The sequence below is a fragment of the Aquarana catesbeiana genome, linkage group LG12 (assembly GCF_042186555.1).
Source record: "Aquarana catesbeiana isolate 2022-GZ linkage group LG12, ASM4218655v1, whole genome shotgun sequence".
Lineage (NCBI taxonomy): Eukaryota > Metazoa > Chordata > Amphibia > Anura > Ranidae > Aquarana > Aquarana catesbeiana.
The window spans coordinates 211733291-211877469 of record NC_133335.1 but is presented as its reverse complement, the minus strand read 5'-3'; the positions used below and the strand labels follow the sequence as shown (position 1 = coordinate 211877469).

Below are 144179 nucleotides of genomic sequence, written 5' to 3'. Positions count from 1 at the left end.
TACTTTGCAGTGAGATCCCAAACAGTCTTTTTGAAGAATTCTCATTTCTGTTCTGTGTTTATCGATGCCAATATTCCCTCCCAGTCTAAATCCTTGAGTGTAGCCCTCATCCTTGGAAAATTTGCTCTCTTGAAGTTAAGTGTTTTTATCTTTCCCGTATGTATTTCTTGTTTACAGCTAACATCAAATGAAACCCTGTTATGATCACTGCTACCCAGTTGTTCCTTTATCTGAACATTAGTAATAAGCTCTGCATGGTTTGAGATTACCAGGTCCAACAGAGCTTCATTCCTAGTTGGGGCCTCAATAAACTGGACCATAAAATTGTCCTGTAATAGGCTTATAAATTTTTGCACTTTAACTGTCCCAGCAGTGCCATTACTACAGTCAATTTCTGGGTAGTTAAAATCCCCCATTATTATCACCGTCCCAGCCCTTGCAGTCTTTTCCATCTGTGCAAGGAGCTGATTCTCCACCTCCTCGTTAACATTGGGTGGTCTATAACAAACTCCAATGATTAACTTTGTACTACGCACATCTAAATGCAGTTCCACCCATAATGCTTCAGACCCATCACACTCTCCATCAACCAGGTCCTCTTTCACACTTGCTTTGAGATCACTTCTCACATAGAGACAGTCCCCGCCACCTTTCCTTTTTACCCTGTCTCTCCGAAAGAGTGTATAGCCAGGAATATTAATAGCCCAGTCATGTGAAGATTGAAGCAATACCGATTACATCATAGCTCTCCTCATGCACCAGAGCTTCCAACTCACCTAAGGTCAATGGAGGCTTCACCTCCCTCTTATTTAAAGACACAAGCTAGAGGGGCGTGACACAGCCTGTGACTGGCAGAAATCCGCCCACACCATTTTATTGACAAAAAATAATAAAGGTTTGATTTCAAATATATATATATATTTGTATGACAATTTTAAACAGTTTATTGATATTATTTATTCATTTTTACTCTGTATTCCAAAGGCTGTTTTTTTATTTTTTTATTTTTTTAACATGTGACCAACAGCAGAGGACTAGAAGCTATTGGCGCTATGTAAATTCTGTATAATCATCATAATCTGTGAGGCAAAAATTACTTATTGCTCAAGGAACCCCATAGCAACCTCTGGAGGAACCCCAGGGTTCACAGAACCCTGGATGTGAAATTCTGCTTTGGAGTGTCACTTGAGTGACAGTTCTGCGTCTGTTGGGGCTACTGGCATCACATCCAAGATGGCGGCACGTAGCAACAGCCTCAGACTTTTCGCATGTCTATATAAGGGTTGCATTTACAGGTAACTAACATGTCTAATATAAGCTAAATTCACATATATTCTCATGAGAAGATGTTTGCCAAAATGAACGAACTGAACTGGTGACAGGGTAAGATATTAAAAAATGATGTTACGCTGAGCAAATAGACACAGAAAATGTCACATGCCTGTGAAATATCAACAAACTACTATAGAGACCGCTTTAAAAGCCTTTACAGACTACCAGTTTAGAGTTAAACAATAGGTCTGGTGCAAGAGATATTGCTCTCGCTCTGATGTTTGTGACAATACCTCACATGTGTGGTGCGATCACCATTTACATATGCGTGTATGTTCACATTTGCACACAAGCACGAGGAAAATCAAAATTACTATTTATTTTACTTCATTTTTTTTTACTTTGGGGTCAATTTACTAGGAGTTAAATAATGGCTACCAATATGCAGTAAAATACCACATGCAGTAACAATTGTGCAAGTGTTCAATTCACTAAGAATTTTGAGTTAAATACTGAATGCGGTATTTGTTTGATTTAACTGTAATTACTGCATTAGTTAATGCAGTAATTTACTGCATTGAGCTGGTTACTAAGGAGCGGGCCAAGAAGCCGGACGCTGCATCCTTAACAACTGATGACTCATCAGCTGTCAGCGTGGATGATGTAAATCAATCCGCTAGCCGCCCGCCGGACGCAAAAAAGAAAAGCAAACAAAGACGCTGCCACCGTTAATGAAGGCTGACTGCCTACTGCAGGCTCCATCGTCTGACATTTCTTATATATGTAAGGGCGAGGCCACCTGGTTACGTCACCCGGTGGCCCTGCCTCTTGTGACGGCACCAGCCCAGCATGCACCTTGACCATGATGTAACAAGGGGTGGGAACCACCAGGTGACGCAGCTAGGTGGTTCTGCCCCTTACCTATATAAGAAATGTCAGACAGTGGAGCCTGCAGTAAGCAATTAGCCAGCGCCTTTGTTTTTTCTTCTTCTTTGGGTCCAGTGGGTGGAATGATTGATGGTGGATTTACATCGGGGTACACTATTTTTATTTTTTAATATATGAATTGTTTTTATTACTTTGTGACACTTATTTGGTGAATGGGTAGGGGTACTATGTACCCCATAATCATTCACATGGGGGTGGAGGGAAGGGCAGGATCTGGGGGCTGCCTTCTTAAAGGGGGCTTCCAGGTTCCGATTAGCCACCCTGCCCACAGACCCCCACAGCCACTGGCAACGGTTGTGGGGATGAGGCCTTTGTACCCATTAACATGGGGACAAGGTGCTTTGGGGTGGAGGGGGCAGAGACCCCCCACCCACCCCAAAGCACCCACCCCCCAAAGTTGAGGGCATGTCGCCTGGTATGGTTCAGGAGCGGGTGGTGCCAAGAGAGCAAGCGTAAATCACAAATCATAAGCAAGAATGGCCTTAGTTGCACCAGTGTACATGAGGCATAGGCATAAAACATGTAGTCCATGCCTAGGAGTTTGCAGGGAACAGGTCAGGATGGGATAGGTTATGGTGGCGGAAGAGCTTCATGTAACTCAGGGGTAGAACAATGTTATCCGTAACAGAAGATTGGCTGTAGCATCCATTAGCAGGGTTGCCAACCTCCAGTAAATTTACTGACAGTTTGTAAAAATCTGTGATTATTTTTACAACTGCCAGTAAATATTGATAATGATAATTTCATGCTGTGTTGACTTATTAAGTGTAAATCAAGCAAATTACTTTGTTATAGGTATTGTCAGTGTTTCCATATCATGTTTATACTGTTCAAATATTCACTGTGTTAGTTTTCAATAGGAATTCTGTAATTTCTCAGATTGACAGTAAAAAATGTGCTCCGTCAGTAAAATGTCTATGTTTTGTCAGTAAAAAATGCTGGCAACCCTGTCCATTAGCCATAACTCAACTAGGCAGCTTAAATAGCTATTGGCAAACAGCTACCAAATAGGGGAAGAAAGCAGGCAGAAAGGGAAAGGAAGCTGAAGTGTATAAGTAATGAAGGGTGAAGAGGGAGAAGCAGGGCAGGGAGGGAAATGGATAAAAAGGAGTGGGACGAGGGGAGGGGTGAAGGGGGAGACCATGGGTACCATCAGAGGAGGCCTAAGATATATCACTATTGAGGCTCAGTGGAGTTGCTAGTCATGGGAGCAAAAGGAACTCATCAAAGTTAGGTGGTAGGTAGTTGGTCATCCAAAGTGTCCAAAGGTCTTCAAATTTAGCTAGTCTGTCTGTAATGATTGCTTTTATTTTCGCATATACTGCTTGCGTGACTTTATTTTAACTGCAAGGGTACAAAGGGTAGGGGTTTTCTAAGCCTTAGCTATAACTTGTTTGGCCTTTGTTGTGATCTGCAGTAGAAGCTTGAATTGACAGGGGTTTTAGGTTCAAAAGTGCAACAGCTGGGTCTGGAGAACGGGCGTGGAGAAAAGTGTAGATAGGATGTTATACACTTCATTCCAGAAAGCTCGAGCTACAGGACATGTCCACCAAAAATGCAGGAAGGTGCCCTCCGCCGCACAGCCTCAAAAACAGTTAGAGGGATGATGTGGAAAGTATTTGGCGATCCTGGCAGGGACCAAATACCAGCGGGTTAGAACTTTATAATTAGTCTCTAGCGCCACAATATTCTATGAGGAAGACTTAGTGGCTTGCCAGATGTGATTCTAGTCAGCTACATCAAACGTTGTCCCTAGGTCTCTCTCCCATTTAGTGACATAGGAGGGGGCAGAGATGGTATAAGAGTGTAGAAGCTGAGAGTATAGAGATGAGATGAGGCCCCATTGGTGGGGGTCATTTTTGCATGCCTGGTCAAAGAGAGACAGTGAGGGGGCAGAGGAGTCCTTTGGTGTCAATGATGTGAGGAAGTGCTTGATTTGAAGGTAACAAAAAATTTCAGATGGAGGGATATCATGCGATTCGCTAAGAGAAGGGAATGGCATAATTTCAGAGGAGGTCATAAATGTATAGGCTCAGGTAAGGTTGGCTGGCGGCCAAGCCAAATAAGATGATGGATAAGTCCAAGTTGGATAGAAATCAGGATTGCGGAGGAAGGATAATAACTGGTTATGGTGCGATTGGAGGGCATGGTTTGACTTAAGGCGATCTCAAAAGGTAAGGGAGCGGCGTGTGACGGAGTATTGTATGGTGTGGCAATTTGAGGGCTGAAGCCAAAGAAGGTTAGAAACGGAAACAGGATCACATTCAACTGTTTCAATAGCTACCCATAGGGGAATTTCAGAGCTAACACGGTATTTGGGTAGCGGAGCCAACTGGGCAGCATAGTAGTATTTAGCAAAGTTAGGAAGGCCTAAGCCTCCCCCTAGTTGGGGAATGTAGAGAGTAGAGTGGGGAACATGGAGCCTGACAGCAACCCAAACATAAGAGAGTGTAGACCTGCATGCTGGTGTTTGTGGTACCCCCAGGGTGATAATTTAGGTGGGTCCCCAAAGTGTTCTCATTAACCTAGGCCACTCTATGCTGATAGGGGACATTCACTGCTGAGCCTTCCAAACTCCCTTCTGCTCCCTCTACTGCTCAGCTCAGTTCAGTCCCAGAGTGGAACATCCCATTTTAATACACTGATTGGACAGTCACTTTGTGTACAGATCATGCTCTGAATGGCAGAAGGGCAAGCGATCTCAAGCTCCTGTCCTAGGTGTGCTGAGCCGACTGTGTCCTATCAACCAAAGACTCTACTATTTCAGAGGCCTATTTATTTATCAGGATAGTGATTTCTAAAATATATCAGTATACTTACTTGACAATTTTAATGAAAAAACTAGGTAAAAGTGTCATTAAAGGGAGAGTGACCCTTTTTGGGGCATCTTAGGAGTGTAAGGGGATGAGTTTAATTTTTTCATCAAGTTACAACTGCATGATTGAAAACCTTTTCTTAGATTTTTTTTCAAGCTATTTCAAGTGGACCTATGGTGACTCTTTAGAAGATTTGGGTGCGCTCTTGTTCGGCACTTACCGGTATGTGAATACCTGGTCCCCATATAACATCGGTAATAAAGTGGATGGCTAGGATTAGCATGGAAGACTGGTAGAGTCTGCCACATGCAATTCTCAAATCTATCTCGATCCATCTATCTCATTTCTTTTATCGAGTCACCCATGGGTAGCACAGTAGTGGTAGTAGTGGAACTGGAGAGCCAAAAGCTCCATAATGATTTCTCTTTGACTTGTTGAGTCTCTTCCTAGAAAACTTGGCTACTAGTTCAAGCAATTTACCTTTACTTAAGTATGACAGTGGTTGTGACTGTGTCTGAAGTTGGGGACATATGGAAAGGATTTTAAAAATACAGCATCTTTGTTCCAGACATCTAATCCTAGAGGATTGGATGCACAAAGCAAGGTCCATAAAGACATGGATGATCGAGTTTGGGGTGGAGGAACTTGACTGACCTGCACAGAGTCCTAACCTTAACCCAAACACCTTTGGGATGAATTAGAGCGGAGACTGCGAGCCAGGCTTTCTCATCCATATCAGTGCCTTATCTCACAAAAGCACTTTTGGAAGAATGGTCAAACATTTCCATAGACACACTCCTATACCTGTGGACAGCCTTCCCAGAAGAGTTGAAGCTGGTATAGCTGTAAAGGGTGGGCCAACGCAATATTGAACCCTACGGACTAAGACTAGGATGCCATTAAAGTTCATATGTGTGTGTAAAGGCAGGCATCCCAATACTTTTGACAACATACGGTAGTCTATTTTTGGACATTTTTCTGTTATCCTTTTAATGTGAAAGGCAGCCTCACTGACTAATAGGGAAACTCCAAAGATGGAAGTAGGCAATGCCAAGCTTGACTTTTAGGGGAAAAAAATGTAAGATTTGCATGCATTCAGCTGCATGTATCTCTGGATGCACCAAATGTTTTTGCAGTCTGTTTTCACTAAAGCTGACTTTTCCTTATGTGGTCTGACATCATATGCTGAGTTTAATTTGCCCAGGTAAGTGACAGGATCTTTTATTACGTGCCAGTGTGCTGCTGTCCCAGATAGTTGATGAATATTAGTGATAGTGTTCAGGCTTCTAATATTTAGCTGACAAACGGGAAGTGCAGCAGTATACTGTATGCTTCATAAGTACTTGAATAGAGCCTTGACTTCAGTGTATAGCCCTGTAATGATGTGTGGTGGTGTTACTTATATTAGAAATGAACATGCTTGGGCCTCTAATGATTTTACGCCAGTGATTGACAGGGACACTTAAGAGATGACCTGAGACAGGAGTGATCTAAGGACAGAGGCATGTTTGGTAGGTTAAATGAAGCTGATTGACTCTTGTAAATCACAGGAAGTCCATTGCCCTTTGAGCATATTTTTAGACATATTTCGGCTGGCATTCGTGCCTAGTGGCCAGTGGAGGGTAAATTTTGGTCATGTTTTAAATAACAAGTGCGTGATGTCTAGATCATGTCCCAGCAAGGCTAAATGGTGGCAACGGCCAGTTTCATTGATGGCTGCAGACTCCAGGAGTTCCATGTGTATGAAGATGACTTGGTCCTTTCCAGTGGCCACATATAATTGTCTTGTTGCCAGGGTGAGTTCTGGATACCTATAATTTTTTGGATTTAAACCATTCGGTCTTACCCACCTTCACAACTGCCTATCCTGTTGTGTAATGCAACATTTTTTAATATTTCTTTCAGTCACAGTATGCAAAACCTCAAGACATCCCAGTCTACAATGTAAAAAAACATTAGTTACTATCAATGGCAAATCTGAGCCTGGGACATTGCCAAAACCACCTTGATGTGAAATTAACATCTCATCAGAAGCCCCCTTTTACATTAGAGGTCACCCATCCCTTCAGAGGTCCCCCTTCCATTTCAGAGGTCCCCCATCACATCAGAGGTTCCCCGATCACATCAGAGCTCCCTTTTCACATCAGAGTCACCCATCATGTTAGAGGTCCCCATCAAGTCAGAGTTCCTCCTTGCACGTCATATTCCCCCTATCACATCAAAGTACCACCCGTATATTACAGGCCCCTTGTTACTACAGAGTCCCCCCATCAAAGAGTCAGAGGCCCTTCCCTCACCACAGAGCCTCTACCCATCACATAATTCTCTCATCCATTTCTGATCCAGGTAAAACTGGTCTGTGTTGTTTGCCTTATCTTGTAATGATCGGCTCACATGTTGTGGCTTCAGTTTGTAGTGTCATGGCTGATGTCATGTCATGATTCCCCTATGTCCATATATTCATTCACCTAACTTGTCTCTATTCACTAAAGGGACAGGGAACTTCTTGTTCTGAGTCACACAGTGTCCAATCATACCTCATCCTTTCCTCTGAGTTGCATCACAAATGTGGGGGTGCTAATGTGATATATACAGTATCTCACAAAAGTGAGTACATCCCTGACATTTTTGTAAATATTTTATTATATCTTTTCATGTGACAACACTGAAGGAATGACACTTTGCTACGATGTAAAGTAGTGAGTGTACAACTTGTATAACAGTGTAAATTTACTGTCCCCTCAAAATATCTCAACACACAGCCATTAATGTCTAAACCACTGGCAACAAAAGTGAAAATGTCCAAATTGGGCACACTCATTAGTGTTACAAGGTCTCAGGTGTGAATGGGGGAGCAGGTGTGTTAAATTTGTTGTTATCGCTCTCACTCTCTCATACTGGTCGCTGGAAGTTCAACATGGCACCTCATGGCAAAGAACTCTCTGAGGATCTGAAAAAAAGAATTGTTGCTCTACATAAAGATGGCATAAGAAGATTGCCAAGACCCTGAAACAGCTGCAGCATGGTGGCCAAGGCTATACGGCTGTTTAACAGGACAGGTTCCACTCATAACAGGCCTCGCCATGGTCGACCAAAGAAGTTGAGTGCACATGCCCAGCGTCATATACAGAGGTCGTCTTTGGGAAATAGACGTATGAGTGCTGCCAGCATTGCTGCAGAGGTTGAAGGGGTGGGAGGTTAGCCTCTTAGTGCTCAGACCATACTCTGCACACTGTATCAAATTGGTCTGCATGGCTGTCGTCCCAGAAGGAATCCTCTTCTAAGGATGATGCACAAGAAAGCCTGCAAACAGTTTGCTGAGACCAAGATAAACTTATTTGGTTCAGATGGTGTTGTGTGTGGCGGCAACCAGATGAGGAGTATAAAGACAAGTGTGTCTTGCCTACAGTCAAACATGGTAGTGGGAGTTTCATGGTCTGGGGCTGCATGAGTGCTGCCGGCACTGGAAAGCTACAGTTCATTGACGGGAACTATGAATGCCAACATGTACTGTGACATACTGAAGCAGAGCATGATCCCCTCTCTTCAGAGACCGGGTCGCAGGGCAGTATTTGTCAGGGCTGGGCTCACCCCTTTCTTCTCTGAGCTGGCCGCTCAGCTGTCGGCTAATTGCCAGCTCCCATCTCTCTCCACAGTTACCCAGCTGTTGTTGATTCTGCTCGTCAGTCCTGCCTACTTAAAGCCGTCCAGCTCACTTGATCTCTGCCTTCGCCTTTGTCAACATCACAGAGACTTTCTCCTGCGTTCCTGTTGAAGACTTGCTTGACTGACGTTCCTTCTGGCTCCTGATCCTGCTTGCTGTACTATTACGTTTATCTCTGGCTCTCTGACATTTGCTTGGCTGACTACCCCATCCGGTTACTGAACTCTTGCTTGTTTTGACTACGCTTACTATGTTTACCTTATTATTATTATTAAACAAGTGTGACTTAACTTTACTTCTGTCTCGGTCTGATTCATGGTTCCTGACAGTATTCCAACATGATAACGACCACAAACACACCTCCAAGAGGACCACTACCTTGCTAAAGAAGCTGAGGGTAAAGATGATGGACTGGCCAAGCATGTCTTCAGACCTAACCCTATTGACCATCTGTGGGCATCCTCAAATGGAAGGTGGGGGAGCACAAGGTCTCTAACATCCACCAGCTTCGTGATGTCGTCATGGACGAGTGGAAGAGGACTCCAGTGGCAACCTGTGAACCTCTGGTGAACTCCATGCCCAAGAGGGTTAAAACAGTGCTGGAAAATAATGGTGGCCACCCAAAATATTGACACTTTGGCCATAATTTGGACATTTTCACTTAGGGGTGTATACACTTTTGTTGTCAGTGGTTTAGACATTAATGGCTGTGTGTTGAGTTATTTTGAGGGGACAGCAAATTTACACTTTTATACAAGCTGTATACTCACTTCTTTACATTATAGCAAAGTGTAATTTCTTCAGTGTTGCCACATGAAAAGATATAATAAAATATTTACAAAAATGTGAGGGGTGTACTCACTTTTGTGAGATACTGTATATCTTCCAGCTTGGTAAGCTATTTTTTGCTCTGCCTGTTTGTGTCTTTGTGAGATTTAATACATTTTTAACTCTCCCCTGCAAAGCACTAGACTGAGAGACCCAGGGATTGCGGGATATATAGTTTCTTCACAGGAAGTGTCAGTTCTTATACTACAGACAGAGCTCATGCATTAACTTGTGCAGTGTCATGCTGTATGCTTAAAGTAGAACTATAGGAAATAACTTTTTTTTCATTTTGGATAGAGTAAAGGAGGGTTATAACCCCTGTAAGGTTTATTTTTTGCCATCTACTGTATGTCCCATTGGGGAGATTTCCCTTCACTTTCTGTCCTATAGCCAAAGAGGAAGTGAGAGGAAATCCCTGCAATTTAAGGGAATCCCTTGGGGACCCCCAGATCATTAAAACTAATGCCCCATTGGAAGAAGTCCCCTTTATTACTTTTCTGGGGACAACCCAAAGTGTGGGATTTATTTACTTTCACTTTCAATGATAATGGTAAACAGGACGAATAGAGAGAATGAATCTCCCTAACGGGGGCACAGACAGTAATACATACTGACAGGTGTTCTAATCCCTCTCCCCTCTATCCAAAGCTAATAAAAAAGTTTTGCATTTAGTTGTACCTTAATGTAGATCACAAACAGAAACTTCTGAAACCTGAATGGGAAGATTTACTCTACTATAGGCTGTGCGTACAGGCCAACAAATTATACCTAAAGCTGTGTAATCAATGCACATATTAGGCAAGTGAAAATGAAAAGGTGCATTTAGGAGGGTTTATAATACCTTTACCTTGTGCAGCAGTTGGGTAAAAAAAATGGGAATTCTGATAAGGCTACCTCACCATCAATCTCCAGAGGAAGAAAAGAAGCCACCATGTGATTTAACCTGTTATAGTGCTCGTACATTGATAGTAGCCTCCAGCTTCTGAATGATGTATTCTCAAACACTAGGGAAAAAAAACATTTTGCTATGCTTCATTGACACCTCTGCCCTTCCTGTCACAATCACATGTCCCGGCACTTTGTGCACATCAAAAACCAGGAAAAATTGTTGGTGTCACGATGATGGGTGAGTGAGATGATGAAAGCAGCCTCTCTTGTATCTCCTGCCCAGGAATCAATGTCACTCAGAGTGTACTTTCTGAGCCCTGTGCTGTATAATTACTTTCTCTACTTCCTGCATCTTATGCAAACTTCCAAAACAGGTTTGGATTTGCTTTTTTTGACTGTGAAAAATGTCTATGGACATTTCTTTTTAAGCTTTTTATATTTAAGATACAGAAGGAAGTCATCAGTAAATATCTCGCCGCCAACATAAGCAGCAGTTACCAAATTACCAGATAACCAACAAAAGGGAATTGGTAGAATTGGTGAACCACATCCTGAATAAGAATCTAAAGTACGGAGCAAGTCCTGTGTTCCCTGTATCCTAAACACTAGTGGACTGAGCGTGCTATATACACCCTCCCTAAATACAACAACAAAATACACTAGATGTACTGTATATTGTGTGCCCATTCCACTTTTACTGCCAGGGGATTTTTCTGGCAAATCTCACCTGTCAAAATGACAGCCAGGACTTGCTATCTATCACAGCAGAAGCTGCAGCCACTATTCAGTTGGAACTTCTAAACAGTGTTCTAAACTCTGTTTAGAACAGGGGTAGGCAACCTGCGGCACGCAAAGCCTCTTTTGCCGGCATTCAACTCCCTCCCCATCAGCAGAGCAGCACAGGGAAGCGTCAGTGAGACACAGATTCTGCTGCACTAATGCATTCCAATCTCAGAATTCCCTGCGCCGCACTTGCACTGAGGGGGGAGGCACTGTGCCCCCACACATTGTAAAAGATGGGAAACATTGATTGTTTGGTTCTCTAACTTTGCTATATTTGCAATCGTCAGCTCTTGTGCTGGGGAAGAGATTGGGTGCAGTTTTGCTAAGAGGGTGGTCCCTGATTCCAGGAGGAGTTTTGTGATTGCCCATTGCTAAAGCCAATCACAGTCCTGCTAGCCTTGCCCACCATCTGGAGGAAGATGACTCACTTGGTTGCCACTACCAATCTCAGAAAAAAGAGATTTCACTGTGATTGAGAAAACTACAATCAGAAGACAGTTTGTGAAAACTGTTGAGCTTCTGGGAACTTTTGTTAAAATATATATTAGTATAAGTACAGTATAAAAGTATTCTTTTACCGGCAGCCATTTTCAGTGTGATTTTGGTGTGGAGAGAGATAGAACATTGCTATTAGTTAGTTAGTGTGCTATACTGTGCTATTTTGCTTCAATTGGCAGTGTAGAATATTAGTTTAGTGTCAGTCTAGGGATAGTGTGAGTATAATGAGGAGGACCATCATTCAGCTTTGCATACTGTGCAGCTAGAGCAGGGACAGCTCAGATAGTTTCACTGTAGTGTAGTGGGACCATGTCATTCATACATACATTAGTGTAGAGTAAGGACAGCTCGTACAGTTTCAGTGTAGTGTAGTGAGACCATGTCAGTAATCTTGACATTAGTGTATAGCTAGAGTAGGGACTGTTCAGACAGCGTCAGTGCAGTGACGGTTGAACACCGTCTATTGGATTGCGTTACTGACAGTTTAACGCCATTTACTTCTGTGTGTGTTACTGCCAGTTTAACGCCATATCGGTTTGTGTGCATTACTGCCAGTTTAACGCCATATAGTTTTGTGTGCGTTACTGCCAGTTTAATGCCATATAGTTCTGTGTGCGTTACTGCCAGTTTAACACCATATCGTTTTGCGTGCGTTACTGCCAGTTTAATGCAATATAGTTCTGTGTGTGTTACTGCCAGTTTAACACCATATAGTTTTGAGTGCGTCACTGCCAGTTTAATGCCATATAGTTCTGTGTGCATTACTGACAGTTTAACGCCATATCATTTTGTGTGCATTACTGCCAGTTTAACGCCATATAGTTTTGCGTCCGTTACTGCCAGTTTAACACCATATAGTACTGTGTGCGTTACTGTCAGTTTAACACCATATTGTTTTGCGTGTGTTATTGCCAGTTTAATGCAATATAGTTCTGTGTGCGTTACTGCCAGTTTAACACCATATAGTTTTGTGCGTTACTGCCAGTTTAACGCCATTTATTTCTGTGTGCGTTACTGCCAGTTTAACGCCATATAGTTTTGCGTGCGTTACTGCCAGTTTAAAGCCATATAGTTCTGTGTGCGTTACTGCCAGTTTAACGCCATATCGCTTTGTGTGCATTACTGCCAGTTTAACGCCATATCATTTTGTGTGCATTACTGCCATATAGTTTTGCGTGAGTTACTGCCAGTTTAACGCCATATAGTCCTGTGTGCGTTACTGCCAGTTTAACGCCATATAGTTTTGTGTGCATTACTGCCAGTTTAACGTCATATCATTTTGTGTGCATTACTGCCAGTTTACAGCCATATAGTTTTGCGTGAGTTACTGCCAGTTTAACGCCATATAGTTCTGTGTGCGTTACTGCTAGTTTAACACCATATCGTTTTGTGTGCGTTTTATGAGAGTTTAACGCCATATTGTTTCGCTTGCGTTACTGCCAGTTTAACGCCATATAGTTTTGTATGTGTTACTGCCAGTTTAACGCCATATAGTTCTGTGTGTCACTGTATGTTTGGCGCATTATATTGCGGTATATAATAGAGTATCCATGGAGTGTGTCTGTGTAGTGTGAGTACTCAAATTAAAGTGCACCAAACACCTCTTTACATTGATGAAAGTGCATCTACGTACAGATTTCAACTTCTTCTTTGCATTTGCTTATAAGCACCGCCCCCTCCCTCCCAATAATTATTGGAAGGACAAGGAGAGGCAGACGTTCCCTTGGCACTGTAAGGGGGCCAACAACAAATGTGTCCACAGGCAAAGGTGGACGTGGTGGTCAGTCCTTAGACAGGGCATCATTTCCTCTGTTTAGTGAGTTTGCCTGTGCTATCCAGCCACAGCATGCAGAGGTGTGGACTGGCTTACTAAACCTTTGTTATTCTCCTCATCCTCTGTCACATAAGCAGAGACAAGTGTGCAGTCCCCTGTAGTTGCCAGAGTGGATAAACCTGCCTCCTTGTCCACATCTATTCCTGCCATAGCCCCAACATCAGCCATTGAGGAATCAGCTGAGTTATTTGACCACAGCGTCAGCCACTTGCTCCTTGATGATGCCCAGCCATTACTGGATTCAGATGTTGGTTTTGAGGTTGAGGATGACAGGAACATGAGCCTAGAGAGAGGGAGGAACACTGGTAGACAAATTGGCATTCATGTTCCCCAAGCCGCAGCTTATTGCCAAGTTGTCTCCAGTGGTAATGATGAAGATGGAGGAGATGGAGATGATGATGATGATGAGGTCACTGATGCGACTTGGGTGCCAGATAGAGCAGAGGAGGAAACTGAAGGTGAGGCGGCACAACCCCAAGGAGGCTGACATCAAGAAAGAGTAGAGAGCCGCCACCTTATTCTATCACATTCTTCAGCTGTTATCTTCCGGCGTACTCCCCAAAGCTCAGCTGTCTGAGTTTCAGCACATTTGCAGCAGATCGCACTGTTGCTATCTGCAAACTGTGTCTCAGGCACATCAAATGTGGCAAAAACATTGACCATTTGGGTACCACATGCTTAACAAGGCATTTAACGTCCAACCTCTCAGTCTGTTGGCAAGAGCACCTAAAAGCCACACAAAAGGGGCACAAATCTGTCCCTCCTCCTCGTCCTTACCCACTTCAGTCTGCCCCTGCGATACCGAGTCATTACCTTTCAGCAGCCTCCACTGACAGGGATGATGGCATAGCACAGGGTGTCCCAGGTCCTAGCAGCACACACACCACCAGCTGTAGACTGTAGCCGGCAAATTTCTCTGCCCTATCTGCTGCAGCGGAAAAAAAATACAGTCCCTGACACCCACATGCCCAGCATCTGAATGCAAGCTTGTCAAAGCTGTTGTCTCTCCAACTTCTGCCTTTCAGCCTGGTGGATTCTGCCCCCTTTTGTGAATTTGCACAATGTGCTGTACCACAATGGCAGGTTCCCAGTCGCTAGAAAAAAACAGAAAAGAAGGAGGGCGCACCAACCTAGTGCATTACCACTGATAAACTTTATTGCAGCATAAAAACAGCAAAAATTATACTCACAAACGAGCTTATAAAACCAGCTTTGAAAAGGGCGCAAAAGCGCTGTTCTGTGGATCGACACACCAGGACCTATTGCCGAGAGGGTCAGAACGGTGCAAATGGCCAATGGCACCCCTTTCTTCAGAGCCTGAGTGGTTCCCAGTCGCTACTATTTTTCACGTAAGGCCGTTCCATCGCTCTACCATCACGTGGAAGGGAATGTTCTGGCATCATTGGGCAAGATAGTCAGCTGTAAAATCCACCTTACTGCTGACACGTGGTCCAGCAAGCATGGACAGGGACGATATATTTTGTTCACAGCATACTTGGTAACGCTGCTTGCAACTCAAAAGGATGCAGGACAGGGCTCGGTGCTGCAGCTTGTTATGCCCCCATGTCTCCATACAGCTGGTGGTGATGATGCCAGACCTGTGACCCCCTCCTCCTCCTCCGCCACCTCCATGCCCTCCTCTGCAGAATTGTCCTATGAACATCAGGTACTCCCTTAGTGTTCAAAGGGCTATTCCCAGAGTCAGGTTAAAAGGTGCCATGCAGTGCTTCAGCTGGTGTTTTTAGGGGACAGGAACCACACCGGAGCAGAGATTTTTGCAGCTCTGCAGGGACAGGTCCAGAGGTGGTTCACACCACGCCAGCTGGAGCCAGGAATGGTGGTGTCCGAAAATGACTCAAACCTCCTGTCTGCGCTTAGACAGGGAAAGTTTACACATGTGCCATGCCTGGCACATGTCCCCAAATTGGTGGTGCAGCGTCTCCTAAGTACGTACCCAGGGTTGCAAGATGTACTAAAGCAGGCCAGAAGAGTCTGTAGCCATTTCAGGTGGTCTTACACAGCCAGTGCTCGGTTGGCTGAAATTCAGCGGGAATTCCACCTGCCCGTAAACCACCTGATTTGTGACATGCCCACCAGGTGGAACTCAACTTTGGGAATGCTGCAGCGGCTATACATGCAGCAGAGGGCCGTCAATGAGTACCTGTGCCAATACGCTGTAACGACAGGCTCAGGCCGGCTCAGCTTTTTTTCCCCAAGCCAATGGCTGATCATTAAGGATGCATGCACTGTATTGTCACCATTTGAGGAGGCCACAAGGATGGTGAGCAGTGACAGTACATGCATTAGTGACACAATCCCTGTTGTGTTCCTGCTGGAGCAGACTCTGTGTAGCATTATGGACAGGGCACTGGAGGCAGAGCAGCAGGCCCACTTTATCCAGACACCATCATTCCTATGTCACAGAACACACAGGAGGAGAGAGGGGAGGAGGATGAGGAGGAGGATTCTGGCACTTTCATAGGCTTCGAGGAAGAGGAAGACATGCATCAATCTGTGAGCGATGGCTTTCCAACCCCAGGACCCTTGGGAGTAGTACGTGGCTGGGAGGTGGAAGTTCCAGATGCTGTCATCCTGAGTGACCCCGAGGAGTCTGTTTCTCAAGCTTCGGAAAATTAAAGGCGCATGGGCAACCTCATGCTTCAAAGCCTGCGAAAGGACCCAAGAATACGTGGCATAAAGGAGAAGGATGATTACTGGTTGGCAACCCTCCTTGACCACCGTTATAAGGGGAAGGTCTCAGAACTCATCCCGTCCCCACAGTGAGTGCAGAAGATAAAATCTCTTGAGAACACGTTAAAAAGGATTTTATTGAAGGTTTTCCTGACTCCAGTAGGTTACAGTGTCGTAGAAAAAGTAGTTTTGAGTCTTCTGTTGGTCAAGAGAGGAGCGTTGGAGAAGGCGTCCGGCTAAGTGAGGCATTTTGGAATTGTTTTAGTCCTCGTCGCCCAGGGTTGTCAGCTTCCACATCCCATCGGCAGCGTCTGCATCACATGGTGGATGATTACCTCAGGGCCAAAACAGAGATGGCACTCCCAGGCACTATATTGGAAGGAATTTTTCATTTTTATGCTTTCACTTTAAAAATAAAAAAAAACACTGCTCATTTAAAAATGAAGTTTTTAGCAAACTTTTTTTTTATTGATACATGTCCCCCAGGGCAAGTCCCGGACCCCTATAACCATTGTTTGTCCAATTACTTGCATATAAGCCTTCAAAGTGGGCACTTTTAATTTTTGACGTTCGGGTCCCATTGACTTTAATGGGGTTCGTTATTCGGGTCCAAACTTTCGCGGTGTTTGAAAGTTGTGGTGCGAACCAAACAGGGTTCCCTTCAGGCCCATCCCTAGTGCTGACCACACTGTATATTCATGCACCCTGGACTGTGAAGGTCTAGTCAGTGGATCCGTTTAAAGGGACTGCTTCCATGAGAGAGCTGTTGTTGTCTGGGTGATTACAAAGAGTGATATTGCTGCTTATAATTTTTGGCAGCCACATGTTCTGGAGAGTGCGGAGTGTTGGTGGTGCTTTTGGCACAATTGATTTTCACAGTGTAATTCATGCAACTTGAATGAAATTAAGGAGGAATGTATGCACCATATGTTCAGGATCTGGTGAACTTATTATACCCATTGATATGGGGACTATTGATTTGTCTCTTATTTATGTATAACTTTTTTTATGTGTTTTATTGAAATTTTCATTGAAAAAATTTATAGAAGTTTACATAGAAGAGAAAAGGAAAGGAAACATCACAATTAACAATGTGTAGATGTACAGTACAATAGTACCTATTTATACCCTAATGCCCTGTACACACGGTCGGACTTTGTTCGGACATTCCGACAACAAATTCCTAGGATTTTTTCCGACGGATGTTGGCTCAAATTTGTCTTGCATACACACAGTCACATAAAGTTGTCGGAAAATCCGATCGTTCTAAACGTGGTGACGTAAAACACGTACGTCTGGACTATAAACAGGGCAGTAGCCAATAGCTTTCATCTCTTTATTTATTCTGAGCATGCGTGGCACTTTGTCCGTCGGATTTGTGTACACACGATCGGAATTTCCGACAATGGATTTTGTTGTCGGAAAATTTTATATCCTGCTCTCAAACTTTGTGTGTCGGAAAATCCGATGGAAAATGTGTGATGGAGCCTACACACGGTCGGAATTTCCGACAACAAGGTCCTATCACACATTTTCTGTCGGAAAATCCGACCGTGTGTACGGGGCATTAGTATATTTAGGGATCTGCCCTTGTAAATTGATGTAGGTCAGGGTGCAAAATATTACTAATAGTTTACAGGTGTACATTATTGATTGAACAATACTGACCTTACTTAGATATAAAGAGAGAAAAACAGAGAAGAAGAGAAAAAAGAAAAAAAAAAGTTAAAAGAAAAGGGATGACTTGGACCTATTGACAGAATGTTCTATAATATTTTAAGAAAAATGGGTTTTGTGATCACATGGGAAAGTTTTAGGTTAATAGGGTTGTAAAGTTGGGTTTTTCCATAAAAAGTATCCAAGGGAGCCATACATCTTGAAAATGGGAATATCAGTCATGCAACTCTTCCATTCTCATTAGATTGTTTAATTCAGTTATTCATTCTATTATTAAAGGAATATGTTGATATTTCCTGGCAGCCACTATAAAGAAACAGAAAATCCCCTCCCTAACTTTTGAGGCAAATTCTGGGAACATGGATAGCCGTGCTATTTGGGGAGCTTGAGGAACTGTCTCTGAGTCAAAGCCACTTTATATTTTAAAAATGCCATCCCAAAATGGGCGCAAGACAGGGCAGCTCCACCATAATTGTTGCATGGCGCCTACTTGAGATTGACATCGCCAGCATCGGTCTGATATATTTGGAAATATTCTATGTAATATCCAAGAACATCGGTACCATCTCATGATGATTTTATCATTTCATTTCTATATTTTACTTGCAATAGAAGATTTATGGGTCCAGATACAGGATTTACGAACATCTTCCTTGGTAAAAGTGACTCCAAACTCCCTTTCCCATTCTGCAAAATATAAGGGTTTGTCAGAATAAATATCAGTCAGAAAAGAGTATTTTAATCACAGCTGGTTGGATAAGTCTAAACCTACAGTATGAGGACCACCAAGTGTCTTGACTATGGCTGGTAGGGATCCATGTTGAACGTTTGGAGAACAATTATTAGATCTTGTTTCATGATCTGAATGTGCATGGACAGCAGCAACACCAAGCATGAGTTTTCATAGCTGGTGTAAAATTTTTGTCTCTCAGTAATTCATCCCCTGTGTGTTGTAGAGAGTTAACAGGGCATCAGCAGTCTGCGTTACAGAGGAAGTGCATTGTTACGGCAGTCCGGGTTATGTAATAGTTACTTGGGAGGATACTTAAATGTTTCCTTAAGGAAGTGAGCCTTAATAATTAGTCTAATAGATAAGATAACTAACTAGTGAAGCAATAGAAAGTGCCCAGAAATAAGGTTTATTGGGTTAATATTGGTTTAATACTAGATATGAGTAAACCTAAATATTTCACATAAAAGATAAAAGTACACCCCGTTTTTAAAAATCTTGCATTATAAAGCCTACATTTAGCCAAAAAGTTTTCATAAAAAATTATCTCCTCCAGTCAAAGTTAACATGTTACTAAACCCACAACAGTAAAATCAGTCTGTATATGCAGTAAGGCATGCTTGTTATACTCACTGTGGAACCTAAGGGGTTAATCCTTCACATGTGTAAAAAAGGCTGTTTGATCCCGTCTTCTCTGATCCTCCCCTCCTTCCACTGCCCCCAATCTCCTGATATCTCCTTTAGAGTCAGTCTGCACATGCTCAGTTTGGTGTGTGTTGCTAGAGAGTTTCTTGGGAGGCTGCATGTGATCGTCACAGGGCCAATCAGCACTGTCCAGACAGAGGGTCAGGGGTCCTGCAGCCTCATATGCCAGTCAGAGCAGAATTAAAACTCCTTCTACAAGCTTTAACCAGACACTGATAGAAGTCACACTACTGCCATATACAGCTAATGAGAAAAGGTCATTAGCAGTTTATATTTACTAAAATAATTGCATTTCCATGTTCTGTGTACTGTGATAGACCAGATATAGTGAATGTAGCATCCTGGGTTTAGTAACGCTTTAAAGTGATTGTAAAGCTTTGTTTCTTTTTTTTTTTAAATAACAAACATGTCATATTTACCTGCTCTGTGCAAGGCTTTTGTACAGAGCGGCCCGACTCCTCCTTTTCGGGGGTCCCCCCACGGTGCTCCTGGCTCCTCCTCTACTTGAGTGCCCCCACAGAGAGCCGCTTTCCATTGACACAGACAGCAGGGCTCGGCCCCGCCCCCGGCTCCCGTGTCACTGAATTTGATTTGATTGACAGCAGCGGGAGTGAATGGCATTTGAAAAAATGCCTCAGCTGGGAAGCTGAGTTTTTTTTTTATTTCAGGCTTCCCAGCCTAGAGGTGAGATCTGGGAACTTATAGACCCCAGATCTCTCCGTAAATAGGACCTGTCATGCCATATTTCTATTACAAGGGATGTTTACATTCCTTGTAATAGGAATAAAAGTAATTTAAAAAAATGTAAAAAGAAAGCATCAAAATAGAAAAAAAAAGTAACGTTAACAATAAAAAAAAAAAAAAAATTAAAGCTACCCTATAGCTTGCAGAAGCGAACGCATACGTAGGTTGCGCCGGCATATGTAAATGGCGTTCAAACCACACATGTGAGGTATCGCAGCGAATGTTAGAGCAAGAGCAATAATTCTAGCGCAAGACCTCCTCTGTAACTCTAGACAGGTAACCTGTAAAAATTTTTAAAGCGTCAGGGATTTTGAAGTACCGAAGTTTGCCACCATTCCAAGTGTGCACAATTTTAAAGCGTGGCATGTTAGGTATCTATTTACTCGGCGTAACATCATCTTTCACATCATGTGAAAAAAATTGGGCTAACTTTACTGTTTTTTTTTTTTTTTAATGCATGAGTTTGAAAAATTGCTGTGCAAATACGGTGCAAGGTAAAAAAAGTTGCAACAACCACCATTTTATTTCCTAGGGTCTCTGCTACAAAAAACACATATAATGGTTGGGGGTTCCGATTAATTTTCTAGCAACAAAAATGATGATTTTTACATGTAGGAGAGAAGTGTCAGAATTGGCCCAGTAAACAAGTAGCTAAACTCTCCTGCCACTAAACGCGGGTAAAAGCCTGTGTGTGCATGGACACATAGGCTAACATGCAGGGGAGTTTAGAGGCAGAAAAAAAATACCAGACGCCCCTAGGAGCAGCTGTAAAAATGTCCAGTGTGCATGAGGCCTAAATCTTTTTAAATCATTTTTCTTTTAGTGATCGCCCTCCCATGACTAAGCTGACAAACAGCTTAGCCCACCCCTGCTGGTGTTTAGATAAAAATGTAAACAGTGCAAAGCTGTTGTCACGCTTAGTGCGATGAGCTGCGGAATGTGAGTCAGCTCCAGCTTGGAACACCTGTTGGCCGTCAGATCCCCATTTGTCAGCATGGGCGGCAGTTATTGTTTCTGACAGAGCTCATATTTTCAGAAGAAACCTTATTTTCCCACTGTTGGCCAGGCAGGAGAGACATGATCAGACGTCATCACAGAGGAAGCATGGACGGAAGTGGCCTGAATGTTTTCCTGGAGAGAGGAGTTAGCAAGTTAATAAAAAGAGCGAGTGAAAGGAAAGAGAAGGGATTAGCAAGCAGACGAAAACATTACACAGACACGTACAGTAGCTGTACTTGCCCACAGCAGATGTCCTACTGTATTTAGAATGCACTGTGCCTGTCTGGATTGCTGCTAAGCTCAATTTCAGCATTGCTCCCAACTGTCCCTCATTTGGAAGGACTGTCCCTCCTTTCAAACAAATCGATCTCTCCTCCTTTATTTCCGCAGTTGTCCCACTTTTTTGATATGTATACCTCTTTAAAAAATGTACACCTTAACCACAAAAGTATTATACTGCACTTCTAATTATTATTATTTTTTTTTAAAACAGAGTGTAAAAGAAAAGTAGCGGTGAACAAAATTGCATAAAGTGATTCTAAAGGCAACATTTTTTTTTTTTTTTTTAAATAACAAAAATTTTGTACTGTTCTCTGCAATAGTTTTGCACAGAGCAGCCCCGATCCTGCTCTTCTCGGTTCCCCTGCTGATGTTTCTGGCTCCTCCCTCCTGCCGAGTGCTCTCATAGCAAGCCCCCCTTCTGCTCTCTCCTCATTGGCTGTGATGGACAGTAGCAGAAGCCAATGGTTCCTGCTGTTTCCTGTATGTCAAATGATGTACTCTTGTGCAGATCATTTATGTATTTATGGGGGGCAGAGGGGAAGCTGCATGCAGAAGGATTTTTACCTTAATGCATAGACTGTGTAACGAAACATCCCACACTCCGCTTGAGTGTTTTCGTCATATACCACTTCCTCCCAGTCTGAATATAGATATCAGATATTCCAACCGCTGATAACAACAAACAAGACAATACTCGTTTTGTTTGCTGAACATGGACCTGAATCCAAAGTAACACCACCTCAAGGGTCCCCAGGCATACAGCTCACAAAGATCACCGTTCCCCCAAAATCCAGGGCCCATAATCAGTAGGCAAGAGGACAGCATTCAGTCCCCTCCAAAAGCCTCTGTCCCGGTTGGGTCCATCACATACTGAATAAGGGTAAAAAAAAGTCTGCCTTTAGAACCACTTGCCGACCGCCCTATAGCAGTTTTACTGCTACAAGGTGGCCACGCTGCGCAGGATTGCATATATATATATATATATATATACATGATCCTGCACTTCCGGGTATCGGGTGGCGGCTCACTCCCGCTGTGATTCTATACAGTGGGAGCTGACCAGTGGGTCCACTCCACTGGCTCTGAACCAATCCCAGACTGGACTCTCCCAGTCCTCTCAGGCGTGCCTCCCAGTTTAGTTTGACATGTGTATAAGAGGCCAACACGAGACTAACACTACTAAGGCTCTGATGAAGAAGGGTTACCTTCGAAACGCGTTAGCCAGCAGTAGTCCGTATGCCTCCTTCCTGGGACCTGGAAAACTGCTACCACTGAAATAATTGCCTCTGCGCCATTGCTATGCGAATTTTTCTTCGACCTTTGTGAGTAGTTTTTATTTTGCTTTTAATTAAATAAATCTGTCAAGGATAATGCACTAGGATGGTGCGCTCTCTTTTTTCTTTTCGTTTAATACTAGGACAATCCCATCCTCTGAGAGCAGCAAGGCCGAAATCTATAGTCCTTCTTGAACCCTTGGGACTTTCTAGCCAACACACCTGTGCACAAGAGTACTTTTGTGCCTCCCAGTCCTCCTGACTGTGTGAACACTCACCAGCCCTCCTGGTTGCCTCTGTGGAACTCCTGGAGACTTGCCCAGCAGTGTTCTCCTGCTGTCCTCTCTTGCTCCTCCTGTGCCTCCTGGTCAGGACACCTGTGGGTTGTAAGAGGGTCCCCCCTGCACCCGAGGCCCAAGGTCACCCCCCCTCAGACTGGGGAGCTCCCTCAAAGGCCACAACAGCCTAACACTCCATCTCCATCTGCTACCTGATACCAACTCCTCCCCAGCTGGGCTGACTCTGAGTATTTGAGGGGGCCTGCTCCCTGCCAATCCTAGTTGGGGATTAAACAGGGCCCGCAGAATACTCCAGGCAGCTCCACCTCTCCTTTCCTCCTTCCTTTCCAGAAGATTCTAGCACGGTATCCCACTGTAGATCCTTAAGCTCAGCTCGCTGTCTCTCGCTAAACTTCTTGGACTCTCGGCTACCTGCTGGATCCCTAGAGCTTCACCCACAGCTAATTGATGTACTTATCTTCAAGCTTTACTTACAGCTACCGCCGTACTCCTTCAAGCTTTACTCAATGTCAGGTCACCTTGAGGCTAGGTGACAGAAGCACTCTGTAGGAGTGGGAAGTGCACCGCTAGGTAGTGGACCCTAGGACTGACTGCTGCGGATTGACCCCTGGGAGGTTCAGGAAGCAGGTCTTCTGGATCACTAACACAGATCCCACTGAGAGCTAGAGCATAGTTTCCCCAGGGCGCGGAGTCTAGCCAGCAGGTGTTCACCAGAGCCTCTAGTGGTGAGGATCTACTGAGCTGCAGTCTGGCTCCAGGTCGTGGCCCCCAGGGTCTCACAGCTAACGCTCACCGTAGACTACAGGAGAAGAGGAAGGAGGCCGCAGGCTGAAACAAAAAGGAAAGTAAGGGATAAGCCAAATGTCAGGGCGACTATCATACAAGGATAAACATAACACACCAAAGGTCAGGGTCACAAGCAGACAGGGAAAGTCGAGAACAGGCCAAAGTCGGTAACTGGAATCAGACGTAGCAAACACAGCAAGTACACATGAAAGCTAACACACAATGGTTGATCAGCACTGCTGGCTTGTAGTGCACAGGTTAATATAGGTTTCCCTGATAGGGCCTAGGGCGGGGCCATGCTTAGAGGAGAGGTTATAAAACCAGCCAGGTGTGAGTGGCTGGCCTCTTAGTCTGAACACATGAGGAGAAGGTAAGCTGACAGAGAAAGATTACTGCATAACCATGACACTCACAGCTACCCGCGGTATTCCTGGATGAGTCTCCACTGAAGCTTTCCCACTTACTTCACCGTCCCCGGCTAGTGAACCGTCTGCTTTGGTACTCCTTCAGAACTTCATCCCTTCCAAAATTGCCTCTGGTAACAGGAGTGGATGTCCCTTTGTGGCAACTGCTTTTCCTTTACCTCCGGCAACAATCAGGCTGAGCCTCTACACATGTGACTAGGCCTCAGGCTTCATGCCTAACCCTCAGCTGCTGCTCCCCATACATCCCCCCAGGATGGAGCCCAGGGTGGAAAGAACCCCGATCACCTGACTCCTTCCGAATAAATAGACTATCCCAGCATTCTCAGTGGCCGAAGAAAACTCTTGCTGATTGGCTGAGACAACATATTTACTTATAAACTGAATTCACTGTAATCTATCATCCTAATGCCAAAGGCAGCAGTGCCACCTTTTGACAGAAGAGAGAGACTGCACACTAGACTCAGGCTTAGGACAGAAATCAGTGGATCAAAGACTACAAATTAGCCAAGCTAGTTACAACCTAGCACAACTAGATTTATTAGCAGCCCTGTTTAGGACCAGGGTGCTACATGTTTATTCTGCTTAGGTGAGATTTGCATGCTAAAATATCTACTCTTTTATTTAGAGGTTGTGTGTGTATGTTTTTTGTTGGGGTGGTGGTGTTTAGAGTTGTTTAGTTTCTTTAATTTAGTGTAATCTTCTTTTGTGTTATTTCATTTTTTATTTGACGTTTTTATTGTTTGTATTCTTTCACTTCTGTGAAAAAAATTCTTAAAATAATGAGTCTAAGAAAGTCCTAAAAAAAACAGGCTCAGTGTAGTTGAAAGGAGCCTCCTGTAACTTTTCTGTAACTCTCTGGAGCAAAACTGCACAACCAAGAAAGACCACCTTCATTTTGCCTTCCTTATTGACTCCAATGCATTTTGCTGAAATGGCCCAGAAGAAGAAAATGTTTAAGGGTATTTCACTTATCCAAATTTTCCCATATAGTCCTCTGGAAGCATCAGAGATGTAGAAAAAAGCTCTATAGCAGTGATGGTGAACTTTGGCACCCCCAGATGTTTTTGGAACTATGTTTCCCATGATGGTCATGCACTCTGCAGTGTAGTTGAGCATCTGGGGAGCCAAGGAGGCTGAAAAGAAGGCTGAAGGGTACCCAGTGAAGGTCTTATGGAAACCAGGCAGATAAGTGAGAAGGTGTCACGGCTGACTCCAAGAATATCCTTTGAAACGTATCAGCCAGTCAGGATCCTGGTGAGGTCCGCCTGTATTCTGGAGCCTGCCGAGTCTAGGACTACTGGGATTTGGATGAGTAGCTCAATAAGCGATTTAATTTCACATGTTTGTGAGTACATTTTATGCTGATTTTAATGCACTAGGCTGGTGTACCCTCTTTTGTTAGTTTTTTTTAGTGGCTTCAGGACAGCCCCAGTTCTAGAGGGCGGCAAAGCTTGAAGTGACATCCCTGTGACATGGAGTTTTGCACTCATACCTACACCAGGCTCACACTTATGCTCAGGAGAATTTTGTTTTTTTTTAGAGATGTAGAAGAGTCTGATGCCCATAATAAGTAAGCTAGCATGTTGATAATGGCCTCACTTTCTTTGATAGAGTTTCTGAATTCCAAAACATTATCACTGCATATATGTGTATACATAATCGCTGACCTCTCTCTCTGGTGACTTGTCTGATGCGTTGAATTGTTATTTTCTAGAGGAAGGATACACATTTTTATATTGTTTATATTAACCACTTGAACTCTTGCCTTTCTGTATTCACTATGGACTAGAGCAAATCTTACATATCAACTATGGCCTTCTGATCTGGAAACAACTTTGTAGCAATACATATAGTATACTGGTGTTAACAGGCAAACATGGTGGTATTGTTCTCCAAAATGTATATTATTTTCTATATATATTTAAAGTAAAAAGAAAGTTAGAAAAAGCTATTTAGAATTGAATTTTGTCAAGCCATCACCACTCAGTGTATCAGTTGCTCTGTTTTAGGTGGTGTGTTATACCAAATACACTATATCAGCAAAAGTATTGGGACACCTGCCATTACACGCACATGAACATTAATAGCATCTCAGTCTTAGTCCGTAGCGTTCAATATTCACTTGGCCCACCCTTTGCAGCTATAACAACTTCAACTCTTTTGGGAAGGCTGTCCACAAGGTTTAGGAGTGTGTCTATGGGAATGTTTGCCCATTCTTCCAGAAGCTCATTTGTGAGGTCAGGCACTGACGTTGGACGAGAAGACCTGGCTTGCAGTCTCCGCTCTAATTCATCCCAAAATTGTTCTATCGGGTTTAGGGCAGGACTCTGTGCAGGCCAGTCAAGTTCCTCCACCCCAAACTCGCTCATCCAAACAGCTCAATCTTTATGGTTCACTGGTCCAAATCATTCGGTGGAGGGGCGATTATTGCGTGGTGTTGTTTTTCAGGGGTTAAGCTTGGCCCCTTCATTCCAGTGAAGGGAACGCTTAAGGTGTCCGCATACCAAGACATTTTGGACAATTTCATGCTCCCAACTTTGTGGGAACAGTTTAGGATGGCCCCTTCCTGTTCCAACATGACTATGCACCAGTGCACAAAGCAAGGTCCATAAAGACATGGATGAGCGAGTTTGGGGTGGAGGAACTTGACTGGCCTGCACAGAGTCCTGACCTCAACCCGATAGAACACCTTTGGGAGGAATTAGAGAGGAGACTGCAAGCCAGGCCTTCTTGTCCAACATCAGTGCCTGGCCTCACAAATGCGCTTCTGGAAGAATGGTCAAACATTCCCATAGACACACTCCTAAACCTTGTGGACAGCCTTCCCAGAATAGTTGAATCTGTTGTGGATGCAAAGGGTGGGCCAACTCAATATTGAACCCTAAGGACTAGGATACTAGGACTAGTTCATGTGCGTGTAAAGGCAGGCGTCCCAATACTTTTGGTAATATAGTGTATGTTGCATATCAGGGCATACCTAAAATAACTCCAGTTTTATCACTTTAATGTTTATACCTTTTTTTCTTAGCAACAGTTTTCTTTGGGGTTTAAATTTGCATGTGTGTCCTGCCTCACTGCTGGGATTGTTGTAAGCTGAACTATGTATGACCATCAGTGAGGGAAACTTTGCAATCATGGGGTTTATATTGCTGGGAAATCTGATCTTCGATAATTAGTTTTGGCTCCTGAAATGTTGACAGTTTGTGATTGAAATATTTCGACACTGTGCTTTTTAGCAGAATACATTTTTAAAGGCTTATGCTGCGTACACACGGTCGGACTTTTCAGCTACAAAAGTCCGACAGCCCGTCCGACAGACTTTCGACAGACTTTCGACGGACTTTTGGCGGACTTTCAACAGACTCAACTGATGACGTACACCGGACTAAAATAAGGAAGTTGATAGCCAGTAGCCAATAGCTGCCCTAGCATGGGTTTTTGTCCGTTGGACTAGCATACAGACGAGCGGATTTCTGGGTCCGGCGGAGTTACGACGTAAAGATTTGAAGCATGTTCCAAATCTAAAGTCCGTCAGATTTGCGACTGGAAAAGTCAGCTGAAGGTCCGGTGAAGCCCACACACGATCAGATTGTCCGCCGGATTTGGTCCATCGGCGTCCGTCAGACAAGTCCGGTTGAAAAGTCCGACCTGTGTGTACGCGGCATTATGCCGCGTACACACGTTCGGACATTCCGACAACAAAACCGTGGATTTTTCTCCGACAGATGTTGGCTCAAACTTGTCTTGCATACACACGGTCACACAAATGTTGTTGGAAATTCCAAACGTCAAGAACGATGTGACGTACGACGAGCCGAGAAAAGTGAAGTTTAATAGCCAGTGCGGCTCTTCTGCTTAATTCCGAGCAAACGTGGACTTTTGTGCGTTGGAATTGTGTACACGCGCTCGGGAATTTCCTAAACAAATTTTGTTGTCGGAAAACTTGAAAACCAGCTCTCAAACATTTGTTGACGGAAATTCCGACAGCAAATGTCCGATGGAGCATACACACGGTCGGAATTTACAACAACAAGCTCACATTGAACATTTGTTTTCGGAAATTCTTACCGTGTGTACGGGGCATTAGTTTGGGGTTAACAGTTTGTCTTTAGGTGTTAGCTGAAGGTCAAAAATTAGATTCAAGCACTAGGTTATGGTTATAGCCCAATCATTTTTTACATGGGCCCCCGGACAAAAAAAAAGCAGTTCAGGCCTCAATGCTAACCTATAGTCTGGAGCTGTCCCCTGCAGTACTTCTACTCTGCCACAAGATAGTTACATAGTAGGTGAGGTTGAAAAAAGACACAAGTCCATCAAGTCCAACCTATGTGTGTGATTATGTGTCAGTATTACATTGTATATCCCTGCATGTTGTGGTCGTTCAGGTGCTTATCTAAGAGATTTTTGAAACTCGATGCCCCCCGCTAACGCTTGTGGAAGGGAATTCCACATTCTTGCCGCTCTTACAGTAAAGAACCCTCTACGCAGTTTAAGGTTAAACCTTTTTTCTTCTAATTTTGGTGAGTGGTCACGTGTATGGTATTTGTAAATTGAAATCATATCCCCTCTCAAGCGTCTCTTCTCCAGAGAGAATAAGTTCAGTGCTCGCAACCTTTCCTCTTAACTAATATCCTCCAGACCCTTTATTAGCTTTGTTGCCCTTCTTTGTACTCGCTCCATTTCCAGTACATCCTTCCTGAGGACTGGTGCCCAGAACTGGACAGCATACTCCTGGTGAGGCCGGACCAGAGTCTTGTAGGGTGGGAGAATTATCGCTCTATCCCTGGAGTTAATCCCCTTTTGAATGCATGCCAATATTCTGTTTGCTTTGTTAGCAGCAGCTTGGCATTGCATGCCATTGCTGAGCCTCTACATCTATTAGGACCCCCAGGTCCTTTTCCATCCTAGATTCCCCCAGAGGTTCACCCTCTAGAGAGTAGATTGCATTCATATTTTTGCCACCCAAATGCATTATTTTACATTTTTCTCCATTAAACCTCATTTGCCATGTAGTTGCCCACCCCATTAATTTGTTCAGATCTTCTTGCAAGGTTTCCACATCCTGCAGAGAAGTTATTGCCCTGCTTAGCTTAGTATTGTCCGCAAATACAGAGATTGAACTGTTTACCCCATCCTCCAGGTCTTTTATGAACAAATTAAACAGGATTGGTCCCAGCACAGAACCTTGGGGAACCCCACTACCCACCCCTGACCATTCCGAGTACTCCCCATTTATCACCATCCTCTGAACTGAAGGCTGATGATGATCCCTTAGCCTTGAATTTTTTGAAGGCCTTCTCCTTTGCTTTTATATGCATTTTTACATTAGAGTTAAGACATCCAGGCCTTTTGTTCGCTCTTTTAAATTTATTTCCCAATGGGATGCACTGGCTAATCCCCTTTTTTAATATGCTCTTAAAGCAAACCCATCTCTCCTCCGTGTTCTTTGTTTTTAAGATTTTATCCCAATTTATATCTTCTAGGAAGGTTTGTAGTTTAGGGAAGTTGGCTCTTTTGAAATTCAGTGTCTTTGTGTTCCCCTTGTTTCCCATTTGTGTGATTTATACTAAAGCCAATTGACCTGTGATCGTTGTTTACTAAATTGCCCCGCATTTCCATATCTGTGATCCGGTCTGTATTGTTGGTAATCAGTAGATCTAGTAACACCTTGTTTCTATTTGGTGCATCTACCATCTGACCCATGAAATTGTCCTGCAAGACATTTAGGAACTGGCGAGCCTTAGACGAATGCCCCCTCACTATGGTCTATGTCTGGATAATTAAAATCCCCCTTTATGATAACACTTCCCATCATGCTGCTAATCCAAATTGTGACAGGAGGTTCGTCTCCCCCTACTCCCTCAGGTTAGGGGGCCTATAGCATACTCCCAGTATTATTTTCTGGGATAAAGTGTAGTTCCACTTTAACCCTTATCCATGGCCTTGGCCAGGCACTAACTCAGTAAGGCCAACATATTACAACCTGCAGGTCAAATTCAAGTACTTACGCTGCTTGCCTATAAAAAATACAGTGGAACCTTGAATTACGGGCATGATCCGTTCCAGGAGAATGCTTGTAATCCAAAGCACTCGCATATCAAAGCGAGTTTCCCCATAGAAGTCAATGGAAACTAAGATAATTTGTTCCAAATTGACTTCTATTGTATGCAGTACAACATATGGCCAGAGGTGGAGGGGGCGCCAGAGAGACTCGGAAATACTCAGAGACCGCTTGGATACACTGCACACCACAGAGGCTTGAATCCTGCTCATTTTGTGAGACAACACTCACAAACCGAGTCAGGATTTTTAAAAAATAATAGCTCGTATTGCGAAACGCTCGTTAACCACGTTACTCGCAATCAGCGTTATTACTGTATATTTACTGACATACTGTATTTAAAAATACAGAGCTGCATGTACTTGTGTATTTTCTATCTGCCTGAAATTCAGCTTTAACCTTTATATTTGGATTGAGAACAAACAGTTGTCTCCATTGACCTGGGAACACCCATACTTTATTACAGATTAATTACGTAGGAGGAAGCCCCCCTCTAGGGACAACAATAAGATCTTCCTGTGCAGTTAAATTAACTAAACAACTAGGAGACGTGGAGACCAGTCTGTTTTTTCCAGGAAAAAAATATCTCCTCAAACAGTAAGGTAAGGGCATGAATAGTCTGTCCTGCCATCTCTTCAAAAGCTTGATTTGGAAGACAAACAATGAAGTTCACATCTCAATTTGCTTTGGCAAATCCCCTCCGTTTCCCACTCCACACCCTAGAGCCATCAAAGACATGCAAGTGGATGAAGTCTGGCTTCCAAACGTTTCCTTTTTCAGGGCTGATGTTACTTCCAGCTCAATTGATGTTTAGAGAGGTGAGGGAGCAGTGACATATGCCTTTCCTGCAATCACTACTTTGAGTATGATTCACGAGACAACATAGAAGCTGCACAGGCTCTGCCGAAAAGAACACAGGGAAAGCGATTCGGCTTCACATCGTACATAATCCCCCTAGAACACATAGGGAAAAAATACGTTTTATGGATCAAGGCTTCAGATCTGTGCCAACATGCAAGAAGGGGATGTTCTGTAGCCGAATAATCAGTGTAATACCTATACTTCTCAAGGTACTGTACCATAAGATTTACCAAAATGTTTGTAGTAAAATGTTTGTGTTATATATAAGTCTTGCCATAGAAAAGCAGATGTCCCACCAAAATGATGGGCTGCTCTTTCATGTCTACATTGACATGCGATTGGGACCTACCATGTTTTTCTTCCCAACTTGGGTGGTGATTTACAAAGTAAAAGCAATGATTGGCACTCAAATGCACACACATTTTAAAGCTCAATGTATGATAATGAATGCTTATGGTGCTTGTAAGTACTTGATTGCCTTTTCTGGGACTACCCAAACAGCCCAATGCTTTTCTCAACTGTTAGTAGCGTTCAGATCGGGTGTGTCACTTTGCTGTCACCTTGACCATGCTGTAAAAATTATCTCACCATTTTGCCTAACATTTTGAAGTAGCAGATTTACAAATGGATTCACTGTTTATTATATAGAACACTGAGTGAACACAGTGATTGTTGAAAATCAAGATCATAAATGCTTCCATGGGATAAACAAACTGGCTATCACTTTGTCATTAAAGGTCAGTCTACCCAAAATCTATATTTTTATTATTGGTGAAATTTATCGGGCTTGGTCAGTCAGTGATGGCTTCTTATTTTTCAGGACTCCAAGCTAAGGGATCTCCCTGTGATCCATTCCCTTTGATCCTATTAATGTGTTCCAATACATGTGATCTTATTCCTATGATCCATTATGGCCTCAGCTTGGAGTTTTCTGGGTTTACAATCAGATTAGGGTGTTTCCACTCCATCTCCTACATTCTCTGTGATATTTTATTTATTTATTTATTTATTTCAGGTACTTATATAGCGCTGTCAATTTACGCAGCGCTTTACATATTCATTGTACATTCACATCAGTCCCTACCCTCAAGGAGCTTACAATCTAAGGTCCCTAACTCACATTCATACATACTAGGGACAATTTAGACAGGATCCAATTAACCTACCAGCATGTCTTTGGAGTGATATAAAAACTATATACAAATATACTGTATACAGTTTTAAATACATTTGGGTGCTGGTCCAGGAAGTCCAGAACAAAGACCCTACCACCAGAGTTCATCAGAGAAAGTAAAGAAACAAATGATTTCACATTCCAAACACGGACAATAGATAAATGTGGGTATTGGTAGACAGACTGATTTGAGCATAACATTATAGAATTTAAAGAGTCAAATTATTTTCAAGTATCTGCCATGTATGGATGGTAAATGAACCTTGCATGGCACAGATTATGTGAAATCAACATATGCCCTGAACAACATGGAAGAAACATGATTGCACATGTTATTTATCTTCTCCAACAACTTAACACAGATGCCTCCCAGCTTGAATATACTGATAAGTACCCCCCTGAATCTAGCATATTGCATATTTCGGCCAGCGTCTCACCTCCTTTTGGTCATCAATTTTTGACACTTATCACCACATGATGTCCACTAAGATATGTGGCTGCCCTGAACTCTTCTACTGGGCTCCATAGCCTCCTTTAAGAAGAGTATAGTCCCGGAGATCGCACCATACTTGATGAGTCTGTAATTGAAGGGACGCTGCATTTGTATGCACAATTTTTAAGTGGTGCAGCCTATACACAATAGTGAGCTGATGGTCTTCAATTTTTGCATCCTTTAAGAAGAGCCTACTTTGTCTTTTTTTAATCGTTACTAGATAGGTGTGTTGTGTTTGATATAAAATATGATTTTTCTATAAGACTGCCATAGCATTCTGGTTTCACAGACAGTAGATACTTCCCAAACAAATGCTGTTGGATACAATGGGAACGTAGATACCATTGTTGTATTCCGTTGGCACTTTGAGAACAGTCTATTGTCCCTATAGCTACAGTAAATAGGTAAGAGAGTGCCTTTCAAACTGAAGCTAGCGAGATGTAGGTTAGTTGGTTGTTAAGGTAATCGAGTTTGTAACCATTGTGAACAAGCTGACATATAAAAGGGCTCATGATGCCTTAAACATGAGGGACTTCAACATGGATTAACACCAGAAGCCACTCATCATGCAAGAAGGTGCCTGATTTTCAGAAGAATCATTGTCAATATTAGACATGTGCACTGCTAAAAAATGTGTTCGTTTTTGTTTTTGTTTCATTCGTTTTTTTTTTTCGGAAATTCGAAAATTCTAAAAATTCGGAAATTTGTAAATTTGAAAATTCGGAATTCGTAAAATTGAAGATTCGTAAATTCAAAAATGCAGAAATTAGAAGCTTCGCAATGCGTAAATTTGTAAATTCGGAATTCGTAAATTCGGAAATGTGGAAATTCGTAAACTCGAAATTCGTAAATTCAAAAATGTGTAAATTATTAAATTATTTTTAAATTATTTTTAAATTATTGGAATTTCCTTTTAAATTTGGCTGTTAGTGAACGTAACAAATACAAATTCATCTGAAGTTACAAATTATCCGAAATAAAGAATGCCACATCTAAACAAATGGAACAAAACTAAATAATAATAAATAAAAAGTAGTAATAATTATTATTATTATTGTTATTTATTATTATAAATTTGTTACGTTACATTCATTTAGATATGGCATTCGTTATTATGGATAATTAGTAACTTTGGATAAATTCGTATTCCTTATGTTCACTAACAGCCAAATTTGAAAGGAATTTCCAATACCTATAATTTAATAGTTAGTAATAGTTAAGTTGTTATTATGTTATTATTTCAGATTTTCGGTATTCGGGTTTTTTAATTTTCAGATTTTTGTTCTTATTTTCTGATTTTCATTCTTTTGAATGTTCAGATTTTCATTCTTATTTTTGGATTTCCGAATTTTTGAATTTCCGGATTTTCGAATTTCCAAATCTCCGAATTTCGAATTCCAAATTTCCAAAATTTAGAATTTTCGGATTTTCGGAAAATCGAAAATTCGGATATTTGGAAAAATTCGGAAATTCGGATATCTCCGAATTAACAAATTTGTCTAAATTCGTTAAAAAACTAATTTGAAACAAAACAAATTGCACATGTCTAGTCAATGGAGATCATGAACATACAGTAACAGGAGTTAAGTAACTTTTAAGAGTATTTCTGCTATTACAGACCATAGGCTGTTTATTTGCTAGGCATTTTGCTTGTTGTAGAGATCTGTCAATCTTGTACTGTATTCCTAATATTGTAATAGTTTTGTATGTGCAGCATTTTTATATAGTCAAAGCACATTTACACACTGCAGAGGTCTCAGCTTCCTTGCTGATACCGCAAAGTAACCTTGCTAGATAGATGTATACAAAACATTGGGGGCTTGTGCCAGGATTGTGCTAAAGTTCAACTGTCTGAAGCAGACCTGTTTTTCTGTGGTGTGTTGTGTAGCTTATGCTAAAAATGCTGCATAAGCTGTTTAGGAAAAGCAAGGCTGTAGAGGGTTCTGATGTCCAGAGGGGAGTGTACAGCTTACCTATCTGGGCCAGAAACAATGAGTGGGACCCTCTTGCTAAATAATTTGTAAAGTATGCTTCTCCTTTGAATATGACTCGGGGTGAGAAAGTCTCAGATCATTTTGTAGATTTTAGCCTTAAGGGGTTGGATTTAAGTAAAAAAAGAGAAGAGGAAAGTGTCCACAGTGGGTTTGTACTTTCTTCATGCTATCCATACTGAATCACAAAGGCAGGAGAAGGCAGAGGAAGAAGGTATTAAAGACCAACTAGCAGTTGCTTCAAAGTGTGTTCGTTGAACTGCTAGTCGGGCTGATGATTTGCAAGAGCGGTATGCAGCCCTCATGACCACATCAAATAATGCCTTAAGGAAAAGGAAGGGCCGTAAACCTGTTAGTAAAGCCAGGGTATAGGCCATTGTCACATCCCAAAATTTGAATTGTGAGAATGTGCTCTCCTCAAATGATAGTGAGGATGAGGAGATAGAGTTTGATGTTTCTGATGATGATCACCCAATGGGAAAGAAAAAGTATGCCAGACCTCTTATTACCAAGCATAGGAAAAGGCAACATGATAGAGAGGATATGGCAGATGGGGAAGTGCATTATCGCAACCCCAGAGATGTGGAATTTGAAGAAGTACGGGACTTTACACAAACTGAACTCCACGAGCTGGCAAAACAATACGAACAAAGGTCCGAGGAGCCCATATTGCGTTGGCTCCTACGCTTGTGGGATGAAGGGGCAGACAGTGTTGTTTTGTCAGGTAAGGAAGCAGTGGCTATGGGAGTGTTAACCCATGATCCACAATTACGTCAAGCAATGCGAAAAGCCAGAGAGTTTAGTGTGAATTGTTCACTGATAGACCTTGTGAGAGATGGAATAGTCCAAGTATATACTAGTCCTACTGACCCGGGCAATACCTGCTCCTGGAGATCAATAGGAGAGGGTATTTCCAGGTTACGTGAGATGGGTCTTATAACTGCATTAAATACATTTCCAAAATGGATGGGTCCAGATATGGAACCCTTTACGTCTGCTCTGCACTCTAAGCTGATGAAGTCTACGCCATTTAACCACTTCCGGACCGCCGCGCGCCTATATAGGTCCTCATTTCGAGGATGGATATTGTTGTTATGGCAGCAGCTAGCTGCCATAACCCCGGTATCACCGTGTTCAGACGGCGGTCCGGTACACGATAAAAGTGGTCTCTGCGGCGGATTATCGGCGGTGGGAGAGTGGCCCCCCTCCCATCGTGAGACAATCGGATCCTTCCAATGGCTGTGCATGGAGACGAGTGAGGGGAAGATGGCCCCCACCCGTTTCCATGACACTGCAGTGCGGAAGCGACGTCAAAACGCCGCTTCCGCCCATAGCTCTTAAAGGGCCTTTTTTTTTTCATTTTTGTAAATGACAAAGATTTTTTTTTTTTTAATTGCATTTTAGTGTAAATATGAGATCTGAGGTCTTTTTGACCCCAGATCTCATATTTAAGGGGTCCTGTCATGCTTTTTTTTATTACAAGGGATATTTACATTCCTTGTAATAGGAATAAAAGTGACACATTTTTTTTTAGTGTGTAAAAATAAAAAATAAAAGGTAAAATAAATAAGAAAAAACAAAAATTTTTTAAATGCGCCCGTCGCGCCGAGCTCACATGCAGAAGCAGACGCATACGTGAGTAGCGCCCGCATATGAAAACGGTGTTCAAACCACACATGTGAGGTATCACCGCGATCGGTAGAGTGAGAGCAATAATTCTAGCCCTAGAACTCCTCTGTAACACAAAACATGCAACCTGTAGAATTTTTTAAATGTTGCATATGGAGATTTTTAAGGGTAAAAGTTTGTCGCCATTCCACGAGCGGGCACAATTTCGAAGGGTGACATGTTGGGTATCAATTTACTTGGCGTAACATTATCTTTCACAATATAAAAAAAATTGGGCTAGCTTTACTGTTGTCTTATTTTTTTATTCAAAATAGTGTATTTTTTAAAAAAAAAGTGTGCTTGTAAGACCGCTGCGCAAATACAGTGTGACAGAAAGTATTGCAATGACCGCCATTTTCTATCAAAAAAACTGTTTTCAACTTGTAAATAACACATCTAAAAAAGAGGCCCAGTCCTTAAGTGGTTAATCTCAGGGCTCCTTTAATGTCCTTGCTGGGAGGCCTGGGATTAAACAGCAAGATTCATGAAGCCACTACCCTTTTAAGCCAGTTGGGGGAGCTAGAGGAGACTAAAACAAAACCTGTCAGGGCAGTAGATAAGGTCAAGGCCAGACAGGAAGAATACAAGCAGAAAATAACTTTTACAGAGAAGAGGAGAAGGGAATGTGGGAGAGAAGACAGGAGGTGAAGAGAAAACCAGGCTAGTTATTTCTAGGAAAGAAATGTGGGTGGACTTATTAAAGGCAGGAGTACCTAAAGATGAGATAGATAGGATTTCTACTGCAGAAATGCTGAAGAGGTGTAAACATTTAGTGGGGAAAACTGTCAGGATTAGAAACACTACTCCTAGTGAAGATAACATCAGCCTAGACTTAGAAAAAAAGAACAGATCCCTCCTGTTAGCCTTAAACCAATTCCCAAAACTGAACATGAACCCAAATCCCTTTATCCTCTAACACAGTGGTTCTCAACCTGGGGGTCGAATGACGATTTGACAGGAGTCACCGAATCCTGGGCTGTCCCTGAAGCCTGCAACCACTCTCCCAGCCTTTTCGCAGCCGCCCAGCAGGGCTGTCCCTGATGCCTGTGGCCGCCGAGCTGGGCTGTTCCTGGAGGTCGCCCACTCAGCCTCTATGCAGCCACCCATTCAGTTCACGGCATGGTAGGGGGGCAGAGACTAGAGGCCAGCTGACTGGTGAGGAATGTGAAGCGGGAGGGGCTGAAGGAGACCCTATCTGATGCCAACATTGGTGTCACTGCTACGAGACACCAAAAAGTCCAGCAGCACTGTCACTGATCCACCCCCCCCCAGCACCGCCACTCATCCCACCCCCTCCCCACCAAGGAGTAAGAGAAGGAATAAAAATAGAGAATACATGGAAGAGAGAGGAGAAGAGAGGGGGACAAAGAAAAAGGGAAAGAAAGAATAGGAGAAAGAACAAGAAAGATTGCTAGAGAGAGGGATGGGAAAAAAACAAGAAATTAGGATAGAGAGGGATAAAAGGGAAAGAGAGGAGAACAAAGACAAAGAGTGGTACATCCTAAAATGTACCATAAGGGGTTTAATACTGTACGAGTGGAAGGGGGACTCAGGGAACGCTAAACGTCCGTGGGTTAGGGGCGCAAATTACTTGTATTGCCTTGGGTGCTGACACCCCACCTTACGAAAATAATTTTACTGTTAGGGGTCCCCACAACTTGGGACATTTTATCAAGGGGTCACGGCTCTAGAAAGGTTGAGAACCACTGCTCTAACACCTCCTGGGGAGGAGTTAGAGAGCATCAGAAGAGTGGTTTGGGAGGTTCCTTATCCTCTATGAAGGGAAGGTGAGTCTCCTGTAATAGCAGTGAGGGCAGTGACAGCAGGAGATGGATGCCCAAATGCACCTGTCACCGTATGATGGGGGAAGTCATCTTCTACACATGTAATGGCTTTAGTTAATACCGGAGCTGAAGTTACACTTTTGCAGGGAAATCATTCCCATCACAAAGGAGAATTGATTTATGTAGAAGGTTTGGGAGGGCAAACCACACCAGCAGTTAGGATATGGGTGAAATTGGCTATTGGCAAGGGATCGGGATTTATGACAAATGTTTTGGTGTCAGAGTTACCCAAAAATATTCTTGGGATGGATGTACTTTAAGGTCAGTCTATTCAGACAGAAAGGGGTACATTCACATTCGGGAATCCTGATAAAGCGTATCTGGTTAGGGCGGTGAAGGCTGTGGTCAGAGGTCATGCGAAATGGACTCCTGTCTACATTCCTTCACCAGAGAAGCCAGTCTGTCTCAAGCAGTACAGACTTCTTGGAGGCCCCAAAGAAATTGGGGAGACTATTCAAGAACTGTTGAGAGTAGGGGTCCTTAGACCTGCTGTAAATCCGTTCTCGTCTCCGGTGTTCCCAGTAAAGAAACCTGATGGGACATATTAAATGACTGTGGATTACAGAGGTCTAAACAAAGTGGCACCTCCATTGAAGTCAGCTGTACCGGATATGATCTCATTTGTTGAGAAAGTTGCTAAAGAGGCAGGAGAATTTCATCCTGTGATAGACCTGGCTAATGTTTTCTTTTCAATTTTGATAGACCCAGAGTGTCAAGACCAGTTTGCTATGGTGTGGGACGGCCGCCAGTACACTTTCACTGTCCTTCCGCAAGGCTTTCTTCATTTTCCAATGATTTGTCATGGACTGATTGCCTGAGATTTAAGTACCCTGAATTTGAAAGTCGCTGTGTTTCACTACATTGATGACTTCATGATTTCTGGGACAAAAGAAGATGCAACTGAAGCACTGCACCTGCTGATACAGCACTTGGAGAACAGAGGGTGGGCTATCAACAGAGACAAAGTCCAAGAACCTGCCACAGAGGTGAAATTCCTAGGAATAACGTGGACTGGGCCACAGAGGAAAATTCCAGAGACAGTTGTGCAAACTATCCAGGCACTTCCGCCCCCTACTACCAAAAAGGAGGCACAGAAGTTCATTGGAGTTATGGGATTCTGGGGATTGTTATTCCTACATCTTGGACTGATTCTGAGGCCTATATACCATGTTACCAGGAAAAAGATTGAGTTCTCATGGGGTACAGAGCAGCGGACTGTATTTATTCAACATGTAGAGACCATTACAGGAAAGGACAGGGTCACCATCCATACTGCATTGGCAATAGCAGGGTGGGTGAGAGATAATTGACTGACCACTAGGGCAGCACAGAACCAGACACTGATGAAATGGAAGTGGTATCTTCAAGAAAGAGGGGGTATTGCAGCTGGGGATGTCAGAGCCATTTCAAAACAGTTGGCAGGGCTTATTACTTTTACCCATACCCAGCCAGAAGAAGAAATTCCTGTGCTGCAGTCATCCCCGTTCAAGAGGCTCACCCTTTGTGTCTCTGTCAGAAGACATGAAAGAGTCAGCGTGGTTCACTGATGGTTCAGCCATAGTCGTCTCATCTGGGCTTAAATGGACAGCAGCATCATACAACCCAAGTACACACATAGTCCTGCAGGAGACCGGAATTGGAGGGTCCAGTTAGTATGCAAAGTTGAAAGCTGTAGTGATTACTTCTTCCCATGTCACTATCTACACTGACAGCTGGGCAATCTTTAAAGGACTGACATTTGGATGCCTACGTGGAAGTCCAAATAATGGATGATATAGGAAAGGTGGTATGGGAAGGCAAGGAAGTCTGGGACTACATCTGGAAGGAAGCTCACTCCCACACCATAAAAATGGAGCATGTTGACGCACATCTGCCCCTAGTACCAGCCTTGGAGAACTATAACAGCGTTGCAGATGAAATCGCCAAAGTGAATGCAGTTTTGCCAATTGATCCTATCTTGATGAACTTGGCCAACTGGGCCCACAAGCAATCTAGACATTTAGGGCAAAAAGCAACATATGAATGGGCACAGCAGAGAGGATTGCCTATATCTATGGACAAGTAGACATGATAAAGACTGTAATATGGAACTGTACAATGTGTGGAGAAGTGTGACAATGGTCATTGCAAAAGTACTCCACTGGGTCGATCAAGAGGGGTGAGAGGCCTGCAGAGATCTGGCAGATTGACTTCATCAGTCCCCTGCCCCAGGTAAACAATGGACTGCGATATTGTTGTACTGCAGTGGACACCTATTCAGGACTTTTGCTTGTTCATCCTTGCAAACGTGCAGATCAAGCTGCAACGCTTCAACTGCTCCAGAAACTTGTCGTTGCTTATGGCTGTCTCAAACAAGTCCAAAGTGATAACTCCACTGGGTCAACAGTACAGCAGTGGGCCAAAGATTCTGGAGTGTACTGGTTGTGCCACATCCCATAACTTCCACAGGCAGCTGGTTTGATTGAAAGATACAACGGGCTATTGAAGGACCAGATATGCAAGTTTACACCCACACATACACTAAGAGGATGGGATCGGGTCCTCACACGGACAGTCTTGTTGGTATATTCTAGGCCGATAGCCAACAGCACACCATATGAGAGGATGGTAGGGGCTGGGGCACATATTCCACAGCTGGGGGGCAGAGTTCAGTATGTATATAAGGTTCCTGAAAGAACAGGACTTAACAGGTACCATGTTACTGCTTCCCATGACATAGAAACCAAGAGTGACGTATCCGAAGCTGAAGCCTATCTAGGAATGAGAGGGAATCTGGCAGGAAGGTTTGAAGTTATATTTACATTGGCAGAGGAGCTTCAGGATAATGGCTGGGACTCTGATCGGTTAGTGGATACTTCTAAGCAAGAGTGGAAAGTGAGGCTGTATAACATCAATCCTTCCAAAATAAACAGCAGTGATCTTCTGGGAAATATCAGTATATTTCCTTTCCTCCCTATTGATGTTCTTTGGGAGAGTCAGAAGTGGATACAGGCAAGTGTTGGTCTGAGATCCAGGCAAGAAGCAAGTTAGGGGAGAGATTGTTGCTGCAGGGCCGGGGTCTACTGTTTATGTATTATTAAAAGGAACAGATAATCGTTGTCAATGCAAATCAAGAACATACAGTAACCGGAGTTAAGTAACTTTTAAGTGTATTTCTACTGTTACAGACCATAGGCTGTTCATTTGCTAGGCATTTTGCTTGTTAAAGATATCTGTCAGTCTTGTACTGTATTCCTAATATTGTAATAGTTTTGCATGTACAGCATTTTGTATAGTAAAAGCACATTTACACACTGCAGAGGTCTCAGCTTCCTTGCTTATACCGAAAAGTAACCTTGCTAGATAAACGCATTCCAAAACAATGGGTCAGTTCTTTGCTGTAGTCAGTCTAGGACAGTGTTTCTCAACCTTTTTTCAGTCAAGGCACCCTTTAAAATTATAGACAATCTCAGATGCTCTTTAAAATTATGGACAGTCTCAAGGCACCTCATTCCAAAAAACAAAAAAAAAAACTATTCTAATAGTTTTACATAATGAAGCAACATCCATACGTAGGACACCCAAAGCTAGAGATGAATTATTCTTCCAAAGCAAATACACTTTTGCACACTTGTACTGACTAGTACCCCAATGTTTCTCTTCTCCTTCAAATTGTCTCTATCATTCAGCTAATGTAACCCCAGTGCTGAGGGAGAGGGGCAGGGGAGGGTGAAACAAGGATGCTGTGGAGGCAACAGACATCCTCCTTATCAATTAATGACGTCATTGGTTGTTAGGATGCCAGTCTCTAGAAAGTTGTAATAGTGCATAATGAAAACCTGTGGCTTTGCGTAACTAAAAGGCAGGCTTGAACCACCTGCTGGCTTGTATACAATTTGTGATCAATTTTTAGACATTTTGCTAAGGCACCCCTGAAGAAACCTCAAGGCACCCATTTGAAAAAGGCTGGTCTAGGAACAGACTGGAGCCCTATTGTTATTGTCAATATGATTGTTTGTATCATAGCTCTTAGCCTGTCATCCTTCTGCTATGGCTTGACCATCATACTATAGTATACTGGGAAACAATAGTGACACCTTACCTAGTATAGTTATGTATATGTTTTGATCTTGCCATTAGACAAATTTTGCGAACAAAACTGAAACTGTGCACATGATATGATGCATGGTCGTATATTAAATTTTTTTTTGCTTTGCATGTGTACATCTACATAAAGATTATACAATAAACAAATAGTGTGCCATGTGGTTAAATAATGTGAGCGCACCTCTCAGACAAAATAGTCTCCCAGAAAATGAGTTCTGTGTACCCACCATGTCTCCAAGTCGGCGACAGCTGACTAACAAGCAGGACATATGTGCTTCCGATCAGCCATAACATTATGATGACTTACCTAATATTGAGTCAGTCCCTCTTTTGCCATCATAATAGCCCTGTTGCCGCCAATACAGCCCTGACCTGTAGCGGCTTGGATCCTACTAGACCTCTGAAGGTATGCTATGGTATCTGGCAGCAAGCTGTCACTTGCAGATCCTTTAAGTCCTGTACGTTGCGAAGTGGGGCCTCCATGGATTGGACTTATTTTTCCAGCACATCCCTTAGATGCTTGATGGCTTGAGATCTGGAGAATTTGAAAGCCAAGTCAATACCTCAACTTGTTTTTGTCTTCCTTAAACCTATCTTGAACCATTTTTGCAGTCTGGCAGGGCGCACTATCCTGCTGAAAGAGGCCACTGCCATCAAGGAATACTGTTTCCATCAAGGGGTGTATATGGTCAACAAGAACATTTAGATAGGTGGTACAAGTCAAAGTAATATCCACATAAATGGCAGGACCAAGATTTTCCAAAGCATCACACTGCCTCCACTGGCTCGCCTTTTTCCCATAATGCATCCCGGTGCCATTTCTTCCCCAGGAAAGCAACGCAAACCCACTTTGCAATCCACACGATGTAAGAGAAAACGTAATTCATCAGACCAGGTCACCTTCTTCCATTGCCCTGTGGTCCAGTTCTGATGCTCACATGCCCATTATAGATGCTTTGGCTGTGGACACAGGTAAGCCTGGGCATCCTGACTACTCTACCAACTTCATGGACAACATGTTTACTCGCTGCCTAACATATTCCACTGACTTTCAGATGCCATTGTAACAGGATAATCAATGGTATTCACTTTACTGTACCTGTCATTGATCTCAATGTATGATTGGTGTATGATCCCAGACTGATGGTCAGAGCAATGAGCAGACGATCTCAGAATTAGCTTTGGCTAACGGCATTTATAACTCAGGGTGCACAGTTTGACAAGCGACACTGATTTTCAAACTCACCCATTGAGTTTAATGAGGCCACGCCATAACCGCAAACAATAACAATTGCGACACAGTAGTGAGGCATTATAGGGATAAATCAGGTGGTGAAGAGGCGATATAATGCCTTGTTTTGCTTTGTGTCTTTTAAGTTAACATACAAAGTATTACAAAATATGCATACAGTATACACATGTACAAGCTATCTATCCTTTCTAGCAAATTAGCATGTACAATATATGCAATAGGTTAAAGCGGGGGTCCACCTATCTATCGTTTTTTTTTTTTTTTTAGTTCATTCACAAACTTTTCTTCTCAGCATTACATACTCACATATTGTGTGTAATATGTCCACCTGTGTCAGATTTCGTCGGAAAGAATAACTTATATTATTCACTGCAGGCGGTTTCCATCTTCATTGTGGGCATTTGAAGCCCTCAAGCATTTATTTCCTGGATGTGGTGATTGCTGTGCTCCCAGCATTCACTGCTCGTTCCCGCACATGCTCAGTGGCATCCTGGGAAGCTTGAGACTAGCTCCCAGGAGTCTGGGAGAGGCTAGAAACACGCCTACTCCCACGGGAGGAGAACCAGGAAGTGCAAAGAAGAATAGAAAAATAAAAGGTAATTACAGCGATTTAAATTTTTTTAAACGGCATGTCAGCATCTAGGCAAGGAAGAGAATACATACAGATATTGTTCAAAATTTGGGTGGAACCCCGCTTTAACTTAACATTTACTTACCTTGGTTCTTTCTGGTGATGAAGACTTCTTCCAGGATCCAGGTTCTCTTCCGGACTGCTTCTTGCTTCTTGGACTCCTGCAAAACTGCTGCCTCTTTGTCTCTAGCACATGGCCGTGTTTCAAGTCCTTTTCCCTTCCCCTACTTCCTGCCTACATCACTTTCTGTCCTGAACTTCATAAACCAGTCCAATAAGTTTATTAGCATATGAACAGGAGAAGTCCTGCTGCTTCTTATATTTATGCTATAAAAATAAATAAAATAGCCATAGCAACACAAGTCTCCTCACCAGCTATCAAATGCTCTCTGAAAAGTGATCTGAATGTGGATCACTCATCTGAGGACACCACACTCCACCGTCATTGCGAAAGAGCCTTAAAGCTGGCCATGCATGGTTAGATTTTCATTCGAATATTCACAGAAAAACATTCTTTCTTGCTGGCATCGAGTCAACTAATTTGGTTCGAAAGCACTTAAAATTACCTTCAGACCTGCTATTTAAATGGAATCCCAGACGTATTAAAATGGTTGCATTACAATTTGTATGTTTTTTTTCTCGGATGAAAACCACATTCACAGAATATATATTTTTTTTCTAGAAAAATGTTTCATCCTGCAAGTTTGAGTTTTTTCATCACCACAGTTGAAAATTAAAGTTGACCTGACCCAGCTAACCATTAGATAATGTAATAAAGGCTATAAAAACAAAAATATTTTCACAAAATTCTACTCGCGCATGGCCATCTTAACCTGCTGTTAAAGCACAAACTGAATGTCCAGCAATTTTTTTAGGCACTTCTTTGGTTAGAATAGGTTTGAGCTGTAGAGACCTAGGTTACAGTGCTGAGTACCAAACAGCAGATGCTAAAGACTTGGTGATGATGAAGTACCTCTAAAGGCCAATATATGGTAGTTCAAACAGCTCTCAGATCCATTAACTATGTGATGCGAAGGCCTTAAAAAGTTAAAAAATATATATATATATTGCCTCTCATGAGTCAGCCAAATCCTCTTTCATTTTGTGTTTCACATGCTTCTCCTCCCAAACACTGCATCCAAAAGTAGGAGAGTTTCAGCAGCACGATCAGCTCTCGGCATTTTGGCTAAGATCAATTGTAGTTTCTGTTCTTATGAGTGTCCAGTAGGGGCGCTACACCATCATTCTTGCCTTTTGGTAGGAATGGCTGGCTGTATAATATTCCTGCTGGTATGTTGTGGGTTCTGAAGACTCGTACCGGCTGGAGTAGAAACTGGGGTGCCCACAGGCAGCTGGGGCATGGGAGTAATTCCCCCAGGAAAATTAGATGGGCCCAGTTCCTCCTGATTTGAATAGATCTACCTTGTCTGGTCATGAGCTGGGAGGGCAGAGAGTCTGTGGTGTCTGAGCCCCTTGGGAATGGTTGCCCCAGAGGTGTCTTTAGTAACACTTGGGTTTGAGATCCCACTATGTGAACAGGCACATTGTCACAGCACTAAATACTTTTTATGAACTGTGCCTCTATGGGTTAGGCCTTTTGGCTAAGTCCAGGGCAGTTTTTGCTACCAGGCCTCAAGGCCTAGCTAGTCAGGGCCGTCTTTAGCGCAGGACAAACGTGGCACTTGCCCTGGCCCCAATCTTTGTTGGGGGGCCCACGCTACCCATGAATTGGGGCCCCGATGACGGCTTTGCAGAGTGCACAGAGGACACGGGAGGATGTATTCCCGCACTAGCTAGCTGAGAGGGGGCGGGACCGGGAGCGCCACTGACGCTCTGACACCGCCCACGTGCAGCCTGTATACTGGGAACAGAGCGTCTGTAGTGAGAGCCAGTGATCGGAGTGGGAGTGTCAGTGGAGCTCCCGACCCCGCCCCCGGACCTCTGTATTCACCAGCCAGTATAGAGGGGGCGGGGTCCGGAGCTCCACTGACGCTCCCACTCCGATCACTGGCTCTCACTACAGACGCTCTGTTGCCAGTGGGCGGGGTCAGAGCATCAGTGGAGCTCCCGGTCCTGCCCCCTGGGTGGGCCCCGATGACGGCTTTGCAGATATACTAAAGGATGCCTTATGATAGACTGCTCTGAGTAAAGCTTGGTCTTCAGGTAAGGAGTAAGGACCTACACCAACTCACCAACATCCACCCATACACATCATATCACCTTTAAGCGGACATACCTTTAATGCTTTATTGTATCATTCTGCAAAGGAAAACATAACATAACATAACATATTGCAAAGACCGCTGCAGTATGTCCGCAGTCTCTGGTAATCTCCTGCAATATGTCCGCAGTCTCTGGTAATCTCTTGCAGTATGTCCACAGTCTCTAGTAATCTCCTGCAGTATGTCCGCAGTCTCTGGTAATCTCCTGCAGTATGTCCGCAGTCTCTGGTAATATCATGCAGTATGTCCACAGTCTCTGGTAATCTCCTGCAGTATGTCCGCATTCTCTGGTAATCTCCTGCAGTATGTCCGCAGTCTCTGGTAATCTCCTGCAGTATGTCCGCAGTCTCTGGTAATCTCTTGCAGTATGTCCACAGTCTCTAGTAATCTCCTGCAGTATGTCCACAGTCTCTAGTAATCTCCTGCAGTATGTCCGCAGTCTCTGGTAATCTCCTGCAGTATGTCCGCAGTCTCTGGTAATATCGTGCAGTATGTCCACAGTCTCTGGTAATCTCCTGCAGTATGTCCGCATTCTCTGGTAATCTCCTGCAGTATGTCCGCAGTCTCTGGTAATCTCCTGCAGTATGTCCGCAGTCTCTGGTAATCTCCTGCAGTATGTCCGCAATCTCTGGTAATCTCCTGCAGTATGTCCGCAGTCTGTGGTAATCTCCTGCAGTATGTCCGCAGTCTCTAGTAATCTCCTGCAGTATCTCCGCAGTCTCTGGTAATCTCCTGCAGTATGTCCGCAGTCTCTGGTAATCTCCTGCAGTATGTCCGCAGTCTCTGGTAATCTCTTGCAGTATGTCCGCTGTCTCTGGTAATCTCCTGCAGTATGTCCGCAGTCTCTGGTAATCTCCTGCAGTATGTCCGCAGTCTCTGATTGTCTCCTGCAGTATGTCTGCAGTCTCTGATTGTCTCCTAGAGTATGTCCGCAGTCTCTGAACCTCTTACACAGTATGTCTGCACTCTCTGACACTCTCCTGTAGTATGTGTATTAATGTGCCCCTTTACTTGCTCAATTATTTGGGATTGCTCCACTGCTCAGTGAGAGGTAATGATGTGCATTAACCTCTAGCAACCAATCAGTAAGTAGTAATGATGTGCTTTAACCCCTAGCAACCAATTAGTGAGCGCTAATAATGTACATTAACCTCTAGCAACCAATCGGCAAGCAGAAATTATGTGTTGTAACCTCTAGAAACCAGCCAGTGAGCAGTAAAGATAGGCTGAAACCTCTGGCAAACAATTGCAATCGCTGCGTGATCTGCTGCAGTAAACTGTCTTTGAGTTTACCTGCTATTTTATGTATGTCTCAGAATGGAGGGGGCCCCAAGAAAATGTTTGCCCATGGCCCAATCAAAAGTAAAGACGGCCCTGTAGCTAGTGCATATTGTATGGCCACTTTCACCTTTTTCACTTTTGCGTGTGTTTTATTTCACTGGATGAAGGGTATGAGTCCTCAGGCTTGTTCTGCAGTCTAGGGGGAGGATATGTGGCCATCAGGTTCCTTCCTCCCCATAACCTGGGGGGGTCTTTCTTCGGGAGAGACACTCGACCTAGTACTTGGTGGTCGGCTTTGGTGGCCACAAGGAGAGGGGCCCGCCAGCGCTTTTGACTGGGTGGACCAAGTTCGCAACCTCATCCCTGTCAGGAGCCCTGCACCCTGGGGGTTCAGGGCAAGGTTCTACCCCCCTGTGTTTCATGTGGCACGTTTTTTTTGTACACTTAATTGTTTTAGTTTTTCTCACACCACCGCGGATTTGAAAAAAAAAAATCACTTCTGCCAATCCAGAAGCCTATGGGCAGGGCAGGGCTAGGTGTGGCTAGCTCCTGACTGACAGGCTTATGAATCAGTAAAGACAATGCTGACAGCCATGCCTCCTGCAACATCGTTTCATTCCAGTGTAGTGCAAGCAGACACAGCCTACATAAGGGAGAAAAAAAATTTATTAAAGTGTTACTAAACCCACAACAGAAAAACGTAAGTGTATATGCAGTAAAGCATGCTAGTTATACTCATTGTGGAACCTAAGGTGTTAATCCTCTGCATTGTATTAAAAGGCTGTTTGAACCTGTCTTCTCTGATCCTTCCTCTCTTTCACAGTCACTAATCCATCTCCTGATAGAACAGAGCCTTCGGGACAAGCTGCGATCAGCACAGGGCCAATCAGCACTGTCCAGACAGAGGGTCAGGGGTCCTGCAGCCTCATAGGACAGTCAGTAGAATGAAAACTCCTCCTAAAGCTTTAACCAGACACTGATACAAGTCCCAAGACTGCTCTAACTGCTGTTGAAAAAAATATAGCAGTTTATATTTACTAAAACTATTGCATTTCCATGTTCCGTGCACTGTGGGAGACCAGATATAGTGAATGCAGGCTGCTGGACTTAGTAACGCTTTTAGTTGCAGTGCAGTAGGGTTGTCCCCCATCACAAGAAGCTGCACAAGTATTTGTGGGACCTTGTAAAGAGATGGGGGGGGCTAAAGGAAAATGATGAGCGCTAATGCACTTACAATTAAGTGCTGCAGCACAGATTTTTCCTTTCAATTAAAGGCTGCAAATTTACTTTTAGTCTGGCTATACGCTGTTTGAATTTCAACCAGTTTTTGCTGATGGCTAAAAATTTGAGCCATGCATGGTCCAGCAGGCACTACTCCATTCCACAAAAGTCAGTTGTTCAATTGACTTTTGTTGAAGGAACGTGTTGGAAAATCGTTAGCCAAACAGTTACTGTAGCCAATCTGCAGATACAATTTGGATATTCTGACTGCCAGCTGTGGCAAAAGCCCTGAAGGGGGACTCGTTCCCCCCAGGGTCTTTATCTTATGGTTAACCATTAAACAGACCTATTTTCCTTAGGCACTTAGCTCAGGTCTAAAATCTAACTGTTGAGATTATTTTAGTTTAGTTGGAGTTGACTTTTTTGCACTGCTAGTGCCACCTAGCTGGTATTTTACAGACCTAGCTGTAAAAATGGGACTTGCTGATGTCATTATAAGGAAAGAGATGATTAGGTGCGAAGAGAGTTCTTGCAGCATATATTGAAAATCACAACATACAAGTAGTTCTGTAACGTCACAGAGGGATCGTAGGTTGTTAACCAGCACACATGGTTGCTTCTTGAGTTTGCTGCATTGGGGAGTTTTGTAGTCACAAACTCACATCCACTGTTCTAAAATTGTTTGCCAATGCCACCTGATGCCCTCTGTTGCACAAATCAGAGGGTGGAAAATCTCCTGGAAAAGTGTCTCCTTCCTACTATTTCATAGGGTGATTTCTGACTAATCCCTTATACTCATACATTTCCTATTCATCAATAGTACACAGCATACACAAGTATAGGCATCAGTTCTATCTCATCTTAAAGTGGTTGTGAAGGCTGAAGGTTTATTACCTTCATGCATTCTTCTGTGTGCAGCAACGCCTCCAGCCCCCACAATACTTACCTGAACCCCATCTCGATCCAGCGATGTGTATGAGAACCTCGGCTCTCCCAGGTCTCTCCCTCCTCATTGGCTGAGACAGCAGCGGGAGCCAATGGCTACTGTCAATCACAGCCAGTAAGCCGGTGAGGAGAGAGCGGGGCCGAGCTGCGCTCCATGTGTGAATGTACACACAGAGCAGTGTCTTGGGAGTGAGCCTGCTTGGGTGCCCATAGCAAGCTGCTTGCTATGGGGGCACTACGCAGGAGGGCTGGGCCTGGAACATTGGCAGGGGACCCAAAAAGAGGAGGCTCTGGGCTGCTTTGTGCAAATCCACTGCACAGAGCAGGTAAGTATAACATGTTTTTTATTAAAAATAAATAAATAAATAAATAAACCAAACCTTTACTATCACTTAAAGCAGTGTTGCCAACCGTCAATATTTTTACTGGCAGTCAGTAAAAAACAGGCACTTTTCTCCTGCCAGTAACAGGAAAAAGTTGCCAGTAAAAAATATGAAGATCATTCGAGTGCCTATGCTTAAGGGGTACAGGTGTGTTGTGTGATGTCATGGTGCAAGGGAACAGAGCCTCGTGTGCGGGTCTGCGGGATGGGAGCAAGGCAGGCTGGTAGGACTGGAGGGGTGAAGGGACCATCTAGGATAGAAAGAGACTGCCACTGTGACTCGGGGGGGAGGGGGGGGGGCGTGTGGTGTCGGTGGTCTGTGCTGCTGCACACTGCTGTCAGTGTCACTGTGAGATTTGATTTTATGTGTGTGTGCGCCCATTCTAATTTCTTGCCCTCCTGAGTACTGTCCCTGAGCTACATTACTTACTGTATCCAAAATAAAATAAATATGTTTTTTGCCTTAATATCTACCATATATCATATTGCTAATTGCATATTGTACTTGTCTGTAGCCTAAATACTAAAATGTGCACTTAAAACTGTAATTTTGTAAATTTTGGAAAGGCCAGTAAAAACTTGGCTGTGCCAGTAAATTGTGGGTGTTGTGTCAGTAATTTTCAATCTGGTAGGTTGGCAACACTGACTTAAAGCCAGCCATACATGGCTAAAATGTTAATTTTCAAAATGTTTGTTCAATTTTCTAATGGTTAATGAGAATAAATCCATGATCATTTTCAACCATGGTGAAGCGAAAAAAATCAAAGGTGAAGGATTGCAATTACTTATCTAAATTAATGAAATTCTAACTGGTCATGTGGTCCTCAGGTCGAAAAATGATACTTATTGTAATGTGCATACAGTATACTAGTAAAAGTTTAATCTGGAATTAGAACGTAAAGTGGATCTTCACCTGCCCCCACCACCCCTTTTCTTTCCTTTTTACCCTCACTCCCACTTACCGGGTGGTCGGTGCACATTTCAGATACTCATCCACCCAGAGGATCCAGCATTGTTCTGCTGAGATCCTCTTGTCTTCTGCCACCGCTCAGTCATGTGCTGCCATGTTGCTTGTGACCTCATCTAGAGGCCCGCCGAGTTCAGCCAACACCCCTCCCAATGACGTGGCTCTAGGCACGCCTCCTTCCTCCTTTTCCAATGAAGGGCTATGCCTCCAGGGATATATGATGTGCATATTCTAGAAGGCACAGCGAGCACCTAGGTCAGCGACATGCAAGGGCTGGGCAGGGCTGCACGTTTTCATAAAAATTAACAAATGAACAAAACAAATAAATCCTAATCATAAACAAATAATTTCATAGAAATAAACAAAACAAAAAAAAAAAAGGCGCTATTCATGTGTGTGTGTGGGGGGGTGGGGGTTGGGGGTAAGGAGGGGTGGATTGGAGTGAAGTTCCCTCAGAGGGTAAGGACAAACAAAGGTTTCTGTATAGTGTGAGCAAAAAATCTATTTATAGGCAGATTCTAGTATATACTGTATATATAGTTAATTCGTTACAACCCCATATAATGTACAGTATATGTAAATATACTCCTAAATATGCAATATGTTTATGAATTTAAGTAAGCTTTGCTTTGCATTGTTCGTTTTGTTGATTTCATAAGCAATAAAAGAAACCTGTTTAATACGTCTGGGAATCAATTCAAGTAGCAGATTTGAATTAATTTTTTACAGACCTTTGACCTTGGCTGATTTGCAATTCTGTTACTGCCATGATTCATGTGGGTATGACTTCCCCCTCCTTACACCACATCGATTAATGGAATTCATTACAGCTTGAAAGTCCTTGCTGTATTGCGATCTCTTGTTACATTTTATTTCTCTTATGTTACATTTTTTGTATACCCATCCTTTATGGCAGTGGTCATCAACCCTGTCCTCAGGGCCCACTAACAGGCCAGGTTTGCAAGATAACTGAAATACATCACAGGTGATATCATTTGCTGCTCAATGATTGCAGTATTCTAGTCTGAATCTCCCCAAGGTAATACATAAAACCTGGGCTGTTAGTGGGCCCTGAGGACAGGGTTGATGACCATTGCTTTATGGAAGGCTCAGATGCATACTGTAATTGGAAAAGACAGGTGTTTGTCCTTTGCTTTTCAATTTCTATTCAATAAATAACCTATTGCAAGGACATTCAAAAAAAATAGTTGACTCCATGATGGTATCATCCAGTGCTCTAATGAAGATTTTTTTTTTTAATTTTGTACAAATGTTAGAGCAACAATCTAACCTTGCATGGCCAACTTTACACTCCAGTCCGGGCACTTCAACGGCCAATAGAGAAGTATTTGTGTTGAATATTCTCTGTATAAGTGCCAGTAAGGAACACCAAACATTTCTGCAAAGAGGAAGTCTTCTTGTTTTTGTAATCTCTACAGTTAATGTTTTTAAATCTAGTTGTCCTATTTTACAACTTCTAACGAAAAGAAAGCAATTACGTGGGTACGATGACTATATGTGTACCACATGATGTAGTTATCATCCAGGAAATGATCAACAGCCACCTGGGATCTCAACCTCGGTTTCTTTTTATCTGTCATGTTAAGTCTTTCAACATACTTTGGGCCTGAAAAGCATTAATGTTAGATGACATTTTCTAATATGCTGGCTGGAACCTAAACGAGTTACACCCTTTGTCTTGTTGTGAGTAAAAAGGTTACTGTAGTTTGGCCAGCCTAGCTACATAGATGGGCGTTTTAGGAAAAATGTTGTGCTTTGTGACGCCTTAAAGATGACCTTATATGTATAAACAGATCTTAAAATTTGGATTTGATGTCATTTAAAAAAAAACACAATCCCCTCTGGATAAACAGTATGATTCTCAAAGCTTTTAGTAAACTGCCAATTTATACATTTTCTGTTCTGTTGAAATTGTTGTTTTTTTGCCCACAACACCCTTTCTAAAATAGATTTTTAAGAAGCCAACCACTTCTTATTAGAAGCTAATTATTTACATTTTATTAATGGTTAAGGTAGAAGTCCAGGCTATTCCTAACTACGCCTAAACCTGCTCGCAACCCCCTACTAACTTAATCCTAACTGCCCTGTAAAAGGAAGATGCTTATACTTAAAAACCTTAAATAGGAAAAAATGTGGGGCCAGATAAGCCGAAACCCGCCTAACTCACTGGACTTTAAAGGCTCAGTATGGGAGACAACATTTAAAAAATATATAAATTTTATTGTACAAAGATTATAAAAACAGACGCATACAAGCCTAAAATAGATCCATCAATAAATGTATACACAGTCTCTACTGTGGTACCGGAAGACCATAAATATAGGTGTTAGAGCATAGCATCCCTTGTAGAGCTATATGCTTCTGGTAACCCAGTCTACCAGGTCAATGTTTCGCCAATAATGCGGCTTCTTCAGGACCCAATGAGACAGGGTAGAGCAACAGATATTGCAGTTGATCATATGGGCACAGCAAAGTACAGGCCTGGGGGCGGGCACAGAGGCAACAAGGCCACAAACTGGTGGCGGGAACCGTCATGAACAGAGATAATGAACTCTATAATTAACATTTCAAGAAGGACAGCCGCACTTAGGACACCAGTGGTGGTCTTGTTGGGTCAATTGTGTGAACTTGTGTCATAGAAGGTCACCATAGGGCCCTGTCATACAACCAAGGAGTTTAGGGAACCAGACATATTATAGCAGACATATCCCCAAATACGGTCCAAAAATAGGTAGTCACATAAGGTTTCCGCCAGGGTATGCTGGTGCTCCAAGCTGCCGCAAGCAACAACCCACCAGAGTTAGGCGAGTCCAGCTTATCTGGCTTCCCAGCAGCAGCTTTAGGGGAAAGGAGGGACAGTCGACAACGGATTCCCTATAGTTAGTCTATAGATGACATCACAGCCCAGGCATTGCAGCCATTGTCGGTGATCTCCCCTTTGCTATGAAGCCAGCTGCTGGGGAGATCACGTGGCCAGACCGGAACAGTCTGTGACTAGGTAAGTATAAGCTACAGGGTAGTTAGAATAAGGGTTAGAAGGGAGGTAGGAGCAGGTTTAAGCATTGTTAGGAATAGCCTGAAATTCTACTTTAAACTTTAGGGGCATGTGTCTTTTTGTTTTACCCATATGTAACCAAGAATAAATGCTCCTGAACTATGGTGTTGGAGAAGACTCTTGAAAATCCCCTGGGAGGCAAGAAGATCAAACCAGTCAATCTTGAAGGAAATCAACCCTGAATATTCACTGGAAGGACAGATCCTGATGTTGAAACTCAAATACTTTGGCCACCTAATGCAAAGAGAGGACTCATTGAAAAAGACCCTGATGCTGGGAAACATGGAAGTAAATAGGAGATGCGGACGACAATAAACAAAATGGATAGGCAGCATCATCGAAACAATGAATATGAAGTTAAGCAAGCTCCGGGAGGCAGTGAAGGACAGAAAAGCATGGTGTGCTATGGTCCATGAGGTGACAAAGAGTCGTACATGACTAAACAACTGAACAACAACAACCAAGTATAGACTGAACTGATAAAAAAGAAAATATAGAAGAGCTACTGAGATTCTTGTAATTCCACATTTTGGTCAGATCCCTGTTTTGGAGCAGGTCACTTTATTAGGTACACCTTGCAAATACCAGGTTGGACCCCCTTTTGCCTTCAGAACTGCCTTAATTCCTCGTGGCATAGCTTCAACAAGGTGTTGGAAACATTCCTCAGAGATTTTGGTCCATAGTGACTTGATAACATCATGCAGTTGCTGCAGATTTGTCGGCTGTACATCCATAATGTTAATCTCCCTTTCCACCACATCCCAAAAGGTGCTCAATTGGATTGAGATCTGGTGACTGTGGAGGCCATTGGAGTACAGTGAACTCATTGTCATGTTCAAGAAACCAGTGGTGAGATGATTTGAGCTTTATGACATGGTGCGTTATCCTACTGGAAGTAGCCATCAGAAGATGGGTACACTGTAGTCATAAAGGGATGGACATGGTCAGCAACGATACTCATTTAACTAATGCTTACTTGGTACTAAAGGGCCTAAAGTGTGCCAAGAAAATAATCCCCCACACCATTACACCACCACCACCAGTCTGAACCGTTGATACAAGGCAGGATGGATCCATGCTTTCATGTTGTTTACGCCAAATTCTGACCCTACAATCTGAATGTCTCAGTTGAAATCAAGACTCACCAGACCAGGCAACGTTTTTCCAATCTTCTATTGTCCAATTTTGGTGAGCCTGTGCAAATGGTAGCCTCAGTTTCCTGTTCTTAGCTGACAGGAGTGGCACCCGGTGTGGTCTTCTGCTGCTGTAGCCAATTTGCTTCAAGGTTCAATGTGTTGTGAGTTCAGAGATGGTATTCTGCATACCTTGGTTGGTCTCCTCTGACATCAACAAGGCATTTTCCTCCGCACAACGGCCGATCACTGGATATTTACTATTTTTTCGAACCATTCTCTGTAAACCCTAGAGATGGTTGTGTGTGAAGATCCCAGTAGATCAGCAGTTTTTGAAATACTGAGACCAGTCTGTCTGGCACCAACAACCATGCCACGTTCAAAGTCACTTAAATCCCCCTTTCTTCCCCATTTTGATGCTCGGTTTGAACTTCAGTGAGTCGTCTTCACGTCTAGATGCCTAAATGCATTGAGTTGCTGCCATGTGATTGGCTGATTAGCAATTTGTGTTACCAAGCAATTAAACAGGTGTACCTAATAAAATGGCTGGTGAGTGTATATAGTATTGGTCCAGCTTGGCACAGTGTAAGTATCCATAAGTTATCCGGAAGGCCGATAGTAACCTGTTCTATTTACAATAATAGCCACGATCTTTGCTGCAGCAGCTTACCCTCTGCACACTGACCCCCTGTGGTCAGTGTGCAGAGGGTAAGCTGCTGCAGCTTTTTTTTTTTAGATGTTCTCTGAATGGATGCAGTGGAGATTTTTGACAACATCTGCTCCACCTCCCCACCTTGTCCAATCAAAGAACACCTTGTATGCAATGAAAAAGAAAATACAAGACATTCTCTGATTGGTAGAAGTCCTGAACAAGCGACTCTCCTTGGTCAGTGTGCAGGGGAGATGTCACTGGAGCAGGATCGTGACCATCACTGTATACAGCGCTGAATACTACAGTGATTTTCAGTATCCCCAGCAGCCTTCCAGACAGGGTGGGCAGGAGGGGAAGCTGCCCTGGGCACTGTGGTATCATGTGAGGTGGGGGGGCACAAGGAGATTGGGGATTTGTGATGGAAGGGGGACTTTGGGGGCGGCAGGGAGTAAGTATTGTTCTAGGAGGGTAAATATGAGAGGGGGAGTGCTAAGAGTGATGATTTAGTGGAATTTGTTTTGGGAGGGGGACTGGGGTGGAAGAATATTTGTGCTAGGTGCGGGGATTTGGGGGGAATTTGTGCTGGGAGGGGGGATTTTAAGTGGAGAGGAGAAGATGTGCACTAGGAGGGAACATTTTAAGAGTAGAGGATTTATGCTAGGAGGAATGAGTTTATCTTTTTTTGGGGGGGGGGGGGGGGCATCTGGGAGATTTCAGCAGGGGGGTGGATTTTATACTGGGAGGAGGGAGGACTTATGCTTAGGGGAAAAGCATGTAGATCAGTGCTCAGTGTTTTTGTGGGGGGGGGGGGTATTTTTGCTGACGCATAATGCTCATACATCTGAAGGGGGGGGCACAGTCTGGTACGTTTACCCTGGGCTCTAGATGACCTTATCTCGGCATTGCTTCCGGATATCAGATATGGATATTTACATCAAGCCACGCTGGACCATGTACGTTTTCAGAAAAATAAATTCCAGGGGTTCCACTTTTGGTGATACCTTTTTTAAATATGTATATTTTATTGCTCTTCCTTGTAGCTCTGAAAATAATTAAGAGTTTTTACATTTTCAGAAATGTAAATACTCTGAAGAAGGGATCTAAGTCATCCCAAAAGCTTGCATCTTTAATACGCTAACTTAAGCTAGCCAATATAAAATTTCACTTAGGCTAAGTTCACACTAGCCCATTTCCTGAAAAAGCATTCCACGGTGGATGTGGTCCATGTCAGACTTAAATAATAAATGAATGCCACTGTCAGTTGTTAAAGAGGCGATCCGCCACCTCCTGAATACCTGGTGTTTTTGTTGGTTTTACAAGGGTTTTTCACAGAAAGAATTGCAGACCTCATCCTTTGTCAATTTCACATGCTGTAATTTGCCATTGCCGCAACACAAAGCATTGTGGCAGCAGCATGTGAACAGCCCTTCCAGCTGTATTGTAGAGTTTAGGTGGGTGGTTGGGGGTCGTAAAATTGTAGCTTGACCACCTGCTTTTACCTCTCCCCTTGGCCACGCATGTGAAAAATGCCTTAAATGCCAAACTTTCTACTTATTGATATCCATTGTTGCCATAAATGGGGGAAACAGAAGGGAAAATGCAAATGACCCATTTGAGTTTAGATAGTTACATAGTAGGTAAGGTTGAATAAAGACAATAGTCCATCCAGTTCAACTTGAGTAGGTGTATGTTGTGTTATTTAAGATGCACATCCAAGAGTCTTTTAAAAATATCAATACACCACCAATTGTGGAAGAGAGTTCTATATTTTCACCGCCCTGACAGTGAATAACTCCCTGGACAGCTTTAGGTTAAACTGCTTCCCCTCCAATCTCATTGTGTGGCCCCGTGTCCTCTTATACTCCCTGAGGCTGAATAGTTTTTTTTCCTATGCTGGGATTACCATTGAGGTATCTGTATACAACTATCATATCTCCTCTCAAGCGTCTCTTCTCCAGAGAGAATAAATTTAGTGCTTGTAGTCGCTCCTCGTAATTGAGGTCCTCCAGTCCCCTTATTAATTTTGTTGCCCTTCTCTGGACTCTCTCCATCTCCAGCACATACCTTCCGAGGACTGGTGACAAGAACTGGACGGAATATTTCAGATGTGGCCGGACCAGAGTTTTATAAAGTGGCAGGATTATAGTTTTATCTCTGGAGTATTATGTATGCTAATATTCTGCTGGTTTTGGTAGCTGCAGCTTTACATTGCATGCTATTGCTCAGTCTTTCTTCCACCAGGACCCCCAGATCTTTCTCCATCCTTGATTCCCCAAGAGGTTCTCCCCCTAGTGAGTAGTTTGTGTTTTTGTTTTTATCCCCCACATGCATAACCTTACATTTCTCCAGATTAAAACTCATTTGCCATGTAGTTGCCCACTCCATTATTTTGTTTAGGTCTTTCTGTAAAATTTCTATATCCTGATTTGAAGTTATTGCCCTGCTTATATTTGTGTTTTCCTCAAAAACTGAGCTTGAGATTTTTATCTCATTCTCTATATCATTTATGAATAAATTAAACAGAATTGGTCCCAAGACAGAACCTGGGGTACCCCACTTACCACTCCAGACCAGTCTGAGTACATGTTATTTATCACTAGCCTTTGGACACGCTCCTGTGACTAGTATTCTATACAAGAACAAGCTTTATGGTCCAAGCCTGCAGACCTCATCTTGTAGATTAAGTGTTTATGGAGAACTTAATTGTATGCTCTCCCTAGATGGCAGCTCACTTCCTTGTAGAATGTTAATAGATTGGTCTGGCAAGAACGGCCCTTCGTAAACCCATGCTGATAACTAGGGATGGGCGAACAGTTCGGCCCAAGCATAAGTTCAGGCCGAACGTTCGTTATTTGAACGTTCGGCGAGTAGCATTCGACCGTTTGTTCGCCCCCCCCAAACTGACCACAATGCATTGCAGCACTGAACAGTGCATTGCAAGCCCTGATTGGCTGAAGCAGTGAAAACTTTAGCCAATCAGGGCACAGAGCACTGTAAGAGTCATGACTGGACACTGTCATCATGACTTTATCCAATCATGACTCCATCCCGCCCCACAGTATAAAAGTATTCTTTCAATGGCAACCATTTTTAGTGTGATTTCGGCATGGAGAGAGATAGAACAGGGCTCTGTTCAGTGATATTAGTTAGTGTGCTATACTGTGCTATTTTGCTTCAATTGTCAGTGTAGAATATTAGTTTAGTGTCAGTCTAGGGATAGTGTGAGTGTAGTGAGGAGGACCATCATTCAGCTTTGCATAGTGTGCAGCTAGAGTAGGGACAGTTCAGATAGCTTCAGTGTAGTAACGGTTGAACACTGTCTATTTGATTGCGTTACTGCCAGTTTAACGCCATTTACTTCTGTGTGCGTTACTGCCAGTTTAATGTCATATAATTTTGTGTGCATTACTGCCAGTTTAACGTCATATAGTTCTGTGTGCATTACTGCCAGTTTAACGCCATATAGTTCTGTGTGCGTTACTGCCAGTTTAATGCCATATGGTTTTGTGCATTACTGCCAGTTTAACGCCATATCGTTTTGTGCGTTACTGCAAGTTTAACACCTTTTACTTCTGTGTGTGTTAATGCCAGTTTAACGCCATATAGTTTTTTGTGCGTTACTGCCAGTTTAACGCCATTTACTTCTGTGTGCGTTACTGCCAGTTTAACGCCATATAGTTTTGTGTGCGTTACTGCCAGCTTAACGCCATATAGTTCTGTGTGCGTTACTGCCAGTTTAATGCCATATAGTTCTGACTGCGTTACTGCAAGTTTAACGCCATTTACTTCTGTGTGCATTACTGCAAGTTTAACGCCATTTACTTCTGTGTGCGTTACCAATTTTTACGCACCCGTTACTTCTATCCAAAGTCAAAGTGACACCAGAATGTATCCAACAAAATCTCTAATCTTGTTCCCAGTGCACTACACTGTGGCCTGATCAAACACACTGGCTCCCCAGCTGTTGCTGAGCAAAATAAAGGCAGCTTGCAGGGAAAATGTCATTTTTTTGGGCTTTATAAATGCAATTATTGCTGCAGCAGATTGTAGACATGGTACAGATCTGCCACTTTTCAGGTAGACTACGGGGACCCCCCAGGCACTATATTGGAAGGAGTTTTTCATTTTTATGCTTTCACTTTAAAAATCAAAATATCACTGCTCATTTAAAAATGACGTTTTTCACAAACTTTTTTTTTTTATTGATATATGTCACCCAGGGCAGGACCCAGACCCCTATAACCATTGTATGCACAATTACTTGCATATAAGCCTTCAAAATGGGCACTTTTGATTTTTGTTGTTCGGGTCCCATTGACTTTAATGGGGTTCATTATTCAGGTCCGAACTTTTGCGGTGTTCGAAAGTTCTGGTGCGAACCGAACAGGGGTCTGTTCGGCCCATCCCTACTGATACTACTAATGATAATGAGTCAGTTCAGCCTTTCTTATTTCTACATAAACAATAGCTGTATTTTGGCACAAACAATGGGATATAATTTTCCTTTCAGAAAATATGATTATTTCCATGGTAAAATCATATTTCCACTAAATAATGCTTATTTCATGTCACGTATCATGGAATAAATTCTTACAGTTATTAGACCACAAAGCCTGTGAATGAGTCACCCAGCTTCCTACATTGTTCAGTTGAATAATAGCAAAGAAAGCTTTTAAAGATGTAATTCAAGCATTATAAATGTATCTTCTTGTTAGTGTCCATAAGAAGGGTATTGAAGCAGACTAATAGCGTTAAGTGTTTTTACAGTAATAATCATTTCGCATGATGTAGAGATAATAAAAGACGCCAAAAAATTATTTTCCTTTAATAGGGTTAACTCCACACCCCTCCCTGTCTTCTGTAGCATTTATTTATACACTATAGTACCAAAAGTATTGGGACACCTGCCTTTACACGCACATGAACTTTAATGGCATCCCAGTCTTAGTCCGTAGGGTTCAATATTGAGTTGGCCCACCCATTGCAGCTATAACAGCTTCACCTCTTCTGGGAAGGCTGTCCACAAGGTTTAGGAGTGTGTCTATGGGAATGTTTGACCATTGTTCCAGAAGCGCATCTGTGAGCTCAGACACTGAGGACGAGAAGATCTCAGCTCTAATTCATCCTAAAGGTGTTCTATCGATTTAAGGTTGGGACTCTGTGCAGGCCAGTCAAGTTCCTCCACCCCAAACTCGCTCATCCATGTCTTTATGGACCTTGCTTTGTGCTCTGGTGCACAGTCATGAAATTGTCCAAAATGTCTTGGTATGATGACGCCTTAAGTGTTCCCTTCACTGGAGCTAAGGAGCCAAGCACAACCCCTAAAAAACAACTCCACGCAGAAAAACCCCCCCTCCACCAAATGATTTGGTTATATTGTTATATAAATTTGATTCTATTCTTTTCTATTGTTTGTTCTGTTCCATTCTATTCTTTCCTTTTATATTTTCCATTCTATTACTTTCTATTCTATTCCTTTCTATTATTTTCTATTCTATTAAAATTCAAATTTATTCTATTTTGAAATTTGAATTTCAGAAGATGGTTATATCCTTTCTATTCAATTCTATTGTTTTTTCTATTCTGTTTGATTCTTTTCTATTCTAGTCTATTCTAGTCTCTTATTTTCTACTCTATTTTATTTTTTGTATTCTATTCAAATTCAATTTTATTCTATTCAAATTTTGGGAAATGGTTATATTCTTTCCATTCTATTCTATTCTACTGTTTTTTTTTTTATTAAATTCTTTTTTTATTCTGTGAATTTTATTCTATTCTACTCTTTATTTTTTCTATTTTTTTCTATCCTTTTCTATTTTATTCTATGTTTTTATTCTATTTTTTTCTGTTCAAATTCAAATTCATTCTATTTCAATTTAGAATTTCAGAAGATAGTTATATTCTTTCTATTTTATTCTATTCTATTATTTAATTTTATTCTATTCCTTTATTTTCTATTTTATTTTTTGTTCTATTCTTTTATTTTCTATTCTGTTCTACGCTATTATATTCTATTTTTTTATTTTCTATTCTATTTTTTCTATTCTATTTCTTTCTTTTCTATTCTATTTTATTCTTTTCGGAAATGTCAAATTCGACATAAAAACTATTCGAATTCAAAAACGATTTGGATTCGATCTAAAAACTATTTGAATTCGAACTTCGTCCAAAATTTTTTTTCGTTTTTTACGGATTTGTTTAAATTCATTACTGTTGTAATTCGGAAATCCGAATTTCCAAATAACGAAAAAATGTGTCCGAATTTAAATTTGGAACGAAATGACCTGCACATGTCTAATATTTATTTTGTTTTACTAAATGGTATGGTGCTTGCGTTCTTTAAAATAGCATTATAGCTGGGGACTAATGTCACTGTCATTTCTCAGTGAAATTGTGTGTTTGAGTACTCCTGGTGTGTTAGAGGGGCTGAGGTATTTGGGAAGGTCAAGGCCAACAACAGAAGACCCAACTAGCAGCTCCTTCAGGGGTAGCGCAACATGAATATTACCCATTTTGGGGCAAAATATAAAAGATGAGGTTGAGCAAATTAAATAGATATCAAACATGTCAAGCCTTAAAATTGTGGGTGCCCATGAAACTACAGTACCCCAAATCGTCCATAAACCACACTTTGAAAACATTTACAGCTCATCAATTTATAGGTACCTGTGAATGATGACCCTAGAATTACTGCTCTCACTTCAGCAGTGCAGCGATACCTAATATGTGTGGTGTAATTGTTGTTTTTATATGTAGGCATGAGCCTCCTAACTTGACAGGTGTGCAGGTGTGGATTGAAGAAGCTTCCAATGCATAATTTCAATACTCAGCTAATAGGTTATGGGCCCAGGCACCCAAGCATTGGAGAGGATACTACAAGACCAGGCACCCCAGCAGGCACCCCAGCAGCACCCAGGCACTGGAAAGAGAATTCTGCAAGTCTGTAAGTACTGTATGCAAGCTGCTAAAAGATGGCAAGTGGTTCAGATGTGAAGTTTGCAATTGCAAAGCTGAACGATGCCAATTACCAGCTGTGGAAGTTTAAACTGGAAATGCTTTTTAGCATAGATGACTTGTGGCAAGTGCTGAATACAGACAGACCCACAGAAGGAGAGATGGAGGACTGGGATAGGAAGGACAGACAGGCAAAAGTGTTTATAAGCTTGCTAGTGCTAGATGACCAGCTTATCCACATTAGAACCGAGAAAACGGCCAAAGATATGTGGACTTCATTACAAAAACTGCATGAGCATTCAAGTCTAAAGAGCAAACTGTCTTTGCTAAGAAAGTTGTATAAGATGAGACTAAAAGAAAGCCAGCATATGTGTGACCACATGAAAGCTACGCTAGAGATCATAGAGCAGCTACGCGCCATCGGAGAGGACATCAAAAATAACCATATTGTTCCCCCCGCTGCTCTGCAACCTACCTACAGAACAGACTACCATCAAGAGCCATTAAAAGGGCTCCATTCGAAATGCAGCATGGATCAAAGCCTAGCATAGGGCACATCAGAGTGTTTGGATGTAAAGCATATGCCTATGTTCCAAGTGAAAAGCGATCCAAGCTGGAGATAAGAGCCATAGAGGGCATTCTAGTAGGCTACAGCAAGCAAACTAAGGGTTACAGAATCCTACACCCAAAGACTGACAAAGTGACAATAAGCCATAGTGTCTATTTTGAGAATCCATCACCAGAAACGCTGATCCCTGAAAGAAATATGCCGAGCCAACCAGAAGAATAGGTCGACCAAAGCCAACCTGTGTCAAAAAACACAGCATACTTGAACCAACATCCTGGGAAGACATATAAAAACTGCCAAAACGTGAAGCCAATAAATGGAGAAAGGCAGCAGAAGAAGAATTAAAGTCGCTTCAAGAAAATAAAACCTGGACACTCACAGAGCTCCCTCCTAACCACAAAACTATAGGAAGTAAGTGGACTTTCAAAGTAAAGTCAGACACAGAAATACAAAGCCAGACTAGTTGCCAAGGGTTACTCCCAGAAATTTGGTGTAGATTATGATGAAACACTCCTCCCGTCGTAAAACACTCCACCATCAGAGCGCTTCTTAGCATTGCAGCCGGAAATGGTATGCAAGTGAAACACCTAGACGTTAAAACTGCTTTCCTATATGGAGGCATTAAGGAAGATCTCTACATGCAGCAACCACCAGGGTTTGAGCAAGGAGACAACCTTGTGTGTAAACTTCAGAAGAGCATTTACGGTCTTAAGCAATCTGTAAGGATGTGGAATGAGAAAGTGAACAAAGTACTTACCAGAGAGGGATTCTCAAGAAGTAAAGCAGGCCACATGTCTCTACTCCAGGAATCAAGAAGACAGATGGATATACACCCTTATCTATGATAATGAAATTCTAACCTGTTTTGAACAAGAAGTCAAAGAGCTAGGGAACATTAACTACTATCTGGGAATCCAAATAGAGAGAGAAGATGGAAGTTATCTTCTCAACCAAACTCAGAAAATCTCCAAAATTCCATATGCAAACAACCGTCTCTCTATCTTCAACTGAAGCAGAGTAGATTGCAGCAGCACACGCTTGTCAAGACGCTATATGGATTTGTCAACTTTTTTTGAACATTGGGATAGACGTGTCAAAACCAGTTCCCATTTTTGAAGACAACCAGGGATGTATAAAGCTTACGCAATCAGAAAGGGTCAATCCTAGGATCAAACACATCAATGTAAAGTATCGCCTACTGAGGGACAATCAAGAGCAAGGTGTTATTGACATTCAATACTGCCCGTCAGAGGAGATGACTGCCAACGCACTCACCAAACCTTTGTTGAAAGAACGTCATAGCTATTTCTAGAAGAAGCTGAATATAATTTGACAAAGCACATGCTGTTGAGAAGGGGTGTTGAAAGAACAGCAGAGCTGCTTTGATAAACTGACTATATATATATATATATATATATATATATATATATATATATATATATATATATATATATATGCATTATACCTATCTATGCCAGCAGGTGGTGCTGTAGTATTATAATGTATAGTTCATGTATTCTATGATATGCGAGGAAGTACCCTCTATATCTAAGTGTGCACTTGCTTGTGTTTAGCTTCCTGTTTTCTGTCTACATGATGTAAAGCCATAAAAAGATATCCTGCATGAAAGTAAACTATTCTACATCCAAGAAGCTTCCCGCGCATAACTTCGATATTCAGCTAATATGGATGAGTGGCCCAGAATGCACAGTCTGTGTTCGGGGCCATACACCTGCATCCACACGCATGTCAAATTTGGACCTGCAGTTTTCTACGTGTTTGTGTCCGCTAAAAGGATTTTAGTGTATTTTTAGAAAAAATATTTTTTTAATATTTGGGCATAATTTCTAACAGCAGCCTTGGTGGCATCTTGAAAAATGGGCCTTACCACCCAGCCACCACACTTATGCATCCACAGCAGTCTGAGTTTGTATGCTGAGAGGAGACTGACCAAGCTGTCTCCAACATCTCTCAGTCATGGCTTCTAAACAGGGACCAGCAGGTTGGGCTAAAGATCATGTGATCACTGTGGGAGCTAATCACAGCAGTCTTGTGCTCAGTAAGCAGCTTTTTCTCCTGGCCTTAAAACCCACTTAAAGGGCAACCAGGTGGTGGCATGAGGGGGTAAGTAATGCTTACAGGTCATGTCCCTTCCCCAGATTGTGACTGGAGAGAGAAAGGAGAAGCTACAGACTACAAAGCTTGTTGGCAGACTGGTGCTAGATCACAGAGCTGGTGAATCTGCGGGGGGGTGCACACGCGGAAGAGGTGGTGAGTATTGCAGACGGGAGCTGCATTTTTAAATCTTCTGAAAAAACATGGAGTTGACCTTTTAAAAGAGAGGTATTGGAATTGTTTTTCTGGGGAATCATAATTGCCTAGGTGGATGCAGTATCTGTCCCCCCGCTGGCTCTAAGACTGAGAACTGAGTGATCAAACACCGCTGATCGCTCGGTTCTCAGAGCTCCCTGAGCAAATAGCGGGTGACTGTCAGTCACCTGCTCTCTGCTCTGCGCCTCCCCCCAGCGCTCACTGGCTGGCTCAGGCTCTCAGTGGCTCGGGGTGCTGGTCCCAGGCATTAGGGCGGATCCCGACCATATGGTCGAGATCTTTCCCGAGCCAAGACCGGCTCTGTGATGTCTGCCGAATAAGGTTGCCACCTCATTCCTTTAAACCTGAACACTTATTAATTTCACAGGTTCTGTGGCTGATCAAGGACCTGTGTAATTAATATGTGTTTGGGTTTAACCTTTTCGCTGCCAGAGCCGTTTTTTGCACACATTTAAAAAAAAAAATGTTACCCCTAAAGATTATGTAAAACCCCCAAACATTATATATTTTCTGGAAATGGGGGTAGTTCTGGCGCAAACTGTAGTTCAAATGATGCCAGGAAAGCAAAGTCTGCGATATGTAAAGGTATGGGTCAGGAGCAGCACAAACCATGCAAGGCGAATGATGATATCCAGGGGTGGAAATGAAACAGTCCACAACTCAGGGCAAGCCTCTTCAGGGTAGAAGAAGCACGCTCCAAAACATGTAAACAAAGACAGGAAGAGAGGCGCCTTCTAAATAAATTGTAAACTTTATAGAACAAATGAATAAAAACACTCACATTGAGGTTACATGAAATCAGCATGGGTTTGACAAAGGAGCACGCCTTCCCTTCACATCAGCAGTGCGCAGGCTCAGAAACGACGTTGCAACACTTCCGGTGACGTCACATGCCGCTGCGACCCACGATCGTCTAAGCCCTCCTCCCTGCTATACCATCTTCTATAGAGTACACAGAAGCCGGTGGACGGCTTCTAATGGGTTATGAGTGACACTGCCTTTGGACCAGCGAGCCAGGAGACACACCGTTAGAGGACACCTTCCCCAAGCTGATTTCACGTAACCTCAATGTGAGTGTTTTTATTCATTTGTTCTATAAAGTTTACAGTTTACACTTGGAAGGCGCCTGTCTTCCTGTCTTTGATTATATATTTTCTGAAAGCAGATACCCTAGAGAATAAAATAGTGGTAGTTCCAATTTTTGATGTCACACAATATTACCACAAAGGCAACGCTTCAAACGCCCCCTATAAGTATCAGTTTAGTGTTACGGAGGAGGGCTTGTGCTAGAATTACTACGGCATGCGCGGTGATATGTTACATGTGTATTGCAATCAACAGTTTTTTAACGTGTAGGCGCCCCTGACGTGTTTATGTCCGTACATGCATATATGTGGAGGTTTGGGGACCACAAACATTTTTTGGGGGGAGGGGGGATTTTATGTGCTTGGGTGTGACTTCATTTTTTTGCAAAACTTACTTACTTTACTTTTTTTCTCTTTATTAAGATATTTACACTTTATTAAGATGTCTCCTTTGGACACCACTGAATGTTTTGCAATGTACATCGCAGTGCAAAACATTTCTTCCCAGCTAAGCTAGCCAGGGAAAACTAGATGCTGACCTGAAAGTGACATCACGGATGTCGCTTTCAGGGTCACAGCAAGCAGGAGAGGAGAGCAGACGTGTGTCTGCTCTTCTCCTTCTCCCGCAGTTGCTGGCACCTGCCATGTTGGTTCCGGGCCTACAGATTGGCAAGTGGAGCCTGATAAACCTGGCAGGGGGCACACGCATGGGGGGGGTCGCCGGTACCGGGGGTGTGTGAGCAGCCACCTAAATGCTCTCAGGAGTCTGCCTGTCAGTTTTACACACAATCCCAGTGGCTGCATCCCGGTGTGGTAAACACCCTGCTGTCATACGGACCTGGCAGCAAAAGGGATGAGGTGGCAACCGTACTGCCGACAGCGAGCTTCAGCCCGCTGTCTGCTGAAAATGGATCACACTAGTGCAGAACGAACTGCACTCCTGTGATCCACAGTAGAAGTACAGCCAAACCAGCTTTGGCTGTATTTCTCCTTTGATATGCTTTTTTCAAGTGCAACCGCTGTGCTCCTTGAAATCAGCATAGAAAAAGAGAAAACTTGTTTTGGGAAACTGCTTTAAATAAGTCCTTCACTAAGGACCAATGGCTGCAGGCCTGTGTGTTTGACCATAAACGTGCTATTAGCACATGATTACAAGAAACCTCATTTAAGCTCTTAACGAACTGGTACAACATGCAATCAAAATTCATAAATGGTTCCCTAATGTCCCTGACCTTTGCTGGCGCTGCAACCATGAGAAAGCCACCTTACAACATATATGGTGGGAATGCACCCTTATACAGCCATTTTGGAGACAGGTCTGCGACAATAAAGTTCATAATAGAAACCAAGATTCACCTGGGCGCCGCTTGCTGCCTGTTGTACATCACTAATTGTTCCCTGAGAAAATACAAGCGATCACTCACCAGATTTTTACTCACAACCGCAAAGGCAGTGATCCCCAGACATTGGAGAAATACCACCACCTCCACAAGCAGGGAATGGATGGAAGAGGTTCATCAGCCCACTAAATGACCAAAATGTTTAACAAAACTTGCCAACCTTGGATCATATTCAAATATTCCAAAACATATGAGTCCTTGACGGAGAAATAGAAATAAATATAGGTAATCTTGGACCTTGACAAACTACAATCCTTCTCACTAATGCCGCGTACACACAAGCGGACTTTCCAGCAGACTTGGTCCGGCGGACCGGACTCCGTCGGACATTTGGATCGTGTGTGTGCTCCAGCTGACTTTTTTTCCCCAAAAGTCCGACAGACCTAGAAATAAAACATGTTTCAAATCTTTCCGATGGACTCGAGTCCGGTCGAAAAACCCGCTCGCTGTATGCTAGTCCGACAGACTAAAACCGACGCTAGGGCAGCTATTGGCTACTGGCTATCAACTTCCTTACTTTAGTCCGGTCATACGTCATCACGTATGAATCCGTTGGACTTTGGTGTGATCGTGTGTGTCCAAGTCCGTTCGTTTGAAAGTCCGGTGGACCTACGCTGCAAAGTCCGTCGGAAAGACTGTCGGACCTAGTCCGTCGAAAAGTCCGCTCGTGTGTACGCATTACTCTTTCCCCTCTTTTTCCTCTCCTATACTACCATCTCTTGGGTCTTTACTTCCTACCTCATTACCTCAAATTTATGTACGATTTTCACGTACTTAGAGCACATGTTAGCTATAGACACAGGAACGATGATCAGCTGATCATGTTATACCAGTTCTCTAGTTAAAAATCAAACTTATATATGGTTTTCAACAAGTTTGGAACAGATGAGAGCATACCCTCGGCTGGGGAATTAACATTAAAAAAAGAGTTCTAACGATGTAACATACTCATCTATCCTTATATTTATTATAGCCATATATAATAGCCATTTATCCAAGCCATATGTACCAATGTTACTATGTACAAATGTTATTATGATTGTACACTTGCTATTTTTTCAACTGTACAAAAAAATATTTTATTAAAAAAGAAAATAGAAAAAGAGAAAACAAAAAGCCGACCTGTCCTGTTACAAGCACCACAGGACTTTACACAGCTGTAGAAGCAAAAATTGAATATCAACATCACAACTCAGCATGAGGCATGATTAAAGGCAATTTATATTTCCTGAGTTAAAAATAAACACATCTCAAAAACACCAAGATCAGAGGATGACCCGATGATCCCAAAGTGCTTCATAGCCAGGAACGATCAGAGCAATGTTCTGTGTCTGAGAACCTAGCGAGGAGAAGGAACGCATTGTACAGCCCTCAGCTTGTGCCTGGTGACAAAGCTTAGCTGTTTTAAGAAAAACCTTCATGATCGTTAAAGAGAATTATTATTAAATGTACAAAAAATATGTACAGAATGATTTATTTTCAGGTATAAACACACCCAATGATTAAAATCTCATGTAAGCTTTATAAAATGATAATGTCATTTCAAAAGATTCTCAATGTTTTTTTAAATTTTCAGCTTTCAATAAAATAATACAGTACTCAGTAATCCTGCCACAAGGGTCTTCAGGCACTCCCTGTTTTAGGATGACAACGCTCTGCCCCTTCTCTGAATTGTGTTCTCGTCTTGTCACCTTCCCACACGTGCTTCTAAATAGACTATACACATTACACAGACATAGTCTTAGGAAGTTCACCCCGCGAAATGCCATGAAGACATCGTTGGAGTGCATGTAGAGAGGAAGTGACTCCAGGAGATCACTACATTGAGATGTCCCAAAGGATAAAACTAAAAAAAAAGAGAGAAAACTTGTATTTTATTGAATATTAAAGTGATACTAAACACACATTGTTTAATTTACATTATCAATTCTCTATCTGTATATGGATGATGACACTGTAATTATGGTTGTAGCACTACCCCCGTAGGGGTTGCAGATGACTGGGTTCCCCATTCCTACACAGCCAAGCAAATTGCATTTTTCAGCTTTCATGCAGAGACAAGAAACAGTCTTTGAGCTTGGTTTTTTATGTTTTATTAGGGGTAATAACTTGGATGGGGAATAGGAATTATGGGATGCCCAACTTGATAGCAACAAAACCAGGGACAACTTCCTCCCTATGTACAACTCTAACTGATTCCTCCTCTTCTCTCTCTGCACAAATCTGATTTGTTTCTTCACTTCCAGATACTGGCAGTCTCTAAGTGAAAAGATGCAAAAGCCCCTTAAGGACTAGGAACTCTCAGTCCCTTTAGAAAGAAGCACAATGTGCTGTAAGCTGCATCCTGGAGCACCTCCAACTCCCTTCTAGACACTGGTCCCAGTTCTACCCACTGCAGGAAATGTCTACCTGACTGACTCTTCACCAGTCTACCCGACTGACTCTCCACCAGTCTACCAGACTGCTCTGGTGACCTTCCAGGGCAAAGTTAGGGCAGATTTAAGCACACATCTTCCAGAGAGACCCACTACTTGTGGCAGTCTCTCCCCTTGTAAATCACTGTCCTTGCTGTAGTACTCACACTGTCCTCCTTGCTCCCGCTGTCTCTCAGGGAAGGTTCCCTCCAAACTGATCCTGTTGTCAGCAGGATCCTCCCAGATAAGCACCCGAGCTCTAGCCAGAGGCAGAGCACCCCCCCCCCCCCCAGACTAGGGTGTTCGACTCAAGGGCCACCAACAGTCCCCTCAGCACTCCATCTTCCACCCGACTCCCCTTGCAGGCATGACTCATCCATTCTTTGAGGGTTGGCTTAACCCCATGCCAGGCCCACCGCCTGGGGATTGGCCAAGTTCCCCTGAGTATGCAGAACCACCCTCCTAGCCTCCACCCTCCAGTTTCCAGAACATTCTCCAATTTTCCAGATCCAAGGGGAGGCACCAGGGAGCTGCCTGTTTGAGTCATCCATCCTTAACCTAAAGTATACCATGACCCAATTAAGACTCACAGAGTAAGAATGAGTCAACATAACTTTTCCTACACTACCACTAGTGCAACACTAGAGGGTACTACACGTTAATAAAAAAAATGTAAGTAGATTCCTTCCTAATCAATATACAGCTGTCACATGACCCGGCTCTTTCCCAACCTAGCTGCAGGGAAACATAAGCAGGAGGAGCTTCTAGTCCTCTGCTGCTGGTCACATGTTCAAAAAAACCCCCCAAAAAAACAACCTTTGGAATACAGAGTAAAAATAAATAATTAATATCAACAAACTGTAAAATTTTCCTACAAATATATATTTGAAAGCTCATCTTGATTAATTTTTGCAATAACATGGTGTGAGCAGATTTCTGCCAGTCACAGCCTGTGTCACGCCCCTCCAGCTTGTGTCTTAGAATAACCTGGAGGTGAAACCTCCATCAGTCAAGATGTAGTATCCTGCCCCATTGTGTTTAGCTGGTTAGTGGGGATATGGGAGGATTGGGCTGTCATTTACCACTGTGTATATGCCCACATGTGTGACTCTATAGTTACATGAGCTGCTCAGATGTGATTGGAAGGAAATGCTCAGTGTAGAAATACACTGAAAACTGAGCATGTGCATTTGCTGCTAACACTGCTCTGCTAAAATTTAAAATTATATTAAAAATAGAAAAAAAGGGGAAGATGGGAGGTAAGTTCAGTTTTAAGCAGCTGCATGTTAGTATTCAGGTCGATGACTGCAGCTCAGCCACCTGGTTTTACCATCCCTGGGTTTACATATACTTTAATGGTCAGGAATATTCAGAGCCATGTTCTGTGTCTGGAAAATTAGCAAGGTTGAGGGCTTTTCAAAGCTGGGCTTGTGCCTAGTAATGTAGCTTAACTGTTCTTAGAAAAATGTTCATGTTTATGAAAGAGAATTATTACTACATGTACAGAGAATTGGTACAGAACGATTTCCTTAATGAAAATGTTATGTTGTATGATAACAACCGCTATTTTCAGCTTTCCTCATGCTCATTCCCAAGACTTGGCTTTCATATCCGTGAAGAACATAATGATAAAAAAAATATTAAAAATTGGCAGCAGATTTTGGTAGTTCTTTCCATTTTCTGAGAAAATATATTGTTCCCAGGTTTAATTTGTTGTGTTCTAGTCTTTTTGGATGTGGATAGCACTGCTCATATTTTGAAACTGCAAGAGGGTAACAGGTCTACAATTTTTTTTCTACAAGAGGTATTTGTCTCAGAGGTCTACTATAGACTACAATGAAAGATAGAAAATCTATCAGGATTGTATTGCTGTTGGTGATACCATTGTAGAGATTTCCATTCATCTGTCCATTCCTATGTCACAGAGACAAAAAATGAGGGGAATGAGTGTCACTGAGACAGGTAGATCCTAAAGAGGTTTTTTTCCCCCATGCCTGCTTTACAAGAAAAAATGAATTATACTTGGGGCTTAGAAGGTGCCACACACAAATGTCCTTTAAGAATTCAATAAAGCTGCTGCGCCACTTTTTCTGCCATTATTTGCTCTTGTCAGTGGTGGAACTACCAGGGTCGCAAAGGTCACACTTGGGACTGGGCCCTGGCGTTCTGCCACTGTTGGGGGACCCCAGTGGGGTTGCTGGCCATAGGGCTCTGAGCTGAGAACATCTCTCTCTCATACAGCCTAGAGCCTACACTAACAGTTCCCCCTCCCTCCTCCCTCAAACGAATGGAAGAGGAGAGAGACAATCTGCTCCTTCTCCTTCAGCCCCTCTCCTCCTTGCCCTTCAGATGGAAGGGGGTCAGGGGGGCCCTTAATGGTTTCTTGCACCGGGCCCTGAAGGTTCTAGTTACGTCTCTGGCTCTTGTTAATGTGTTGCGCCTAATTCAAAAACATTGACAATAGTTTTGATTCTGACAGCGATTTGTGCGCCAAATACAGGTAGTTCTTAATTGCTCCACTTCTACATTGTGGTGCAACACCTGCATCAAATTCAAAATAAGATGCCTACAGTTTGTATGTTACAAAAAAGGCGCTAATTAAGACCAACTTTCTTTTGGCGTACAGGGACAGGTTTTGTAAAAGAGTCACGCATGTATTCTAAAAGCTCCGCAGCATGAGCTGAATTCAAGTACAGGTTCTAGACAGATAGTATAGGAATTTAAAATGCATGCAAGACACTTTTGAGAAATCTGTCTGCGCTAGTCTTTATGAATTCCAGGGATTACCTCTTAGCACCCACCCCTATTTTATGTCACTCATAATTTATATATGTAGCGATAACCCCCGTAGGGGTCATGAGTGATCATGAAAATTAATTGGGTCCCCCTTACCTGTTCAGAGGCTGCCAGCCCTGGTCCTAGTCCTAGAAGTGCACCGACAAATTCAGACTCAGTCTAAGGGTGTCTTTGGAAGATTTTGGAGGAGAGCTTTCCTGAAAAATCCCATTCCAGCAGTATTTGGCCCTTCGGTGGTGGACTCAAAATAATGCTGGAGAGTACAACCAGTCAAACTGCAATTCTATGTTAGCAGTCGCAGTCCTTGCACCAACCTCTGGCGTCTCACCCTTGAAAAGTGCTTCAGGCAAATATTGTTTAGGCTTTCAGCCTAGAGCACATTGTCAGGTCACCTGGGTCCAGATGACAGATGCACCCCGTGGGGGTCTTGAGTGCACCACAAGGTAGTGGACCCTACGGCTGACTGCAGCGGATGGAGCCCTGGGTGGTCCAGGAAATCAGGTACTCTGGAGCACCAACACGGATCACACTGGGAGCTAGAGCATGAGATTTCCCATGGCGCGGAATCTAAGTGCCAGGGGGTGTTCACCAGGGCCCCTTTATGGTGGGGATGGATTTTGCTGCAGTCTGGCCCCCAGGATCTCCCAGCTCACAGTAGAGTACAGGAAGGTAGAGAGGAAGCAGCAGACTGCAACAACAAAGGGTAGTCAGGAGATAGGCCAAAAGGTCAGGGCAACAAGCGGATAGGGATAGTCAAGGAACAAGCCAAAGGTCGGGATATGAAGCAGACAAGGACAGTCAAGAACAAGCCAAGGTCGGTAAACAGGATCAGACGTAGGACACACAGCAATGAGCACACGGAAGTCAAAACACACAATAATGATCAGCAGAGCTGGCTTGCATTGCACAGGTTAATATAGAGTTCCCTGATAGGGGCTGGGGTGGAGCTATGCTTTGAGGAGAGATTACTTAAGCAGCCAGGTGAGAGTGGCTGGTCTCTTAATCGAACACATGGAGAGGTAAGCTGACAGACAAACATTACTGCATAACCATGACACACATCCTGAGGCCTAGTAGCAGTAACTCTGTGGAACATATCACATGCCCCCTCCCAGGAGAAAACCCTAGGGGAAGAGAGCTCTTATCAGATCCTCCCAAATATTTATCTTCTCCCCAGCTACACCTTCTGGATCAGCCTCACAGGGATTGGCTAAGGTCAGATAACTATTTATAACCCAGTTATCAATCCTCCCACACTATTTCTGGAATATTCTTCCAGAAGCAGACAGAAGCAATCAGTCGACCTGAAAAATGTTTTGCAGTAACTACAACTAACTACAGCAGAGCTTTATATACTAAATTTAGCCAACCCAGGGCAGGGGCTCTACATATAAATCAACTTCATATCAGAAATAATTTGGGAAAAAGTGTTGGCGTTATATGTACAAAGTTTGGAGCAAATTTTGTTTAACCCCTTCCCGACCAGCCGCCACTGTTGTACTGCGGCAGGTTGGCTCCCCTGGGCGAAACAACGCTACCGTCTGTCGCTTCGCCTTTTGACCACTGGGGGGGGGCGCGCGATCGCTCGTGACAGAGCACAGATCCCGGTTTTCTCAGGGGAGAGGAGACAGATCGTGTGTTCATACCAAGTATGAACACCAATCTCTCTCTCTTCCTAGTCAGTCCCATCCCCCACACAGTTAGAACATATCTAGGGAACACAGTTAACCCCTTGATCGCTCCCTAGTGTTAACCCCTTCCCTGCCAGTGACATTTATACAGTAATCAGTGCATTTTTATAGCACTGATCGCTGTATAATTGTCACTGGTCCCAAAAATGTGTCCGATGTGTCCGCCGCAATAACGCAGTCCCGATAAAAATCGCTGATCACCACCATTACTACTAAAAAAAAAAAAATAATAATAAAAATGCCATAAATCTATCCCCTATTTTGTAGACGCTATAACTTTTGCGCAAACCAATCAATATAAGCTCATTGCGATTTTTTTTTACCAAAAATATGTAGAAGAATACATATCGGCCTAAACTGAGGAAAAAAATTTGTTTTTGTTTTTAAATTTGGGATAGTTTTTATAGCAAAAAGTAAAAGATATTGTGGTTTTTTTCAAAATTGTTGCTCTTCTTTTGTTTATAGCGCAAAAAATAAAATACGCAGAGGTGATCAAGTACCACCAAAAGAAATCTCTACTTGTGCTACTTGTGGTAAAAAAAGGAAGTCAATTTTGTTTGGGTACAGCGTCGCACGACCGCGCAATTGTCAGTTAAAGCGACGCAGTGCTGTATTGCAAAAAATGGCCTGGTCATTGAGCAGCCAAATCTTCCGGGGCTGGAGTGGTCCTATGGGTCACAGGAGTGCCGCACTGAAGTCTGCTCTCTGCTGACGTCACAGGAATCAGTCCAGGCACCGCGTCATCGCGACAATAGGATCCGCCAGGTGCCTGGACTGATCCTGCTCCCCTCCACAGCTCAGCGTTCCAGTGAGCGTGGAGGAGCAGAGCAAAGTGATGCCAATTGACAGTAAGCAACTCTCTGCTCGGGGAGCTGTGAGAACTGAGCTATCGGTGGTGTTCGATCTCTTGTTTCTCAGTGAATAGGCGCCGGGGGGACAGATGCAGCATCGGACCGATGCTGCATCCACCTAGGTAAGTATGATGGGGGAAAAAAAAAACAAACCCATACTTGTCTTTTAAATACACAAAGCATGTGTATTATCCCTTGAATCTTGATGTGCTCTGTGTATTTCTTCCAGATTTGTGCAGTAACCCAGTGTGGAACTTCTGAGCCTCTGTGAAGGAGCTTCCTGTAATAAAGACCTGTAGGCAGGTGCAGTCTGCTGTCTCCACTGCAGGTGGCGCTCAACCGCAGCAGCAATGCAGGAGGGAGAGGAAGTCCTAGGGAACAGGATTCATATGCTTTCCTGAGTCCCTCTCACTGCTCTGCACTCTGCACAGGCAATGTACAGTAATGATGTCACTGCTACTTTTACAAGGTAATAATTGGGTCTACAAAGGCATTTTTTGTGCCAAGACTTCAGCTTTTTACTTTTGGTATATAGTAAATACAAAAATTCCCCAGCTGTATTCGCCCACAAAAAAATAAATAAATAAATAAATAAATAACTTTTTGTTAGAGGATAACTATAATGGTTTCTGGTCAATCTTATTTTTTATACTTTTTTTTTATACTTAAACTGCTTCCCAAAGCAGTATGTGATATCACAGCAAACAACAGTTTCCTTTAAGAGTCTTACTCTTTGATTAACCACTTTCCGACCAGCTCACGCAGATTCACTGCGGCAGGTTGCCAGTGCTGCGCGAATCGCCGTACCTGTACGGCGGCTCACGCAGGCGCAGTTGAGGGTGGCGCTCTCTCGCTCCCTCTGCATGCTGCGGGACTGTGCCCGCGGGTCGGGTGGACTCGGTGTCCGCCAGCGACCCGCGATCACCTAGTACAGAGGCAGCACGGGGATCTGCCAGTGTAAACAAAGCGGATCCCCGTTCTGACAGGGGACATGTCAGAGATCTTCTGTTCCCAGTGATTGGGAACAGTGATCTCTGTCATGTCCCAGTGAGACCATCCCCCCTACAGTTAGAACACACCTAGGGAACACACTTAACCCCTTGAGCGCCCCCCTAGTGTTAACCCCTTCCCTGCCAGTCTCATTTTTACATTGATCAGTGCATTTTTCTAGCACTGATCAATGTAATAATGTCACTGGTCCCCAAAAAGTGTCATTTGGGGTCAGATTTGTCCGTCGCAATGTCGCAGTCTCGCTAAGAATCGCAGATTGCCGCCATTAATAGTAAAAACAATTAAAAAAAAATATAAAGTCTCTAAATCTATTTCATAATTTGTAGATGCGATAACTTTTGCGCAAACCAATTAATATACGCCAATTGTTAATTTTTTTTAACCAAAAATTTGTAGAAGAAAATATATCGGCTTAAACTGATTAATAAATGTGTTTTTTATATATATATATTTTGTATATTTATTATAGCAAAAAGTAAAAAAAAATATTTTTTTTCAAAATTGTCACTCTTTGTTTATAGCGCAAAAAATAAAAAACACAGAGGTAATCAAATACCACCAAAAGAAAGCTCTATTTGTGGGGGAAAAAAGGACGTTTGTTTGGGTACAGTTATACAGTTATAGTGATGCAGTGCCGTATCGCAAAAAAATGGCCTGGTCATTAAGGGGGCAAGTCCTTCCGGGACTTAAGTGGTTAAGACTACAGATAGAGGTGTGCAAAGATTAAGGGAGAGAAATCACTGCCCAGTCCATTTACTTGTGTGTGAAATTTTCAGCTTGAGCTATTAGGCTCTGTAAACAAGCATACTATTTTTCAACATACAGAAAAGAGAAAATGGAAAATATTATCAATGTTTTTAAAAGTATTTTTTCCTGAACATAAAAAAACCACTATAATGCATTCAGTTTTTGGCTGCTACAGTATGTACAGTGTAGTTACTATTCTAATCTATAGAATTTCATCACTAAATTAAAAACTATGAAGGTAATAACTCAGCTTATTTGTCCTTTGGCAATTTTCTTTCTAATAAAGGGCAATTGCTGTCAGAGAAACGTTGAGGTTGACATTGTCAGCCTCTCTTTCTGAAAACGCTAGTTACAATTGACTATTTCCGGTGACTTTCTTATTTTCTGAGTCAGTATCTCAGAGCAGAGTTCTGGTTTCACTCCAGTTTCACTGGCTGCATGTTTGTTCTGGTCAGCAATAGTAGCCTACATGTCACTCTCATACCGGGTTTCCTATAAAACGCACTTAAAGCAGACCTTCAGTCATTTTATCATCTTTCCATCTATTAAATCTTCTGCCCTTGTTGTTTTAACTTTGTATAGTAAAACTTTTTTTTTCTGCCAGTAAATACCTTATACGCTCCCCTGCATAGCCATTCACTGGAAAGATTAGAGCAGAGGTAGGCAACCTTATGAGCAGAGTGTGCTGAAAAATATTTTTAAAGAAATTGAGCGTGCCGATTTTATAACAAAAAAATGTCAACTTCACACTCTCAATCACGAAAAAGATTTTTTATAAAGTAAATGCTGTAAACTACTTGAGTAGTGAGAAATTAACATCCTGCAACTCCACACTTCAGATCAGCCCCTATTCCTGCACCTTCACATCTCAGATCACTGTCCCCCCTGCACATCTGCCCCGCCAATGTACCCCCCCTGCACATCTGCCCCACCACTGTACTACCCTGCACATCTACCCCACCACTGTACCACCCTGCACATCTGCCCTGCCAATGTACCCCCCCTGCACATCTGCCCCACCACTGTACCACCCTGCACATCTGCCCTGCCAATGTACCCCCCCTGCACATCTGCCCCATCACTGTACTACCCTGCACATCTGCCCCACCAATGTACCCCACTGCACATCTACCCCACCACTGTACTACCCTGCACATCTGCCCCACCAATGTACCCCCCCTGCACATCTGCCCCATCACTGTACTACCCTGCACATCTGCCCCACCAATGTACACCCCCTGCACATCTGCCCCATCACTGTACTACCCTTCACATCTGCCCCACCACTGTACTACCCTGCACATCTGCCCCACCAATGTACACCCCCTGCACATCTGCCCCACCAATGTACCCCCCCTGCACATCTGCCCCATCACTGTACTACCCTGCACATCTGCCCCACCAATGTACCACACTGCACATCTGCCCCACCACTGTTCCACCCTGCACATCCGCCCCACCACTGTACCACCCTGCAAATCTGCCCCACCACTGTACTACCCTGCACATCTGCCCCCCCATTGTATTACCCTGCACATCTGCCCCACCACTGTACCAACCTGCACATCTGCCCCACCACTGTACTACCCTGCACATGTGCCCCACCACTGTACTACCCTGTACATCTGCCCCACCAACGTACTACCCTGTACATCTGCCCCACCACTGTACTACCCTGTACATCTGCCCCACCACTGTACTACCCTGTACATCTGCCCCACCAATGTACTACCCTGTACATCTGCCCCACCAACGTAGTACCCTGTACATCTGCCCCACCACTATACCAACCTGCACATCTGCCCCACCACTGTACTACCCTGCACATCTGCCCCACCACTGTACTACCCTGTACATCTGCCCCACCAACGTACTACCCTGCACATCTGCCCCATCACTGTACTACCCTGTACATCTGCCCCACCACTGTACTACCCTGTACATCTGCCCCACCAACGTACTACCCTGTACATCTGCCCCATCACTGTACTACCCTGTACATCTGCCCCACCACTGTACTACCCTGTACATCTGCCCCACCAACGTACTACCCTGTACATCTGCCCCATCACTGTACTACCCTGTACATCTGCCCCACCACTGTACTACCCTGTACATCTGCCCCACCAACGTACTACCCTGTACATCTGCCCCATCACTGTACTACCCTGTACATCTGCCCCACCAACGTACTACCCTGTACATCTGCCCCATCACTGTACTACCCTGTACATCTGCCCCACCAATGTACACCCCTGCTCATCTGCCCCACCACTGTACTACCCTGCACATCTGCCCTACCAATGAACCCCCTCCAATGTTGCCACCTTTTCTTCAAGCCAAACCCAAACATTTTACCAGCGCAGGGCAATTTTTTTTTATTTCTTTTTTAGTATACACTATAGTATTGTAAAAGATCTGGGACACCTTTGGATGCCAAGGACAGTAGTAATGTGACACGTGTAGCAGCGAACAGTGGGTCTGGCCAAATTGCATTAACAGTGGGAGGGGCTTAAAGGAACATGGTTAACCACTTCCCGCCCGCCCTATAGCGGATTGACGTCCGGGAAGTGGTTCTGTTATCCTGACTGGACGTCATATGACGTCCAGCAGGATAACATGCCGCAGCGCGCATCGCGGCGATCGGTGGAGCGGTGTGTCAGTCTGACACACCGCTACACTGACCTTGGTAAAAAGCCTCCGGCGGAGGCTCTTTACCACGTGATCAGCCGTGTCCAATCACGGCTGATCACGCTGTCAATAGGAAGAGCCGTTGATCGGCTCTTCCTCACTCGCGTCTGACAGACGCAAGTAGAGGAGAGCCAATCGGCGGCTCTCCTGGCAGGGGGGGTCTGCGCTGATTGTTTATCAGCGCAGCCCCCCCGCAGATCACCACACTGGACCACCAGGGATCGCCACTAGGACCACCAGGGAAGGGGCAACATGTGGATGGCCAGGTATGTACCCCATGGCCATCCACATGTGCCCAGTGTGCCAAATCTGTGCCAATCAGTGCCCACAAATGGGCACTGATTGGCACAATTATGTTGCAGTGATGCCCAGCAATGCCACCCTTAGGGGCATCACTGCAAACAAGTAATGCCATCAGTGCCACCCATCAGTGTCTATTCATGCCACCTGTCAGTGCCCATCAGTGCCCATCTATCAGTGCCCATCCGTGCCCATCTGTGCCAACTATCAGTGCCACCCATAAGTAACCATCAATGCCACCTACGAGTGCCCATCAATGCCACCTATGAGTGCCCATCAGTGCCGCCTATGAGTGACCATCAGTGCCGCATACCAGTGCCACCTATCAGTGCCCATCAGTGCCACCTATCAGTGCCCATCAGTGCCGCCTATCAGTGCCCATCATCAGTGCCCGTCAATGCCACCTCATCAGTGCCACCTCATCGGTGCCCATCAGTGCCGCCGTCTCAGTGCCCGTCAGTGCAGCCATATCAGTGCCCGTCATTGAAGAAGAAAACGTACTTATTTACAAAAAGTTTTAACAGAAACAAAGAAAAACTTGTTTTTTTTCAAAATTTTCGGTCTTTTTTTATTTGTTGCGCAAAAAATAAAAACCGCAAAGGTGATCAAATACCGCCAAAAGAAAGCTCTATTTGTGGGAACAAAATGATAAAAAATTTGTTTGGGTACAGTGTAGCATGACTGCGCAGTCATTCAAATTGCGACAGCGCTGAAAGCTGAAAATTGGGCTGGGCGGGAAGGTGTCTAAGTGCCTGGTATTGAAGTGGTTAAATAAAACAAAAGCATTCCTGTAACCATAAAATATGCTTAGATTACTGTGCGCAAGTATGAGTCTCACAAACTCAGCACAATCATTTATGCACACAGGACTGGGCCGGCTGCTGTAAGATGAGCTGCGCATGTACAGAAGAGAAATTGCATGTCTCTTCTGCAATAAAAAGCCTGCCTGCTCGCAGCATGTAAAGACAGAACTTTAGTTCCACTTTAAGATGCACAAACTTTGGGACAAACTATAGTTAAAAAAACAAAATGCAACATACTTTTCTGCACCCAAAAAGCTAATTTGCATTTGTAAGAAAAGGGGGAGGCAGGTCAGCACATGGCATTTAAGCTGAAAGTCTGCTTTAATAGCCAACAAGCTTTTTTGCAAGTAGTGCAAACTCACAAAGCCGGACTGTAGGAAAAGACCCTCTCCTACTCCTTCAACTATGTAAGCTAAGCCTACCTAAGCAATCTATTGCATTTATATAAAATATGCAGGCCCTTACACTAGATAATTCTTGGCAGATCTAAAGCGGATCGTACAAGAAAATTGGCTGTTGCTGCAGCCCACTAATGGTCCAAAATTTGAAAGAAAATGTAGAACTTTAAACAATGTATGGCCTGCCTAAGGGGGTAATCTGATGGCGACCCTGATGTAAGGAGGACTCTGATTAGGACCTTGACGTACGGGGAAATGTAAGGTGGCTGTTGTACTGAAAAGTTTGGAGACCCCTGGGGATAGACCAACACAATGTGCTTTGAATAGAATTATTACTGTTTTCTTTAGTTGTCTTATACCTCTTTATGCAGCGGTGCAGTGCAGAGTGCAGAGTTACATAGTTGGGTCAAAAAACACAAGATTTCAATCAATAGAAAAAAATGAACAATACAACAAAAAGAACAAATGCTAAACATCCAATAATACCATCCCAACTTTTCTAGAGGGATTGCCCCCCTTTTTTTAAAACATCCCGATTCCTTCTTTCTTCTTCATTGTATATATAATTTCATTTTTAACTGTCAAAACTGTTCATCAACATTTCATCCAGCCTCTTTACTTCTGTAGTAGTTGGTAGTATTGTTTTAAAAAACACTAGTACAGATTCTAAATTAGTTGAAATAAATAAATAAATAAATAAATAAATAAATAAATAAACAAACAAAAGTTGGTTTAAAGACTTGCTTACTGGGCACTTAAAACCCCCTCCTGCCCAGACCAATTTTCAGCTTTCAGCGCTGACGCACTTTGAATGACAATTGCGCGGTCATACAACACTGAACCCAAATGAAATTTTTATCATTTTTTTTATGGAGCTTTCTTTTGATGGTATTTAATCACAGCTGGGATTTTTATTTTTTGCTAAACAAACAAAAAAAGATGGAAAATTTTGAAAAGAAAATAAACATGTTTCATAGTTTGTTATAAAATTTTGCAAACAGGTAATTTTTCTCCTTCATTGATATGTGCTGATGAGACGGCAATGGTGGGCACTGATAGGCTGCACTGATGGGCACGGATAGGCACAGTTAAGGCGGCACTGATTGGCACAGCTAAGGTGGCACTGATAGGCACAGATAAGGCGGCACTGATGAGGACAGATAAGGCGGCACTGATGGCCACTGATGGGCCCTGATGGGTGGCACGGATGGGTGGCACGGATGGGTGGCACTGATGGGCACTGATAGGTACCACTGATAGGTGGCACTGATGGGCACTGATGGGCGGCACTGATGGGCACTTATGGGCACTGGTAGGTGACACTGATGGGCACTGATAGGTGGCACTGATGTGCAGCACTGTTGTTGAGGCACTGATTGTGGGCACTGATAGGTGGCACTGTGGGCACTGATGGGTGGCACTGATGGGTGGCACTGTGGGCACTGATGGGTGGTGCTGGTGGGCACTGGTAGGGGGCACTGTTGCCTATTGCTAGGTGGCACTGGCAGGGGGCACAGGTGGGCACTGAGGATATGCAGCAGCTCGGCATGATCGGGACTGATGTCCCTCTCATGGCCGCCGGTGATCGGCTTTTTTTTCCTCCTCACGCTGTCAGCGCGAGGAGAAAAAATAACTGATTACCGGCTCTGTTGACATCACATGATCAGCTGTCATTGGCTGACAGCTGATCATGTGTTAAGGGGTTGGGATCGACCCCTCACTCCGATCTCATAGACTCAGGGGGCGCACAGGCCGCTCGTGCATGGGATGACGTCAATGGACGTTGTCCCGGCAAAGCAGGTCCGCGCTGTAGCCGTCATTCGGCTATAGCGCGGATCCCAAGTGGTTAAAGTGGAATGGTAGTGAATATGGGACCACCATATTGCACATTATGGCAGACTTACCTTTCAGTGCACCCTCCTCCAGTAATGCAAGGCCTGTGCTCCTCTTATTGTCCCTCATTGTTCTGTCTCTACCATGTTCTCCCGTCTTTCTGGAGCATGCACAATGTCAGTGTACAGTTAGTTGAACATTGTTAGCTGGGAGGTAATCACCTGCTAAGGTATGGAATGGTATAACTGGACCCTATGAAGCAATGTAGCACACCTTCCAACCTTCTGGGATGTGAAAAGGGATACTTTTAACCACTACTCCTCTCTGTCAATCCCTCCACTGGCTTCCGCTCACCCAACAACGTAAATTCAAAATACTAACACCATCCTACGAAGCCATCCACAATTTAGCCCCCAGGTACATCACTAGCCTAGTCTCAAAATACCAACCAACTTGTTCCCTTCGTTCCTCTCAAGACCTTCTGCTCTCTAGCTCCCTCATTACCATCTCCTTTGCTCGCCTCCAGGACTTTTCAAGAGCCTCTCCAATCCTATGGAACTCCTTACCCCAACCTGTCCGACTATCTCCTACTCTATTAGCTTTTAGACAATCCCTGAAAACCCTTCTCTTCAGAGAAGCCTACCCTACCCACACCTAACATAATGTATTTTCATTTTCTCCATCTGCTCATCCCCTACAGTTATTACATTTTGTTCCACTTGACCCTCCCTCCTAGATTGTAAGGTCTAACGAGCAGGGCCCTCTGATCCCTCCTGTATTGATTTGTATTGTAAGTGTACTGTCTGCCCTCATGTTGTAAAGCACTGTGCAAACTGTTGGCGCTATATGAATCCTGAATAATAATAATAACTTAAGCTCCGGAAGGTTTTACGCCCTTCCTGACCAGGCCATTTTTTGCGACACGGCACTGCTTTGCTTTAACTGACAATTGTGCAGTCGTGCGACGCTGTACCCAAATAAAATCGATATCCTTTTTTTTCTCACAAATAGAGGTTTGTTTTGGAGGTATTTATATATTGTGCGCTATAAACAAAAAGAAACAAAAAAAAAAAAATTGAAAAAAAGACAATATTTTTAACTTTCTGTTATAAAACACATCCAATAAAAAAATGTAAAAAATCTAATTTCTTCATCAATTTAGGCCAATATGTATTCTGCTACATATTTTTGGTAAAAAAAATCACAATAATAATAATAATAATTAAACAAAAAAAAAATAATAATATAAATATTAATAATCATCATACTGATTGGTTTGCGCAAAAGTTATCGCATCTGCAAACTGTGGGATAGGTTTATGGACTTTCTTATTTTATTTTATTGTTTTTACTAGTAATGATGGAGATCAGTGATTTTTAGCGGGACTGCAACATCGCAGCAGACAAATCTGACACTAAGTGGCACATTTGGGGACCAGTGGCACCAATACAGTGATCAGTGCTAAAAAAAATGCACTGTTACTGTTTAAATGACACTGGCAGGGAAGGTGTTGACATCAGGGGCAATCAAAGGGTTAACTGTGTGCTCCTAGGGAGTGCTTTCTAACTGTGGGGGGGATGCTGTGATTGGAGGAAATCAGAGATCTTTGTTTCTTAGCAGAAACACAAGATCTCCATCTTTCGCTCTGACAGAACAGTGGTCTTCCTTGTTTACATAGGCAGACCGCTGTTCTGCCTCTGCCTCTAGAATGCATTAAGGTGAAAAACCTTGAGGGTTTACAACCCCTTTAGGGGTTAAAGCATATCTAAACCCTAAAACATTGTAATAGATTACAACTTACCAGTTATTAAATATGATGGCTGCATTAGTTTTTATTTTTTTGGGCTAGGAGCATTTTTTAGCAACTACAGAAAATATGTGTTGATCTTGCCAGAATTAAAGTGTCTTTGTCATTTCCTATGATTTTATGCCACTGTCTCTGGGGCTTACCGTTTCCGCCGACTCGCCCGAGAAACGATCTGACACTGCTACCGGCTGGTCACAGAGTCGATCACTTCGCCACTTCCGGTCCAGCGTGGAATTAAACAATTTTTTTTTTTAAAGCGAAAGATAAAATTTTTTTTTTTTTGATCTTTTGCTTTTAAAGGTAAAGAAGAGATGTGGGGTCTATTTGACCCCAGATCTCTCCATAAAGAGGACCTGTCATTCTTATTTCTATTACAAGGGATGTTTACATTCCTTGTAAAAGGAATTTAAAAAAAAAAAAATGAAAGGGACGGTGTAAAAATAAAATTAATAATAAAAAAAAAGTAAAGTGCCCCCATCCCTCCGTGCTTGTGTGCAGAAGCAAACGCATACGTAAGTCATGCTTGCATATGTAAACGGTGTTTGCACCGCACATGTGAGGTATTGCTGAGAACGTTAGAGCGAGAGCAATAATAAGACTTCTTCTGTAGCTCTAAACAGGTATCTGTTTACTCGGCGGAACATCATCTTTCATATTATACAAAAATGTGGGGTATATATTGTGTTTCTTCTTTTTTTTTAAATTCTTTAAAATGTTTTTTTTCCCCAAAAAATAGTGTTTAAAAAATGACTGCACAAATACCGTGTGACCTAAAAAATTGTAACAATTGCCATTTTATTCTCTAGTGTCTCTGCTAATATATATATATATATATATATATATATATATATATATATATATATATATGTATATATGTATATATATATATGTATATATATATATATATATATATATATATGTATATATATATATATATATATATATATATACACATATATATATATGTATATATATATATATATGTATATATATATATATATATATATATATATATAAAATATATAATGTATTTTTTCCCAAAAAATAGCGTTTAAAAAAAATTACTGCACAAATACTGTGTGACCTAAAAAACTGCTAAAATATATATATATATATATATCATGTTTAGGGGTTATTAGTCATTTTCTAGCAAAAAAATACTGATTTAAACTTTTAAACAAAAAGATGCCAGAAAAGGCCTGGTCTTCAAGTGGTTAATGTGACAGCCAAGGTTCCAAAGATACAGTGGAGTAAGTGAGTGTTGTCACCCTAGGACAGAAAAGGGTGTATTTGTAAAACATTTGCTGAGCTATTCACCCTGTGAAACTGCGTGCACATTTGTTTTGTGTGAATACCGGCAAAATCAAATGTTCCTTTTTTCTCTCCAGGTCAGATGTTCTGCATTCATGAGAATAGCATGAATGAGGAAAATACCACATTATGGACCCTAGATGGAGCTGATAATCTTAGCAAATAAATATTATTATTATTATTATACAGGATTTATATAATACTAAGATTGTCGGCTCCATCTAGTGACGATAATGCAGTATTTTCCTGATTCTTGATATTCTTAAGAATGAACATCCGACCTGGAGAGAAGAAAACCTAGGCACATTTGATTTTGCTGCTATTCGCACAAAACTAAATGTACATGCAGTTTCATGGGATGAATAGCTTGGCAACGTTTTTATAAGTGTATTATGTGCAGAATTACCAAGTGGAAATAAAAAAAAAAAAAAAACATGAAATAGGAAAACAAATGCAGCCACCACAAGCTGTAATAAAAAGGGATTTTTAATCATTGGTGCCTTAAATCACCTACCGAGGTATGGAACGATACAGGTGGACCCTATGATGCACTGCAGCAAAACTCCGAACAGAATAGGCGGAATACTTTAAAAGTAAATCTAAACCTAAATGCAAAATTTTATATATTTTTCAGGCCTCACAAAATGTTTTATTTTCTTGGGTTACAATAATATAAGTACACAGCCATTAAATATAATAAGCAAGTAAAATGTAATTCTTTATTGTATCTCCTGATGTACGTAAAGAGTCAGATTTCTTATTAATCATACATTTACACTCCGTCCCTTACTGATTTCCCCTGCAAACCAGCCTGCAATTTAAAGACAGTCCCTTACAGTGTGTGTGATTTGCATCCACTGGCAGTTTTTTTTTTTTTTTGTACATGTGTCTGACTCAGTTCAGTTGCAGTCTGGCTATGGAAAGGTAAGGATCTCATGTTGTTGACTGGAGCGATTATAGGCTCTCTCAAGCAGTACTTTAAAAAAAAAAAAAAAAGTCGCACAGGCACTTTAAATTTTTGCAGCCAGTTTTGCCTGATTGTATTTGTCCCTATATAGGATGCAGAGCTATTTGCATGTCCTGCTGTTATATTATTTCTGCAAAGGATTTTTTTTTTTTTACTTTTGCATTCATAAAATATTTTAACAAAAGCTTTCTGAAAAATGAATAAGTGCATCTGATACTTACTGTAGGATAAAAGTACTTTTTTTTTTAATGTGTTGCTGAATTCTGCAATGTCATATAGTAAAATATGTAACAAACGCTGCAAATTTATTGGTAATGCACTATCGTAGCTACTTACATAATACTGTGTTATGTGACGTGTTTATTTATATTTTGGATACTTAGTGTTATACAGATTTCAACTTATTTTATTTATATTTTGGGTATCTAGTATTATATTGATTTCCACTGTTTTTTTTTTTTTTTTTTTTTTTGGCCACTTAGCATTACAGAGATTCCTACTTTTTTTTTTTTTGCCTATTTAGCATTATACAGATTTCTATTTATTTAATTTCGGCTACTTAGCATTATACCAATTTCCTCTTTTTTTATTTTTTTTTGGATACATAGCATTAAACAAATTATTTTAATAATAACAGTATTATAAAGTATAATAATATAATAATTGTATTATAAAGAAATGTCATTTTATTATTGTTATTATTTTTTTTAATGAAGTACATAAGATACAAAGCACAATAAGCGTAAACATACTTATCAGGCTTATTTACACCACAATACCTGCTTTCAGTATATAGTTCTGCATGTGCCTTTATATAAAGTTGTAATGTGTTTGTGTTGAGTTTTTTTTTTACATTTTTTTTTTCTTAACTAAAAAAATCTATATTATGCTAACCTTGTTTTATGTGCATTGCGTTTACATGCGTTTATGTGTATTCTGGTGTGAAAAAATGCATGCTGCTGTTATTTTTTTTTTTAATGCAACGGTATGAACCATGATGGTTAGAAAACATTTTGATTTTACTGTGCATGAACTCAGGATGCATTAAAAAAAAAAAAGCTTACCCAACTGCATCTGATGTCAACGAGCCCTTAATGGGTTCAAATATGTGTAAACAGTTTGGTTGCTAGGCAGTCGCGGTGGAATGTCTACGTTTAAATGTTAGGCTTCATTAAATGCTGTCCTTTTAAATAAGTCAAAAAGCACAGTTATCCATAGCAGCCAATCTCAATTGACTACTGAGGATAGGTGAACCTTGGGCTGCCATGGGTAACCACAATTGATGCTCTGTGAATGGATTTAATAAACAAGCCCCCCCCTTTTTTTTTTTTTGCTTATGGTGATAGCAGTGTTCACTTTTAGAAGAGATGTATGGATCCTATAAAGATTAGCCCTTAATTCCTACGAGGTCAGCTTTGCTGAGGATAGTTTTGGTTTTATATGGCAACATGCAGTTTATATCCTTTTTTCATAGATGTCATGTTTTATGTCATATTTTTTGTTAGGGTTGTAAAGATAAGAGGCAGTGTTATTTATGTACTTTTATTTTCCAAGAAAAAGTTGTAGGGGTCGTAAACAGATTTATATTCCTTGGGTCAGGCTGTATAGATGTGTTTTTTTTTTTTTTTTGGTGGTAGTTTGTTTTGCACAGATGCAGTTTATTGCTAAGTCATTCGAGTCTCCAGCTCTTGTTCTTCTCTATGGGATGCCTCTGTAGCTGCCGTCACCGTCAACTAAAATTCTTCTTGGTGAGATAATGTTTTCCTGTAGGGATGGCTTAATAAATGGCTGCTTTATTTATTTGCCTTTTTTAATCAAATATTCTTAACTTGATAAACGGCTGGCACAGCTTTCCCGTTTTATTATATCTATATGCATATCTTTATTATAATGAAGAGAGTACAATTTTGCAATGGACGTAGTAGGCACTGAGAAAAACCTAACATTTTTCCTGCAAAGTTGAGTTTGCGGTTATTGACTTCAGCAGTCTATAGTATTACGGGTATTTTATATAGCAGCTTACAATCCATGTACCTTACATGCATGCAAACACATTATTTTTCTCTCTGTGGTGCAGTGCACACGCTCAGAAACTAAACACCAGGTGCAATAAAAAAGTGAGCAGACAAAAAGTGAACCTCAAAAAAGTGCACAGGGTGTTCACATGGTCCTCCTTCAAAGAAAAAGGACCCTTAGGCCCCTTTCACATGGATGCCTCCGATGAGCGGAATCCGCTTGCTCAGCAGGGGATCTCTCCGTTGATCCCCGCTGAGCAGGCGAATGACTGGTCCGTGTCTGCTCTGCTATGCAGAGCAGACACTGACCTAGTCCTGCTCTCCTTTATGGGTTAATCGAATAGAAATGGTCCACCTGTACATTTCCGTCCGATGCCATCTGATTCGCCAGATGGATGGAAAATAGGACCACCATCCATCTGTTTTTGGTGGACAGGTTCGGACCGGATGGAGGCCGGTGTCAGCGGACACCGTCGCTCCATAGACGAGACTGGAGGGTCCGATCAGGTCTGTTTGAAAAACTGACAGGTGGACCTGAACGGACAGCCCGTCTGAAAGGGGTCTTACCCTGATTTTTCAGGGCACAAGGATCCTCATGGGGACTGGGGTACTCATGGTCCACCTGGTGGAAATTAGGCAGACCCCCAGTCTTCAGGGGACCTGCTGAAGCAAGGTCTACCTAAGTACTAGGTGAGGCTCCCTTGAAAGGCCGCCCCATAGGAGGGGGAGAACCTGACCATAAGGCCACATGAACCCCCCCCCCCCCGTCCAGACATTCAGGGCAAGTCCCGAGGACCTACACTCTACTAGCTAGGAGTGCGTATACTCCTAGTTAAAGTGCATAGTACTGTGTAAAAATATATACAGTACACATACTAGGACCAATTTAGACAGAAGTCCATTGTCTTTGGAGTGTAGAAAGAAACCAGAGTACCTCAAGGAAACCAACACAAACACCAGAACATGCAAACTCCATGAAGGTAGTGACCTTGGTGGGATTGCAACTGAGGACCCTATTGCTGCAAAGCAGGAGTGCTAACCACTAAGCCACCTATATACAGCTTGTTTACATGCGCTGTACAAGGACACTGTTTTGTAGGTCGATGGTTTTAAATGCAATAAAGCATTAAAATGGAGGCATGTATGCACCCTGGAAGAATAAACACCCATAAATATATATTGCTGCAATTTACACATGTATAACATCAGAGCCACACAGCCTTCTTTTTTTCATCTGCTCTCATGAAGGCAAACTCTTTGGCTGGATTTTAACATTTGCATTTACACTGTGCACATAATGGCATGATAATGAATGAGTTATGTAAGCTGCCATTTATATTGAAAGGCATCCAGCAAACTTATACAGTTGAAAAAAAAAAAGGTGGACTTGTGCTATAGAATTCTACAATGCCCTGGTAATGAATAAGCACATCTTTTGTGTGAAACGCGTCTACCTAGACCATTGCTGGTGTCCTATGGTGCCACTTTGGATAATTTAATAAATGGCATTTGGAACTCACATGAGGTGCAGCCATTTCTTACTTTGATACTACAATGCACTGGTGAGCACTTCTTTTTTTTTTCAATATTCAAGTTCAACCTGCAGCTATCCCCTGCCCTTTTCTCCACAAGATGCCCACAGGCATCCAGATTAATTGACCAATGTTTAATGAAAAAAAAGGGTGAGTGTAGGGCATCATGGGTCTGCCCTGAGAGGGTGTCACCATGACACCTGTATAAGGGTGCATATTTTATTGTGTCACTGTTGTTGTCTACATCAATGAAGAAGACCAACCACCACAGGGTGAAGACGTGAAGACAAAAGAAGAAAAGGACTCATGTAACCAACCACAAGAAAAAATCATAAAATACTGCTAATAGAACTTTCAATGGTTGTACTCTGTGGGGCAGAAGGCTGAGCCCCGAATTGGGTTTTGTTTCTTATTTAAATTGAATGGGATGCCTTATTGCAATGTATGTCAATCCATAAAAAATGTGTGTTAACATACAGAAAAGTGTCAATGGACCCTTCAATGTGTGATTACACTGGACCGATAGAAGTGAAAATTGCTTCTGATGGATCTACTGTAATTGATTTTTTCTTCAAAGAAGCAAAACCATAACTGAATCCTAGTATGGGTGGATCCTATTCTGGTCCTAGTTTGCTTCCTCCACAAGAGTGACAGACAGTAAACTCTTGGATGTGTATGGAGAAGCACCTGGTACAAAAGTTTGTCTCCCTTTTTAAAACATTTAATGGATAAGAGCATTGGATATTGCCAATTTTGCGGATTCAGCTAGCTGCCTATAATGCTGTTAGGAGACCCTAGTCTTCATCAAGCCTTAACACAGGCCTCTTAGTACACTCTATTGTGATTTTATTAACATCCACTGCTCAAGCCCTGAAGAAGCTGGAAGCTTTTTACCTTGAAACACATTGGTTTCAAAAAGTCATTGAAGTAAAATGAACTTTAGTACCAGGAACTGCTCCATATATATCCAAGACTGGGCCCTTCAAGGAAACCCTTTACTGAAATGTATACGTAGGCTATCAATGCTGACCTAGTTCTTACAATGCTGGCGCCCTGGAACTTTCTGAGAAACTGCCCTGGAACTTTCTGAGAATCTGCCCTGGAACAAATTTGCATATTACAGTCAGAACACTTGATTTGCAGTGACTCAGTGGACAGCAAAAGCGGCCTAGGTGCAGTATTTCTCTCAGCACAGTTTTGCTTGTAAAGGCAAACTTTTATAAAAATAAATTTATCTTCTGAAAATATTAGTTGCATAACCTTGAGTTCTGCAGTCAGAGCAGCAGAACTAACTTGACTATTTATCTTCTTTTCCAAAGGAGCATAGGCAGCCCACATATTTCATTCATGGCAGGTTTTCTTTGAAGGATCCCTAAATCAAACTTGAACTTTACATGATGTAAAAGAATTTCTGACCATTCCCAGATATGTGCGTAAAGATGAACAAAACACTGAAAATCATTTGTTTTGGTGGATTACTTAGTGGTGCTCTGACACTGCTGACGGAACTATGCAGAGATCATTCCACCCGATAGTGTTGGCATCGTGCTGTGAGGTGGCACAAGTGTTCCAGCGCCTGCCACTAGAATGTGGTCTGGGCCTTATGGGACCCTGGGCTTTTTTAAAAACATGCATCTACATATGTGCTATGATTTTTGATCCCTTAATACATTGATCTCCAAACTGTGGGCTGGATAGGACCCTTTGCTTGCCTTTATCTAGCGCTCAGAGCACCATTCCTCTCACTGATATGAGGCATATTCCTCCCACTGACACTAATGATGAGGCAACATTCCTTCCACTGAAACCAACAGTGGGGCACTGTTCTTTCCACTGACACCAATGATGGGGCACTATTCCTCCCACTGATACCAATTATGGGGCACTATTCCTCCCACTGATACCAATGATGGGGCACTATTCCTCTCAATGATATCAATTATAAGGCACCATTACTTCCACTAAAACCAACAGTGGGGCACTGTTCTTTCCACTCACACCAATGATGGGGCACTATTCCTCCCACTGACACCATTGATGGGGCACTATTCCTCCCACTGATACCAATGATGGGGCACTATTCCTCCCACTGATACCAATTATAAGGCACCATTACTTCCACTAAAACCAACAGTGGGGAACTGTTCGTTCCACTGACACCAATGATGGGGCACTATTCCTCCCACTGACACCAATGATGGGGCACTATTCCTCCCAATGACACCAATGATCGGGCACTATTCCTTCCACTGACACCAATGATGGGGCATTATTCCTCCCACTGACACCAATGATGGGGCACTATTCCTCCCACTGACACCAATGATGGGGCACTATTCCTTCCACTGACACCAATGATGGGGCATTATTCCTCCCACTGATACCAATAATAAGGCACCATTACTTCCACTGAAACCAACAGTGGGGCACTGTTCTTTCCACTCAACCAATGATGGGGCACTATTCCTCCCACTGATACCAGTGATGGGGCACTATTCCTCCAACTGATAAAAACACTGGAACACTGTTATTCCCACTGACACCGATAATGGGGCACTATTCCTCCCATTGACACCAACGATGGGACAATAGTCCTCCCACTAACACCAATGATGGGGCATTATTCTTTCCAACGACACCAATGAAGGGGCACTTCTACTCCTCCTACTGGCCTCGGGCGCCATATTGTTTTATTTTTTCTCACTGACCACCAAGTCTGAGGCATTATTTAGTCTGGATACTCCCACTGACCACAGTCCGGCCCCCCTAAAGTCTGAAGGACAGTAACTGGCCCTTTGTTTTAAATGTTTGGAGACCCCTACCTTGAAGCATTTGCCAGAGTAGTCATAATAGGGATTTAGGTCTGGTGCTTAGAAGCGTTCTTCAAAGTTCTAGTTGTTACAGATAGGCATATATGTAAGTTATCACAGTGCTAGAAAATAGAGCACTCCAGAGATTATACAGCTGGAACGTATCTTTCTTAATATATTGTCTCTGACAGACCGGTTCCAATGTTCATGGAATATGCCGTAAAATCCTCTGAAATCACAGCTGGAAACATTGTATGTCTGCTTTGCATTAGCCCTAGAAGAGCTTTGATCCAGCTGTTATACATGGGGGACTCATTAATTGTGTCCTATTAATGTGTATATGATATTAATATTCCACTCGTAGGATTCGGCATTTTGTTACAAGCCTGATCAAGGCCTGGAGCTCTTGTGAAATATTCATTTTTTGGAGAGCACCAACATTTTCTATTTTTTCCATGTTTTCTTCATTGGCCCCTATATTATTAACTTTTTGTACTCTGGGGCATTCCACCGTTAAGGCCTGGTTCACACTAGTGCGAATTCTATTGTGACTTGAGTCACACAAAATCGCATGACAAAGGAAATCTCATTGTTTTCAATGATGCCCATTCTAATCAATGCGACTCAGCATGGTGCAATTTTGCACAAAGGTTCCTGCACTACTTTGGTGAGATTTATAGTGTGACTTGCCCCTCCACATGATGCAAAGTTGCATCAAAGTCGCACATCATAACCACACTGTAAATCGCATCAAAGTCACATTGCTGTAGTGTTAACCGAGCCTAAGTGCCAGCTCTGGAATAGCTTTAAATGTTGCAAACATTTTAAAGCGGTAGTAAACTGTGGCTGTTTAAAAAAACAAAACAAAAAAACACCTGTAAGCCAACTGAATAATGTGCTAGTATGCATCACATACTAGCACATTATGAAATACTTACCTTGGAAAAAAGCCTTGCAGCAGCGCACTGTCACCGCTGATAGGGCTGCCATCTTCCCCCGGTCTTTCTTCTGGGTTCACATGCTCCGGCTATGTGATTGGATGCATGCGCACGGGAGCCCTCGGTTCTGGCACGAAGCTCCGAAGGACCACACTGCATTGCTGTGCAGATCACATGTGATGTCTGTGCGATGCAAATTCAGCCATACAAACTCTATGACTGAAATCGCATCACATTCACACCAAAATGATGCAGGACCTTTTTTTTTGGTGCGCACTGGAATAAGATCGCATGGCTGTTTACACCTATGCGATCCAATTCCTGCACAATTTGACAGTTCGCACTGAGATCTGCAAACCAATCTGGGGGTGTCATTAACTTTACATTGACACCCCAAACGGTTCCTCAGATCTCAGTGTGAACCAGTGTGCGATTCAGGTGCAATGCCGGAACCAACACTGAGTCTCAGGGTTTCCCAAATCGCACCAGTGTGATCCGAGAACCAGTGATGGATGGTGGGTTTTTTTGTTCAGGGGGCAACAAACAATCACCCCCGGCAGCGCAGCACTAACAACCCCCCGCACGTCTGCCAGTTGGTTCGGCACTTACCTGGATAGATAGATCTAGATAGATAGGGGGTGTCATCCAGCACGGCAGGGTCTGGGCAGCGGCTCCAGGCTAGCGGGTGTGGGGTCCGTGCAGTGAAAATAGCATAAATTAATTCGCTATCGTCATATAACTGGGTGGGATCAGTGCTCTGCGTCCCAAGCCCACCCTTTGTTGAAGCCTATTAGAGCCTCTGGCTCTAACCCCCCCCATCCCCGCCATAGGAGTTCATGCGCTCGACATCCTGAAAGGGGCCGGGCGCATTGATAGGGAGAGTGGTGAAGGTGTTGGGGGGTGGCGCCTGTGTGCCCACAATGCACGGGCCTCCACTGTCTGGGACTTAAAGTACATTTAAGGCCAAAGCTTTATTATTGGATGGAGAAAGGAGTGAATAAAAAAAACTGTTTTGGGACTAGGATGAAAGGGGAAAACCTTGTCCCCATTAGAGAAAATCTATCTACAATTAAGATACACTGCATCTTAGAAATATAGTAACATTTCCTGAATATTAACCATCAAAAGAAAAGAATAGATGCCAAATATCACTTTCATAAAGTGTTCAAGGGGTCGTGATGACTATGGTGCACCTATGTAACTTTGTAAGTGTGCACATTTAACTTTAGACTCAAGAAAAGGTTGAATAAATCTCTTAAAAGTGAGGGAAGTTAAGAGGTAAGACAGTTAAAGAGTAACTCCACTTTTGTTGAGAAAAAACATTCCCCTCTGGGTGATCTGTGTACATTGCAGGGATTTGAACAAACTTTGTTGCAGATTCCTACCTTTTGTTATTCTGAAGAAATAGCTGTTTGTTTCTCTGTGTCCATGTGCCCAATCAGCTACTGCACTTGCAGGGTTTTAATGGGGAAAGTGGCAGAGTCTGCATTCCTTTAGAAGTGATTTCCCTTTGGGGGTATCTCACCAAAAATGAAATTCTTGTTGCAGGGGATGCCCAAATTCTGACTTGTATCTTAGTGCAGACTCCTGTGAAAATCAGTAATCCAATCACACAAGCAGGAGATTACATATCTGTGAGGGGGTTGTGTATAACTGTGTACAGAGCGCATTGGGGTTGCCATACATTGCAGTTTACAGAAAATTACAGACCCGCAGTAATTTTTAATAACATTCATACAATATGACTTGTGTATCAATGTTATATGTTATGTTATTTTATTTTTTTAATTTGCTATGTTTTTCCCAGGAAAGTGGAGTCACCCTTAAAGAGAGAATCCATAGGAAAAAGGAGAAGTAAAAGCATAGGGGTCAATTCACCAATGTTATCGCATGCGATACAAAGGTCATTTTTTTGGAAATATTGCATGATATAATAAAAAAAATCAATTAATCAAAGTAAAATATCAAACATTTGTTAAAAATTTCACTAAATCATTAAAGTCAATTCACTAAAGAATACACACATTCGTTATTTATCACCTGCCAGTAGGCAGTTGGTATTTTAGAAAAGTACAAAATAACAATGAGGGGAACTCTGCGCAGGCCAGTAAATTAAAAGTATACAATGTATCAGTGTCAAAATGTTTTGCCCTGAGTTCAGGAATGAGAATTAATTGTAACATTTCACCAAAGGGACATGATTCTGGGAATGAAAGCATGTTAGAATATTTTCACAGTTTCATAGTATTTCTGTGTGCATTTATTTTTTCCTCTGGAGCAGTGCTAGCACGTAAAAAAAACAAAACAAAAAAAAAAAAACAAATTGTGAAAAAAAAAGCCAAAATTTAAGTGATAAATATCGCAAAACATAATTTATTAGCCCATTCGGTAAATAATGCATGCTTTTTAGTGAATTGATTACTTTTGAGATAAATACCGCATGAGTTATTTTAACTCAAAAATTCATGCGGTATTTATCTCATGACGCCATTGTCCCATAATTTACACTCCACAGAGAAAGGGTGGAAAATCTTGCTCAGTTAAAAAAAGAAAACTAATGACGGACTAGGAGAAGAATTCATTCTAAATGCTAAAATGGTGATGTAAGAAATCACCAAAAGGCATACAAAAACGAGGTAGTGAAAACTGTGATGTATTGAAGTAGAACTAAACTTTCGAAAAAAGAATATTTAGTTATATAGAAAATTGTAACAAAAGCAGGATTGTGCTATGTTTTGTACAAAAAAGAAAATAAATAAAAAAAGTTTCCCCTACCTCTTGATATTTTCACACTGTGCACTTTGCACATTATTTAGACTCTTTATAGGATATGTGCACTTTCCAGCAGCAGCAGATGATCATCAGAACTATTCTCAAGTGACCACAGCAGGATGTGCCATGACATGCCAGCCTACTGCATATTGGCACAACTGCCTGTAGTCCTACAAATGTGAACAGAGCTGCAGCGGAATTGAATACATCTTAGAAAGAACGTGGTTTTATGAAGTTGCTGAACCATCGGTAATCACTTCATGAAAAGTAGGAAAAATTAACAACAGTATTTTGTTTATGGACATTCATCCACATTGTAAATGAGCTTTAAAATAGGCCATCATGGGCCTCTGTAGCTGCATGCATTGTGGAGCAATTAATCTTCAAAAATCACAGCAGAATCACTGAAGTCCTCCATGCCAGGTTTCATAAGAGGACAGCTGCTCTAGTTCACTTTAAAGGAGAAGTACAACCAATACTCGTTTGGCTGTACTTCTCCTGTGGATCACAGGAGTGCAGTTCGTTCTGCACTCCTGTTACCCATTTTCAGCAGAGAGCCGGCTGAAGTCACAGAGTCAGTCCAGGCTCCATGTCATCATGACCACGGAGCAGGGATCTGCCTAGATCCCTGGACCGATACCCAGCTCAGCCTCTCAGCGAGCTGCTGAGAGCCTGAGCCTGCCGCTCCCACTCTATCCACGGCCCAGCGATCCAGTGAATGAGGAAGGGCAGAGCAGAGTGCGGTGACTGACAGTCAGCAGCTCTCTGCTCAGGAAGCTGTGAGAACTGATTGGTGGTGTAAGATCGCTCAGTTTTTCAATGTTAGATGTGGCGGGGGACAGATACAGCAACACCTAGGTAAGTACGAATTAAGAAAAAAAAATACTTCTCTTTTAAGTTACTCAAAGATTGACTTATCTTTAAAGTGGACCTGTGCTTTGCATACTCTTCATATAATTCAGTAGGGTTGATTTCAGGATTAAGAAGTTGCAAAGTAAGGTATGTTTTTCCTGTTATACATAAAATAGTGCTGCACTCAAGATTTGACCTAAAGTCTAGGCAAAAATCACATGGTCTCTGATTAGTTCATAGTTTGTGTTTCTTGTCATTAGACAATGTGGAGTGTCTATTGCTTTCTGCTGCATAGACCCTGGTAGACCTGCAGTCATCTAAAAAGATTATCAAAAGCAAAATAATGACCAACACTAAGAATCTGAACACAAGACCTACATATGCAGTAAGTAAATATTCCCACCTATACATAGATAATTACAAGATATGCATAGAATCAACATTGTTAAAGGGATTCCATAATAGTTTGTGGTCAGTTTTATTGTAGCTGTTTTTTTTTTTTTCCTACGTTGTTTTCCACATACACATGTAATACATGAAAAAGATTCCTAAAGCACTGTGGGTTAAGAAAAGGGACAGCACATTAGAGCAACTTACTTTGAAGCTCCCTTTTTTTGAGTGAAACCTTAGATTGACTGTCTGGTAAGGTAGGATTCACTGTTCTAATACCTTGAGTTCTGTAAACAGCATCTTTTTTCAGCACAGCTGAAAAGTAACCAAGCTAATGACATGAAAAATCAGACTATAGTGCCATCTGATGGCTGGAAATAATACCAAAGTTTAATATATTTACCTTACTAAAAAAATATATTTTTTAGTCCTGTATATTATAAGTTCTAATAATATACTGCGCTCAAAAACTAAACGGCCGCAGACATCACAATTTGACAAAGCACTGTGCACAAATGAGGAAGGCTAAAAAGTGCTGTTCAATATGTGTACAGTAATATAAAGTGACACACCCTCCAGGACGCCCTATAGTAAGCAGCATAGATTTGATTACTTCCTGCATTGGACATACATTAATGGCCAGGATCAAAGGCCACAGCAGATATGGAGGCGTTATATACATGTATACCCCATCATTTAGGTTTGGAGGCAGTTAATTATTATTTGGAGGAGGATAGTACCCTCCCCCCCATTACAACTTCAATTCATTATGGAATTATTACAACTTTCCAAGAATGTTGGCACACATGTCGGCACTTCTGGATGAGTGAAAGTATGCCACCACCCCGATTCCTAAGCTCCAGCGGGCAGCACACTACCGTTCCACTTAAAAAGGTTTCTAAGTGGATGGTGTTTTGGCCAACAAAGGTTCCAAATGACCATCTTGGACCTCTTGGATTATTCGATCAGTATCTAGTGAAGAATCACTATAGCACCTTGTTTAACGGGTTCTGGGTGGCATGGTTAATACATGTCGCTGAAGCTGCTTATAGTTTACGACTCTGCAGACCTACTAAGTGAGAAGTTTGCCTTGATTGATGTGGAAACGGATAGTGGATCTGCCATACAGTTTAAAGTCCGGGAGAGCCTAGTCTCTTGATGCCTATCTGGCTCAATGTTAATAGCATTTAAGTCCACACAAACTGGTAAGGGCATTTGTACCTCTGTACTGGTGATGGCTTACACACCGTGGTGTTCTTTTGGAGTAACAAGGCTTTCTTCTATCAATACTGATATTTTGATACACTTTGGGCTTTCATATCTATAATTTTTTTCCTTTTGATGTCACATATGGGATTTAATGCACATACACTGTATAGGAGTGGATTGTTCAATCTGGACAGGATTGTAAGATACACCATTTGATTAGATATTTCATTAATATTTTTTACTGTATATAATTAAAAAAATATGTTTGCTCTGCTATATTTTTCTGAATGAGGTTATTTACATGACGTTTATACTAAAAAACTAAAGTTGCGGTAAAAATCTGTAATTTATGGTAGTAAATACTTTGCTATATTTTGATTGATCACATTGTGATTGGATACATGATACTTCCTTTATCTTAGTTTTGTATTTACCCGAACTACATGAAGCCATGAACTGTAAGAGCTACCTGGGCACATCTGGATAGCAGACCTCAGTTCTGGCTCAGCAAGGATATTGCCTGGATGAAATACACCATTGTTCCCTAATGGAGATCTCCAGTTACGGATCTTCCTGCCAGGGAAATGTCTTGGTTTATTCCATTTAATCTAAATCGTACTTTTTTCTTTATTCCCTTTTCCCACTTTAACTTAGATTTGTCCTTCCCTGCTTGGAGCCTGTTTTTCGTTAAAGAACTGTGTGTGTGTGTGTGTATATATGTGTATATGTGTATGTATATATATATATATATATATATATATACATATATATAAATATATATATATAGTATCTCACAAAAGTGAGTACACCCCTCACATTTTTGTAAATATTGTATTATATCTTTTCATGTGGCAACACTGAAGAAATTATACTTTGCTACAATGTAAAGTAGTGAGTGTACAGCTTGTGTAACAGTGTAAATTTGCTGAATAACTCAACACACAGCCATTCATGTCTAAAGCGATGGCAACAAAAGTGAGTACACCCCTAAGTGAAAATGTCCAAATTGTCCCCAAAGTGTCAATATTTTGTGTGGCCACCATTATTTTCCAGCACTGTCTTAACCCTCTTGGACATGGAGTACACTAGAGCTTCACAGGTTGCCACTGGAGTCCTCTTCCACTCCTCCATGAGGACATCATGGAGCTGGTGGATGTTAGAGACCTTGCGCTCCTCCGCCTTCTGTTTGAGGATACCCCACAGATGCTCAGTAGAGTTTAGGTCTGGAGATATGCTTGGCCAATCCATCACCTTTACCCTCAGCTTCTTTAGCAAGGCAGTGGTCGTCTTAGAGGTGTGTTTGGGGTCGTTATCATGTTGGAATACTGCCCTGCGGCCCAGTCTCCGAAGGGAGGGGATTGTGCTCTCCTTCAGTATATCACAGTACATTCATGGTTCCCTCAATGAACTGTAGCTCCCCAGTGGCGGCAGCACTCATGCAGCCCCAGACCATGACACTCCCACCACCATACTTTAGGAGGTGATACTTCCACTTCCTGAACACCTTTTTTTTTTTTTTTTTATTCTAAGGGGGATTTTACATTGATATACCATGCCGCAGTTGCCATGGCTGTGTGTGCTGTTGCAGTGCAATTTATTCATTATCTTTAGTTAGCTATAATAGTATCTAAATAGTTAACTATCATTAATTATCTACAAGACACCTGCTCCCTATGTAATGGAGATGAGGGAAGATGGAGGTGTTTGTAGTGCAGACCAGTAGAGGAGCTTAAAGTGATGATGCTACCTGAACACCCCCTCCCTAAATATTAGCTACAGTAGTAAAGTGTTGTCACCTTAACCACTTCAATGCAGGGCACTTTCACCCCCTTCCTGCCCAGGCCAATTTTCAGCTTTCAGCGCTGTAACATTTTGAATGACAATTGCGCGGTCATGCAACACTGTGCCCAAATGAAATGTTGATAATTTTTTCCCCCACACAAATAGAGCTTTCTTTTGGTGGTATTTGATCACCTCGCCCGGACCATTTGGCTGCCCAAAGACCAGAGCACTTTTTGCGATTCAGCACTGCGTCGCTTTAACTGACAATTGCGCGGTCGTACGACGTGGCTCCCAAACAAAATAGACGTCCTTTTTTCCCCACAAATAGAGCTTTCTTTTGGTGGTATTTTATCACCTCTGCGGTTTTTATTTTTTGCGCTATAAACAAAAAAAGAGCGACAGTTTTGAAAAAAAAAACACAATATGTTTAACTTTTTGCTATAATAAATATCCCAAATTTATTTTAAAAAAAACTAATTTCTTCCTCAGTTTAGGCTGATATGTATTCTTCTACATATTTTTGGTAAAAAAAAAATCGCAATAAGTGTATATTGATTGGTTTGCGCAAAAGTTATAGCGTCTACAAAATAGGTTATTGATTTATGGCATTTTTATTATTTTTTTTTTTTCTAGTAATGGCGGTTATCTGTGATTTTTTATTGTGACTGCGACATTGCGGTGGACAGATCGGACACTTTTGACACTTTTTTGAAACCATTGTCATTTATACTGCGATCAGTGCTATAAATAGCCACTGATTACTGTGTAAATCTCACAGGCAGGGAAGGGGTTAACACTAGGGGGCAATCAAGAGGTTAAATGTGTTCCTTGACTGTGTGTTATAATTGTGGGGGGGAGGGGACTGACTAGGGGAGGAGGGCAATCGGTGTTCCTATATACTAGGAACACATGATCGGTCTCCTCTCCCCTGACAGGGCGTGGATCTGTGTGTTTACACACACAGATCCACATTCCTGCTCTGTCAGAACAGATCGCATGTGCCTGGCGGCAACACGGCCGCCAGGCACGCGCATCAGCCCCCTGGTGACGCGGCGCACACGCACCCCCTAAGCCAGCGGGAGGCCAAGGACATCATATAAGGCCCGCACAGGGTGACAGAGTGACAATGGCCTGGTATAAAAGTGGTGTTTGATTAATTGTACCTATAGGTAAGCCTTTAAGAAGGCTTACCTATAGGGTTCTGTAAATATCTCCTAAACATGCACCGTTTAGGAGATATTTACTGTATATGCAGCCCTGTGCCGTGACCAGCGGCTGTGGCCAGTCACACAGCCGGAGCCCGCGGACCCGGAAGGAAGGCGGGTGAAGATGGATACAGCCTGCAGCGGTGACAATGCATCGATGGAGGGCTTTGTTTGCAGGTAAGTTTCATATAATGTGCTTATAATGCGATGCATACTAGCACATTATGCTTTTACTTTGCAGGTCATAAAATAAAATAAAAGCCAGCGGTTTACTTCCTCTTTAAGACAGCAAGTGTGTTACTGGCAAGGTCACCAGATGAAACTAAAGGAAATATACATAAAAAAAAAAGACAGAGGCAGCCACCATATCTTCTGAGGTCTAGTAGACCGTAATATAATATATATAATATATAATAATATCATTTTTATAAAACAATATCATTTTGTTCTTGAGTTTAGATATGTTTAATGTAGACATTCCATTTATAACTCAAAATACGTGATCACTGAAAATGCACTGATGTTCTTCTATCTATCTATATATACTATATATATATATATATATATTTTTTTTTTTTTTTTTTAAACAGTAACTGTACCAACTCTTTGCTGCGTCTGCAATTTTCTTGGATTTTAGTATTACAAGGGTGGGACTTAACATAATGAAACTGTTTTCGCTGCAGGCGCTGCACCTCTCCTGGGGATGCTGTGGGCTGCACTGCCAATGACTTGTGGTTACTGGCAAGTAATGTGAATCCAGCTGCCATTTATTTATCTACACATAGCGACTTATGTGTACAGAACACATATACCAACATACACTTTAATTCACAAGAGGGAAGGGGATCATTAAATGTTATTGAGAAAATAAAGAATATGTGTCATGTGTCATGTTTTAGAAAATGTAAAAACTGTGAACTTGTGGCTGGAAAAGAAGAGGTTTAAAGTAGAACTAAAGGCAAATCTTTAGTTTTTTTCATTTTGGAAGGGAGGGTTATAACCCTTGTCACTTTTTTTGCCACCTGTGTCCCCTTGGAGAAATGTACCTTCACTTCCTTTCTCATAGCCAAAACAAGAAGTGGGAGGAATTCCCAGGTCACCTGAACTAGTGTCTCCATTGGAAGGTTTCATCTCTATTACTTTTATGGGGACAACCCAAAATTTGTGATTTTTCTTTCACTTTCAATAATGATGATAAACAGGACAACTAGAGAGGGTGAATCTCTCTAACAGGCACAGACAGCTTTACAATCCATATACATGTCCTAATCCATCTCCACTACTACTATACTTTAACCTCGCATTCAAAAAGGTTTCTTTAGAGTAAGAACTGTAAAAATGTGATATAGACTTTCATGTAGCTAGCCAGTCCTGTAGTTTGTTTCAATGCTGAATGGTTTTCTAAATGCACATTATGTTTTCCCTGTTTGAGCACATTTAGTTTTATATTTAAAAACTTTTTGCCTTCATCTGGATCAAGTCCGGTCAGCAGCTCAGCTCCACCCAGAGGTGTAACTAGAACCCTCAGGGCCCAGTGCAAGAAGCCATGAACCATCCGAGCCCCGGGCTTCCAGTTTTGGGAGGGCGTCCATGGACATCCTCCCAGAACCCTGCCTCTAACGTGCCCCCTGGGACGTGCATCCAGCGCAATCACAGCAGAGTCGGGGGGAGAATGAGCAGATTGGGTCTCCTCTCTCATCTCGTGCGAGTGAGCACGAAGGAGGGAGGGAGGAGGGGAGGCAGTATTCCATAGAACAATGGCTCTGAGCTGTATGAGAGACATGCTCTCAGCTCAGAGCCGTGCGACTAGCAACCCCGCTGGGGCCCCCCGGCAGTGGAGGAACGCCAGGGCTCCGTTGCAAGCGCGAATGTTGCAATTAAGGAAATTCGGTCTGTATATGGCTGGCCTTAGTTAAAGATTTTGCAGATGCTAAGTGGAGGAAGAAATACTTTTTGTAAATATTGTAGTGTGATGTATAACTGAGATGCATGACTTTTTGGTTCCAATTACCCATGTAACGTGTATTTTTACAGTCAATAAATCAGTCAGAAGAGAAGTGTCTTCTTCAGAAAACGAAGTTATTTGTATTTTTTTAGAACAAATGCGGTTTATCATTTATTTCAGTTCACTTTTTTATTTTTCATATAATTTAATTTCTATGTTGAGGGGCCCCGGGCCCCCCACGGTCTACATCCGGCAATGTATTGGATATATAGGCTTGCAGTAGACCTTTTTTGCCTTCCTCTAAATCAAGGGTCTCCAAACATTCTAAACAAAGGGCCAATTAGGGGGGCCGAACTGTGGCAGGTGGGAGAAGGAAATGCTCTGTTGTCAGTGGGAGTAAACAACACCCCATCATTGGTATTAGGTGGAGTAATAGTACCCCATCATTGTTGTCAGTGAGAGGAATAGTGCACAATCATTGACATCAGTGGGAGGAATAGTGCCTCATCATTGGTGTCAGTGGGAGGAATAGTGCCCCATCATTGGTGTCAGTGAGATGATTGGTGCCACATCATTGGTGTCAGTGGGAGGATGGTGCTCCAACATTGGTATCAGTGGGAGGAATAGTGTGGTCATTGGTGTCAGTGAGGGGCCTAGTGCCCCATTGTCGGTGTTGGTGGCAGGAACTATGCCCAACTGTTGCTAACAACAGGGTGGGGGGATAATGCCCCAAGGGCCAGATAAAAAGGCCACATTTGCCCCCCAGGCCACAGTTTGGAGACCAATGCTCAAGATCAACCACTGATATTTGTGTCTTTTGGTTGAACTTGATCAGGTTTTTTTTTCAAACTAACTATGTAAAGCCTAGTACACACTATCAGGTTTGTTTTGTTCAACTCAGCAGGCTGAATGAAAAAAAAAACTAAAGAGATCGGGAGGAGATCCTGTAATAACGGACATTCGACTGGCTTCTGTCGGACCGGCTGCTGTACACACGGGCTGAATGTTGGCCGGTTTCTATTGAACCGGCCCATACCACCTGATATTCAGCCCCTGTGTACTGGGCTTTAGTCTGAGGTTAACTACAAGCTGTCACTGGCAAATTGGTTTTATAATGATTCATGCCACAGGATTTACTCTTGTGGCTAACAGAGGCCAGAGTCAGGAAAGGATTAGAAAAGCTTAGCATAAATAAATCACCAGGACCAGAAGGCTTACACCTAAGAGTCCTTAAAGAACTCAGTCAGGTTATACTGTAGCTAGACTTCTAGATTCCTAATCTTTATGGACAGTATACTGACAGGATTGGTACATAGCTGATTGACAAAAGGCCCACGTGGTACCAATATTCAAAAAAGGGCAGAGATATATTCCTGGGAACTATAGGCCTGTCAGCCTAATGTCGGTAGTTTGTCAACTATTTGAGGGGATGATAAGGGACCATATCCAAGAATTTGCTGACGCAAACAGTATCATTAGCTGTAATCAGCACAGGTTTACAAAAGGTCGCACTTGCCAAACGAGCCTATAAACATTCTACGAGGAAGTAAGCTGCCATCTACATAAAGGAAGGCCGGCGGATGTGGTGTATCTGGATTTTGCAAAAGCATTCGATACAGTCCCCCACAAACGCTAAATCTACAAGCTGAGATCTGTGGACCATAAGGTTTGTTCTTGGATATAAAACTGACTAATTGGTCCAAAGGGTGGTGATAAATAACATGTACTTAGAATGGTCTGGAATGGTTAGTGGGGTACCCCAAGGCTCTGTCCTAGGACCAATTCTGTTTAATTTACTGTATTTATAAATGATATAGAGGGTGGGATAAATAGCTTGATCCTAGTGTTTGCTGATGACAAAAAAATATGCAGGACGATAACAACACAGCAGGATTTGGAAACTTTACAAGAGGATTTGAATAAATAATGGAGTGGGCTACTACATGACAAATGAAGTTTAATATTAAAAAAATGTAGGATAATGTAGTTGGAGGGTAAAAATATAAATGCAAGTTACTCATTCGGGGGGGGGGGGAGAACCCCTATCCCAGTGATGGTGAACCTTGGCACCCCAGATGTTTTGGAACTACATTTCCCATGATGCTCAAATACACTGCAGAGTGCATGAGCTTCATGGGAAATGTAGTTTCCAAAACATCTGGGGTGCCAAGGTTTGCCATCACTGCCCAGGATTGAGAAGTGTCTAGGGGTCCTAGTAGAAAACAGACTGAGCAATAGCATTCAGTGTCAAGCAGTGGCTACCAAAGCCAGCAGAATATTAGCATGCATTAAAAAGGGAATTTAATCCAGAGATAGAACGATTATTCTACCACTTTATAAAACTCTGGTTCAGCCATATCTGGAGTATTCCATCCAGTTATGGTCACCATTCCTCAGAAGGGATGTGCTGGAGCTGGAGAAAGTCCAGAGAAGTGCAACTAAATTAATATGAGGACTGGAGGACCTCAATTATGAGGAACGACTACAAGCGCTAAATTTATTCTCCCTGGAAAAGAGACACTTGAGAGGAGATATGATTGTGATATACAAATATCTCAACGGTAATCCCAGTGTAAGTATGAAACTTTTCAATCCCTAGAGTGTAAGAGGACACAGGGCCACACGATAAGACCTGGAAGAGAAGCGGTTTAACCTTAAGCTGCGTAGGGGTTTTTTTACTGTCAGGGCGGTAAGTATGTGGAACTCTCTTCCACAATCGGTGGTGTCGGCAGGAAGGATAGTTTTAAAAGACTCTTGGATGGGCATCTTAGCAAAAACAATATACGGGGATATGGGAAATGATTTTTCTACACACACACCTACACAGATTGAACTGGATGGACTGTTGTCTTTATTCAACCTTACCAACCATGTAACTATGCTCTAGGGCTGTCAACCATACCATGTCTCTCTATGTAATAGGGTTCATTTACTAAACAAGTATAGGCTGTACAATTAGTTTGTTCTTTCTATGCAAAGTGAATTTTTACTTAGCTTAGTGAATGAGGAAAACTTGTGTTCCAGTCTTATGCACGGCAAATTAAATAACAGGATTTTTGCTTGCAAATGATTGGATAGTTTTAGTTCATAAAGACAAGTAGAAAGTTGCTGTTCTGAGTGCACAGCCTATATTCCTTTAGTAATCAACCACTATACCACGGGGTCTCCAAACTTTCTAAACAAATGGCCAGTTTACTGTCCTCCAGACATAAGGGGGGCTGGACTGTGGTCATTGGGAGTAGAAATGATCCTGGCATCAGTGGGAGTAAACAATGCCTCTTTGGCATTAGGGAGAGGAATAGTGCCCCATTGCATGTGTCAGTGAGAGAAATAGTGCCCCATCGTTGGTGTCAGTGGGAGAAATAGTGCCCCATCTTTGGTGTCAGTGGGAGGAATAGTGCCCCATCTTTGGTGTCAGTGGATTTAACCTCCCTGGCGGTATTCCGAGTCTGGCTTGGGGTGGAATTTCAGAACCAAAAGCGGTAACCCCGAGCCAGACTCGGGATCGCATCGCAGGATCCAGGAAGAGCTTACTTACCTTGTCCCCTGGATCCTGCGATGTCTCCCCGCAGTGTGAGCGGCTCGTCCTCCGCTCGATTCATCACGGAGCTGATGGGACCGAGAATTGTGCCAAATTCAAAAAGTGAAACACACACAATACATACAGTATACTGTAATCTTACAGATTACATTACTGTATGAAATTATTTCACCTCCCTTTTGTCCCTAGTGGTTTCTCCAGTGCCCTGCATGCAGTTTTATATTATAAAAACTGTTCTTTCTGCCTGGAAACTGGAGATTGTCCATAGCAACCAAAACTGTCCCTTTACATCAAAAGGGGTTTTAGACCAGCTAGAAAACAGATAATGATAATAAATAACGATAATAAATTAGAATCACTCGCAGAAATGAGCGATAGTGATTTGTGGGGAGATCGTCATCAAACACTGAAAAGTAATGACAGTGATAATTCTGCAACTGAGCAAATTTTAGTGTTTTTGATTTGATTACATTATTGAATATTTTTTATTATTATTATATAATTATTTATAGTTATTTATTATATTATAATTTATGATTTCGTGTTTCAAACTTTATCATACCTGGGATGTCTACTAGACTTTGGTTTGGACAGATTTAGGTGAGTTATTCCTAAGAATTACAGGCCTACAATATAAAACGCCAAATTTCTATGCAAAATAATTGTACCGCTTTGAGACGCAAAAATCTGAAATAATCATACCGCCAGGGAGGTTAATAGTGCCCCATTGTTGGTATCAGTTTGAGGAATAGTGCCTCATCATTGGCATCAATGGGAAGAATAGTGCTCCATTGTTGGTAATAGTGGGATAAATAGTGCCCCATCGTTGGTGTCAGTAGGATTATTAGTGCCCCATCATTGGTGTCAGTGGAATTAGTAGTGCCCCATCATTGGTGTCAGTGGGAATAATAGTGCCCCATTATTAGTGTCAGTGGGAATAATAATGCCCCATCGTTGGTGTCAGTTCGAGGAATAGTGCCCCATCGTTGCTGTCAGTGAGAGAAATAGTTCCCCATTGTTGATGTCAGTAGGAATATTGCCCCATAATAGTGTCTTGCATCAGTGGAAGGAAAAGTGTCCCAAGGGCCGGTTAAAGGCAAGCAAAGGGATCTGGCCCCCCTGGCCACAGTTTGGAGACCCCTTCACTATACATTTAAAGCTGGTGAAGCAAATGCATTTACATAATACCAAAATCGTTTGACAAGACTAGTTTTGTCCTTCAGGGGACATTCTACTACCATCTACTATCAGTCATTGTGGGTTTATTGTCCTCAGGTATTGAAAGAAGGCTAGCGCCATAAAAGTTGTAGATAGTACATTGTGATATTTACTGTCACATAAGCACAGTTGTTAAAATGTAGCAATTTTATGAGCAGCTTTTATTCGATCATTCTTAAAGAAAATGAGCCATTTATGTCAGTTAATGTTTAGGGGAATTAGAGAAATATACATTGAAGCTTCCATTTCTGAAATATTTTTGAAGACCAACTGTGGGCTCAGCTCCCCGCCTTCACCAATCTCCAATTACAGGGTGTCATTCACACTGGAAGACTGGGGACATGTTGTGGCGAAGAAGAGGTATTGCAGGGGGTAGTTAGGATTGAAGGTATTGCAGGCTGAGCTGCTTATTTATTTTGGGAACTTGAAAAAAAAACATAATTTTCTTCATTCGTTTAGGCACGGGATTCAGAGACATTTGGTTTATACTGCTGCCTATGGGGGGTTTGGACACTTGCAAACAAAAACCAGTGATCAGCCTGGTACAAACCCTTCCACTCCCAGCAAGTCTCAGTCTTTTGCTAGTGTCTTAGGAAGAGGGACCAACTTTCTCTAATTAGAAACATTTAACAATTTTTACTAGCCATTTCTTTCAAGATATTTTTTTTCTTCGGCCAAGACTTCTATACATGCTGCTTGAACTGGTCCCTTTTTCCAAATTTATGTATTTTCAGCAATAGCTTTGGAGGTTGTACCTCGATCCCACTGGATTGGGCCCCTGTTGGGCCTACCTTGAATGTGACTTTTGGGTACTGGACTCTTTTGCACTTTCTAGACTTTTGTGTACTGTGTTAGTTAGCTACAGAGTGTTTTCTAAGCCCAGAGCTGTAACATAGGTGGCATGAGGGGACTTCTTCCTGCCACTGCTCCTAATTGCAAGGGACATGGGTTTCAACCTCAGTACTTGCTGGCACCTACAGTGACCTGGTCATCTACAGCCATTTGAACCTCCCCTGATTTTACCAGCAAATTCATGAGTACCCAAGGTTTTATCTGGTATTCTGAGATAAGCAGTCCCTGCCAACCAGCTCAACATTAGATCAGATCCCAATCCAAGGAGAAGCAGTCCCACTATAACAGGACCCTTCAGTGCACTATTCACTAACAGTTCTAAGGTGGCCTGCAGTGTTCCCTCTCAAGGGCCTAATATCAACATCCTGGAACATTATCCGCTGCTTGAGTCGCTGTATTTCTCATAGTCTTCCTTTGTTTGGTTGTATTTCACTGCAGTTAAGGCAAAATTGTAGAGGCTATATCTGATGAAGAGCCTCAAGACATCTTGCCTGATGATACTGCCCCAGAGGAGTTTCAGGTTTAGAGAGACCATTTCAGCTCTTATTGATGGAAGGGTCACAATAAAAATAGAAGGACAGCCTATAGCTTCTACTAGCACTGTTATAAGTTTGGGATGCCTTGGAGATTGTAAGATTTCCAAACTTTCCTGATACACATTACTCCCAGACATTTTGTATAGAGATTTGGGAAAGTCCTGATAAACTATTCATATAGTCCAAATATTTTGCACCTAATTATCCATTTGCGGAGTTCTTTATGAAGAGACGAAGCATTCCTACCATTGATCCAGCACCAGCATCAGGTCATAATAAAGCACTGACCATTTCTACAGTTGCACCTGTGTTTAGGGAACTCATAGGCAAATCTTTAAAAACCTTGTTTTCTCTGGCAAGCCCGGCATTGCAGCCTGTCGTGGCTATAATATTAGCCTGTCAAACTTTAGGGGACTGGCTCATAAAAAGGGATCCAGCTTTCATCCACACTGATCCCCCTTGGAGCTCATGCCAGCTGCTATATGCTACTGTGTCGACGGGTTAGTGGATGTCTCCTGTCTTATTTCCCAAATTCATTTCAATAAACATGCAGAGAACTCTTTGGTTGAACTGTTGGTCAGTGGAGGCTTATAAAAAGTGTCTTCTGTGCATGCCCTAGGGGGTCAACATCATATCAGAACAGCTTTGACCACTCTCATCAAGGATGATACTGGGGTATCATCATACATGAAAAACCTACTTTGCTTACTGCAAGAAAAGCTACTTTCCCTCCAGCATCTGGCCATGAGTACTATCTAAGGTTCAATCTCGGTGCTTGCGATTCTGTTCCAGGGACCACTAGCTCCCTTTCTTTAATTAAACCAAACTCCAGGAAAAGTTGAAGTTCTCCCTTGCAGTGGGAATGTACCCATACTGCAAGTGTTGTCTGCTCAATTCCAGTGGCGGCCCATCCATTAGGGGTGCATGGGCGCCACCCTCCCTATCCATGCGTCCAGCTCCCTAATCTACATGCGGGGCGCCAGACGCATGGATTCCAATGTTTTTTTGTTTTTTTTTAAGCAGGTGATAAGAGCCAGAAACCCTAATAGGCTTAAAAAAAGGGTGGGCTCGGGACGCAGGGGACTGCGCCCTGAGCCCATCCAGTTGTGTGACAATAGCGAATGAATATTCGCTATTGTCACACTGATTCTCCTCCCGGCCAATCAGAAAGCAGGTCCTGAGACCCCGTCACATGATTGGCTAAAAGGATAGGCAATCCTATTAGCCACCTAGGAGGATGAGGAGGGAGGAGACACACGGCCGCTGTGAGAAGACGCACATGAGAAGCCGCCGCCCGTCGCCTGGAGGGAAGCGCTGCTCACTTGATGGGGTAAATGTGGGGCCAACCGACACGGGGGGGCAGAGGGGTGCCGTTCCACCCCTCAAAAAACAATATACCAGCCGCCACTGCTCATTTTTATATAGGGGACAACAAAAGCACATCTACTTACATATTCCCCTGTTCCCAAGCAGATGGCTTGAGTGGACTGCCCCTCTGTGCCTTCATCCAACACAGGGCTATGGGTCCTTTATTAGTCTTATTGATGTCAGAGGACCTCAGATCACCATATCGTAGAAGACAAGAGGCTGGTCCAGCAGTGCAGAGAAGCCTACGGAAGTGAAGATCAGGTAAGTAAAACTGCTTTACCCAGTTTGTAGTTGTAAATAAACAGTTAACCCTTGCAGTGCAAGTGAAGCCCCACAATTTTCTCAGAGTTTAGCTTTAAGAGTTTTGCACAGATTGTGTCTCATGTAACTTTCTCTGTACGTTAACATCCTCCCTGGGTTTAGAATTTGGTGCTTTTGTCACTTCAAAAGCCGCTCTTTGAACCTATTAGGGATATTCCATCCTTATTGCTATCACCTCTGTGTGACCTTGTCTTGTAAAGAACTTTTTGTGGTATTACAGAGAGACAAGGTAGTGTCAAGCCCTAGAACCTCTTTCCTTCTTAAGATAGTTTCTGCCTTTCACCCCAACCAGGAGATTGTACTTCCATCTCTCTGTCTGATTTCAGTACATCAGAAGGAGGTTTCCCTTTATTGTCTGGTTGTAGTTTGTGCTATACAAGTCTACTTCACAGCCACTGTTTCCATTAGGAAGATGGACTCTTTCTTTGTTATCCTAGATGGCCTCCACAAAGGGGAACCAGATTCTTGCTCCACCATTTCTTGGTGACTCAGACAAAGCCTTTGGTTTTAAAATTCAGGTTCCACACTTTCCTGTGAAAGCAAACTCTACTATATATGTGAGTGCTTTTTTTGGCATGTTTTGCTTAACTTATTGGAAAGTTCTACTAGGTGGATGTTCAGGCCTCATCTGATTCCAGATGTATACCAGGTGTATGGTCCATCAGGCAGCTCTTTAGGTTGCAGGTGGTGCCTTGTTTTTTCAGTTTTTCAGTGGGCCTGTTATTGTTTTGTTTGCTGTCTTGTCCACCCCCTTGGTTGGCCTATTTGTGGGCATCCCAAATGCCTCTTAATCCTGTGGCCTTCAATAAAGGAGAAAGAAAATTGATTTTTTTTTTGGAGTTAATTGAAGGACACCAGCCACAGCCCACTGCTTGGTTAAAAAACTATGGCATTCTGGGAGTGGAAGGATTTATACCAGGTTGGCCACTGTTTTTTTTTTTTTTCTATTTGCCAGTGATTTAATCCTTGTGTAGGCAACAATATAACCCAATTGTCTCTGAATCTTGTGTCTCTCAATGAACTCCAAGAAAAATTTGTAATGTTGAGTACAAAAATCCTACCTGGGCTTGAAACATAAAAGTATGTAGCCATTGAAGTCTTGACAGCTGACATGCACACTTGGTTTTGATCGATGGCTGCAAAGGTTTACTTTACTAAAGCAGTAGAGATATTTCACTGAGCAAAGCAAATTTTTATTATACAAAATGAACACTCGCTGTGGTTAGTAAATAAGGTGAAGCTATGTTCACTCTGAATACCCAATCATATGCAAAGAAAATAGGCAAAGACAAAAGCAATTTTTTATCCACATAATTGGATGATTGAAGCGAACACACATTCACTACATTTACAAAGCTCAGTTAACATTTAGTTTGCTAAATGCATAGTCTCTCTGTTCCTTGAGTAAATCAATCCTATTATCCTATTATTGTTAGCTTTTGAATATGTAATACAAGTTCAGCATTATTTAGCTAAATAATTGTTTCCATCATTGATTACCTGTTTCCCCCCTCTCTTTTGATTTTCCCCATTCCTTTCCTTTTTGTCTGCAGAAAAAAAAAATCATTATGTTCAGTTGGAAGGCTGATAAAAGAGTCTCTGTCATTGCAGGTAAAAAGACAAAAAAAATCTTTATTTACAGTGTTTTCCTTTCCATGGATGATTTTTATTCACTTGCAATGTCCCTATGAACTTGCTAGAAAACTCCAGGGGTAAATTCCCTATCACAGCCTCTTGTGTCTAATTACTTTCTATGCTAACTGAACATCTCCTCCATCATCCCCCATATTACTGGATCAAAGTGAAAGAAGAGAGCATTTTAAAGTGTTACTAAACTCACGCCCCCGCATTCACTATATCTAGCCTCCCATGGTACACAGAACATGTAAATGCAGTTATTTTAGTTAATTTAAACTGCTAAATACCTTTTCTCATCAGCAGTATATTGCAGTCTTGTGACTTCTATCAGTGTCTGGTTAAAGCTTGTAGGAGGAGTTTTCATTCTACTCTGACTGTCCTATGAGGCTGCAGGACCCCTGACCCTCTGTCTGGACAGTGCTTTTTGGCCCTGTACTGATAACATGCACCCTCCCAAGAAAAAAAAAACTCTCTAGCATTACACACCAAACTGAGCATGTGCAGAGTGCCTCCTAGGGCTGAGTTCTTCCAGGAGATGGTTTGGGGACAGTGGAAAAAGGGAAGGATCAGAGCAGACAGGATCAAACAGCCTTTTTTACACAATGCAGAGGATTAACCCCTTAGGTTCCAGAGTGAGTATAACAAGCATTCTTTACTGCATATACAGACTGATCTTACTGTTGTGGGTTTAGTAACACTTTAAATTCAAATGTCTGTTATAATCTAGCCATGGAGTCTATATTTTCAAGAATTTGGGATGGGTATCATTAGGAATAACAGTGAACATCTTGTGCACCAATGACCCCAGTTTTGTTTCAGATAAATCAATGATTGGTTGCTTCAATGCCTTAGCCAATGTTTTCCTGGACACCAGGAATACAAATTCCACTAATTTTCTTTTGTGTTTACGAAGATCTGAATCCAAGTAGTAATGCCAAGGATTGCGAACTAGGTTGGCGCTTAGCATAGTTCTAAGGATGCTGTAAACACATATCCAAAATCTGCTAGTTTTAAGGCAAAATTTACTTCAATCTGTTTAATCAAGAGTCTTTTTTCCCCATTTATCTATGTATGGGAGTTTTGCTGGGCCCGTTATGTCAGTAAGGGCTGCATACAGTCAGGTCCATAAATATTGGGACATCAACACAATTCTAATCTTGTTGGGCCTATACACCACCACAATGAAACGAACAAGATGTGCTTTAACTGCAGACTTTCAGCTTTAATTTGAGGGTATTTACATCCAAATCATGTGAATGGTGTAGGAATTACAACAGTTTGTATATGTGCCTCCCACTTTTTAAGGGACCAAAAGTAATGGGACAGATTAACAATCATCCATCAAACTTTCACTTTTTAATACTTGGTTGCAAATCCTTTGCAGTCAATTACAGCCTGAAGTCTGGAACATATAGACATCACCAGACGCTGGGTTTCATCCCTGATGATGCTCTGCCAGGCCTCTACTGCAACTGTCTTCAGTTCCTGCTTGTTCTTGGGGCATTTTCCCTTCAGTTTTGTCTTCAGCAAGTGAAATGCATGCTCAATCAGATTCAGGTCAGGTGATTGACTTGGCCATTGCATAACATTCCACTTCTTTCCCTTAAAAAACTCTTTGGTTGCTTTCGCAGTATGCTTCGGGTCATTGTCCATCTGCACTGTGAAGTGCCGTCCAATGAGTTCTGAAGCATTTTGCTGAATATGAGCAGATAATATTGTCCAAAACATTTCAGAATTCATCCTGCTGCTTTTGTCAGCAGTCACATCATTAATAAGTACAAGAGAACCAGTTCCATTGGCAGCCATACATGCCCACGTCATGACACTACCACCACCATGCTTCACTAATGAGGTGGTATGCTTTGGATCATGAGCAGTTCCTTTCCTTCTCCATACTCTTCTCTTCCCATCACTCTGGTACAAGTTGATCTTGGTCTCATCTGTCCATAGGATGTTGTTCCAGAACTGTGAAGTCTTTTTTAGATGTTGTTTGGCAAACTCCAATCTGGCCTTCCTGTTTTTGAGGCTCGCCAATGGTTTACATCTTGTGGTGAACCCTCTGTATTCACTCTGGTGAAGACTTCTCTTGACTGTTGACTTTGTTTCTTCACCCAGGAAAGAATTCTTTGGTCATCCACCACAGTTGTTTTCCGTGGTCTTCCAGGTCTTTTGGTGTTGCTGAGCTCACCGTTCTTTCTTTTTAAGGATGTTCCAAACAGTTGATTTGGCCACACCTAATGTTTTTGCCATCTCTCTGATGGGTTTGTTTTGTTTTTTCAGCCTAATGATGGCTTGCTTCAGTGATAGTGACAGCTCTTTGGATCTCATATTGAGAGTTGACAGCAACAGATTCCAAATGCAAATAGCACACTTGAAATGAACTCTGGACCTTTTATTTGCTCCTTGTAAATGGGATAATGAGGTAATAACACACACCTGGCCATAGAACAGCAGCCAATTGTCCCATTACTTCTGCAGTTAAAGCACATCTTGTTCGTTTCATTTCAAATCCATTGTGGTGGTGTATAGAGCCAAAAAGATTAGAATTATGTCGATGTCCCAATATTTATGGACCTGACTGTATATGGTTGAGATTAAGCGAGTGAGTTTTTCTTAGACAAAGATTTTTTAAAAGTGTTCCTCAAATCGGGGAATCGGTACGATAGGTAATAAGATCTTTGATGTATTATTTTATTTGAGTGTAGTAAAATGTTTTAAAATCAGGCAACTTCTAATTCTTTTTAAGGTATTTTATACCATCATTTGTAAGGAGATCATACATAAAATTTACACCTTTTGTTTGCCACCACCAAAAAGCCAAAGGATTTTCATAGGCAGAAGAAAATGTGGGTTTATGCAGAATTCTTACTAAAGGTAAGTGTGTGGAAATCAGATTACTGGAATATTTTAATCCCATTGTCGTAGAGAGAAATTCATAGATGGATTAAGGATTTGAGGTCTTTAGGAAGGACGTGACCAATTGAGGTTATCTATAGGGATGGAGAGCACTCCGTTATCATGAAATGGATCCATATTGGAAAATTCCTGAACAGTGTGAAAGAAGACCAGAGGTGTGATTTGAGCCACAACAAAAAGCTTCTTTAAGCTCAGTAGTGCCAGGCTGCCGGCCAACCAACGTCGATACAAAACTTAGGGTGCTAGTCCCAGTCTGCTGTTGTGCTAAATAAAGTTTGGGATTTTCCTTTGTTCAGTTCGTAATATGCGGCTGAGTATTTGTATCAGAAGGATCCTGAATTAATAAAGAACTCAAATTAAATCAAAGTGGTGGCTAGAGCTCTCCAGAGCACCCTATAATAAACTTTACACTTGGTGAACAAGTCCTTCAATCCCTACCAATTTTCCTTAATTTTTGTGGGCACCTTAAAGCCCAAATCCAACTCAATTTTTTAATCTAAATCCTAAAGCAGTACTGAACCCCCACCCCATTCCTGGAGTTTCTCCAAAATACACATTCACCCGCACAGAAAATCTAGTGCTGCCCCGCTGTGATCCACTGTTCGGGTGACATATACTGGTTCTCAAACCTCCATCTTGGCTCTCTTCAGCTGGCTGCCTCTTCCAGGTACAAGTAGCCAGCTACTAATGTGCTCGCCCTGTGCCCGCCCTTTGCCCACCGTCCATCCCACTCAATGTGCCTGATCCTGCAGCCTCCTGGGAGATGTGATGGTAGTATCCCAGGAGTCTACAGGACCAGGTCATGTCATTATAGCCTAGGCCTGAATGTCAGTAGAAGAACGGGGCTAAAGAAAATAAATAAATAAAGTTAGGAAAAAACAGCAATTCTGCCTTTGGGGGATGTTTACAAACTCACTTTTGGGGGGTAAAAGTAATTATGAGCATACTTATAGGAACTTTTTAATGCAGTGTTGTACAGTTATACCATGCAGGCAACCATGATCTTTCTTACATTTTTTACAAGGTTAAAAAGTTCTGTCATGTGACCATGCATCTTTTCTTCCTGATAGTGGGGGCGGAGCTACAGGACACTGTGCAGACACACAGTGTGCCTTTATTTCATAGTCTATTCAGCCTGAGAAGATGCAGGCTGTGGGAGGGGGTGTGTGTCAAACTATGATTGGTTGGGGGGGGGGGGTGGCTGAACAAAATACCCAATACAGTCATGCTGTGTGTTTGCACAGTGTCCTGTACCTCTGAAAGGCAAGCCAAAGGGTGAAAACTATGCTAACACAGATTAGCTTCTGTGCTTTGTGGTCAGTTTAGAACAAGGAAGACTTACTGGAAGGGTCAGAAAAGTACTTCAGAAGGAAGACCAAAAGAAAAACAATAGAGACTTAAAAAAAAAAAATACACATACTGTATGTAAATACACACATAGAAAAATATATATTTGGGTAACATATATATATTAAAGTGATATTAAAGTCTTGTTTTTTTTTTCCATAAAATATAACAAACCCATATTTCAATATCTAGGAGTTTGTTCCAGGCTCGTAAGTTGATAGCAAAAAAGTGGATCTCAACATACCCCCCAACAATGGCGGGATGGAAAATACAAATAAAAGAAAGTATAATTAAAGAAAAATATATTTTTTTACATAGAGGTTGTCAAGGGAAATTTGAGAGTATCTGGAAGAGGTGGGTGGACTTTTTTGACTCTGATGTGGATGGAGATATATAGATCATTGGGAAAAGATACGGAGAGGAAGGATTGGGTTAGGTACCCATAAAATTACTCTGATATTATTACTTATATTATTAGGGGGGGAGGAGAGGAAAAGTGAAATGTGTTACCGTTTTTGCTTTTATGATAGATTCATATAATATATAATGATCATTTTCATGTACTTGGGGTGTGTATGGGTATTGTGTTGTTCAATTTTTCATTGTAAAATAACAATAAAGAAAATATATTAATAAAATAAAATTAATTTATTAATAAAATCAATAAAATATATTATAAAGATATTTGATCAAAGAAAAAAACAAACATGTTATACTTACCTGCTCTGTGAAATGGTTCTGCACAGAGCAGCCCATATCCTTCTTTCTTGGGTCCACCGCCGGCGCTCCTGGCCCCTCCCTCCTGCCAAGTGCCCTCACAGCATGCAGCTTGCTATGGGGGCACCCAAGCCGAGCCGCAGCTCTGCGTGTCCATTTAGACACGGATCTATGGCTTGGCCCCAGCCCCCTCTCTCTCCCCATTGGGTCATGGACTTTGACTGACAGCAGCGGGAGCTGTCTTAGCCAATGAGGAGGGAGAGTCCCGGACAGCTGAGACTCTCGTGCAACATAGCTGGATTAAAATGAGCTCAGGTAAGTATTTGGGGGGCTGAGAGGGGCTGCTGCACACAGAAGTTTTTTGCATTAAGAGAAAAACCTTATGACTTTAGAACCACTTTAAGTTCTGCATTAGAGTTCGGCTGGAGTTGAGCTTCTTAGGAAATACCTAGGAAAAAACTATAAAGGATATGGCCTTTAAATGCAGACCAATATATTATGCTACCAGGTGACTATGTAACTGGAAAACACATTTTTTCTGAGAAATTAGGTCTTAAAATATTTGTGAAGGCAGATCCCCCCCCCAAAGCCTGGCCCCTTTCTCCTCTGTACAGCCCAGTTATAACTGCAAACAGACGCCTATTCACTCTCTTCTGATTTGCCTCCCAATTTTTTTCTTTCCATAGAAAACCTTGGAGCTAACGATGTGTCATCTGTAACTCGGCTCCAAGCTGCAGACTGCTATTCAAAGCCAGCGGGCACACTCTGAATATTCCCTGCTAAACGCAAACTGGACTGAGTCAAAATCCATGTTTTGTTGATTGAACACTCTGGGGATTTGTCATACCATGGATTACAGATTTGCACGGTAGGTTCAAATTTTAATGCTTGCTTGTAAATCAGAATGGTTGCACTTGGTATTTAAAAGACTGCTGGCATCTTCCGTGCAGAGATTTAGAGAAAAACAAGTTGCTGAAATGATGCCGTTTTTTAAAATATATATTAAAGAATACGATTGCATAAAAAAAAAAAAAAAAAAATAGATATATTTTTAAAACCTGTCGTTTATTGTTATGTTTCTAGGCATGACTGCTTTATTTTTTTAACATTTGGTAACGCAATGATTTCAGCATATATAAATTTCAGATATATTTTTACTTAATCAAAGATTATTATCATCTTTTTCAGTTTTTACTGCATAAATGTTAACAGCGTGTGAATTTTTTTTTTCTGTAGTTTATATGTTGCATTGCTATATTACTTTTCCTAAGTAGTTTATTAAATGTTATCATTATATACAAGTGAAGTGACAATAATAATTACTTTAGATGTTATGTATATATAAAATGTGTAAAGCACTGCGTAAATTGACGGCGCTATATTAAGTACCTGTAATAATAATAATATAATTACATGACTCATGGCTGCAAGAAAAATAAGTAGTAGTCGGCTAAGAGGGGATGAATCACAAAGCTAACATTTTATGCTATAATACTACTTTCAGCTTAATATGTGTGTGTGAAAATACTGGTTATTCATGTCTATCTATCTATCTATCTATCTATCTATCTATCTATCTATCTATCTATCTATCTATCTATCTATCTATCTATCTCTTATGTATCTCCATTCTTATATTAGATAACTAAAGTGACCTAAAATACCCAATTATAAAGGAGTGCTCTATATTTCCTATTTCTGTTATAACATATACAAATAAAATAATACATTTTAATTTTTTTTAATTTAACTTAACTTTTTCCAATCTTCATTTTATTTCTGTGGCCTGCAGCTGTTCTAAATATGTTGAATATTAGCAATATGATGAAGAAGAAATGATCTCTTTTACTTTTTAACTCCCAGGAATGCAACATACTGCTATCATAAATTTTAAGGCTAAATGAGAGAAAATGCTATTTAAATAGTTAATAATTGTAATAGTCTAAAATTTTAATAGTCTATCAGCTCCACTATACCAGAATGGAACTGTAATTTGAAGGTTTAACCCCTGGTGCACAGGATATGAAAAAATGCAATAAATCAACTTCATTATGACGATTATGGCCAAGACAGAAAGTGATGAGAAGTCCAAGGTATCACTAGAACAAATAGGTGACAATGAATCCTCCAATAGGGGCACCTGTTCTGGTGACTAAAATACCACTCTCTTTGTAGACATTTCTGATTACTTTGGGGTGGATTTACTAAAGGCAAATAGACTGTTGCTCCAGAACTTAGTAAATGAGCAAAAGCTCTGCTGACTTCCATCATCCAATCGTGTGCAAGCAAAAATACTGTTTTCCAAATGTTTGCTTGCACGTTATTGGGTATCCTTTGTACAGTGAAGATTTACCTCATTTACTAAGCTGTGGAGCAACTTTGCAAAGTGCGCAGTCTAGTTGCCTTTAGTAAATCAACCCCTTTATGTTTTGTCTCTGGGACAGCAAATGAAGGGAAATCTCCCCAAAGGAACACAGGCAGCAAAAAAATGAACTAATTGGGATTTTATCCCTATTATCCCTATCTATCCAGACATATTTCAGTAAACATTTTTCAAACTATTTTTACAGAAGCCCATTAGAGCGCTTAGGGCCTTATAGATGAATCTATGAATTTGTCCTCCCAAGGAACTTTTATGTTTTATGCCCAGATATATCAATCAGCGTTTAGCTGTGGTTTCTGCAGTCCATATATGAGCATGAAGCAAGGATCCTGATTGGTTGCTATGAGCAAGAATGTTTTGTAAGAACATCTTCATTATTTATCATGTTTGTGCAGCTGTTAAAGAAGAAATCTGGGCAAAAACTTTTTCTCCTATGCAGTAGGGCTAGGCCTGCACTGCATGGGTAAACATGCCTATACTTACCTGCTCTGTGCAATTGTTTTGTACAGAGCAGCACCAATCCTCCTCTTCTGGGGTCCCCCGTTGGGCTCCAGGCCCCCCCTCTTCACGGGGTGCCCCCATGGAAAGCTGCTTTTTTTCTGGGGGCACCCTTACGGGCTCGCTCCCAAGTCCTGCTGCTGCATGTATTGATACAGACAGCGGGACTCAGCCCCGCCCCCAGCTCCTGTGTCACAGCTTTTGATTGACAGCAGCTGGATCAGATCAGGCTCTGGTAAGAAAAAGAGAGGACCTGGGGGGGAGCTGCAGCAGCACAGAAGGTTTTTCACCTTAATGCACCTTAAAGGCTTTACAACCACTTTAACTGCTCGTTTTTGTCTAGGGGATTTCAAAGCGGAGATATACTTACCTAATGCACCGATCCTCTGAGCGCAAGACTGGTACCCGCTGCTCCTACTCCTCGCTCCGCACACTAGTGATCTTGTGAATACACTGTTCATGACGTCATTACACTCATAAACCGGCTCTAGACGTGAGGGTGGCAGGAATAGTCCATTGCTGGACATGGGGGGGGGGGTTCCCGGAGGATTAGGTAAGTATAGCCTGTTGGTGCTCCCCTAGACAAAACGAGCAGTTAACCCATGCAGTGCGTGCACAGCCCCACTGCATTGGTAGAAAAATACGTTTGATATAGTTTATCTTGGTCTCATCAGACCACAGGACATGGTTCCAGTAATCCATGTCCTTAGTCTGCTTGTCTTCAGCAAACTGTTTGCGAGCTTTCTTGTGCATCATCTTTAGAAGAGGCTTCTTTCTGGGATGACAGCCATATAGACCAATTTGATGCAATGTGCAGTGTATGGTCCAAAAGACAACCTCTGGATATGACGGTGAGCACGTGCATTCAACTTCTTTGATTGACCATGGTGAGGCCTGTTTTAAGTGGAACCTGTCCTGTTAAACTGCTGTATGGTCTTGGCCTCCGTGCTGCAGCTCAGTTTCAGGGTCTTGGCAATCTTCTTATAGCCTAGGCCATCTTTATGTAGAGCAACAATTCTTTTTTTCAGATCCTCGGAGAGTTCTTTGCCATGAGGTGCCATGTTGAACTTTCACTGACCAGTATGAGAGAGTGGGAGCGATGACACCAAATTTAACACACCTGCTCCCCATTCATACCTAAGATCTTGTAACACTAACGAGTCACATCCCACCAGGGAGACGAAATGGCTAATTGGGACCAATTTTGACATTTTCACTTAGGGGTGTACTCACTTTTGTTTACACATTAATGGCTGTGTTGAGTTATTTTGAGAGGACAGCAAATTTACACTGTTATACAAGCTGTACACTCACTACTTTACATGGTAACGACCCCAAATACACCTCCAAGACGACCACTGCCTTACTAAAGAAGCTGAGGGTAAAGGTGATGGACTGGCCAAGCATGTCTCCAGACCTAAACCCTATTGAGTATCTGTGGGGCATCCTCAAATGAAAGGTGGAAGAGCGTAAGGTCTCTAACATCCACCAGCTCTGTGATGTCGTCATAGAGGAGTGGAAGAGGACTCCAGTGGCAACCTGTGAAGCTCCGGTGAACTCCATGCCCAAGAGGGTTAAGGCAGTGCTTGAAAATAATGGTGGCCACACAAAATATCGACACTTTGGGCCCAATTTGGTCCTCACTACTTTACATTGTAGCAAAGTGTCATTTCTTCAGTGTTGTCACATGAAAAGATATAATAAAATATTTACAAAAATGTGAGGGTTGTACTCACTTTTGTGAGATACTGTATGTTTCTTCTACAAGCTGATGAAATGCCCTTCATTATCAGTTTTTAGTAGCAGAACTCCATTTTGATAGCTCCACCCCGAGGGGCTATTTTGTTAGAGTAGTCTCTGTCTGTCTTTTTATTTTTTTTTATCTAACCGTTACTATAAAAAAATACAGGGGTTGATTTAGCTTTTAGTTTTTTTTTTTTTTTGTCAAAGCTTAATTGAACAAACTGAAGTTAGAAGCTGATTGACTACAATGCAGAGCTGCACCAGATTTTGGACTCTCTAGTTTTAGTAAGTCAACCCCTTAGTATGTTGGGGCCACTTATCATGAATTAAAAGTTGGTTTATGCAAAGCAATTTTGATTACATTGAAGATAAACATTGCACATTTTTGGAGGGTATTAAATAGTAATATATTTAGTAAAGTAGTATAGTGGAAGCAATGTTTTCACAATACATATAACTTGCTTTCAATTATTCTCCAGAAGAATAATGACAACAGTTACTTTTAACCTAATTTTGCAGCTATTGCTTTGTTCTAACTACACATTTGTGAAGGTTAACAGTAGTCTCTTGAAAGCCAACATATATTTTGAAACAGTGGAGAGTCAAGTTTTCATTGCTATCTGTGTCCTCACTGGGGATATTCAATCCCTCAATGTGTCCTAGTGACCACGGCCATCATAATGGAAAGTGAAGGGAATTCTAAAAATGTAAAGTTGTTATCAGAACAGCGATAATTGTCTAGGAGAAGGGTTTCCTCTCATCTTGTGACTATGAGAGGAAATAAAGGTAAATCTGCCCACTTGGTATACAGAGTTAAGCTGTCCATAGATGACCCACCCCCCCCCCCCCCTTTTTTTTTTTTAATCAGTCAGCTAGCGGGCTGATCGAAAGAAAAACAACTGATTCCTCCATCCACACAAGTGAGGTAGGTAGAAGAAAACCTTCCCGCTGGGACATTGTATTCTGGCAGTGTGACTTTCCGCAGTCAAAATACACTCATCAGTGGTTGCAGTTAATTAGATGCAGCCGCACTTTGACAAAGGTTTTCCAACATTCCTGTTGAACTGGGGCGGCCATACATGGATCGTAATTTAGCAGGTCATTGGTGAACTGGCTGAATTTTGATCCATCTGTGGCCAGCTGTAATTTACAAAACTAAAAAAGGTTTTTAGCTTAGATATTAAAACAGAGGTTAAATCATTTGCCAGCCCCCTGCTCAAAGCCTCTACAAGCCAAAGGTACATAACAGTCAAAGGAGTCGGCAGTTCGACAGGTGAATATCTTCTTTATTGAAAACAATGTTGGGGTAAAATACCAGGAACAAAACAGTTGACGCGTTTCAGCCTGTGCAGGGCTTAGTCATAACATGAATAAGCCCTGCACAGGCTGAAATGCATCAGTTTTTTGTTCCTAGTATTTTAACCCAACATCGTTTTTAAACAAGAAGATTGGATTTTAACTTGTCAAGCTGCTAGTTCCTTTGGTTGTTGTGTACCTTTGGCTCAGATTTAAGTTATTTTGTTTTTTAGGTCTGCGTTTTAGTTTTTGCATTTTTTATATTTATCTATTTACTGCAAATGTGTATTCGCATTTTGTTTCTAAACACCTTTCATTTATTTATGCAGCTTTAGACAATTTGGACCCAATACCGAAGCTTTCTAAGAGATCGTTTAAGACTTTCCTGCAACAAAATGGTGGAGCAGCCAATTAAAGACATCTTGGGCCCTCCGAAGGCTTCAGATCCCATGATGATGGAGAAACGCAACGACTGTGTAATTATAACGGTTCCAAGAGTCAATGAAAACCAGCTAACTGCAGCGACGGGTGGAGCTGAGCTCTCTTGCTATCGCTGCACAATACCCTTTGGAGTGGTTATTCTTATAGTGGGAGTCGTTGTCACAGCCGTGGCTTATAGCTTCAACTCTCACGGATCAATAATCTCTGTTTTTGGGCTGGTCCTACTATCTTTTGGACTTCTCCTGGTCTGCTCGAGTGCTCTGTGCTGGAAAATTCGACAACGGAATAAAAGGGCAAAAAGGAGGGAGAGCCAGACAGCGCTGGTGGCAAATCAAAGGAGTTTATTTGCTTGAGAGTTGGAGGACAGCCAGAAACATTGGTGAGACTGAATCTGCTTTTAGTCATTTGGACCAGCTGGAGGGGGGTCTTGGAAACCTCCATCTTCTTGGGATTTTGCTCGTATGAGACAGAAGTGTTCAAGAGTGTAAAACGACTGAGGAGGCTTATAAAATGGAGAACATTGTCGTAATATTTGGTATGAGTGGGGTTCAACAGAATTCAGACAGTCAGTATTTTAGTTTTTATCCCATAAATTGTCCTTCCTGTGTAATATGTTCTTGCAGTAGATAGTGATAGTCAGCTACTTTGCCTAAGGCCGTTGTGCTCTGTATGTGGATGGAGGTTTTGGTTACATCATGGCATTAGATTTAGACCATGTGGACACCTTCCTCTTACCCTGAAATCAAAGTGTTGTAAATGAGGAAGAAAAAGGTTTCTCTTATGCTACTAAGTGAGTAAACTCATAGTACCCAAACAATGGGGAAATTAAATAAGGGGTGACCAGACATTTTAATGGCTTTCCTTTTAAGTAGCAAGCTCATGTACGAAAAACTGACATCTGACATTTTAAATTGTGAAGGATTTCAGAGTCCAAAATGTAGTGTGATTGGTTGTTAATCTAGTTATTGTGCCCCGATCTGCTATTTTAATGTGCATATACAGTCCACTATTCTAAACTCCTATTTAGTGCATGTGCATTGGTAACGTAAAGGATATCTGTGTCATTGCCTCTGCATGCTTTATCAAATGCCAAATGGGACTCTGTACATTACTTGAAAATTTCAGTGTGTTTTGTCCACTGTGGCCTCCAGCCTCCCTGCCTCTTTATACATCGTTCTTTGCTGCTGCTGATAGTTCCTAGAGGGGAATCTCAAGAAATGTAGGTAGCCCCTGGCCCTTCAGCCCCTAAACATTTTACCCCCCTTCATGACCAGGCCATTTTTTGCGATACGACACTTTAACTGACAATTGCGCGGTCATGCAACGCTGTACCCAAATTAAATTTGTATAATTTTCTTCACCCAAATAAAGCTTTCTTTTGGTGGTATTCAATCACCGCTAGGTTTTTTATTTTTTATGATATAAACGATCAATATTTTTTACTTTCTGCTATAAAAAATCCAATAAAAAAATAAAATGTTTTCATAAAGTTTGGCCAAAATGTATTCTGCTACTTGATTTTGATTTAAAAAAAAATCCCAATAAGTGTATATTGATTGGTTTGCATTATAGTGCCTACAAACTATGGTATATATACAGGAATTTGTATTTTTTTAATACCACTAATGGTGGCGATCCACGACTTATAACGGGACTGCGATAGTGCTGCGGGCAATCTGACGCTGGGTGAACTAGCTGTTACTTATATCACCAGTGACACTAAAGCTGTGTGCACATGATCAGACTTTCCGCCAACAAAACAGTGGATTTTTTTCCCAAGGATGTTGGCTCAAACTTGTCTTGCATACACACGGTCACACAAATGTTAGCCCAAAATTCCGAACGTGAGAACGCGGCGACGAGCCAAGAAAAAAGGAAGTTCAATAGCCAGTGCGGCTCTTCCTGCTTTATTCTGAGCATGTGTGAACTTTTGTGCGACGGACTTGTGCACATACGATTGGAATTTCCGACAACAGAGTGAAGTTGGCGGAAAATTTGAGAGCCTGCTCTCAAACATTTGTGGCTGGAAATTCCGACAGCAAATGTTCGATGGAGCAAACACACGGTCAGACTTTCCGACAGCAAGCTCACATCCAACATTTCCCTTCGGAAAGTCCGACCGTGTGTACGCGGCATATTACAGAGATTAGTAGTAATACTATACACTGTCACTGTACTAATGACAACAGCTGGGAAGGGGTTAACATCTAGGGCAGTTAAATATGTGCTTAACTATGTGTATAATGTGTGCTGCTTTTACTAAAAGATCTCTCAGTTTCTCAGCCCTGCTATGCAGGGTTGAGAAACTGACAGATTGCTCCCTATGTACAGAGCTCTGTGTTGTTTACCAACACAAGAGCTCTGGGTTGTGATTGCACACAGCCGATCAGCAGGTCCTGGCCATGAATCATTGGCTAGGACTTTCTGACACTCTTTCGCTGTGTGCAATCAAAGTGGGTGCCGGGAAATCTGACATAAGCAGCGACATGCGGGTACTTCGCTTTGCCTACAGCGGCTCCACATCTGCAGTACACTCCAATAGTGACCGGGAAAAGTTACTTTGCTACATAGCAAAGTGTAAACAAAGCTTGGAGGATGCAGGCCACAAAAAGAGAACACACACAAGCCAGTTTTATGAAATGTATAGCCCATCTCTAACATCCTGTTAGGGACAGAGGGGCACTAACTAACCAAAGCACCTGCATTGACTGTGCAGTTTTTGCTTATAAACTAAATAAGATAAAGCCAAGATCTCTTTTTAACTCTTAACGATATACATACAAGCAGGGGCGTTGCTAGGTCTAAAAAAGATTTGGGGCTAGAGCCCATAGCAGCGTAGTAAAGAAAGTCATACGCTTGGGTGGGCATACACATATATATACAGTAATATATGTGTATGCGTGTGTATATATCCCCAGAGAGCCCCCAACTTACATTAGGTTCCCCAGAGAGCCCCCAACTTACATCAGGTTCCCCAGAGAGCCCCCACTTACATCAGGGTCCCCAGAGAGCCCCCACTTACATCAGGGTCCCCAGAGAGCCCCCCACTTACATCAGGGTCCCCAGAGAGCCCCCCACTTACATCAGGTTCCCCAGAGAGCCCCCCACTTACATCAGGTTCCCCAGAGAGCCCCCCACTTACATCAGGGTCCACAGAGAGCCCCCCACTTACATCAGGGTCCCCAGAGAGCCTCCCCTCCCCTTGGGGACCCCTACAGAGACTCAGGGCTATAGACCCAAAAGCCACTCCCTAGCGACGCCACTGCATACAAGTAGTGATGAGCTCGGGTGTGTTCGCAGCATGTGTGAGAGCCCACCAAGTATGCGTCTACGGCCTGGACGTTCTGTGCACCGCAGTCACACGTACACACGCCCCATGTATTCATGCGGCTGTGAGCCAGGGAGTGCCCTGGTCACAAATGAACGGCCCATATAGGTAACAGCTTCTTGGTGGGCTCACATCTGTGGGTTTAGACCCTACTCCGAACATGCCCAAGCTCATCACTACATATGAGTAGCAGTTGAGGGAAGACAGATACGTTTTCCGCACAGATTTCAATCCAAATATTTGATAAGCAGATTGTCTTGATATTCCCAACATATTTAGGAAAAACTGAGGTCATCTTTCAACCACCTTCAATTAATATTCCAGAGACTGGATTAAAAAATATTTGTTTTTTTGATATGCATGCAAAAAATTGACAACAGAAGGTTCCTTCAACTTTAGAGTAAGGGAGGGTTATAACCCCTGTCAGACTCTTTCTTTTTACTTTTTGCCATCTGTGTCCCATTGGGGAGATTTCCCTTTGCTTCCGGTATCGTAGCCAAAACAGGAAGTGAGAGGAAATACGTTCAAGTTAAGGGAATCCCTTGAAGGTCCCTCAGGTCACCAGAACTGATGGCCCCATTGGAATTTCCTTTCTATTGCCTTTTTGGGGACAACCCAAAATTTGTGGTTTTCTTTTACTTTGAGGCTGGGTTCACACCTATGCGAATTGACACACTTCACACACACTGACCATACACCAACAGAATTTCATTTGAATGTTTTTTATGAAAATCCTGTGAAATTAGGGCATTCGATCTAACTATATTTTAGTTTAAAATTCATTCAAAGTTCATCAAGACCTGCTTCTTGAACAGAACTCCAGACATTAAATGAGTTTCTTTTGAGCCCAGCCCACGCACATTGCAATGGGGTTGATTTACTAAAATTGGAGAGTGCAAAATCTGGTGCAGCTCTGCATAGATACTAGTCAGCTTCTATGTTTTGAAAGATTAACTGAAAAACCTGAAGTTAGAAGCTGATTGGCTATCATGCACAGCTGCATAGGTGTGCACAGCCTATTGCATTAGGGTGGGCACCCCAAAGCTCAAACACACACACCTTTCTCTGCAGCCTCAGCTGAACAAGGCACTGAATGAATGGGGAGTGCTCTGTGCTGAGTGACTTCCTGTTCATTCACAAACTGAAGCATAGTAAAAAAAAACAGTTTACTATGCTTCCGTTATGAATGGACACAGTGAGCGAGTGTGTTTACTGTGTTCATTTAGAAAAGGAAGGGGCTGGTAAATTACATATTTACTAGCCCCTTTCCCCCCTCTCCATCCTGAAACATCCCTCACAGCAGCCAGGGGGAGAGGAGAATAAAGGAGAGGAGCCAGAAGCACTGTGTGTGTGGGGGGGGGGTTTAACAAGAGGGGGGGAAGCCCAGGCAGTAGGGGGAATTGTCATCGCACATAGGGGTTGATTTACTGAAACTGGAGAGTGCAAAATCTGGCACAGCTCTATATTGAAACCAATCAGCTTCCATTTTTTTTTGTCAAAGCTTAATTGAACAAGCCAAAGTTAGTAGCTGATTGGCTACCATGCAGAGCTCCACCAGATTTTGCACTCTCTGGTTTTAGTAAATCAACCCTTTAGTGATTAGGATGTGCCCAGGCACACCTGCCACACCCCCTGCGCACTCCTATGCACAGCTGCACCAGATTTTGTACTTCTCCAGGTTTAGTAAATCAACCCCAATACGTATTTTCTCTAACCAAAAGCACATTTATTGTCAGGATTTTGTTTGTTCAAAAAAAAAACTTTTCTATTCTGCTGCTTCAAATTTTCTCATCACTACAGTCAAAACTGATCGATCATCAGTTTGACCCTAATAACTATCAGAAAATGTTTTGAAAATGAAAAGTTTCCAACGAAATACTAATGTATGGCAAGCATTATAGAAACAACCGCTAGACAACAGCAAAAGGCAGAAATTACTTTTTCTAAAAGTGGAAAAATCCTTTATTCCAAGTGCTTTTTAAAACAGTAGGCAATGTTATGATAAACTGCATATGAATTTATGCTATAATAATAGCTGTACAGATAATATTTAGCACTAGGAGGGAATATTAGATTAACCTGATGTATAATTTCTTAAAAGGAAATGTGATTATTGTTCATTTGCACAAATAAAATGATGCTAGTAATAGAGAATATATATAGAGCAATGATGATGCAAAATAGTAGAACAACATAGACAAATAATGTAGCAAAAGAATAGGATCACTTCAAGTGGTTGTAAACGGTCACATTGTAAAACAACACATTCACTATAAAATAGAGATGAAATACAAAACATTTTTGTACAGATATAAAAATAAATTGTTTTGCCTTTAGTTATACTTTAAGAAGCTTTGTTGAAACCTTTAAAGTGTATGTAAACCTTATGGCCTGTTTCACACGGGCTTCGGCTTGTATAAGAGCGGTGTGAGCAGCAAGCTTTTACAAAGCATTTGCAGAACTTTCAGCAAACTTTGTTGTAGCTTTTAACCACTTGCCGACCACCGCACGCCAATATACGTTGGCACAATGGCAGCGGTGGGCAAAATGGGCGTACCTGTACGTCCCCTTTATTTTGCGGGGCTAGCGGGCGTGCGCATGCCGAGTACAGCGTGACCATGCCCGCGGGACCCGATGTCCGCTGGTGTCCTGCGATCGTGTCACGGAGCTTCAGAACGGGGAGATGCCTATGTAAACAAGGCATTTCCCCGTTCTGCCTAGTGACATGACAGAGATCACTGCTCCCTGTGATCGGGAGCGGTGATCGCTGTCATGTCAGTGGTAGCCCCTCCCCCCACAGTTAGAATTACTCCCTAGGACACATTTAACCCCTTGATCGCCCCCTAGTGTTTAACCCCTTCCCTGGCAGTGGCATTTACACAGTAATCAGTGCATTTTTATAGCTCTGATCACTGTATAAATGACAATGGTCCCAAAATAGTGTCAAAAGTGTCTGATGTGTCCGCCATAATGTCGCAGTCATGATAAAAAAAATCGCAGATCGCCGCCATTACTAATTTAAAAAAAATAATAATAAAAATGCCATAAAATTATCCCCTATTTTGTAGACGCTATAACTTTTGCGCAAACCAATCAATATACGCTTGTTGCGATTTTTTTTTTTTTTTTTACCAAAAATTTGTATAAGAATACATATCGGCCTAAACTGAGGAAAAAATTTGTTTTTTTATATATTTTTGGGGGGTATTTATTATATCAAAAAGTAAAAAATATTGCTTTTTTTTTCAAAATTGTCGCTCTTTTTTTTTTTATAGCGCAAACAATAAAAAACGCAGAGGTCATCAAATACCACCAAAAGAAAGCTCTATTTGTGGGAAAATAGGATTTTTTTTCGGGTGTAACGTCGCACAACCGCACAATCAGTTAAAGTGACGCAGTGCCGAATCGCAAAATGTGCTCTGGTCAAAGAAGGGGTAAAATCTTCTGGGGCTGAAGCGGTTAAAGTACCATACAACTCCACTTTGTATATGTTGTACACCTATCCTAATGGGAGTGCTGATTGCCACTTTAAACAAGCTGCCAGCAGGCTTTAGCACTTTTAGAAGCTTTTTGAATGCCTGCCAAAGCCTGCTAGCAGCTTGTTTAAAGTGGCAATCAGCACGCCCATTAGGATCTATGTTCGGCATTTACAAACTGGAAATAAATGGTACTTTAGAAGCTTCAACAAAGCTTGCTGGAAGCCCTGCAAATGCTATGTAAAAGCTTGCCGTTCACATTGCTCTTATTCAAGCCGAAGCCCTTGTAGAAAAGGCCATGAGCTTCTTCTATCTGATAAATATACAGCTGAAAGTGTTTTGTGATATCATTTCAATAAGTGTAAAAAATTCCTGAAATTCAGAGCTGTCCTGTATATATTTCCTGTGTTACCTCAAAGAGTCTAATTAGTACTCCTAGTTCCTATTTTGGACTACAGAAAAAAAATTGACTATGTTGTAGAGAACAGGGGAATGGGAGGGTTTCAGTAGCTTAGCGAAAGACAACTGGGCAGGGTTTACACCAGTTCACAAAAATGCTACAGTGTTGATTTACTAAAGGCAAATAGACTGGGCAGTTGCACTCTGTGAGGGCTTTTGCTCCAGAGCTTAGTAAATGAGGTGAAGCTTCATTTTGCAGAGAATACCCAATCACGTGCATATACAAATTTCTCAAAGGTGAGCCCAGCATAGGGAGAAAGGTACAGTAAAACCTTGGTTTGAGAGTAATTTGGTTTGAGAGCGTTTTGCAAGACAAGCCAAATTTTTTAATACATTTTGACTTGATATACAAGCGATGTCTTGATATACAAGTAGCGTCATGTCACAACAGAGTATAAAAGAGAAGAGAGGCGCCTCTAAGTGTAGCAATATGGTTACATTTAATGAAGATACAACATTTAGCAACTCACATTGATTAAAACAGGCACATCTAAGTATGCAGGCATCCAGGTAAAGCTGTCCACATAGACCGTCCTCCTCACCGCCATCAACAACATCCCTTCCACACTGCGCTCCACGAGCGCTTCAAGCCTCACTTTCAGGGTAGTCTTCCCGGTCACGATTGCAGACTGACAGCGGTGAGAGCCAGCGGTGCAGGGCATGGTCTATGTGGACAGCTTTACCCCGGATGCCTGCATACTTAGATGTGCCTTTTTTAATCAATAACCATGTGAGTTGCTAAATGTTGTACCTTCATTAACCTCCCTGGCGGTATGATTATTTCAGATTTTAGGTGCTGAAAGCGGTACCATTATTTTGCACAGAAATTTGGCGTTTTTTATTGTAGGCCTGTAATTCTTAGGAATAATTCACTTAAATCTGTCCAAACCAGAGTCTAGTAGACATCCCGGGTATGATAAAGTTTGAAAAATGAAATAAAAAATTATACTATAATAAATAACTATAAATAAATATAACAAATAATAATATAATAATAATAAAAATTATTCAATATTGTAATCAAATCAAAAACACTGAAATTTGCTCAGTTGCAGAATTGTCGCTTTCGTTACTTTTAGTGTTTGATGACGGATTTCACCACAAACCACTATCACTCAATTCTGCAAGTGATTCTAATTTATTATCGCTGTTTTCTAGCTGCTCTAAAGCCAATTTTGATGTAAAGGGACAGTTTTGGTTGCTATGGACAATCTCCAGTTTCCAAGCAGAAAGAACAGTATTTATAATATAAAACTGCATGCAGGACACTGGACAAACCACTAGGGACAAAGGGGATGTGTAATTATTTGATACAGTACTGTAATCTGTAAGATTACAGTATACTGTATCTATACTGTGTGTTTCACTTTTTGAATTTGCCGCCGAACTCCGTCCCCGTGCGTCGCAACGCTCACAGGGAACGGAGCTCGGCACTGTGAATCGAGCGAGACACGGCGGCTCGTCGATCACAGCGGAGAGACATCGCAGGATCCAGGGGACAAGGTAAGTAAACTCTTCCTGGATCCTGCGATGCGATCCCGAGACTCGGGAATACCGCTAGGGGGGTTAAATGTAACCATATTGCTACACTTAGAGGCGCCTCTCTTCTCTTTTATACTCTGGAGCTCCTGCTGGATTTTGCTTCTAATCCCATTGTGGAGGCTTCCATTTGTGGATGGACATTTTATGGTTACACAACCTATCACATTGCTATAATCTTTTTATATGGACCATAAATTGAAGAACTTATGAATAAATGGTTGTGGAACGAATCATCTGAGTTTCCATTATTTCTTATGAGGAAATTCACTTTGATATATGAGTGCTTTGGATTACAGGCATGTTTCTGGAATGAATGATGCTCGCAATCCAAGGTTTTACTGTATTCGGTTTCAGGGAGTATAAGAAGACACGGGGCCACTCAATGAGATTGGAGGCGAAGTGGTTTAACCTCAAACTGCGTAGGGGGTTTTTCACTGTCAAGGCAGTGATGATGTGAAACTCACTTCCACATTCGGTGGTGTCAGCGGGAAGTATTGATAGTAGCTTCAAAAAACTCTTAGATGGGCATCTTAGCAAGCACAGTATACAGGGATATGGGATATGATTTTTGACATGAGCACACACCCCCACACAGGTTGAACTGGATGGACTGTTGTCTCTATTTAACCTTACTAACTATGTAACATGCAAGGAAAATTAACCGCTTGCTGACCTGCCACCGTCATTATACTGCGGCAGGTTGGCACAATCCTGCGAGCTGTCATAGCTATACATCGGCTCCTTTCCTGCACCGCACTGCACTGCAGGGGTGCCGATGCTCATGGCTGACGGTCGCGATAACCGCTGGCCACGAGCGATCGCATGCATGAGAGGCAGAACAGGGACGTGTGTGTGTAAACACACAAATCCCTGTTCTGTTCTGTGAGGAGTGACAGATCGTGAGTTCCTAATAGCTAGGAACCACAATCTGTCATCTCCTATAGTCAGTCCCCTCCCCCTACAGTTAGAACACACAGTCAGGGAACACAGTTAACCCCTTGATCGCCCCCTAGTGTTAACACCTTCCCTGCCAGTGACATTTATACAGTAATCAGTGCATTTTTATAGCACTGATCGCTGTATAATTGTTAATCGTCCCAAAAATGTGTAAAAGGTGTCCAATGTGTCCGCCATAATGTTGCAGTCACGATAAAAATCGCAGATCGCCGCCATTACTAGTATAAAAAAAAATAATAATAATAAAAATGCCATAAATCTTGCCCCTATTTTGTAGACGCTATAACTTTTGCGCAAACCAATCAATATACGCTTATTGCGATTTTTATTACCAAAAATATGTAGAAGAATACATATCAGCCTAAACAGAAAAAAAAATAGATTTTTTTTTTTAAAATGGGGATATTTATTATAGCAAAAAGTACAAAATATTGTGTTTTTTTCCAAAATTGTTGCTCTTTTTTTGTTTATAGCGCAAAAAATAAAAACCGCAGAGATGATCAAATACCACCAAAAGAAAGCTCTATTCGTGGGGAAAAAAAGGACATCAATTTTGTTTGGGTGCAGCACTGCACAAACGTGCAATTGTCAGTTAAAGCGACGCAGTGCCGAATCGCAAAAAATGGCCCGGTCATTCAGCAGCCAAATCTTCCGGGGCTGAAGCAGTTAAAAAAAAACTCTTAGATGGGCATCTTAGTGAGCACAGTATACAGGGATATGGGATATGATTTTTGACATGAGTGCACACCCCCCACACAGGTTGAACTGGATGGACTGTTGTCTCTATTCAACCTTACTATGTAACTAGCAAGGAAAATGAAACAAAACAGCATTTTTCTTGCGCATAATTGGATAATGGAAGTCAGCAGAGCTTCCCCATCATTTACAAAGCTCTGGAGCAAATGCTCTTTCAGAGTGCAACTACACTTGGAAAGTGCACAGTCTATTTGCCTTTAGTAAATTAACCTCAGCCAACAGCCGTGCCTAGGTTCTGAGAGCATTTCTGGCAGATCAAGAAGTATTTTTTTTTTTGCACGTGAGGAGCCTTCAGAGGGATGAAACGTGGGGATATGCGCATGTATTGGAGTGCGTTGTACTGCATATGATTTTTTCATTATTTTATCCTGCCATACACTTTAAAGCGCCATTCAGCTCCACTTTGGCATGACTAAACACAGACCCTAATAGGAGTGCTGACTATTAATTTAAACAAGCTGTTAGCAGGCTCCAGCACTACTCGAAGCTTGATAAAAAAAGCCTGCTAGCTGCTTGTTTAAAGTGTCAGCCGATAATAAATGGCAGTATCCACCCCAAGGAAATAACATTTTACATTTTTTGTCTGAAAGTCTCTAAATAATTATTGCTATTTTTTCACGTAAGAACCAGATCTGTTAATTTATTAATTTATTAATTTATTAACAAAAGTGAGAGTAGGGGGAGGGGGGGTGAAGTCATCAATGCATTTCAGTGCTCTGGTTCAGACTGTTGAATACTAAGGAATCCCTTAAAAAGATGCAGGAATGATACTTTCAATGCTTTTGTATTTCTGATAGACAATAAAGGTGAGAATGAATGAAATTGATTCAGTCGGTGACTATGAACTAAATGCAGAGACATCGGAAGTCAGCACTTATGTGCTGCAGTGAATGATACTGGTGGTACTTGTAGATTTTTTTTTTTTTTTAATCGTTATATTTACAGTGTATCTAGGTGGATAAATGTAATTCTATTTGTCTAAAGTGCGATTTGTACCTGCAAACTGTCAACTTTTATAAATGAACGTTAAACTTATTAAACCTAGCACTTTTTAGTCTGTTTTTTTTTTTGTATAAAACAAACATTTTATTAAAAAAAAATGCTGCTACAATAGTGGATGTGTATTTTGTCATCATAAATCATTACAACTTGCCACAGTTACTAGAATAATAAAGTATTGTGTATTTCCTTGCTTTGGATCAACAGTATTAGAAGAATATTAACATTAGATTGGGTTGCACTTATGGGTTTTGGTCATTCTTTTACATGTTAATTAGTATGTGGCTACCTTATACTGCATTTATAGGTTTGGGACTTTAAATGGACGCAATGCAGTAATATTAAAAAAGTACAAAAGTTATTGGACAAACAATAAATAAATCAACAAATGTAATACAATGTAAATATGAATGTAAACAGATGACTGATGATAAAAAAAACATCTATATAAGGGGAAAAAACAGCTTAAAAAGATGGGGGAGCTCGCAAAGGAATAGTCCTTTAGGACTATTATATAGGATTATTCCTTTGCGAGCCCCCCCCTCTTTTTAAGCTGTTTTTTTTCCCCTAATATAGATGTTTTTATCATCAGTCATCTGTTTACATTCATATTTACATTGTATTACATTTGTTGATTTATTTATTGTTTTGTCCAATAAATTTTGTACTTTTTTAGTATTACTGCCTTACGTCCATTTAAAGTCCAAAACCTTGAGGAATCTTGTTCTCCATGATATGCCGGGATGGGACGCATAGGCAACCTAGTTGGCTAGATGAGGCAAAGCTCCATCATTACCTTATACTGCACTGCATTTATATACATTATACAGTGGAACCTTGGATTACGAGTATAATCCATTCCAGTAGAATGCTTGTAATCCAAAGCACTCGCATATCAAAGTGAGTTTCCCCATAGAAGTCAATGGAAACAAAGATAATTTGTTCCGCATTGACTTCTATTACATGCAATACCGCATGTAGCCAGAGGTGGGGGGGGCGCCGGAGAGCCTCGGAAATACTCGGGGACAGCTCGGCTGAACTCGGAAACCCTCGGAATGGCGCGGAAACACTCAAGAACGGAGTATTTCTGAGCCATTCTGAGAATTTCCAAACGGCTCCAAACCATTCCGAGTGTCCCTGGCGCCCCCGCACCTCTTGTCAAATGCGGTACTGCACCAGCCATTAGCTTGAATTCTGCTCATTTTGCGAGACAACACTCGCAAACCGAGTCAGGATTTAAAAAAAAAAAAAAGTTGCCCGTCTTCAAAACGCTCAGTAACCGCGTTACTCGTTAGCCAAGGTTCCACTGTACTATAGTGAACTACATGCAACAATTAGCCATGAACATTAGACTCGTCAGCTATGAGCTGGTGTTCTGAAATAGTAGTCTGGTCTGGTTGATAAGATAGTGTCTCACATAGAACAAAAGTAATTATGACTGTTGGTTGGGATTTTTTTGGCACGTAACACAGCTATGACAGATAAAGATTAAAAATGATTACAATGTTTATGAGAAAGTATTATTTTACTGAAAGGGTAGTTGAATGCTTGGAATAATCTACCAGCAAACATAGATCTATACTCAGACAATAAAGTTAACGAAAAACAAAAACAAAGGAATAAAAACCAAAAACCGAACAAAAACCCCCCAATAAAAGGGCAGACTCAATGGACTACTCAATCTTTTTCTGCGTCACTTTTCTATGTTTCTTTTAAATCCTTATAAAGTGGTAGTAACGTCCCATTTTGCACTTGTACCTAGGGGGGGCCAGAGGGGGCCCTGACACCCCCCAACATTATGCTGTGCCCCACCATGTGCCCCCCCCCAATTAAAAAAAAAAATATATATATTTTTTAATTTAATTTTAAAAAAAGGCAATGTCTAAGAGGGAAAGCGATCCCAGTCAGCGCCTGCGGGTGATACCTCCCCCCTCCCTCTGCTCGCTGACACTGCATAATGCGAGCGCTCACAGAACCACGGATGCCCGATCTGCTCCTTCCCCTGCATCCTCATTGGCAGGGAGAAGAGCGAGTTGCAGGAAGGACTCCACCAGGACTCTCAGTTACTGAAAAAACAGACTGATTTCTCCCATCCTTAGGATAGGTGAACTAGCCTGTAAATTCCAAGAGATGCCAGACCAGCGCTGTCAATAGCAGGGGCAGGACAGCAAGAGGAGACTGGGGAATCCCACAATGGAAGAACACCAGGGCCCGGTGGCAAGACAACCTTTGCAACCCTGATAATTCTCCCACTGCTTTGCACCCTTATATTTTCTTGGTATGCTGGTGACATATATCTCTTGTTTCCTGCCACCCTGGGGGGGCCCCAATACAGTAGGAAGGGAGCTCACTGCAGAACATGTGAAAGGGCCATTGTGGGATCGTAGTAAAGGGCCCCAGAATATATATATATATATATATATATATATATATATATATATATATATATAAAAAAAAAATATATATAATTGCATTTTATAGTTGCCCCCCTACTTTTGTCCCTGTCCCCCCATGTGCCCCCCCTAAATATGAAAGCTGGAGACGCCACTGGTAAGCCTATAATAAGGTTTTCCTGTAGGTACAGTATGAATATCTCCTAAACTTGCTCTGTTTAGGAGATATTCCCACGGGATGCAGCCGGTGATGTCACCGGCGCATGTGCTCTGAAGGGCATACTGGGCCCCGGCCATTCATACAGCCGGAGGCCACAAACCCGGAAGGAAGACCAATGAAGGTAGAAGCCCTGTCAGCAGTGACAGTGCACCGCTGGGGGGCTTCTTACTAAGGTAAGTATTTCATAATGTGCTGGTATGTGATGCATACTAGCATATTATACCATTGGCTTGCAGGTGGCTTTTTTTTCCCCATCAGACTTTACTACCACTTTAAAAAAGTATCATATGTATCACATAAGAAGCCACCAGCTAGCTGATGAGAGAACTACAATATATTACCATATCAACAATATTACCGTACCAACAATACCATGTTCAATAGCAGTTGCAAATGCCTCAATGATATGAATAAGCCCCAAAGCGTTTCAATTCTCCAAGATTTTTCATTGGGGGGGGGGGGGTGGTAGTTGATAAAACATACAAAATAACATTAACCACTAGAGAGAGTAGATAATTGCCAAGAGATCCACCCAGTGTAGCTGGTGTTTTGACAGCATAGTGGGGGTCCAAGTACATCAAGCCATATGCCTAGTGCAGTGAATGTTCTTATGTAGGGTGAGGAAACCACAAGATCTCTTAAAATGTTATTTTAAAAATGAGCCAGCCCCCTCACAATACAAGTGATTTAGCTGTTCCCTGTACGCCATACTAGCATAAAGCAGCTGTTGCTCATAAGGAAATGTTCTAAAGGCCATACCCCCAGGGCAAACTCTTATGCCGCGTACACACGAGCGGACTTTATGGCAGACTTGGTCCGGCGGACCGGACTCCGTTGGATAATTCAATCGTGTGTGGGCTCCAGTGGACTTTTTTTCCCCAAAAGTTCGACGGACCTAGAAATGAAACATTTTTCAAATCTTTCCGACGGACTCGAGTCCAGTCGAAAAGTCCGCTCGTCCGTATGCTAGTCCAACGGACAAAAAACGATGCTAGGGCAGCTATTGGCTACTGGCTGTGAACTTATTTATTTTAGTCCGGTCGTACGTCATCACGTACGAATCCGTCGGACTTGGTTGATCGTGTGTAGGCAAGTCCGCTCATTCGAAAGTCCGTAGTAAAGTCCATCGAAAAGTCCGCCCGTGTGTACGCGGCATTACTTTGGCAAACAGAATGTCAAATTATTGTTCATATTTGTCTCTTTGTCTCGATAACAGTCTGCCATCAGGAGATAAGGTTCTTACTTTGCTCTGTGATGGCAACATTCTTGCAAAAAACTGAGCCATGAGTGCAAAAATATTTGAGGTGCCACTCTAAATAACCAATGACATTCCAGATCCTGTAATGCCGCGTACACACGGGCGAACTTTTCGACTGGACTGGTCCGACGGACCGAATCCGGCAGACAATTTGACTGTGTGTGGGCTCCGTCGGACCTGCAGTGGACTTTTTCAGTTGAAAAATCTGACAGACTTTAGATTTGGAACATGTTTCAAATCTTTCCGACGGACTCGAGTCCGGTCAAAAAGTCAGCTCGTCTGTATGCTAGTCCGACAGATGAAAACTGACGCTAGGGCAGCTAATGGCTACTGGCTATCAACTTCCTTATTTTAGTCTGGTCGTAGGTCATCACGTACAAATCCGTCGGACTTTGGCATGATCGTGTGTAGGCAAGTCCGTTCGTAAGAAAGTCCGTCGAAAGTCTGTCAGAAAGTCCTTCGGAAGTCCGTTGAAAGTCCGTCGAAAGTCCGTCAAAAGTCTGTCGGAAGTCCGTCAAAAGTCAGTCGAAAGTCTGTCGGAAAGTCTGTCGGACCAGTCCAGTCGAATAGTCTGCCTGTGTGTACGCGGCATTATGCCGCGTACACACGGTCGGACTTTTCGTCTACAAAAGTCCGACAGCCTGTCCGACATACTTCCGACGTACCTTCGGCGGACTTGCGGCAGACTTTCTTACGAACGGACTTGCCTACACACGACCACACAAAAGTCCGACGGATTCGTACGTGATGACGTACACCGGACTAAAATAAGGAAGTTCATAGCCAGTAGCCAATAGCTGCCCTAGCATGGGTTTTTGTCCGTCGGACTAGCACACAGACGAGCGGATTTCGGGGTCCGTCGTACTTACGACGTAAAGATTTGAAGCATGTTTCAAATCTAAAGTCCGTCGGATTTGAGGCTAAAAAAGTCCGTTGAAAGTCCGGAGAAGCCCACACACGATCGGATTACCAGCCAGCTTTAGTCCGTCAGCGTCCGTTGGACTTTTGTAGACGAAAAGTCCGACCGTGTGTACGCGGCATTAGAGTTGAAAAAACAAGGAAGAATCTGACTGGCTCTTCTTTGCCATAGCTTTTCCTCTTTTCATACATGTTGGCTCCTTTGTAAATAAACATCTTTAAATAAACATATATTTATCTTGAAAGCTTTAAAATTGTCATTAGGATGTCAATGAAGACATTGTGGAGCCTGTACATCTCCATGGTGGTTTCTATAATTGCCAGGAGCCAAAAATCCAAGGGATGCAACCGCATTATTTTAGTTTTTTATTTTTACTTTCAGTTTGTTTTTCAATTGAGTTGTACAGTTTATAGGTCACATTAGAGGTGGAAAAAGTTCTGAAATTATTTATCTTTGTTTTATATTTTTACATTACAGAAACCAGACATTTTAACAGGGGTGTGTAGACTTTTTATATCCACTGTAGCTTTTGGTCCATCAATGTGATGGCAGCTTTACAAACCCATAGTGAGGCACATATGGAAGGCGAAAGCAGGGCTGAGTGCATGACTTTCTGGTTGTTAGAATTCTTCTGTGTTGGGGCTCTCAGTGAATTATAGAAGATAACCAGAGACACTCACATTTTGATACCAGATTCCAGCATTTAAGGAACGCACCGGTTCGCTTAAGCCTAGCACAAACAGGGACTCCAAAATTGAAGGTATCACCTGTAACAAACCATCAGGTTATATACAGTCAGGTACATAAATATTGGGACATCGTCACAATTCTAATCTTATTGGCTCTATACACCACCACAATGGATTTGAAATGAAATGAACAAGATGTGCTTTAACTGCAGAGTTTCAGCTTTAATTTAAGGGTATTTACATCCAAATCAGGTGAACGGTGTAGGAATTACAACAGTTTGTATATGTGCCTCACACTTTTTAAGGGACCAAAAGTAATGGGACAGATTAACAATCATCCATCAAACTTTCACTTTTTACTACTTGCTTGCAAATCCTTTGCAGTCAATTACAGCCTGAAGTCTGGAATGCATAGACATCACCAGACGCTGGGTTTCATCCCTGGTGATGCTCTGCCAGGCCTCTGCTACAACTGTCTTCAGTTCCTGCTTGTTCTTGGGGCATTCTCCCTTCAGTTTTGTCTTCAGCAAGTGAAATGCATGCTCAATCGGATTCAGGTCAGGTGATTGACTTGGCCATTGTATAACATTCCACTTCTTTCCCTTAAAAAACTCCTTGGTTGCTTTCGCAGAATGCTTCGGGTCATTGTCCATCTGCAGTGTGAAGTGCCGTCCAATGAGTTCTGAAGCATTTTGCTGAATATGAGCAGATAATATTGCCCGAAACACTTCAGATTTCATCCTGCTGCTTTTGTCAGCAGTCACATCATCAATAAATAAAAGAGAACCAGTTCCATTGGCAGCCATACATGCCCACGCCATGACACTATCACCACCATGCTTCACTGATGAGGTGGTATGCTTTGGATAATGAGCAG

The 144179-nt window shown here is 42.1% G+C and overlaps 1 protein-coding gene across 3 annotated transcripts; it reads left to right on the top strand.

Moving 5' to 3' along the window:
• The first annotated feature begins 30972 nt into the window (after positions 1 to 30972).
• On the top strand, positions 30973 to 132762 carry TMEM100 (transmembrane protein 100). 3 transcript variants are annotated; one of them, XM_073606639.1, is made up of 3 exons: positions 30973 to 31274; positions 120632 to 120813; positions 126195 to 132762. In XM_073606639.1, exon 3 carries the CDS (start codon positions 126261 to 126263, stop codon positions 126657 to 126659), a length of 399 nt encoding a protein of 132 aa, XP_073462740.1. In that variant the 5' UTR covers positions 30973 to 31274; positions 120632 to 120813; positions 126195 to 126260; the 3' UTR covers positions 126660 to 132762. The 3 variants fall into 3 exon arrangements, with proteins under 3 accessions (XP_073462740.1, XP_073462738.1, XP_073462739.1); XM_073606637.1 differs by lacking the exon at positions 30973 to 31274 and adding an exon at positions 87952 to 87998; XM_073606638.1 differs by lacking the exon at positions 30973 to 31274 and adding an exon at positions 114890 to 114938.
• The last annotated feature ends 11417 nt before the right edge of the window (positions 132763 to 144179 follow it).

Coding starts and splice junctions, on each gene's coding strand:
- TMEM100 (XM_073606639.1), top strand. CDS start 126,261: ATGGTGGAGCAGCCAATTAAAGACATCTTGGGCCCTCCGAAGGCTTCA.